At 43.7% G+C, this 105675-nt stretch overlaps 1 protein-coding gene across 1 annotated transcript; it reads left to right on the top strand.

Moving 5' to 3' along the window:
* The first annotated feature begins 24813 nt into the window (after positions 1–24813).
* Positions 24814–104610, top strand: NARS2 (asparaginyl-tRNA synthetase 2, mitochondrial). The gene is made up of 15 exons (XM_060771216.2): positions 24814–24950; positions 27058–27234; positions 27798–27907; positions 31875–31995; positions 33102–33242; positions 41397–41477; positions 49281–49381; positions 64449–64581; positions 72499–72597; positions 75045–75082; positions 91169–91235; positions 93167–93304; positions 97471–97568; positions 99435–99461; positions 104191–104610. The coding sequence occupies exons 2-15, from the start codon at positions 27091–27093 to the stop codon at positions 104333–104335; spliced, it is 1443 nt and encodes a 480-aa protein (XP_060627199.2). The 5' UTR covers positions 24814–24950; positions 27058–27090; the 3' UTR covers positions 104336–104610.
* The last annotated feature ends 1065 nt before the right edge of the window (positions 104611–105675 follow it).

The raw sequence follows: 105675 nt of genomic DNA, 5'->3' as shown, positions 1-105675 counted from the left end.
ATTGTGGCTTGCTCTGGCATTCACAGCCATTGAGGAAGGAGGAAACGTAGGCAAAGAAGGTGTGGAGTGGGAGGAGGGAGAAAGTCCCTATTGGGAGCTGCTAGACATCTTGGCTCCATATGTGGCTATCTTGTGTGGTGGCACTCCAAAATTTCAGTAAGTCCTTTGACAAAGTGCCCAAGGATATTCTTGTAATGGTTTTTTGTGCGGTAGGGGTCAAATATTAGATTGGGTCCCACTCACCATTGCTGGCCAAGTGGAGGGAACAAGCTTGTTTTTTGCTTCCCTGGAGACAAGGACACAATGGAACAATGGCTTCAAACTACAAGAAAGGAGATTCCATCTGAACGTTAGGAAGAACCTCCTGCCTGTGAAAGCTGTTTAGCAGAGGAACTCTCTGCCCCGGGGTGTGGTGGAGGCTCCTTCTTTGGAGGCTTTTAAACAGAGGTTGGATGGCCATCTGTCAGGGGTGCTTTGAATGCAATTTTCCTTTTTCTTTGCAGGGAGTTGGACTGGATGGCCCATGAGGTCTCTTCCAACTCTATGATTTTATGATTCTATTAGAGCTGTAAATCTCTGCCTGTTTCAAGCTTCAAAAAAGGTAGTTACAAATCCACAAGCACGAGGACTATTTCAACAGAAAGGAAGAGACCACGAAATTGAACAAAATCTGCCTACCAGTATTAAAAAAAACCCCTCTAAAATCAGGACTGTAAATAAAGAACAACTCTCAAAAACAGGGGAATTCCAGACAAGAATCAATCAGGAACAGCTAATCACCTCTCAACAAAGGATTCCCCCCAGGCAGTAAGAAGCCAGGCCTTGAAAACTGCTAGGCCATTAAATACTAATCAAGGTGGCCAATTGCTACATTCACACCTACCTTTAACAGACAAAAGTTCTTTCTCCCACCCTGGACACTTCACAGATATACAAACCCAATTTTCCTAGTTACCAACAGACCTCACAACCTCTAAGGATGCTTACCACAGATGCAGGCGAAACTTCTGGAAAACTCACAATAACCAGTGATTCCAACCATGAAAGCCTTCGACAATACAATCCCAGAATTCCTTAGACAATAGCCATGATGGAAGGGAGATTCTGGGACTGGAGGTCCCAAATGTCTTGCTCCAAAAACACTGTTTTTTAATAGTTAGCTTTGGCCCCAAATTTCCACCCATAAAGTTGTCAGATTGAAATTGGAGAGTGTTGTGTACTTTTATTGGTTGTATTGAAGTGGGAATTTTCATCAGGTGTTGCTTACAATGCAACAGGTAACAAGCAACACCTGGTGAAATTTCATCTCCTATGCAACCATTAAATGAACAAACACCCTCGTTAGTTGTTATTCTGGTAACCTGAACTCTCATCAGGATTACAGTTTACAGAAAACCTACACACACAGATAGATACCTACATAAAAACTCCAACCATCACCCAAGTCAAAAAAGAAGCACCATTAAAGCCTTGGCAGACCGTGCAAAAAGAATCTGTGAACCCCACCTCCTCCAAGATGAACTGAACCACCTCAACTGGGCTCTACATAGAGGCCAATGGAGTCTCCACCGCAGACATCAGAAGAGCTGCAAGACCAAGAGCAAGCCACAAGAATAAAGACAAAGACTCACCCAGAGGAAAAGTATTCTTACCATACATCAAGGAAACCACTGACCACATTGGGAAGCAGATGAGGAAGTGCCCATTAAGAAAATCCAACAAATGCTACTTTTAGCAAAGGACAAGTGGGATCCTCTCACCTCTGCAGGAGTCTACTGCATACCATGCAGCTGTGGACAAGTCTACAGAGGGACTCCCAAATGGTGGACCACTCTAACAATTGTATTGTTGAAGACTTTCATGGCCAATATCGCTGGGTTGTTGTAGGCTTTTTGGGCTATATAGCCATGTTCTTGAACTATTCTCTCCTGACGTTTCCCCTCACAACCACTGAGGATGCCTGCCATAGATGCAGGTGCAACGTCAGGAGAGAATGCTTCAAGAACATAGCCATACAGCCCGAAAAACCTACAACTCTAATAACTACCATATCGGACTACACAGAGAAGCCATTGAAATACACAAGCATGTGGACAATTTCAACAAAAGAGAGGAAACCATGAAAATGAACAAAATTTGGCTACCAGTATAAAAACTCTAAAATCAGACAGTAAATAAAGAACAACACTGAGAAAACAGGAGAATTCCAGACAGGAAACAATCAGGGTCAGCTAACACCCCCCAACAAAAGATTCCCCCAGGGAGGAAGCAGCTAGGCTTTGAAGCTGCAAGGCATTCAATGCTAGTCCCCCTAGGTGTGAGAAAAGCAGTATATAAATAAATAAATAAATAGTCAAGGAGACCAATTGCAACATTCACACCTGCCTCAAACAGACAAGAGTTCTTTTTCCTACCTGGACATTATTCCACAGATATATAAACCTCATTTGCCTAGTTTCCAACAGACCTCACAGCCTCTGAGTATGCCCCCTCATAGATGTGAGTGAATCATCAGGAGGGAATGCTTCTGGAACATGGCCATACAGCCCTGAAAACTCACAGCAACCCAATCTCATCGGGATCTCCTAGGTTTTATCCCCTTCTCTCTGCCCTATTTCTTTGTCCTGTTATTTCAGCTGCTGCCAACGGAGTTCAAACCGAAAAATTAGTTTGCACCCCAATAATTCATCAGTAGAGAAGATTGCCCAGTGCTCTGAGCAGTATAATGAGGCATAAGCAAACTGCTGCAGCCTTTCCTAGCTTGTATGTTTATCCTCATGACCTCTGCTAAGTTGTATGTTTGTCCTCATGTCTACAGATTTGCTTCTGTCCTAAAGCACATCTTTCCGAAGTTGACCCTTTGACGCGGATTAGTCTTCAGTCCTGGATCCATTCCACCAACTGCTTGTAGGTTTAGTTCCTCCTGTCCCTTTTAGCCAAAGTAATTGCTCTCCTAAAATAAAGAAATATGTTGATCTAGTGATGTAGCCGTGAGCCCTACAGTCATTAAGGGGATGAAACAAAGATTACCTTTTATCCTCTAACGTCAGATAACCCCAGAATTAAACCGACAAATTATCTACTTCAGGCAATCCTGGCTCAGATCTTAAATGAATGAGCACGTTTGGTATTTGGTATTCTTTGCAAGGGAAGGTTCTGCTTCCAATTTTAGGACTGGCAGCAGTGAAGTTTGGTGGATGAAGCAGCCGGCCCTAGAAATGTTAATTCCGTCATATTTTGTACTCCATGAAAATCAAACTCTGCTGCTGTTGTTGTCAATTGTGGAAACTGTGAAGTCTATTTGTATACACAGGGATTGACAAAGAATAGATCTTTGCCAAGACACGTCCGGTGAGACTTTTTCAAGAGAATAAAAGGAAACGTAAATGAATGCATTATGTTTCTGAAGCAACAAAGAGAAATGGCTGCTGGGAAAATATCATCTTTCAAACAAGAGAGGGAATGGCTTCCAAAAACAATCAAAACAAACTCTTTTAGAGATAACACATCCTTTTGGAGCAGTTCAAATGGCACAGCTCGGCCTCTTTCATTGGGCTGTGCTTCCATCTGTTGGGCATACAAGAACATTGCGTCTCTCACATAATGCGACTTGAAACCACAAAACATTGTAATTTATTCATTTTACTAATTTGAGTACCTGGCGTTGCCCGGTTTATTTCAAAATGCATACGGTTGTGGGTGAACTACAATTCACATTGTGCCAGGTTAACTCCGAAAAACTCCATCAGTACTTAAAGTTGGTTATGTTGTGGCAAGTTCTTGGTGGTATGAGGACACCAAGCCACCTTGTCTGTCTCCTGAGGAATCTGTATAATGACCAAGTAGCAACAGTAAGAACTGACCATGGTTCAAGATTGGGAAAGGTGTACGGCAGGGTTGTATCCTCTCACCCAACCTATTCAACTTGTATGAAACCGAGGCTGGAGTTAAAATTGCTGGAAGAAAAATTAACAACCTTAGATATGTAGATAATACCACTTTGATGGCTGAAAGCGAGGAGGAGCTGAGGAGCCTTCTAACCAGAGAAGAAAGTGCAAAAGCTGGGTTGCAATTAAACATCAAAAAAACCAAGATTCTGGCAACTGGACTGACTGATAACTGGCAAATGGAGGGAGAAAACATGGAGGCAAGGACAGACTTTGTATTTCTAGGTGCAAAAATTACTACAGACGCAGACTGCAGCCAGGAAATCAGAAGACATTTACTTCTTGGGAGGAGCGCAAGGACCAATCTTGATAAAATAGTGAAGAGTAGAGACATCACACTGGCAATGAAGCTCCGCGTAATCAAAGCAATGGTATTCCCCGTAGTAACCTACGGATGTGAGATCTAGACCATAAGGAAGACTGAGTGAAAGAAGATAGGTGCTTTTGAAATGTGGTGCTGGAAGAAAATTCTGAGAGTGCCTTGGACATCCAGAAGATCCAACCAGTCCATCCTCCAGGAAATAAAGCCCGAATGCTCACTGGAGGGAAGGATAGTAGAGGCCAAGATGAAGTACTTTGGCCACATCATGAGAAGAAAGGAAAGCTTAGAGAAGACAATGGTGCTGGGGAAAATGAAAGGAAAAAGGAAGAGGAGCTGACCAAGGGCAAGATGGATGGATGTTATCCTGAAGTGACTGGATTGACTCTGAAGGAGCTGGGGGTGGTGACGGCTGACAGGGAGCTCTGGCGTAGGCTGGTCCATGAGGTCACGAAGAGTCAGAAGTGACTGAATGAATAAACAACAACAAACAACATGTTGGGCAAGTTTGCTCTAGATGCATCATCGGTGGGGTTCGGTGTGCTCTCTGGCTGTAAAGTAAACTACAAGTCCCACTATGCTGCATCAGTCCCCTCAAACCCCTCCAGTAGGTTGAGGGCCCTTCCACACAGCCCTGTATCCCAGAATATCAAGGCAGAAAATCCCACAATATCTGCTTTGAACTGGGTTATCTGAGTCCACACTGAGATAACGTGGGATTTTCTGCTTTGATATTCTGGGATATAGAGCTGTGTGGAAGGGTCCTGAGTTACTCATGGGGGTTTGGTCCACGCCCATCATCGGTGGAGGTCACAATTTCTTTGGTTATGGGTGAACTACAACTTTCAGAAAGGAAGTTCTTCAATGCTGGTGGTCTTTGCTTCTTCCAACACGCTGACATTTGTCCACCTGTCTTCCCAAGAGATTTACAGGATTTTCTGGAGGCAGCGCTGATGGAATTGTTCCAGGAGTTGCATGTGACCTCTGTAGACAGTCCATGTTTCACAGGCATAGAGCAGGGTTGGGAGGACAATAGCTTTATAAACAAGCACGTTGGTGTCCCTACAGATGTCCCGATCCTCAAACGCTCTCTGCTTCATTTGGCAAAATGCTGCACTTGCAGAGCTCAGGAGATGTTGTATTTCAGCGTCAATGTTGCCTTTTGTGGAGAGGTGTCTGCCAAGGGAGTGGAAATGGTCAACATTTTCTAATTAAGCTGTATTTCTGGCATTGGAGAGGGATTGGCTGGTGACTACTGGAAGAGCACTTTGGTTTTCTCCATGTTCAGTGACAGGCTGAGCTTCTCGTATGCTTCTGCGAAGATGTTTAGAATGGCTTGAAGGTCTTCTTCTGAATGCACACAGACAACATTGTCATCAGCATATTGGAGTTCTATACATATTGTTGTAACCTTGGTTTTGGCTTTCAGTCTGCTGAGGTTAAATAGCTTGCCATCTGTCTGATAGATGCCTTGCTAGGGCACATGCAACAAAAAGCATTTTCTCAGAGAGAGGGAAGCAAAGACAACCCCCCTCGAACAAATCTTGCCAAAAGGAACTCATGATAGATTCACTTTAGGATTGCCATCAGTCAAAAGTGACTTGAAGGCATATGACCATAACTAGTCTATTAGGATTGCAGCTCTCTGGGTGCCCTCCTCAATTTCTCTGGAGCAGCCACTGGTGATTCTGGATCCTGTATTAGTAACGTATCCTAAGGTTTAATCTCCCTAAGTGTTCTGTGCCATGTTTGGTTTGAGTCTTGCGCTATCCATCTTGCTTCTTTTGTTTTATAAATACACTTCCAATGAAGTGAACCATGTATATTTTGTTAATCCTCAAAGGCTTGACTGATAATTCAGACTTTATAGGTTGTTTGATTAACTGGCCACAGAGGAGTAATGCAGCTGCTACTCTTGCTTAAAAATATGTTTGTATTAGCCATTACACGTTCTGTATTGCAGAAGGTGAATTGATTAGATATTGCCTACTTGGGGGTGGTTAAGAGAATGAGTGTGTACAAGGGACTCCAAGTTGGGGGATGGATGCAAATAGACCATGATGGAATAGTAATCCTTATCTCGTGGGAAAGTGGAACCGGAGGACTACTATGTCAAGAATTCAGTAAATCCACTGGGATTTTCGTCTGCGTTTCATCCCATGTGTCTCCATGTGCACATCTCTCCCAGAAATAGGTTTAAAAACCAGTACAGCTGTTTGTGGTCCGGCTATATGTTCGATATAATCATCCATCTCATCTCAGACCCGTTCCAGACCCGTCAATCTAATCACCCACACAGCAAAACCAACTCTTCTCAAATTGGTTCCAGGATGCATTATAGTGTCAGTGTAGATGTGGCCCTGGAGAGATCCAGTTTCCAACCCTATTTTTGACATTCAAGGAACCATCCCAAGTGCTGAACTTATTTGGAAGATAGGGTTCAGTACATTGGATTCTGGTCTAGAACATGCTAACCTAGAACATTCTGGCCTAGAACATGCCAACCTAGAGCCCAATGATCTAGAACACCAACTTAGAGAACAAAGGAGATTTTTGTGCAGCAATCTGAGAAGAAGAGATGGGGAAAGAGCTCTTCTAGCTTAGTACCTTCTAGCCTAGACCATGATCTAGAACACAACAAACCAGACCACAATGGCATAGAACCTAACCAATATTATTCCAACCTCAAACTGAGAACGTTCTTCATGTGGTGGTCCAAAAAGCCGAGGAAAGTGCCCTTCCCAGAACCTTCTAACCTAGTGCCTTCTGGTTTAGAGCCCCATGACCTAGAACAACCCAACTAAGACTATTATCTAAAACAAAAAAGATTCTTTGTGTGTCAATTCAAAAAGAAGAGCTGTGAAAAGGGCTCTTTGAGCTTAGAACCTTCAACCCTAGAGACTCCTGGTCTAGAACACACGAGCCTAGACCTCAATGGCATGGAACCTAACCAATACCATTCTAACCTCAAACCTAGAACATTCTCCATGTGGTGGTCCAAAAAGAAAAGCCGAGGAAAGTGCTCTTCTCAGAACCTTCTAACCTAGAGCCTTCTGGTCTAGAGCCCCATGACCTAGAACAACCCAACTAAGATCATTATCTAAAACAAAAAAAGATTCTTTGTGTGTCAATCCAAAAAGAAGAGCTGTGGAAAGGGCTCTTCTAGCTTACAACCTTCAAACTTAGAGACTTCTGATCTAGAACCCACTAACCTAGAGCACCACAACCTCAAATCTCTTAACAATAAATGTTCATTTTGTTTTGTATAATAATTTGATACGTTACTTATTTTGTTTAATGTTTATCTACTGCGTTTTATGACTGTAAGCCATTTCGAGTCTCTTGTTGGGAGATGGGGCGGGGTATAAATAAAGTTTATTTATTATTATTATTATTATTATTATTATTATTATTATTATTGGATACCTCTTTGAAAGCCTGGAATTAAATCAGAATTGGATGTGTAATTCTCTTCACATGGAAACTACCAGCTGGCCATGCTGAAACAACCACCCACAGCCAAAAAAATGAGCCTCCAGAACTGTTCCTGGCTTATTCATCCTTTTCTTTTCCACATTCAAACCATAGCTAGGTGAAGAACCTTCCCTCCAGCCCACACATAGCTGCAGGGCAGAGCTAGGACCAGGCTGTGTCGCAGCTAGTTAGTAGCCAGCTGCATTAAATGACTACTGACCAAGAGGTCATGAGTTTGAAGCCAGCCCAGGTCGGAGTGAGCCCCCGACCATTAATAGTCTAGCTTGCTGTCAACCTAAGCAGCCCGAAAGATAGTTGCATCTGTCAAGTAGGAAATTTAGGTACCGCTTTATGCAGGGAGGTTAATTTAACTAATTTACAACACCATAAAACCTTCCAGCAGCATGCATAAGAATGAGGAAGTACTCCATCAAGGACTTGGTGTCACAAGTGGATGGTGAAGCGGCAGCTCCCTCTGTGGCCAGAATTGAGTATACCCTCATGAAGCTGGAATATTAAATTGCCTTTGTGTCTGTCTATATATGTTGACTGTCGAAATGGCATTGATTGTTTGCCATGTATATGTGCATTGTAATCTGCCTTGAGTCCCCTGCGGGGTGAGAAGGGTGGAATATAAATACTGTAACTAACTAAATAAGAAAATAAATAAATAAATGTTGACTTTGGTGGAGAGGTGGCTGCCAAGGTAGCGGAACTGGTCAAGATTTTCTAATGTTACACCATTAAGCTGTATTTCTGACATTGCAGACAGATTGGCTGCTGGCTGCTGGAAGAGCACTTTGGTTTTCTCGATGTTCAATGAGAGGCTGAGAATCTTGTATGCTTCTGCAAAGGTGTTTAGAGTAGCTTGTAGGTCTTCTTCTGAATGCACACAGACTATGTCGTCATTAACATATTGAAATTCTATAACAGATCTTGTTGTGATCTTGTTTTTGGCTTTCAGTCTGCTGAGGTTAAATAGCTTGCCATCTGTCTAATAGATGATTTCCACTCCGGTGGGAAACTTCTTATCAACAAGATGAAGTATCATAGAAAATAAGGTTGGAGCAATGACACACCTGATTCCACCTTTAATGGGTCACTTTGGGAGCCATTGCTGTCCAAGACTGTTGCTATCACGTCATAGTGATATGACGTGATAGCAACAGGCGGATCTGGCCAGGGTGGTCCATGCCTTAGTCACCTCCAGATTGGACTACTGTAATGCACTCTACGTGGGGCTGCCTTTGAAAACGGCCTGGAAATTTCAGTTGGTTCAATGAGTGGTGGCCAAGCTGTTAAGTGGTGCTACTTAAAGTTTAAGGAGCTCCATTGGCTGCCGTTCATTTTCCAGGCCCAATTCAAGGTGCAGGTTCTTACCTACAAAGCCCTAAACGGTTTGGGACCCATCTACCTGCGTGACCGCATTTTTGTATACGAACCCACACGACCTCTTTGTTCATCTGGAGAGGCCCTGCTCACGATCCCACCTGCATCGCAAGCGCGACTGGTGGGGACGAGGGACAGGGCCTTTTTGGTGGTGGCCCCACAACTTTGGAACTCCCTCCCCAAGGACATCAGGCAGGCCCCAACGTTGGCAGTTTTTAGAAGGAGCTTGAAGACATGGATGTTCCAGTGTGCCTTCCCACAATAAGAACTCCCAAGCAATATGTCCCAAATGCACTTTACGAGAGAGTTAGTACTGTCTGCACGCCCACCTATCTTTAAAATATCCAACCTATTTCCCCAGACATGCCCAGCATTTTAAAATTTTAATTCTTACATTTGGCCCTGCCACAGGTTTTTAATTGTGTCATGCCATTATTGTATTTTTTTGTTTTTGTTGTGTGTTATTTATTGTTGTATTGTTGTTGTTATGTTTTATGATGTATTTGGGCTTGGCCTCTTGTAAGCCGCACCGTGTCCTGAGGGAGATGGTAGTGGGGTATAAATAAAGGATTATTATTATTGTTGTTGTTGTTGTTGTTGTGGAGAAGCCGCAGGATGTTCACAATTTTGTCAGGACACCCGATTTTTTGGAGGATGGTCCAGAGAGCACTTCAATTCACTGTGTCAAATGCCTTTGCAAAGTCAATGAATGACATGTACAGATGTTGGTTTTCTTCCCTGCATTTTTCTTGGAGCTGTCGTGCCGTGAAGATCATGTCCACTGTTCCTCTGGAGGGGCGGAAGCCATTCTGAGATTCTGGGAGGGTGCCTTCTGAGACAAGAAGGAGACAGTTTGCAAGGATTCTTGCGAGGATTTTCCCAGCGGAGGTTAGAAGGGAGATGGAATAGCTGAAGTCAAACTGCAGTCTTCTTCTATGGAGATTTTAAACAGAGGCTGAATTGTCATCTTTTAGGAGTGCTTTGACCATACGTCCTGCATGGCAGAAGGGGCTGAACTGCATGACCCTCGGGGTTTCTTTCAACTCTGTGATTCAATGAAGCCTACAGGAACAAATATGGTACCGGTGACATATTGCAGGGGAAAGTTGCCAGTTCCCCACTTCTGACATATCAGGAAGGGCAGCTTTCAAACAACTGCAAAACCAAAAGCCAACTTTGGAAATGCATAGACCTCGGTTGTGTGTGTGTGTGTGTATGTGGAATAGGAACATCACTTAGTGTTACTTGTTTCCCTGAGTTAGAAAGGGGGCAGGGGGGACAGCAAATGCAAGTGCTGAAAATGGCCCTTGCTTTTACCTGTATTGATTAACTCAAGCAACTAGCCGAGTGCATTAGATTGCCGGCATTCAGCCCTGCTTACGGTTCGTGAAAGGTACTCACCGCCTGGCCTTGCTCGCATTGTGCCGCTAATGACACCAGTAATCAGAAAGTGTTATATTTAGGATTTAATTACTGTAAGAGGCCGTATGTTATATGCTTTCTGGCAGCTCCTTTGAGCACCATGCTGTTAGCACCCCAAATGGGTCTGTTAGGAACAAAACTTATACAGGGTGCTTTATGTCTTCCAGAATGCAAAGGAAACAATGGTGCTATTGATTGACAGCCAGGTACCTCCGGATAGTAGATAAAGAATGGAGGGAAAGGAGGAAAGAGAAAAGGAGGGGAGATGAAGGCGTCTCCGCCAGAGGATAAATCAACCTTCCATCAATCGAATGTAGGTCAGGATTCATCTTTTTCCATCTATACAGATGAAGACAGAAAGAAACTTACGCTGGATGGACAAGTGTCTATCCATCCCCTTGGAAAGTGACGAAAAGGTTTGCTGGGAATTAATGATATTCTTCTCCTTTATCATCTCACAAATACAAAAAAAAGTAAAATAGTGGTTGCGGAATTCTTTTGTGAGTTTTTGGCCACCTTGCCAATTTGAAACAGGCTTTCTCAGAAAGGTTTCCCAGTAATTCTAAGGTGCTGTGAAAGGTTGTCAGAGGACTGAGAAAAAATGTGGGTTTTGTTGTTGTGGGGCGAAGGGAGGGTTGGCCCACTGATATAATAATTTTTATCCAGGGATCCCTTAAGACAGTGGTTCCCAACCTTTGGGCCTCCAGGTGTTTTGGACTTCAGCTCCCACAGTTCCTAACAGCTGGTAAGATGGCTGGGCCTCCAGGTCCAAAACACTTGGAGGCCCAAAGGTTGAGAACCACTACCTTAAGGCCAGAAATTTATTTCAAAGTTTCCTCTGAGAAAGACTGAGAAAAGTTGGTCTATGGACTCTACCAGCCATCAGACATTAGTCTTCTATTTAGTCCCATCTAGAGTCGTACATACATCTAGAGTCATGACTGGACTGACCTTGAAGGAGCTGGGGGTGGTGACGGCCAACAGGGAGCTCTGGCGTGGGCTGGTCCATGAACTCACGAAGAGTCGGAAACGACTGAACGAATGAACAACAAAAAGAGTCATACAGTTGTTGAGCCAACCCTTATTCAAAATTTATCAGCTCATGTGGAAGTTATTGAACCTAATGTTTTTAGTGCCTACCCTGTAATGTCATGTTGTATTTTGTTTTTGTATATGTTGGCATCAAATTGTTGCTGTTGTAAGCCACTCTGAGTCCCCAAATAAATAAATCAGAAGCTGTTCAGGGTGGAAAACACATTTGGTGAGCTAAGGTCCAGTAACTCAAGTAGCAGCTTTAAAATTTAGACTACAACCCAGTGCAGAGTCAACGCCACACACATGAAAACCACCACATGCCAGTGGTAAAGAGATATCAGAAGTCACTGAGTGGAGGTAGATTGTGATGGCAGTGGGGAGTTCATAGTGCTCCACTTGCTCCAATAAACCCACCTCCACTGCCCCATTCACATTCATCCATTTCGGACTAGCCTATGGGTTTGTGATGTCTGTTTGGTCTTGGTTGATTTTCTTTCCTTCTTTCTCCCAAGGTGTTGTTGATGGCACCTCTTATCTTTCTTGGAGTGACAGAAAGAAGACTAAATATGGATAAGAAATTGGTATGATTTTCTGCAAGAATAGAGAACCATACATCTGCAAAGAAGGCACCGACATAATTTCGTTTTTGAGAAGTCATTGGGCTAATCTCCCTCTTGGCGCCTGTATTGTTTTTAATAAATCCACCATCAAAACAACGCTGTGTTATCAGCTGACCAGATATGGCATTAATGATGCCCTAGAAAGGATTGGATTAGTCCCAAAGTGTAAACACATTCTCACTAAGGAGCTTACGATTCCACCTGCTCCAGGTCTAAACACCCAGTCCCCACTTCCAAAGTACACAAGTGGTTGGTTTTGATTAGCAAACCAATTCATACCTATATGCATTTTAAGCACGTGTTTTACTGCCAAATGCAATGTGCCTGACTTCCACCTTTTGACATTCAGAACATCAGGTGTTGCTGTTCTGCATTTATGGCTGTTGTTATTTCTCATCAAGTTGATTTTCACATACAGCAATCATATGAATGAGAGCCCTGGTCATCAGCTGCCCAGTTCAGGCCTTCTTCCATTGTGTTGTCCAATGTGTTGTATTATACCGCCCTATCTGTCCTAATGGAGGTTCTTTAGAAAGAACTTCCTGACTGTGAGAGCTGTTCAGCAGGGGAACTGTCCACACCCACCGCAGAAAGCGTGCACTTTCTGGGGTCAGTGTCCAGAAGTTCACCCGGGACTAGCCCGGGAGAATGTCTGGAGGCCCTATCCCCCTCCCCCAAAGCCCCCAGATCCCTTAGAACAGTAATGTGTCTATCTGGATGAAGAGGAACAAGCTGAAGATCAATCCTGACAAGACAGAGGTCCTCCTGGCCGATCGCAAACCGGATCGGGGTATAGGGTGGCTACCTGTGTTGGACGGGGTTACACTCCCTCTGAAGCCACAGGTCCGCAGTTTGGGAGTCCTCTTGGACTCATCGCTCACGCTTGAGGCTCAGGCGTCAGCGGTGTCCGGGAGGGCTTTTGCACAACTGAGACTTGTGCACCAGCTGCGACCGTACCTCGCGAAGGCTGATCTGGCCGGGATGGTCCATGCCTTGGTCACCTCTAAACTGGATTACTGCAATGCGCTCTACGTAGGGCTGCCCTTGAAAACGGCTCAGAAATTCCAACTGGTCCAACGGGCAGCAGCCAGGATATTAACTGGGGCTCATTACAGAGAGAAGTCAACCCTCCTGTTCAAGGAGCTCCACTGGCTGCCGTTTATTTTCCGAGCCCAATTTAAGGTGCAGGTGCTTACCTACAAAGCCCTGAACGGTTTGGGACCGGCCTACCTGCATGACCGCATCTCCTTCTACGAACCCACACGCTCTCTTCGGTCATCTGGAGAGGCCCTGCTCGTGATCCCGCCCGCGTCGCAAGCACGCTTGGTGGGGACGCAAGACAGGGCCTTTTCTGTGGTGGCCCCCCGATTTTGGAACACCCTCCCAAAAGATCTTAGACAGGCCCCTACATTGGCAGTCTTCAGAAAGAATTTGAAAAACTGGCTGTTCCGATGTGCCTTTTCAGATTAGGAACCTCCAATACCAAGTCCTAGAAGCACTTTTAGTAGAACTAAGATTACTGCACACTGCACACAGCACTTATTTTATAATCCTACATGCCTCCCGCCACATCAACACTTTTAATCCTGTACCCACTACTCTGGCCGGCCCAGTTTTAATAGCGTCTCGATGTATTGTTACTGTTATTGTTTATTCTGCTTAACTGTTTTTAATTTGCTCTAGGTATTGTACTGTTGTACTGTGTTTTGAGGCTTCGGCCTATGTAAGCCGCATCGAGTCCTTCGGGAGATGCTAACGGGGTACATATAAAGTAATAATAATAATAATAATAATAATAATAATAATAATAATGAAAACTTACCCGGCCTCCATTACAAGCCTCTGCTGGCTCTCCTGGCATGTAGAAATGATGTGCCAGGAAAGCAGGGGAGGGAGAAATTTTCCTTCCCCCCCCCCCCCCCCCCGGCTCTCCTGGTGCATCATTTCTACACACCGGGAGAGTGGCTGAAACCAGGTAAGTTTTTATTACTTTTCTAATTACTGGGAGCTTCAGGGGAGGAGGGTGGGTATTTCCACAGTTTGCCGGGCTTATTTAGCTCAGTAAACTGTGGGAATGGTGTCTGGACTGTAGTCTAGACAGCGGAAATAGTGGGTTTATCCCACGCCTTCCAAGAAGGCACAGAATAAATCCGCTATCTAATTAATTTGCTACAAACTAAAGTTTTCCTGGTTTGTAGCGAATTAATTCAGGACTGTCCAGAATGTTGTCTGGACATCCCCTCCTTTATTGTGGTAGATACACAATAAAGGTACTGCCTGGACAGGCTCTGAGCCAGCACTCTGACCACTACACATGCTGCCTATCTATGCTGCACCAAGTCCCTTTTCATGTATATGTGTGTGTGCGCGTGCACAAGGAAGAGTCTTGCTTTTCCAACACAAACTGGCCGGCAGAGCATTGGATAAGCGAAAATGTTGGACAATAAGGAGGGATTAAGGGAAAGCCTATTAAACATCAAATTGCGTTATAATTTTACAAATTAAGCACCAAAACATAATGTTTTAAAACAAATCAACAGAAAAAGCAATTCAATACACGGTAACGTTATGTAGTAATTACTGTATTTACAAATTTAGCAACAAAACATTGCAATGTATTGAAACAGCTGTGTATCCAGGCGGGAGGCAGACTGCATTGGATAATACAGAATGTTGGATGCGTAAAGGTTGGATAAGCGAGACTCTGCTGTATGTATATGTGTTTGTGTGTGTGTGTGTGTGTACGGAGCCACTGGTAGCACAGCGGGTTAAACTGCTGAGCTGCTGGACTTGCTGACTGAAAGGTTGGTGATTCAAATCCTGGGAGCAGGGTGAGCTCCTGCTGTTAGCCCCAGTTTCTGCCAACCTAGCAGTTCAAAAACATGCAAATGTGAGTAGATCAATAGGCACCGCTCCAGCGGGAAGGTAACAGTGCTCCATGCAGTCATGCCAGCCACATGACCTTGGAGGTGTCTATGGACAACCCTGGCTCTTCAGCTTAGAAATGGAGATGAGCACCAACCCCCAGAGTCAGACACAACTGGACTTAATATCGGGGGAAAACCTTCACCTTTACTACTATTCCATAGCAGTTACACTATCACTGATAGTGGCAACATACTGGAATGAACATCCTAGCTATTTCAACCTCTGCATTTGCACAACTCTGCTGATTTAAGTTAAGGTGTGTTTATTTGTCTTAATTTGCTCTTTGTTGCTGCATTTTAATATTAATATCACACAAATATGGAGTTTATAATATGGGTACAATTAAAGCACTCCATGCAGTCATGCTGGCCACATGACCTTGGAGGCGTCTATGGACAATGATGGCTCTTCAGCTTAGAAATGGAAATGAGCACCAACCCCCAGAGTCAGACACGACTAGACTTAATGTCAAGGGGAAACCTTTATAGTATGGGGTATGGTATTAGGTCAACTTTTAATAGTAACTCTTAAGCAATCAGAAATACATTTACCTGCCATCTACCAATCCCATGGATGCTGGTTTAATGAAAGTCTACTGCAGTGTTTCTCAACCTTCCTAATGCTGTGACCCCTTAGTAGAGGTCCTCATGTTGTGGTGACCCTCAACCATAACATTATTTTTGTTGCTACTTCATAACTGTAATTTTGCTAATCATAATGTAAATATATGATATGCAGGATGTATTTTCAAATCCCAAATACCCGTTATGCCCAAATTTGAATACTGGTGGGGTTGTGGGGTGATTGATTTTGTCATTTGGGAATGTTGGAGTTGCTGGGATTTGTAGTTCACCTAAAATCAAAGAGCCTTCTGAACTCCACCAATGATGGAATTGAATCAAACTTGGCACACCAAATTCCCATGACCAAGAGAAAATAATGGGAGGATCTGGTGGACATTGACCTTGAGTTTTTGGAGTTGTAGTTCACCTATACCCAGAGAACACTGTGGACTCAAACAATGGTAGATATGGACCAAACTTGGCACGGATACTCGATATGCCCAAATGTGAACACTGGTGGAGTTTGGGGACAATAGACCTTGACATTTGGGAGTTGTAGTTGCTGGGATTTATAGTTCTCCTACAATCAAAGTATATTCTGAACCCCACTAACGATAGAATTGGGCCAAATTTCCCACACAGAACACCCATGACCAATAGAAAATACTGTGTTTTCTGATTGACCCCTCTGACACCCCCTCATGACCTTCAGGTTGAGAAACACTGGTCTACTGTAATACCATCCTGGGATTTCTTGCAGAGGTAAAAGGAGCTGTCCAAGGTATACTATATCCTGTTTTCAAAATAGATTCAGTACATAGGAAAGCTCCTTTAATACCCAGAGTAGATATAGACAAGACAGAGGTACTCCTGGTCAGTCGAAAGGCCGAACAGGGCATAGGGTTACAGCCTGTGCTTGACTGGGTTACACTCCCCCTGAAGGCGCAGGTTTGCAGCTTGGGAGTGATCCTGGACTCATCGCTGAGCCTGGAACCCCAGGTCTCAACGGTGGTCAGGGGAGCTTTTGCACAATTAAAGCTTGTGCGCCAGCTGCACCCATACCTTGGGAAGTCTGACTTGGCCACGGTGGTCCACACTCTGGTTACATCCCGTCTAGACTACTGCAATGCTCTCTACGTGGGGTTGCCTCTGAAGACTGCCCGGAAGCTTCAATTAGTCCAACGAGCGGTAGCCAGATTGCTAACAGGAGCGGGGTACAGAGACCATATGACCCCTCTGTTACGCCAGCTCCACTGGCTGCCGATTAGCTTCCGTGCACAATTCAAAGTGCTGGTTTTGACATATAAAGCCCTAAACGACTCCGGCCCAGTTTACCTATCCGAACGGATTCTCCCCTATGAACCATCAAGGTTATTAAGATCTTCCGGGGGGAGGGCACTGCTCTCGGTCCCACCACCCTCGCAATCGTGAGGATGATGTTTTTTATTGTACTTTATTGTACTATTTTAATCTGTAATCACGTTTGGTGGGGACGAGGGACAGGGCCTTCTCGGTGGTGGCTCCCCGGCTTTGGAACTCCCTCCCACTAGAGATTAGATCTGCTCCCTCCCTCCTGACTTTCAGGAAACTACTAAAGACCTGGCTCTGGAATGTGGCATTCGAGGACTGAATCTATAACCTTCATCCACAAGGAAGGAGGATGATGAACTGTGACTATGATTATGACTATGACTGTGACTGTATTGACGACTTGGCTTGGGTAATTGTGAGGATGATGTTTTTTATTGTACTTTATTGTACTATTTTAATCTGTAATGATGTTGCACTCTGTTGTACTTGTATTTGCATATATGTTGTAAACCAACCTGAGTCCCTCCAAATAAATATGCAAACCACCAGCTTCCAAGGCACGGGGCTGCAATCTGGCTCTCAATTTTTTTCAGCAAGTTACTGAGTGTGGAAGATGTGTCATATATTATGACATTAACTGTGAAAAGATACCTTTGTAATACAGTCAAACTTACTGATTTGTTGGGGTTAGCAGTGCAGGAGGCCTGCAAATGTGAGAAATTCTTACTTATTTAGATGGGTTTGCTTTCTTTTTAAAAAATCTGCTATTCCTGGCAATTGGGGCTGCTGGGAGCTGAAATCTGGAAGGCCAAGCATTCTCCGTGCCCATCTGCTCAAGTGAACAGATGAGACCTGACTGCTTTCTGTAAGCACAATGGCTTATAATGATCAGGATTGGAGGAGATCCGTGCCATTGAAATGCACCTGGCGCCTTTTGAGCCGTGTCGTAAACCATTTACTGGTATTTTTAAACATTTACAACAGACTTCACTTATTTGCAGGCGGGCGCTTTATTAGATTGCTTCTGCTTGAGTATTGCTGAAGAGATGTCTCCTGACACAAAAAATATACAATCTGATGCTATATATTGTGACTGCTCCAGGTTGAGTTGTGTCAACAGCGCATCAATAACAATCTTCTTTTACTTGTGGCTCCCGAATGTTAAAAGAAATACAATGAACGCCGAAGTGTGTATATCCTCAGCCAGATATTGCTACCTCTCTGCTCTTTTCTTGATTTTCTCCAGTTGATTTGAGCACGGCGCTGCCTTTTGTTTTTGTATCAGCTCCACAGTTAGCAATTCATCAATTCCCATTCTCTTTGCCACAAACAACGAGTCAAAGTGGAAACACCAGGCATTTTCCGTATCGAAACAAGAAGCAACACAACAGGTAGCCCCACCATCCAATCAGACTTATTTACTTTATTTTACCAGAAGCATTTTAATCCTTTCTTGGTCATCAGAGTAGTGACTAAATAGTAATATGACACAATCATGAGATAAAGATGAATGCAGTATGCATTGTTGTTTTGAATTTTATGCCAGTTGCTTGAGAGTTCTGGTTGCTTGAGAGGTCCGCTTAACTTAGAGTCTATTCACATTATGCCACTGAAATGGAAATCACTATACATTGCTGTCTTCATTGCTGAGTAAGGACTTGAATCCAGATCTTGCAAGTCTCCATCCCATATGCTTCTTCTTCTTCTTCTTCTTCTTCTTCTTCTTCTTCTTCTTCTTCTTCTTCTTCTTCTTTATTTGTCATGTCAGGAGCAACTTGAGAAACTGCAAGTCGCTTCTGGTGTGAGAGAATTGGCCGTCTGCAAGGACGTTGCCCAGGGGACGCCCAGATGATTTGATGTTTTTATCATCCTTGTGGGAGGCTTCTCTCATGTCCCCATATGAGGAGCTGGAGCTGATAGAAGGAGTTAATCCGCCTCTCCCTGGATTCTCCGGAGTCTCAGCAAGAGAAGATAAGCAGATGTGAAGAGGCTTTCGTTTTGACTAGTTCCTGAATTGTAGCTCGTTGTAGTAAGACGTGTCTGTTGAATGTTCTTAGTAAACTTAGTTTCTTTTGTAACTCAAAGCTGAGTTGCAGAGTCCTTATTTTGCAACTCAGTGTCTTCTGATCTAGCGTTCCTTCTGCTGGGCATTGTCTGACTCTGACTCTGACAGATCTGGCACAGGGGTTTAACCCACTGCACCACCAGAGGCTCCATCCCATATGCTAACCACTATATAACACCCCCCCCCCCCCCACATACACATTTGTCCAAGCACCCAGAGCAGGAACACAGGGTTAATCTCCTTACTCCTTCGGGTGGTTGACACAATCACCTAGTGTCCACTCTTCCTGGTCAACAACGAACTCTTGCACCTAACAGTGAATTAATCTCCAGCCAGTCCAAAAGGTCACTGTGCTTTGGCTCTCCCTGAGAACCCATTAAGATGTTTCAGCACCCATTGTTCCCCCAGCACAGACCACTTGTCAGATCCCAACTGAAAGGATTGAACCCATTAAAGACCATCAACCCTGAACCCTACCAGCATGCCTTTCCCCAACACCCAAAGAAGCAAACATATTTTAAAAATAGCCACAAGTTTCAAACTGAGCAATGAATTCCCACCAGACAAGGAAACCTATCGCCTGCAGCAGCAAATGAGACATCTCCACCAACAAGCTTGCAACTTGCACCAGTCAGCACCCAGAATTTGAATAGCAGTCAAGAGACTATAAATGATTCTGTATGAATCCATTGCTTTATGTCTGATTTGTGAGTGCATTTTTTTCGACATCCACTTTTGATCAAAGTGAATAAAGCCTCTGATCCTTATCTTCAATCTGTTTATGTCCAATTTAATCCTTCGGAATCTAAACACAACGGGACCCTGAACCTTTGAATCTTGCGGAGCTGAAATCACATATCGGGACTGACCTTCCATATCTAAGACAAACAAGTGACTTTTATTCTAGCTTCAGGCCCATGACGTTTTGTTTTCAGTTTAGCCCCTTGCATATATTCTCTTACATTTCCAAAGTTCAGGAAAACTTACTAAAAGAGGATGTTCCTATTTAGTTTTTTTTTCCTATTTGCTTCAGGGTACAGCATGTGCTTTTAATCCCTGAACACATTCTGTTCTACAAAAGCTTTCCTGCTCGCAATAGAAGCTTGAAATGAAAGCATTTTGCTCTTTCATTTTCTCTTTTCCAGGAAGGCAATTACTATTATTTCTTTCCCCCACCCCACTTCTCTAATTCCACTTTCTGCACCCTCCCTTTTCTCTCTCATTCACATAGCTTTTTCAACAGTAAAGAGATTGATTTCCCCCTCTATGGAACATAACTGTGTTGTCAATGGACGGGACTGGCCTTTTGCATTTTTGTGAGTTTAATGTAGTGCTGCCAAGATTGCATCTGCATTGGAGAATGAAAGCAGTTTGGCATCACTTAACTGCCCTGACTGAATGCTAGGGTACAGCTGTAATGTATGGGGGACATGAGAGAAGTCTCCCCACCGGACTGCAACACATCCGGACATCCCCTGGGCAATATCTTTGTAGACAGCTGATTCTCTCACACCAGAAGCGACCAGAAGCAACTTGCAACACGCAAACTGAATGCTTTGAAATCCTGAGAGTTGTGGTTTGGTGATGCCCAAGCATTATTTATTTATTTATTTATTCCGGTTTCTGCTACCCTGCCCTTCTCACCCCGAAGGGGACTCAGGGCGGCTTACAAAGGCACAATTCGATGCCAGCATCACATAACAGTAGTAAAAACAAATTAACATCAATTAACAGTTAAACAGTTAAACAACAATTCCTGCATTACAACCATAAAACCAATAAAATCAATAAAACAATATAAACCCAATTACTCCTCATTGACAGTCAGCATTCGCTATCTCATAGTCCAAATTCCAATTCCACATTGTCAGTCCTGTCAGTCCTAATCGTCTGAATGTCGTTATCTAGTTGTCAGATTGCCCAAAGGCCTGGTCCCACAACCACGTCTTTACTTTCCTCCTGAAGGAGAGGAGGGATGTTGATGCCCTAATTTCTCCCAGGAGTGAGTTCCACAGGTGAGGGGCCACCACTGAGAAGGCCCTGCTCCTCGTCCCCACCAACCTCACTTGTGATAGCGGTGGGGTCGAGAGCAGGGCCTCCCCAGATGATTTCAAACTCCGGGGTGGGACATAGAGGGAGATACGTTCGGACAGATACACTGGACTGGAACCGTACAGGGTTTTGTAGGTCAAAACCAGCACCTTCTTTGGCAGAGAAGGCTGATGACCTTGTAAAAGTTCATTATTCCATAGCATTAAGCCATTTCAGTTAGTGGTATCAAACTGCATTCGTTCTATAGCAGGCAAGGGCAATCTTTCTAACTTGGGGTTCACACACTAGCACTCCCTGCTAAGAGGAGGAAGGAAAGAGAGAAGGAAGGAAGGACGAAAGTGAGGAAAGGACGGATGGAAGAAGAAAGAGAGAGAGAGATGAAAGGAGGGAGGAAAGAGAGAAAGAAGGAAAGATAAAGGGGAAGGAAGAATGAAAGGGTGGAAGGGAAGGATGGAAGGGAAGAAGGAAGGGAAAAAGAAAAGAACAATTGAAAGAGAGAAGGAAGGAAAGACAAAAGAGAAGGAAGAAAAGAGAGAGAGAGAAGGAGGGAAGAAAATGGGAAGGAAGGAAAGACAAAAGGGAAGGAAGGGTGGAAGGAAGGGAGGAAGAGAAGGGTAGAAGGAAGAAAGGGAAGGATAAATGAAAGAGAGAAGAAAGGAAAGACAAACGGGAAGGAAGAAAAGAGAAAGAGGGAGAGAGGGAAGGAAGGCAGAAAATGGGAAGGAAGGAAAGACAAAAGGGAAGGGTGGAAGCAAGGGAGGAAGAGAAGGGTAGAAGGAAGAAAGGGAAGGATAAATGAAAGAGAGAAGGAAGGAAAGACAAACGGGAAGGAAGAAAAGAGAAAGAGGGAGAGAGGGAAGGAGGGCAGAAAATGGGAAGGAAGGAAAGACAAAAGGGAAGGAAGGGTGGGAGGGAAGGGTGGAAGGAAGGAAGGGGAGGATAAAGGAAAGAGAGAAAGAAGGAAAGACAAAAGAGAAGGAAGGAATGAAGGAGAAAGAGGGAGAGAGGGAAGAAAGGAGAAAATGGAAGGAGAAAGAGGGAGGGAAGGAAAGAGAGGAGGAAGGAAGGAAGGAAGGAAGGAAGGAAGGAAGGAGAAAAGGAGAGAGGGAAGGAGGAAAGTGTGGAAGGGAAGGAGGGAGAAAGGGAGGGAAGGAGGACGGAAAGAGAGAAGGAAGGATAGGATAGTGAGAGGAAGGAGGGCCTGAGAAAGGAGCCCAAGGGTTGCATCCAGCCCCTGGGCCTGGGATTGCCCATACCTATTCTATAATGTAGGGTGCACCCCAAGTCTCTCTGTTTCTTGTTCTTTCTCAGTGGGCTCTGCCAAATGTATCAGAAGTTTGCGATATTTGTTGCTGAAAAAATCTGATAACATTTGTGTGGTCTTGGGCTGCGTTCAAGTATTTTTCAGCACTAGCAGCAACATTTTATTCCTACTCTAAAATGGGTTTCATTTTTAATATCTTGAAGAATTAATGCAGTTTGTCGCAGCATTGCCCAAACATGAATCAAGGAACATTAAAGGCACTGCAGACTACTTCAACCAGAGAAGTCAGCCATAGCAGAGCACCTGAGGAACCAGCCTGGACACAGCATATTATTTGAGAACACAGAAATGCTGGACCACTCCAACAACCACCGTGTCAGACTACACAGAAAAGCCGTTGAAATCCACAAGCATGTGGACAATTTCAACAGAAAGGAGGAAACCATGAAAATGAACAAAATCTGGCTACCAGTATTAAAAAACTCTAAAATTAAAATAGCAAAACAGCAGAGGGAAAACAATCAGGGACATCTAATCACCTCTCAACAAAAGATTGCTCCAGGCTCTGCCAGGCTATCAAATGCTAATCAAGGTCAGTTGAAACATTCACACCTAGCTCCAGCAGACAAGGGTCCTTTGTCCCACCCTGGTCTTTCCACAGATATATAAATCCTTTTTCCTAGTTCCAACAGACCTCACTACCTCTGAGGATGCTTGCCATAAAAGCAGGCGAAATATCAGGAGAGAATGCCTCTAGAACATGGCCATATAGCCCCAAAAAACCCTACAACAACCCAAGGAAGAAACTGTTTGCAACAGTTGACACATAGAAGGAAATAGATTTGCATTATTTGTTGTTCTTTTATAAAAGATTATTTGTGTGTGTGATCTAATTCATATTATTTTTAGTTCTTTATTCTCCTTGTATTTTCCCTTGTTGCATTCTCTTTTTCTGTGTGAATGTCTTGCAACTTTAGTATCTCTTGTTGTCCTTTTTTGTATCTTTTCTTGTACTTTGCTACATCTGGATCTAAATCTTAGGAAAGCTTAGGCTGTCAATTTCTTAAAATGGCTCCTTGAGTGCATCTACACATTGTAGAATTAATGCACTTTGATACCACTTTTTAAACGCCAGGGCTCAATGCTATATAATCCTAGGATTTGTAGTTTGGCACTTTTAGTACCTTGCAGAACTGCAACTCTCAATTTCCCATAACATTGAGCCATGGTAGTTCATAGAATCATAGATTTGGAAGAGACCTCATGGGCCATCTAGTCCAACCCCATTCTGCCAAGAAGGAGGAAAATCGCATTCAAAGCACCCCTGACAGATGGCCATCCAGCCTCTATTTAAAAGCTTCCAAAGAAGGAGCCTCCACCACACTCCGGGGCAGAGAGTTCCACTGCTGAACATCTCTCACAGTCAGGAAGTTCTTCCTCATGTTCAGGTGGAATCTCCTTTCTTGTGGTTTGAAGCCATTGTTCCGTGTCCTAGTCTCCAGGGAAGGAGAAAACAAGCTTGCTTCCTCCTCCCTGTGACTTCCTCTCACATATTTATACATGGCTATCATATCCCCCCTGGGAGCCCCCGGTGGCGCAGTGGGTTAAAGCACTGAGCTTCTGAGCTTGTTGATCGAAAGGTCGCAGGTTTGATTCCCGGGAGTGGCGTGAGCTTCCGCTGTCAGCCCTAGCTTCTGCCAACCTAGCAGTTCGAAAACATGCAAATGTGAGTAGATCAATAGGTACCGCTCCGGCGGGAAGGTAACGGCACTCCATGCAGTCATGCCGGCCACATGACCTTGGAGGTGTCTACGGACAACGCCAACTCTTCAGCTTAGAAATGGAGATGAGCACCACACCCCAGAGTCAGACATGACTGGACTTAATGTCAGGGAACAACCTTTACCTTTACCTATCATATCCCCTCTCAGCCTTCTCTTCTTCAGGCTAAACATGCTCAGCTCTTTAAGTCGCTCTTCATAGGGCTTGTTCTCCAGACCCTTGATCATTTTAGTCGCCCTCCTCTGGACACATTCCAGCTTGTCAATATCTCCCTTCAATTGTGGTGCCAGAGAGTTCCACTGTTGAACAGCTCTATTAAAGTGGTCTCAAATTGCATTAATCCTACAGTGTAGATATACCTCTTGGATATTGCACGTTGAAATTAGAATAACTAAAAAAATTAATTGCAAACTGAGAATTTTAGGATATGAACTTTAGAATATGTCCTCTCTTCCCTTGCTATTTAAGTGCTTCGAGGCATGTGCTTTATTTAAAAAAGAAAGAAAGCACAGAGAGGAGAAAACAAATGGGAAAAGCCTCTCTGCTGGGTCTAGAACTACAGGTCCCACAATGCACTTCGCACTTCCGCATAGACCTCTCTTTTATGATTGGCTGAGCGTTTCCATCGCTTGTCATGTGCTGGGAAGTGGAGAAAAAAAGGTTTTGCATTATGGCTCAGTTTGCAAGAGCTCTTGCATGGGATTCTTCTTTCTGAGGCTGACCACGAATGTAAAGTGAATTGGAGGGATCAGAAGCAGATTTTCCAAAGGACATCCTGGGTGAGTTGGAGGACAGAGACATTTGTGCAGGGTTGCAATTCGAATCTGTGCAAAAAGCAGCTCTGGAAGCTGGAGCAGAGCATTGGGACTTTCCCTTGCTCTGATTAATACTATTACAAGTTGAGTATCCTTTGCTGCAAAACCCTAAATTGCAAATGTCATTGTATGGGATAGTAACATTCCACACTGCCATGTCATGCAGTTTCAAGCTGCATTATATGGTCAGTGTAGACTCCTATGATGCAGTTCAGTGCAATAAAACTTGTATAATACTTGTATAATACGGGGAGTGGGGTGAGCTCCCGCTGTTAGCCCCAGCTTCTGCCAACCTAGCAGTTCAAAAACATGCAAATGTGAGTAGATCAATAGGTACCGCTCCGGAGGGAAGGTTTTTTTGTTTTGTTTTTTGTTTTGTCGTGTCAGGAGCGACTTGAGAAACTGCAAGTCGCTCCTGGTGTGAGAGAATTGGCCGTCTGCAAGGACGTTGCCCAGGGGACGTCCAGATGATTTAATGTTTTTATCATCCTTGTGGGAGGCTTCTCTCATGTCCCCGCATGAGGAGCTGGAGCTGATAGAGGGAGCTCATCTGCCTCTTCCTGGATTCTAACCTGCAACCTGTCGGTCTTCAGTCCTGCCGGCACAGGGGTTTAACCCACTGCGCCACTGCGGGCTCCTTGGGGAGTGGGGTGAGCTCCTGCTGTTAGCCCCAGCTTCTGCCAACCTAGCAGTTCAAAAACATGCAAATGTGAGTAGATCAATAGGTACAGCTCTGGCGGGAAGGTAATGGCACTCCATGACCTTGGAGGTGTCTAAGGACAACGCCGGCTCTTCGGCTTAAGAAATGGAGATGAGCACCAACACCCAGAGTCGAACACGACTAGACTTTATATCAGTGAAAAAGTTTTACCTTTACCTAAATACACTTCAATGCAGCATAGATGTGGCCTGAGATATTGGCTCCTTTGGTTTCTGATGGTCTAATGTATCTGCTAACTTTGTCTGCATCTGCACTGTAGAGTTGATGGAATTCAATACCACCTGAACTCTAGCAGCCCAATGCTATGGGATCCTGGGAGTTGTAGTTTTATAAAGCCTTTAGCAATCTCTGCCCAAGTGTGTGAGTACCTCAGCAAATTACAATTCCCAGGATTCGCTAGCACTTTGCCATAACAGTCAAAGTGGTAGTAAAGCTTAGATCATAGAATCATAGAATCAAAGAGTTGGAAGAGACCTCATGGGCCATCCAGTCCAACCCCCTGCCAAGAAGCAGGAATATTGCATTCAAATCACCCCTGACAGATGGCCATCCAGCCTCTGCTTAAAAGCTTCCAAAGAAGGAGCCTCCACCACACTCCGGGGCAGAGAGTTCCACTGCTGAACGGCTCTCACAGTCAGGAAGTTCTTCCTAATGTTCAGATGGAATCTCCTCTCTTGTAGTTTGAAGGTTTTTAAAGGTTTTTCTCTGGCATTAAGCTGAGTCGTGTGCAACTCTGGGGGTTGGTGCTCATCTCCATTTCTAAGCCGAAGAGCTGGCGTTGTCCATAGACATCTCCACGGTCATGTGGCTGGAATGACTGCAAGGAGCGCTGTTAGCTTCCCAGCGGAGTGTTACCTATTTGATCCACTCACATTTGCATGTTTTCGAACTGCTAGGTTGGCAGAAGCTGGGTCTAACAGCAGGAGCTCACACTGCTCCCTGGATTCATACCTGCGATCTTTTGGTCAGCAAGTTCAGCAGCTCAGCGCTTTATCCCACTGCGACACCGGGGGTATCAAAGTGGTATCAAACTGCTTTTATTTATTTATCGTATCAGAAGCAAACCAAGGGTACAGTTGTAATGTAATGTAAAAAACTTGGCATAATACTAAATGTCCTTTGGACATTTAATCAACTACCAAGCTTGCAAACTTTGTGTTTTGTTTGTTAAAAATGCAATACAACTATTTGGTTTGCTCCTGACACGATAAATAACTAACTAAATAAATCCACAGATTTTGGTATCCAAAGGGTCTCTTGGATACTCCTGAGGCCCACTGTACATCCATATTTGGATATCACCAATTTAACTTCCACTTTCTATATTCTTGCCTTTGTCTCTCCTTGCAGGAGATGCGGTTTGGAGTAAAGCTTTGACTCAGGATGTTTGCAGCACAGTGCATGCGCCTGGTGCTTCGTCGCTGTTCCTCTGCTCCACGTCCTAAGCCTGCTGTGGCTCACAAGTTGCTCCGTGTCCAGGAAGCTCTGGAAGTCCAGAACCCAACTGGGAATGACATTAAAGTCCAGGTGGGTCTATCAAACACAGAAAGGAGTGTTCCAGGGTCCTGATCTCCTCAGTTTCCAGGCCAGCTCAGGCTTAGTGAGGCTTTAAAATAAAATGTAGAGTGCATCTATACTGTAGGAATGCATTTTGACTGCTGCAGAATCATGGGAGTTGTAGATTTAAAACTGATTTGCCTTTGTGTATTTGTGTTCATTGTGTTTCAAAGACATTGAGTGTTTACCTGTGTCTGTATATATACTGCAATCTGAAAGGGGACACAAGAGGAGACATGTATAAATATGTGAAAGGGTGTCATAAGGAAGAGGGAGTGGGCTTGTTCTCCAAACTGTGGTCAGTTTCCAATGGAAGTCAACCATAGCGCCATGGTGGAAGACCTAGAACTTCCTAGAGACGTGTTCTTTCAGGTTAGAAATATAGTAACTTCTTTCTTTTCACTTTCATGGTGATCTAGTGCCCCTAACACTCAGTGAATATGGGGTGGTGACTGTAGCATGTCCAATCCCTGGCTTTCTGCTACAGGATTGTATCTCAACCCCTCTTCAATGTAGTCATTTCTCTCTTCCAGGGCTGGGTGCGTTCTGTCCGGTCCCAGAAAGAAATCCTGTTTGTGCACATCAATGACGGCTCCTCTTTGGAAAGTCTCCAAGTGGTTGCAGACCCAAGGCTGGAATCCAGGTGGGTAAATCATATTAAAGTAAAGTTTGGCTATACAAGATTTGGGCTGTCTTTTTCACTTTTCCTTTTTATATGTGGAAGTGGGTCAAGGCAATCAGATGAAAAATTAGTCTTGGGCCCCTTCTACACTGCCACATATTTATTTATTTATTTATTTATTTATTTATTTGGAAGGTTTCTATACCGGCCTTCTCACCTCAACCGAGGGACTCAGGTCGGTTTACAGCATATATGCAATTACAAAGTATACAAATACAACCGGGTGCAACATCATTAAGAATTAAAAACAACACAATAAAATACAATAAAACATCATCATTACAATTACCCAGGCCAAAACGTCAATACAGTCGTAGTCACAGTTCATTAAAGATTCAGTCCTCAAAAGCCACATTACAGAGCCAGGTCCTTAGTAATTTCCTGAAAGTCAGGAGGGAGGGGGCAGATCGGATCTCTAGTGGAAGGGAGTTCCAGAGCCGGGGAGCCACCACTGAGAAGTCCTGTCTCTCGTCCCCACCAAGCGTGACTGTGAGGGTGGTGGGACCGAGAGCAGCCCCCCCCCCCCAGAAGATCTTAATAGCCTTGATGGCTCATAGGGGAGAATCCGTTCGGAGAGATAAACAGGGCCAGAGTCATTTAGGGCTTTGTAGGTCAAAACCAGCACTTTGAATTGTGCTCGGAAGCTAATCGGCAGCCAGTGGAGCTGGCGTAACAGAGGGGTTGTATGCTCCCTGTACCCAGCCCCCGTTAGAAATCTGGCTGCCGAGCGTTGGACTAGCTGCAGCTTCCGGGCAGTCTTCAGAGGCAGCCCCACGTAGAGAGCGTTGCAGTAATCTAAGCGGGATGTAACCAAAGCGTGGACCACCGTGGGCAAGTCACATAATCCATATTATCTTCTTTGCACTGGATTATATGAGTCTACATTGCCATGTAATCCAGTTCAAAGCAGATCATCTGGATTTTATAGTGCAGTATAGAAGGGGACTTGATTAGTAGTTAGTAGAGCTGTGGCTAGTGTTACACATTTCTCCCGGTCCGACTCAAAATATATTCGTATTCATGCACACATGTGTAATTCTTTAAGAATAAGCACAACTATGCAACCTTATGTTGGTGTTGTTGTTGTTATATTTAATTATACCTTCTTTTTCTCTCTTGATCAAGACCCAAAGGAGCCCACAACATTAAAAAACAATGCATTTTGAAACCTACAACTTACAAATATTAAAATAGGATTATACCTCCAGTTCTTGGTGGTATGAGGATACCAAGTCATCTTGTCTCTCTCCTGAGGAATCTGTATAACAACCAAGTAGCAACAGAAAGAACAGATCATGGAACAACACACTGGTTCAAGATTGGGATAGAGCTATCTACCTTCACCCTCCCTATTGATATTATATGCAGAACACATCATGTGATGTTTAGGGCTTGATGAATCCAAGGCTGGAGTTAAAATTGCTGGATAAAACATTAACAACCTATGCAGATTATAGCTATTTACTTACTTACTTACTTACTTACTTACTGTATTTGTATAATAATAATAATCATCATCATCATCTTTATTTGTACCCCGCTACCATCTCCCCAAGGGACTAGGTGCAGCTTACATGAGGCCGAGCCCACAATACATTAATACAAGCAATAAACACAACAAAGTAAAAAAAGTAAAAACCTGGCTCTTCAAACAAGCTTTTGGGAATGCAGCATAGTAGATAAACATGGAACTAGGGGTATTTTTTAAGTAAGGTCCGTTTGAACATAAGTACACAAAGAAAGTTTATTTCAAAAAAGTAAATTTATTTTCAGAAAGTACATACTTCACTCTATTTTTCGACATAGTTGCCAAGTTTGTTCAAACACTTACCATACCTCTGAACCAATTTTAATATACCCTCTTCATAACAACTTGCCGCCTGCTCCGATAACCAAGAGTTCACTGCCGTCTGTAATCAAAGAAGGGCGACTGGAGCGGTCCTCATCATGGACGTTGTCACGGCCATCTTTGAATTGTCGTACTCACTTACGCACTTTGCTTTCACTCATAACAGTATCACCGTACACTTCACAAATCTGTCGATGAATTTCTGCAGCAGGCAGGTTCCTTGCTGACAAAAACCGTATCACTGAGCGAACCTCACATGCGGAGGGTGAGTTGATAGTCTTAAACATTTTTAAAGCACAGAACAGAACCGTACAGGTTAGCTACAGAGCGGAAACTGAGCACAGTTGTTCCCGAGGCATGCCGGTACACGACGCACGCACTCGTTGCGGTATGCGCGCGAACTACTAGTGTCTACAAAACAATGGACCTTACTTTAAAAATACCCCTTGTATGAAAGAGTGAATATGGAATGGCTAGACAATGCTACTGGAAAAATGAATTTAACAGGAAGACACTGGTGATTATATGTTTTTAATAGTTTTTTTGTGTGGATTTTTATAATGTTGTGCTAAATGTTTTTAATTGTATTTTATGACTATCGTGGCATCAAATTGCTGCCAATGTATAAGCTGCCTTGAGTTGCCTTCGGGCTGAGAAAGGCAAATAAATAAATAAACAACAAACCTCCAGTTATTAACACAAGCCAGTTATAATCAAATTAAAACAAATTAAAACTATTGAAACCATTACAGCACTCCCTGACTCATTCTTTAAAACTTTCTCTCAGTATAGGATTCAAGGCAGTGTATGTACAATCCTTTAAAAACACAACATCGCACTCTCTGGATCAACAGAAAACAAGTTCATTCCATTTCTATATGCTAAGTTCTTCCTGTTATTGAGAAAGAGAATATATTAGAAATATAAAGTATAATTGCATATAAAGTAATGTGTTTACCTCTCTGGTGATGGGTAAGGTTCAAATGTAATAGAATCATAGAATCAAAGAGTTGGAAGAGACCTCATGGGCCATCCAGTCCAACCCCATTCTGCCAAGAAGCAGGAATATTGCATTCAAATCACCCCTGACAGATGGCCATCCAGCCTCTGTTTAAAAGCTTCCAAAGAAGGAGCCTCCACCACACTCCGGGGCAGAGAGTTCCACTGCTGAATGGCTCTCACAGTCAGGAAGTTCTTCCTCATGTTCAGATGGAATCTCCTCTCTTGTAGTTTGAAGCCATTGTTCCACGTCCTAGTCTCCAGGGAAGCAGAAAACAAGCTTGCTCCCTCCTCCCTGTGGCTTCCTCTCACATATTGATACATGGCTATCATATCTCCTCTCAGCCTTCTCTTCTTCAGGCTAAACATGCCCAGCTCCTTAAGCCGCTCCTCATAGGGCTTGTTCTCCAGACCCTTGATCATTTTAGTCGCCCTCCTCTGGACACATTCCAGCTTGTCAATATCTCTCTTGAATTGTGGTGCCCAGAATTGGACACAATATTCCAGGTGTGGTCTAACCAAAGCAGAATAGAGGGGTAGCATTACTTCCTTAGATCTAGACACTATGCTCCTATTGATGCAGGCCAAAATCCCATTGGCTTTTTTTGCCCCCACATCACATTGTTGGCTCATGTTTAACTTGTTGTCCACGATGACTCCAAGATCTTTTTCACACGTACCGCTCTCAAGCCAGACATTGTCCCCCATTCTGTATCTTTGCATTTCGTTTTTCCTGCCAAAGTGGAGTATCTTGCATTTGTCCTTGTTGAACTTCATTTTGTTATGTTTTGGCCCATCTCTCTAACCTGTCAAGATGGCTTTGAATCCTGCTCCTGTCCTCTGGACTATTGGCTATCCCTCCCAATTTGGTGTCATCTGCAAACTTGATGATCCTGCCTTCTAACCCTTCATCTAAGTCATTAATAAAGATGTTGAACAGGACCGGGCCCAGGACGGAACCCTGCAGATGGCACTCCGCTCGTCACTTCTTTCCAGGATGAAGAGGAAGCATTGGGGAGAATCACCCTCTGGGTTGTCGAATGTGATCATAATAAATAATAGGTTTGTTTCATATTCCAGGGAGCTAACTTTTGGAAGTTCGGTCGAAGTGCAAGGGAAGTTGATCAAAAGTCCTCACAAAAGGCAGAATGTGGAGCTGGCAGCAGAAAGCATTCGGGTCGTGGGACCTTGTGATGGTCTGGTAAGGACAAGACCCATTTTGCATTTTCATCATGCTTGCCACCACTATGCTTGCTTCACTTTTAAATAAATATTAAACATGTCTTCAGCATAAAATACAACACAACCCCATATGCTTGGGGAGGATATGTTCCTGAACCTACAGTGGAAATAGGAAACAATGGGTAAAAATGAACCTTATTGCTATGAGAGGTAGCCTCACATAGTGTGGTGGAGTCTTTTAAGCAGAGGTTGGATGGCCCTCTGTCGGGAGTGCTTGGATGGTGTCTTCCTGCATGACAAAATGGGGTTGGACTGGATGGCCCTTGGGGTCTTTTCCAACTCCATCATTCTGTCATTCTGCATGGGAAAAATTCACTGAATTCAGAATAATTTATTTTTGAGTAAACATGGGCTGTATTTATAGTGATTTCATTATTTTAAGAGTTTCTAAGTGTTTGAAGTGACTTGCAGGTTTAATTTTGTTTTATTTATTATTATTTATTTATAGTATTTATATTCCGCCCTTCTCACCCCATAGGGGACTTGGGGTGGATCCCAATGCACATATACATGGCAAACATTCAATGTTATAGACACACAACATATATATATAGACAGACACATATAGGCTATTTAACTTCCAGCTTCATGAGGGTATGCTTTGAATTCCAGCCACCGGGGGAGCTGTCGCTTTACCGTCCACTTGTGACACTGATGGAGTACTTCCTCATTCTTTTGCACACTGCTGGAGAGTTTTATGATGTCATAAATTAGTTAAATTAGAGTCCCTGAATAAGCGGTACCTAAATTTCCTACTTGGCAGATGCAATTGTCTTTTGGGCTGCAAAGGTCGACAGCAAGCTAGAAAATGGTCGTGAGCTTACTCTGACTCATCACCTTTTGGTCAGTAGTGATTTTTAATGCAGCTGACTCCCAACCAGCTGCGCCACAACCCGGTTTAATGTATATATGTTGTAGATATTAAATTGCTTTGCTTTTTCTTAATATTGTGGTATGCTGTGGTTCCCAAGCAAGAGATAAATAAGTGATAGTAATAATAGTAGTAGTAATAGTAGTCATCATTGTCATCACCATCTTTTTTCTTGCCCTGCTTTCCCTATCCAGGTATTCCCTCTGAAGTACAAAACACACCAGTCTTTCGAATACCTCCGTCAGTTCCCTCATTTCCGGTGCAGAAGTAATTCTCTAAGTGCCCTTCTGAGGATACGCAGCGAAGCTACAGGAGCCATTCACTCCTATTTCAAGGTAACTCAATAGAATCTTAGAGTTGGAAGAGACACCAAGGGCTATCCAGTCCAACCCCCTTCTGCCAGGCAGGAAGACACAATCCAAACCCTCCTGACAGATGGCCATCCAGCCTCTGCTTAAAAACTTCAATAGGAGACTCCCACACACACCGAGGCAGCATATTCCACTGCTGAACAGCTCTTCCTAGTGGAATTTTTGTTTATGTAATGTGCATCTATGGCTCCAGAGCAACAGAAAACAAGCTTGCCCCTTCCTCAATGGGACATCCCTTCAAATATGTAAACACTGCAATAATCTCCCCTCTCAACCTTCTCTTCTCCAAGCTAAACAAAAATTCACCCACTCTGTTTCAAAATGCTTCCCAGGCTCCAGGCAGAAGCAAGGGGAGAGAAGAGGGAGGAAATTCATCCACTCTGGTTTAAAACGGCTTCCCAGGCTTGAGCCAAGGCCAGGGACCAGAAGCGGGGAAACACTGAATCATTTCCAACTCACTTATTGCTTCATAACAGAATTGACACAAAAAGCTTCGGAAAGGCAAAGGGACTTCCGGTTTCTTTAAAAACTTCAAAATCACTTCAAAAATCAAATCTTTTCGAATACATTCCGAATTCCGAAATCTGCAAAGAAGCTGATGTTTGGGAGAATTGCATACAGTAAGATCTCCATATTTTCAGGGAATATGTTCCCAAATGATCCACAGTTACCAGAAATGTGGATAATTCAGAACTGGACTCCGGGAGACCAGGATTTGAATCCTCACACAGGCACAGAAAGTCAGTGAGTGACTGGGAAAAATCCCATATTCACAGCCTCAGAGGAAGGCAATGGCAAACCTCCTTTGGCTTCAAACTACAAGAGAGGAGATTCCATCTGAACATGAGGAAGAACTTCCTGACTGTGAGAGCCGTTCAGCAGTGGAACTCTCTGCCCCGGAGTGTGGTGGAGACTCCTTCTTTGAAAGCTTTTAAACAGAGGCTGGATGGCCACCTGTCAGGTGGGCTTTGAACGCAATATTCCTGCTTCTTGGCAGAATGGGGTTGGGCTGGATGGCCCATGAGGTCTCTTCCAACTCTTTGATTCTATGATTCTATGATCCTTTAAACAAACAGATGATATGTTCAGCTTACTGTTGCAATGGCTCTGGAATGGCTACAACTTTGTGATAGTTATAGTTACGCCGTGTAAAGGCTAGTGAAATAGCAGCCTTCTTCCAAATTGCCATCCTATAATTTTTATAATATGTACAGAATAAGGCCATTGTCCATTCTGTTTTGGATGATGAGAACAATTGTTGTTTATTCATTCAGTCGCTTCCGGCTCTTGGTGACCTCCTGGCCCAGCTCAGGCCAGAGCTCCCTGTAAGCTGTGGCCACCAATCCAGTCACTTCAAGGATACCATCCATCCACCTTGCCCTTGGTCGGCCCCTCTTCCTTTTTCCTTCCATTTTCCCCAGCATCATTCCCTTCTCCAAGCTTTCCTGTCTTCTCATGATGTGGCCAAAGTACTTCATCTTTGTCTCTACTATCCTTCCCTCCAGTGAGCAGTCGGGCTTTCTTTCCTGGAGGATGGACTGGTTGGATGTTCTCATGGTCCAAGGCACTCTCAGAACTTTCCTCCAACACCACAGCTCAAAAGCATCTCTCTTCCTTCGCTCAGCCTTCCTTCTGGTCCAGCTCTCACATCCGTAGGTGACTATGGGGAATACCATTGCTTTAACTATGCGGATCTTGGTTGCCAATGTGATGTCTTTACCCTTCACTCTTTTATCAAGATTGGTCATTGCTCTCCTTCCAAGAAGGAAACGTCTGATTTCCTGGCTTCAATCTGCGTCTGCAGTAATCCTCGTGCCTAGAAATACTTAGTCTGTCACGGCCTCCACGTTTTCTCCCTCTATTTCCCAGTTATCAATCTGTCTGGTTGCCATCATTTTGGTTTTTTGATGTTTAAGTGAAACCCAGCTTTTGCACTTTCTTCATTCACCTTGGTTAGAAGATTCCTCAGCTCCTCCTCGCTTTCGGCCATCTAAGTGCTATCATCTGCATACTTAAGGTTGTTAATGTTTCTTCCAGCAATTTTAACTCCAGCCTTGGATTCATCAAGTCCTTCATGTCGTATGATTTGTTCTGCATACAAGTTGAATAGGTTGGGTGAGAGTATACAGCCCTGATGTACATCTTTCCCAATCTTGAACCAGTTTGTTGTTCCGTGATCTGTTCTTACCGATGCTACTAGGAGCCCCCGGTGGCGCAGTGGGCTAAACCCCTGTGCCGGCAGGACTGAAGACCGACAGGTCGCAGGTTCGAATCCAGGGAGAGCACGGGTGAGCTCCCTCTATCAGCTCCAGCTCCTCATATGGGGACATGAGAGAAGCCTCCCACAAGGATGATAAAAACATCAAATCATCCAGGCGTACCCTGGGCAACATCCTTGCAGACTGCCAGTTCTCTCACACCAGAAATGACTTGTAGTTTCTCAAGTTGCTCCTGACACGACAAAAAAACCCCAAAAACTGATGCTACTTGGTCGTTAAATAGATTCTTCAGACTAGTTGACTTGGTCTCCCCATAGCACCAAGAATTTGAGGTTTAATCCTATTTTAGTATTTGTAAGTCTGTCGCTTCCTCCATGTTTTCTCCTTCTATTTGCCAGTTATCAATCAGTCTAGTTGCCATAATTTTGGGTTTTTTTAAATTGCAACCCAACTTTTGCACTTTCTTTTTTCACCTTGGTTAGAAGGCTCCTCAACTTCTCCTCGCTTTCAGCCATCAAAGTGGTATCATCTGCATATCTAATAGTCAGGTGGATTTTAATTACTTGGGGCAGGTTCCTCATGGTTGAAATGTTTCTTAATGATTTACTTCTGCAAAATATTTTTATAACCTCTGACGCCACCAAGTTTCCAACTTGCAACGGATACAAGTGCTTAGAATACAAAATACTACATAACTTGCAATGAATTCAAGTGCTTAGAATGCAAAATACGTAACTGGTTTAAACAATGCAAAACTCCTCTTTTAACATTCATTCTAAAACCATATATCACCCCTCTGTATCTGTGATTTTGTTTGTCCTTATCAGACAAAATATTTTTAAGACTTCCAGTGTGATCCTATTATATGATTCTTCAGGCATGTTTAGCCTGAAGAAGAGAAGCCATGTATAAATATGTGAGAGGAAGTCACAGGGAGGAGGGAGCAAGCTTGTTTTCTGCTTCCCTGGAGACTAGGACGCAATGGAACAATGGCTTCAAACTACAAGAGAGGAGATTCCATCTGAACACGAGGAAGAACTTCCTGACTGTGAGAGCCGTTCGTTCAGCAGTGGAACTCTCTGCCCCGGAGTGTGGTGGAGGCTCCTTCTTTGGAAGCTTTTAAACAGCGGCTGGATGGCCATCTGTCAGGGGTGATTTGAATGCAATATTCCTGCTTCTTGGCAGGGGGTTGGACTGGATGGCCCATGAGGTCTCTTCCAACTCTGATTCTATGATTTTGTGATTTTTGTGATTCTATAGTTTTGTGTTTCCAGGAATATATTCCCCTTGTGGTTACACTATGTAACAACATTTGAAAAAAATTGTAAGTGTTATTTCTTATTTAATTGTGCAGTGCTTACTTTGAAAGTTGTTTTTATACTCTAGAAACTTCATTTTTGTGGCTGCCACAAACTATGTTTCATTGGTTAAGGCTCTCTTGAGATAGTCATTGAAAAACCATAGCGAAATGTGCTGCAGGATGTCCCACAAAACAATATTTTTGCAGTTTAATAAAAACATTTCCAGGTTTTTTAAAAAAAAGATAGAACAAATTAGGAAATGGCATGTATAGGCCAGGAACAAAAATCATGTCACATAGTGGGTTGTTCTAGGTTTTTTGAGCTCTATGGCCATGGTCAAGAAGCATTCTCTCCTGACGTTTTGCCTGCATCTATGGCAGGCATCCTCAGAGGTTGTGAGGACCTCACAACCTCTGAATCATAGAATCATAGAATCAAAGGGTTGGAAGAGACCTGATGGGCCAGCCAGTCCAACCCCCTGCCAAGAAGCAGGAATATTACATTCAAATCACCCCTGACAGATGGCCATCCAGCCTCTGCTTAAAAGCTTCCAAAGAAGGAGCCTCCACCACACTCCGGGGCAGAGAGTTCCACTGCTGAACGGCTCTCACAGTCAGGAAGTTCTTCCTAATGTTCAGATGGAATCTCCTCTCTTGTAGTTTGAAGGATGCCTACTATAGATGCAGGTAAAACGTCAGGAGAGAATGCTTCTTGAACATGGCCATATAACTCGAAAAACCTACAACAACGGAGTGATTCCGGCCATGAAAGCCTTCGACAATACATGTTACATAGTCTTATGGGAGTCATACCGCATTTTGAGATATGTATCGTGTTTCCATGATTCTGAGATATCATCAAGTATAAGACACACTCTAATTTCCATATCACCAGAAAAAAAAGCCTTACTTTTATTTTTAAAAATCACCTACAATTCTAAGACACACAATTTTTGAAGTTGTTTGTATGGGGGGAAAGCTTGTCTTAGTATGGAAGAAATAGTTATTTCTTTTAATCGTGCTATTCAGTCTATGGCCACTAGAGAGCAATATTTGCCCACCTATAAATCTAACCAGAGAAACTACCTTTTAGGTCCCAGTCCTGGAAATAGTGGAGAATCAGCATCATGTGTTGTCCAGGGCTTTCATGGCCAGAATCACTGGGTTGCTGTGAGTTTTCTAGATTGTGTGGCCATGTTCAGGAAGCATTGTGTCCTGACATTTTGCCCACATCTATGGCAGGCATCCTCAGAGGCAGGCATGTAGCCGGGGGGAGGGGGGGGGGGCTTGAGGGACCCCCCCCCCCCCCCAAATTCTCATGGTGATTTGCGAAAAGGCCTTACTGGTGCATTATTTAAATTGTTATGTTTATTCATATCATGATTTGATCACCATACTCAATATATCCCATATGCACGGGGGTATTGGGGTACTGATACAAAAGGTTTGCTAGGGTAGACCCTCTTTCACTCAGACTCAGCCCCCCCCCCCCCCGAATCGAAATCCTGGCTACGGGCCTGCTCAGAGGTTGAGGGGTCTGTTGGAAACTAGGCAAGAGGGGTTTATATACCTGTGGAATAATGTCCAGGATGGGAGAAAGAACTCGGAAGTGTCCGACGTGTGATTCAATACAACAGCCAGCAGAGTGATCTTGTCTACTGTGGACTCATCTTGTTGTGTTTCAAATAATAACAACAATAATTTATTTATTTGTCGTGTCAGAGCAACCAATCCATTATATATTACATTTCTAACAGAACAAAGCAAACAGACAGAAAAAATACACAACTTGTGAGTTTGGTAGTTGGTTAAATGTCCTTTGATCAGTATCTGGCCACTTGGAGTGCTTCCGGTGTTGCTGCAAGAAGGTCCTCCATTGTGCATGTGGCAGGGCTCAGCTTGCATGGCAGCAGGTGGTCAGTGGTTTGTTCCTCTCCACACTCGCATGCCGACGATTCCACTTTGTAGCCCCATTTCTGAAGGTTGGCTCTGCATCTCGTGGTGCCAGAGCGCAGTCTGTTCAGTGCCTTCCAAGTCGCCAGTCTTCTGTGTGCCCAGGAGGGAGTCTCTCATTTGGTATCAGCCATTGGTTGAGGTGCTGGGTTTGAGCCTGCTACTTTTGGACTCTCGCTTGCTGAGGTGTTCCAGCGAGTGTCTCTGTAGATCTTAGAAAACTATGTCTAGATTTAAGTCGTTGGCGTGCTGGCTGATATCCAAACAGGGGATGAGCTGGAGATGTCTCTGCCTTGGTCCTTTCACTATTGGCTGCTACTTCCCGGCGGATGTCAGGTGGTGCAACACCGGCTAAGCAGTGTAATTTCTCCAGTGGTGTAGGGCGCAGACACCCCGTGATAATGCGGCATGTCTCATTAAGAGCCACATCCACACTGGGCATGCATACTCAGCAGCAGAGTAGCACAGCGCAAGGGCAGATGTCATCACTGTATCTGGTTGTGATCCCCAGGTTGTGCCAGTCAGCTTTCGTATTTATTTATTATTTATTTATTTATTTGGTGCATTTGTTAACCGCCATTCTCAGCCCTTTAGGGCGACTCATGGCAGTGTACAACATACATAAAAAGGCAGTTTACAAAAGGCAATTACAGAACAACATATTAACAATACCACAATTATAAAGTTACACTAAATAATCTGCTTCGTCTCATAGTGGAATCATAACCAATCTCATATTCCTTGTTCCATTCCAGTCATCTTTACCACATTATTATAGCACTTAATTAAATGCCTTCTCGAACAGCCACGTCTTGAGGCTTTTTCGGAAGGACATGAGGGAGGGCGCCTGTCTGATGTCTGCAGGGAGAGTGTTCCACAGCCGGGGGGCCACCACCGAGAAGGCCCTCTCTCTCGTCCCCGCCAGGCGTGCCTGTGAGGCAGGCGGGATCGAGAGAAGGGCCTCCCCAGACGATCTCAAGGTCCTCGTGGGCTCATAGGCCGAGATGCGGTCCGAAAGGTATTTTGGGCTGGAACCGTTTAGGGCTTTGTAGGCCAAAACCAGCACCTTAAATTGGGCCCGGTAGCAGATCGGCAGCCAGTGGAGCTGGGACAACAAGGGCGTTGTGTGCTCCCTGCATCCCGCTCCAGTTAGTAACATGGCTGCCACACGCTGAACCAGCTGAAGCTTCCGGGCCGTCTTCAAGGGCAGCCCCACGTAGAGAGCGTTGCAGTAGTCAAGGCGGGATGTGACCAGAGCGTGTACCACCGTGGCCAAGTCAGACTTCCCGAGATACGGGCGCAGCTGGCGCACGAGCCTGAGCTGTGCAAATGCAAGTATGATATTGTTTCTAGCACCCACTTTTTGCTTGATGTTCAGGCAGTGCTTCTTGTAGGTCAGAGCACGGTCCAGAGTGACTCCCAGGTATTTGGGTGCGCTGCAATGCTCCAGTGGGATTCCTTCCCAGGTGATCTTCAGAGCTCGGGATGCTTCTCTGTTCTTGAGATGAAAGGCACATGTCTGTGTTTTAGATGGATTAGGGATCAGCTGGTTTTCCCTGTAATAGGCAGTAAGAGCACCTAGAGCTTCGGAGAGCTTCTGTTCTACCATCTCAAAGCTCCCTGCTTGAGCAGTAATGGCACGATCATCAGCATAGATGAAACTCTCTGTCCCTTCTGGCAGTGGCTGGTCATTTGTGTAGATGTTGAACATGGATGGAGCAAGCACGCTCCCCTGAGGCAGGCCGTTCTTCTGTTTCCGCGGAAACAACAATAATAGTTTTCTTTCTTGCTTGCCTCTCCTCACAGCTTGAGGTAGGTTACAGCATTACTGAAAGATAAACAAACACATAAACAACAGAACTTTGTATATATTCTCTCTGAATGTACTCAGGGTGGATTACAACATACACAGATAGGCAAACATTCAATGTCTTTAATACAGTGGAAATAACAATGGCCTACAAATACACAGAACAAAGGTAAAGGCTTCCCCTTTCATCTTCGGCTTTCTGGAGGCAGTGTTCAACTCTGGCCATGGGGAGGTGCTCTTGGTCCATTTCCAGGCCGAGGAAGCTGTTGTCATAGAATCAAAGAGTTGGAAGAGACCTCATGGGCCATCCAGTCTAACCCCCTGCCAAGAAGCAGGAATATTGCATTCAAAGCACCCCTGACAGATGGCCATCCAGCCTCTGTTTAAAAACCTCCAAAGAAGGAGCCTCCACCACACCCGGGGCAGAGAGTTCCACTGCTGAACGGCTCTCACAGTCAGGAAGTTCTTCCTCATGTTCAGGTGGAATCTCCTCTCTTGTAGTTTGAAGCCATTGTTCCGTAGACACCTCCTGGTCGTGTCGCTGGCATGGCTGCAAGGGCATCTTTATTACCTTCCCACCGAAGTGGTACCTATTAATCCACTCTCATTTGCATGTTTTGGAACTGCTACGTTGCAGGAGCTAGGGCTAACAGTGGGAGCTCACACCACCCGCAGCTTTGAACTGCCAACCTTTAGGTCAGCAGATTCAACAGTTCAACTATTTAACCCGTTGCATCACCTCGGCCCCTATCCATTAATTAGAAAAGTTGCCAGCGTGAGGAATATTTTATAAATTGTATACTTTATTTGTGAACTTCCCTGTCCATTTCCACTAGGATAACGGATACCTGCATATCCATACGCCAATCATTACCTCGAATGACTGCGAAGGCGCTGGGGAAGTCTTCCAAGTTGAGGTAAGATCCTGGAGAACTGCATGCTAATTTTAAAAATAGCTTAAAAGTTATCAACCTATCACAAGTTGATCGCAAATCTGTATTGCAACATCCCAGAAGTAGTATTCAATAACAAATTGCCTCTTGGGTGCATCTACACTGCAGAATTGATGCAGTTTGGCACCACTTTGACTTCTTTGGCTCAATGCTATGGAGTGCTGGGAGCTGTAGTTGGGTGAGGCCCTAATACTTTTTGAAACAGAAGGCTAAAGACCTTGAAACACTACAACTCCCAGAATTCCATTGCATTGAGCAATGGCAATTAAAGTGGTACCAAACTGTATTAATTCTACAGTGTAGATACACCCACAGTGGGTCTGCCTGGGTTCTAGATATTCTTTGCCACACAAAAAGGAGCTTGTCTAATCATCTCTCTGCCAGCAAGTGTTTGGGCCTATCACTGTGCTTATTAGGTTGCTGTGAGTTTTCCTGGCTGTATGGCCATGTTCCAGAAGCATTCTCTCCTGACGTTTCACCCACATCTACGACAGGCATCCTCAGAGGGTGGAAACTAGCCAAAAGGGGTTTATATATCTGTGGAATATTTATTTGGAACATTTATACCCCGTCCTTCTTGACCTCCATTGGCAACAATTCAATGCTAACAAAATAAAAACACATAATAAAATACAGCAAAATACATACAAATAGTTATAAACATACATTAAAACAGTTCACCAAGTTAAAAATGTCATCCAAATCATTCCAAGTTGCAGTCAAATAAAATTTTATCTTCACCAGTAAAATCGCTTGAAATGCTTGATCCCATAGCCAGGATTCAAGTTTCTTCCGGAAGGTCAGGAGGGATGGGGCAGATCTAACCTCTTTAGGGAGGGAGTTCCACAGCCGAGGGGCCACCACAGAGAAGGCCAGGCAATCCAGAAACACCTGCATTTAGCAGTATTTTTATGTCAGAGGTCCAAAGGACAACAGAAGCTTTTGGCCAGCCTAAGTTTCACAAGGAAGAAGAATAAGACAGTTTATAAGCAACAACTTGTAATCCATCGCTTTGCATCAGAGGCAGAAGATCCTAGAAAGGGTGGGAGAAAGAACTCTTGTCTGCTGGAGGCAAGTGGGAATGTTGCAATTTGCCATGTTCGTTGACATTCAATAGCCTTGCAGCTTGAAAGCTTGGCTGCTTCCTGCCTGGGGGAATCCTTTGTTGAGAGGAGGGTGACTAAAATGATAAAGGGTCTGGAGAACAAGCCCTATGAGGAGCGGCTTAAGGAGCTGGGCATGTTTAGCCTGAAGAAGAGAAGGCTGAGAGGAGATATGATAACCATATATAAATATGTGAGAGGAAGCCACAGGGAGGAGGGAGCAAGCTTGTTTTCTGCTTCCTTGGAGACTAGGACGCGGAACAATGGCTTCAAACTACAAGAGAGGAGATTCCATCTGAACACGAGGAAGAACTTCCTGACTGTGAGAGCCGTTCAGCAGTGGAACTTTCTGCCTCGGAGTGTGGTGGAGGCTCCTTCTTTGGAAGCTTTTAAACAGAGGCTGGATGGCCATCTGTCAGGGGTGATTTGAATGCAATATTCCTGCTTCTTGGCAGAATGGGGTTGGACTGGATGGCCCATGAGGTCTCTTCCAACTCTTTATTCTATGATTCTATGATTCTAGGTGTTAGCTAGCCCTGATTGTTTCCTGTCTGGAATTTCCCTGTTTTCTAAGTGTTGTTCTTTATTTACTATCCTGATGTTTGCTTATTATTTCTTCCCTTCCTTCCTTCCTTCCTTCCTTCCTTCCTTCCTTCCTTCCTTCCTTTCTTTGCTGGTTAGTGGTTTTAATTTAGGTAACTGCTGTTCTTCCGTCTGCTTCGTCTAGTTTATTGTATTGTAATGTGATTTCTATTATAACTTCACGCTTGCCATGAGACACCTCTGGGCACATCGTGCGGGGAGAAGGACCAGAAACGTGAATTAGTAAACAAGCGAAACAATGGCCCAACTCGCACAAATTTACCCAATCCTCTTTTTTTAAACCTAGCATCTGTTGAGACGTCTTTTGGCAGTGAACTCTATAATTAATCTTCTGCATTTTGCATGTTTTGAATCTCATTATCGACCAATTTCAGGCGTTGATTAAACCCTGTCTGTGACATCGCAGGAGGAAAAAACCTTTTTCTCTCCCTATTTGCCATAACCCTTTTTATCATATGCTTACCATCTTCGTTGCCGTTCGTTCGGAAACAAAAAGACACAGCAAGCGGTTGAGCTCTTCCTTTCTGGCCAATATTCAAACCACCGATTAACTCGTTCTGTCTCACCAAAGACTTTTGGGCAAAATGCCTACTTTTATTTCAAGTCAAGTTGTCACATCTACACAATGGTAAACTGGTTTTTGAAACCTACGCAAGCTTCGGAATAGTTCGAATTGGAGGTCTGTCGCTATGGGCACCTTCCAAGTAGGCTTCGCTGCACACAATTTTTCATTATTTCCAAAACTGTTGACCCCCCTGGTCGCATTTTGTTGCAAGCCTCTGTTATGAATTGCAATGGCTTGATTCCGTTGGCAGCCCTTCGGCACAGTTCCGGACACAGATCCGGCAGTAAATACGGCCGTTTAGTCGCAAATGGTGCGTTCTGTTAGCCCTAAAGCCAAATGACTTCCGAGAGCTTAAAGGAGGGAGCGAAAACGCAGGCTGCCGTCAAAAGGAAGCCTTGTTACATCCCTTAAAGAGAAGAACAAAACAGGTATTGAGCCCGTTTGCTCTTTATATTCAAAGTTCAGCTGCAAGTACAAGCCTTTCGCCCCTGTATATTGAAGATGCTTTCATCCTCCAAATGCAGAGCTTGGAAAAGTTTATTCTTTTGTGTGTATATTATATTATATTCCTAGCTTAGGTACCCGGCGATACCTCAGTTAGGTATTATTTATCATGGCATAGAATAATAGAATCATAGAATCATAGAATCAAAGAGTTGGAAGAGACCTCATGGGCCATCCAGTCCAACCCCATTCTGCCAAGAAGCAGGAATATTGCATTCAAATCACCCCTGACAGATGGCCATCCAGCCTCTGCTTAAAAGCTTCCAAAGAAGGAGCCTCCACCACACTCCGGGGCAGAGAGTTCCACTGCTGAACGGCTCTCACAGTCAGGAAGTTCTTCCTCATGTTCAGATGGAATCTCCTCTCTTGTAGTTTGAAGCCATTGTTCCGCGTCCTAGTCTCCAAGGAAGCAGAAAACAAGCTTGCTCCCTCCTCCCTGTGGCTTCCTCTCACATATTTATACATGGCTATCATATCTCCTCTCAGCCTTCTCTTCTTCAGGCTAAACATGCCCAGTTCCCTAAGCCGCTCCTCATAGGGCTTGTTCTCCAGATCCTTAATCATTTTAGTCGCCCTCCTCTGGACACATTCCAGCTGGTCAATATCTCTCTTGAATTGTGGTGCCCAGAATTGGACACAGTATTCCAGATGTGGTCTAACCAAAGCAGAATAGAGGGGTAGCATTACTTCCTTAGATCTAGACACTATTCTCCTATTGATGCAGTGTCATCAGCAACCAGACATTTGTATTACATTTTTAACAAAAACAAACAAACAATCAGACAAAACACAGAATTTGCAAGCTTGGTAGTTGATTAAATGTCCTTTGACCAGTATCTGGCCACTTGGAGTGCGTCAATAGGTACTGATCCGGTGGGAAGGTAATGGCTCTCTATGCAGTCATGTCAGCCACATGACCTGGGAGGTGTCTACGGACAATGCCAGCTCTTTGGCTTAGAAATGGAGATGAGCACCAACCTCCAGAGTCAGGCACGACTGGACTTAATGTCAGGGGAAAATCTTTACCTTTTACCTTGAGCACTGGAGAATACAGTTTGATTCCCAGCTCAGCCATAGAAACCCACTGATCAACCATGAGCAAGTCACACACTCTCAGCTCCAGATCGGTTTGGCTTATTTGGAGGCAATGCCCTTGGCATCCATCTTCTTTTATTATTTATTTATTTATTTATTTATTTGCTTTATTTCTATACCGCATTTTTCAGCCCAAACAGGTGACTCAATGCGGTTTACATGGTACAAATTATCAAACAATATCAGTGCAATTAAAACATAACAATGCAACAAACAGGATCAACAACATCAATCCACAACAATTAACAAATCACAACAAGACAAGTCAACAAAACGAAACATAACGCCTCAGTGAAATCAGATCCGTTCTCATAGTCCTTGTGCCATTCCTATGTTCCATTTACCGTATTCCTTTGATTGGTTGCACTGCTTAACCAAACGCTTGTTCATAAAGCCAGGTCTTAACCTTTCTCCGAAACACCAGCAACGAAGGTGCCTGTCTGATGTCTGCCGGTAAGGCATTCCATAGCCGAGGGGCCACCACTGAGAAGGCCCTGTCTCTCGTCCCCGCCAAGCGCGCCTGTGATGCAGGCGGGACCGAGAGCAGGGCCTCCCCAGACGATCTTAATGTTCTAGTCGGTTCATAAGTGGAGATGCGTTCGGAGAGGTAAGTAGGGCCAGAACCGTTTAGGGCTTTATAGGCTAAAGCCAGCACCTTGAATTGTGCCTGGTAGCAGATTGGCAGCCAGTGGAGCTGGCTCAGCAGAGGAGTGGTATGCTCCCTGAGTGCCGCTCCCGTTAGCAACCTGGCTGCCGAGCGCTGGACCATCTGAAGCTTCCGGGCAGTCTTCAAGGGCAACCCCACGTAGAGCGCGTTGCAGTAATCAATCCGGGATGTGACCAGAGCGTGGACTACCGTAGCCATCTTTTTTCTTAGGCGATCCCTCGTAGTCCGAGGATGATGGTCCTCCAAGTGTGTCCTGGGGGCGGGTTCATAGGTGGCTGTGGAGCCCTATTCTTGACCTACATCTTCTCCCACAGTGAGGGCATTGGTTTCCAGGTGGGAGGGGAGGCAATCTCAGTCAGGGTTGGCTTGATGCGCCTTCCTCTTGGCACGTTTCTCTCTTTCACCCTCCATTCGTGCCTCTTCAAATTCTGCAGCACTGCTGGTCACAGCTGACCTCCAGCTGGAGCGCTCAAGGGCCAGGGCTTCCCAGTTCTCGGTGTCTATGCCACTGGAATAATAACAGACTCCAATATAAAGCTTTTTGAAACATCTGCCTCAATGATATTATCTTGTCCTTTTGTTTTTGTTTTTTTTAGTCTTGCCATGTTTTATCTTGTCCCTTTTCCATGGTCATAATGGAAACCAATATATATTTTCTTCTTCATATTCTTTTGCTTTGTTGAAGAAATTTTGTAGACCTTTGAAATCTCCACCTGAGGCTATTGCAAAAAAAAAGAAGTTGTTGAAGACGATGCTTCTGGGCGTGTGTCTGTTTCTAATGACAATTGATGGCTTTTCTGCCTTGCCAGATGTTTTTGTGCTGCCTCGAAACCTTTGATTCCTTTCCAAGCTGACTTCCAGCTTTGCCTATAAATAGGCCCCGCGTCCCGTGCCTCTGAACTGCACCTGTGGACTTTCAAAGAGCCGTGTCTTTCTCATCAGGTGTTTGCAAAGGCTGTCTTCCCTTTCCCTTGGCTCTAAACTGTGTGCTTAAACGGAATTTAATTCCAGTTTGGATGCTCAGTATGGGAACGGTTCAAAAAGGAAATGCTATTGTGGGCTGGCGGGGAGAGAGAACAAAGCCTATTATCCCATTCCTTTGTTGTGCAACTCCCCCTGGCTTCCAATCTTGCATCTCTTTGGGGATTTATACAGACCTTGTACTTAGCGTATATACTCATGTATAAGTCAACCTTATATATAAATCAAGGGGAAAATTGGGGGAAGCAGGGGGGGTGCAATATAGTGGATTTTAAATGATTATCATATTAGTCAGGAGTCAAAGAAAAAGGAAGGGAGGAGAAAGAATGGAAGGGAAGGGAAGGGGAAGGAAAGGTTATGAGGGGAGGAAATAAATGGAAGAGAAAGGAAGGGAAGGAAGGGGAAGGAAAAGGTATGAGGGGAGGAAAGAAAGAATGGAAGAGAAAGGAAGGGAGGAAAGGAAGGGAGGAAAGAAGGAAGGGGAAGGAAAGATGAGGGGGGAGAAAGAGTGGAAGAGAAAGGAAGGGAAGGAAGGGAGTGAGGGGAAGGAAAAAGTATGAGGGGAGGAAAGAAAATATGGAAGAGAAAGGAAGGGAAGAAAAGAAGCAAGCAAGCAAGCAAGCAAGCAAGCAAGGAAGGAAGGAAGGAAGGAAGGAAGGGGAAGGAAAAGGTATGAGGGGAGGAAAGAAAGAAAGAATGGAAGAGAACGGAAGGGAGGAAAGGAAGGAAGGAAAGAAGGAAGGGGGAGGAAAGGTATGAGGGGAGGAAAGAAAGGAAGGGAAGAAAAGAAGGAAGGAAGAAAAGAAGGAAGGGGAAGGAAAGGTTTGAGGGGAGGAAAGAAAGAATGGAAGAGAAGTGAGGGAGGGAGGGAGGGAGGGAGGGAGGGAAGGAAGGAAGGAAGGAAGGAAGGAAGGAAGGAAGGAAGGAAGGAAGGAGGGAAGGAAAGGGAAGGAAAAGGTATGAGGGGAGGGAAAAAAGAATGGAAGAGAAAGCAAGGGAAGAAAAGAAGAAAGAGGAAGGAAAAGGTATGAGGGGTGGAAAGAAACAAAGAACCGAAGAGATAGGATGGGAAAAAGGACAAAGGAAGGAAGAAAAGGAAAGGCGAGAGGAAAAGGACTAGGTATGAGAGAAGGAAAGAAAGAGAAAGAATGGGAGAGAAAGAAAGGGAGGAATGAAGGGAGGGAGGGGAAGGAAAAGGCAAGAGGAAAAGGTATGAGGTGAGGAAAGAAAGAAAGAATGGAAGAGAAAGGAAGGGAAGAAAAGGACAGGAAGAAAGGAAAGAAGGAAGGAAGGAGGAGGGAAGGAAGGAAGGAAGGAAGGAAGGAAGGAAGGAAGGAAGGAAGGAAGGAGAAAAAATAGGGATGAAGTGTATGAGGGAAACTGAGGAATGAAAGAGCCACAAAGAGAGCCTAGAGAAGAGAGAAAGCAGAGGGTCTCCAGCCCCTCCAACAACAGGCAATGCTGGATATATGTGCTAATATTTTAATTTTAATAAATGAAAAATAAAAAAGACTTTAAAACATGTCTTTAAAACATTTAAAAAGGGACAGCATATACATTACATATATCTAGACATGTGTGTGCTTGGGAGGGCCTAATCGAAGATCACCTTTTCCTGAATCCCCCAGACAGAGCTGGGGATTTTGAGATCTGCAGTTTTTCTTCTTCTCTAAACTCTTGGATAATGGATGTGTAAATAGTCATGTCCTTATGTACAGTATATGTTGCCACGCATCATTTCCATATTTTAATGAATGTATTAATAATATCTTTATCCTGCCTAGTGAGCTCAAAGCAGTCTATGTGGCCTTCCAGCTCCCTGCTTTAGCCTTATAACAACCATCCTAAGAGGCAGGTCAGGATGGTCCATAGTCCCTCAATGAGTTTGATGGCTTGGTGAAGAGTTGCATCCAGATCTCTCCCTTTACTACGTTGATTTGCTTTGTATTCCATTCTTTCTCAGCCTTGAGCATAAAGCCTGGAATGCAACCAATGACTGTATCTGCCTCTTGTGATTGGTTCAGTACAAGTTTGTACCAAAACTTTGGTTTTTTGTCAACCACAGAAAACCAACCATGGAAACCCACTGGGTGACCTTGGACAAGTCACACTTTCTCAGCTTGAGAAGGAGGCCGTGGTAAAACTCTTGAATCATGTTGCCGTCAATCAGAATCAACTTGAAAACTCACAACTAAACCAGCGAAATCCATAATTCCATCTCTCTTTTTTTTTTACTCAACTTCCTGCAGCCTGCAAACAAAGACAAAGAACCTGAAGAAAACCCCAATTTCTTCAATATTCCTGCATTTCTCACAGTCTCTGGGCAACTCCACCTGGAAGTGATGGCGGGGTATGTATTGTCAAGAGTGTCCCAAAAGGAATAATTAACAAACTCATGCTATATGTTTCTGTTATATTTTAATTTAGTACTTTCAGATATAGAAGCATAGAATCCTAGAGTTGGAAGAGACCTTGTTGGCCATCCAATCCAACCCCATTCTGCCAAGAAGCAGGAAAATCACATCCAAAGCACCCCCAACAGATAGCCATCCAGCCTCTGTTTAAAAGCCTCCAAAAAAGGAGCCTCCACCACACTCTGGGGCAGAGAGTTCCACTGCTGAACAGCTCTCACAGTCAGGAAGTTCTTCCTCATGTTCAGGTGGAATTTCCTTTCTTGTAGTTTGAAGCCATTGTTCTGCATCCTAGTCTCCAGGGCAGCAGAGAACAAGCTTGCTCCCTCCTACCTATGACTTCCCATCCCATCTTGATCTATTGCCCACATTGTGTCTCCTCTCAGCCTTCTCTTCTTCGGGCTAAACATGCCCAGCTCTTTAAGCCGCTCCTCAAGGGCTTGTTCTCCAGTCCCTTGATCATTTGAGTCATCCTCCTCTGGACACAACCCATCTTAGAGTCAACATCTCCCTTCAATTGTGGTGCCCAGAACTGGATGCAGTGTGATTCCAAGTGTGGTCTGACCAAGGCAGAAGAGAGGGGAAGCATGACTTCTCTGGATCTAGACACTAGACTCCTATTGATGCAGGCCAAAATCCCATTGGCTTTTTTTTTTCTGCCTGTGAGGACTTCAAGTTCTTTTACACGTATACAGCATGTAGAGAATATTTTGCAAACTTTTGTAATGAATATTTTGAAAACAAAAACTACAATTTCCCATTTTCCTTTGGTATGTACACTTCGTAGTGATACGAATATATATATATACACACACACACACACACACACACACACACTCAGAGTCTGACTTATCCAACCTTCGCTCATCCAATGTTCTGTATTATCCAACGCAGCTGTTTCAATGTGTTGCAATGTTTTGGTGCTAAACTCGTAAATACAGTAATTACTGCATAATGTTACCGTGTATTGAACTGCTTTTTTTCTGTCAATTTTTATAAAACATGATGTTCTGGTGCTTAATTTGTAAAATCATAACGTAATTAGATGTTTAATAGGTTTTTCCTTAAGCCCTCCTTATTATCCAACATTTTCACTTATCCAATGTTCTGCCGGCCCGTTTATCTTGGATAAGCAAGACTCTACTGTATATGTATGTATGTGTGGATATATATATATATATAGAGAGAGAGAGAGAGAGAGAGACTGTGGGGAAGTTGGGAAATTTACTGAAAATATTCATAGGATGGAGCCTATAGGTGGGGCTAGAACCCCAAATATAATAGTGAAATTCTGACAAGTGATGAGAGAAGAAAGGAAGATGCCAGGTGGGATGGCCCAAATTTTCAAGATAGTATCTAGATCAGAAACAACTTGAAGGCACACAACAATGCAGGCCTAAATGCCCAATGACACCTGCTTCTTGAGGTTGGAACAGGTTCATCTGTGGTTGGTATTTCGATGGTAGACCATCAATGAATGCCAGGTGCCATCAGCTATATTTCAGAGGAAGGAACTGGTCAAGCCAATCTGGAGCACTCTTGAACAGCTTTGACCATCAGGAAGTTCTTCCTAATGTTTAAGCGGAACCTCCCTTCATGTACTTTCATGCACTTTCTCCAAATACACACTATCATCACTGTCATTGGATGAGATGACAAAAAATAATGTTTAATAAAAGAAAGTTTTTTTATTTATGCAGGTGGAATTTCTTTTCCTGAAATTTGAAGCCATTGCTGTGTCCCTCTATTTATTTCAAATTTATTTCAAATATTTGTACCCCACCCTTCCCTACCCCCAAAAGGTGGCCCTAGTCACTGGATGTCAATGTGACATCCTATCATATGTTTAAATATGTCTATCATGCTCCCTCTACAGTCTAAACATACCTAGCTCCCTAAGCTTTTTCTTGTAGAGCTTAGCTTCCAGATCTTGAGTGTTTTGGTTGCCCTCCTCTGAACATTTCACCTTGTCAATATCCTCCTTGAATTGTGTTGCCTATCATTGGACATTGTCTTCCGCGTGAGGTCTGACTAAAACAGAATTGAGTGTGGCTGTTACTTTCCTCAAGGTCTAATGGTGGTCCATGCTCTCATTACATCCAGGATTGACTACTGCAATGCACTCTACATGGAGTTGCCTTTGAAAACTTTTCAGAATCTTCAAATAGTCCAACGAAGTGGTGGAGGATAGGTTTCAGTTGAGCATTAGAAGGAACATCTTGACAGTAAGAGCAGTTGGCCTAAGGAAACAATTGCCTAGAGATCTGTGAGATCTCCTTCTTTGGAAGCCTTTAGATAGAATTTGGGCAACTGCTTGTTCGGTAATCTCTACCTGAAGATCCTGCATTTTGCAAGAAGTTGGATCTGAAGGCCCATAAAATATAGAGTTGGACAAGGGCCATCCAGTCTAACCCCATTCCGCCATGCATAAAAAACACAATCAAAGCACCCCCAACAGATGGCCATCCAGCCTCTGTTTAAAAGCCTAGAATCATAGAATCAAAGAGTTGGAAGAGACCTCATGGGCCATCCAGTCCAACCCCCTGCCAAGAAGCAGGAATATTGCATTCAAATCACCCTTGACAGATGGCCATCCAGCCCCTGTTTAAAAGCTTCCAAAGAAGGAGCCTCCACCACACTCCAGGGCAGAGAGTTCCACTGCTGAATGGCTCTCACAGTCAGGAAGTTCTTCCTCATGTTCAGATGGAATCTCCTCTCTTGTAGTTTGAAGCCATTGTTCCGCATCCTAGTCTTCAGGGAAGCAGAAAACAAGCTTGCTCCCTCCTCCCTGTGGCTTCCTCTCACATATTTATACATGGCTATCAGATCTCCTCTCAGCCTTCTCTTCTTCAGGCTAAACATGCCCAGCTCCTTAAGCCGCTCCTCATAGGGCTTGCTCTCCAGACCCTTGATCATTTTAGTCGCCCTCCTCTGGACACATTCCAGCTTGTCAATATCTCTCTTGAATTGTGGTGCCCAGAATTGGACACAATATTCCAGATGTGGTCTAACCAGAGCAGAATAGAGGGGTAGCATTACTTCCATAGATCTAGACACTATGCTCCTATTAATGCAGGCCAAAATCCCATTGGCTTTTTTTGCCGCCACGTCACATTGTTGGCTCATGTTTAACTTGTTGTCCACGAGGACTCCAAGATCTTTTTCACACGTACTGCTCTCGAGCCAGGCATTGCCCCCCATTCTGTCTCTTTGCATTTCGTTTTTTCTGCGTAAGTGGAGTATCTTGCATTTGTCACTGTTAAACTTCATTTTGTTAGTTTTGGCCCATCTCTCTAATCCATCAAGATCGTTTTGAATCCTGCTCCTGTCCTCTAGAAGGAGCTTCCATCGGACTCCGATGCAGAGAGTTCCACTGCTGAACAGTTCTTACAATCAGGAAATTCTTCCTAATGTTCAGGTGGAATCTCCTTTCCCATGGCTCCATTGACTCCTAGTCTCCAGGGCATCGAAAACAATTATTTATTTATGGTTTATTTATTTAGGGCTTTTATATCCCGCAGAGGGACTCAGGATGGCTAACAAAGTGGCACCCTTTGGCACCCACATCAAAACATAAATATACAATTAACAGCAATGTAATAATAACAACAATGTAAAACAGTACAAACAGTATAAAACCATATAAACAAAATAAAAACAGACAACAAATAGTCAGTGGTCACCGATTTAAACCTTTATCCAAGGGCAGTCCATCAGTTCTAAATAAGTCCCCACTCTGTGATTTTATGATGGTCATGAAAATATGAAATGCCCAATACCCATGCATAGGTAAACCAAAATAGAATCTTTACTAGGTTCTTGTGGGGTTTTTTCGGGCTATATGGCCATGTTCTAGAGGCATTTCTCCTGACGTTTCGCCTGCATCTATGGCAAGCATCCTCAGAGGTGAGCTTGCCATAGATGCAGGCGAAACGTCAGGAGAAATGCCTCTAGAACATGGCCATATAGCCCGAAAAAACCCACAAGAACCTAGTGATTCCAGTCATGAAAGCCTTCGACAATACACAGTATCTTTACTTCTTTATACTGAAATCACGCATAAATATAAATCTGGAAAATGCAGCATTTCCTCTCCAAAATAATAATCCTGAGGTCATTTGGCTTTGTGTTGTTCCCTCCCACAACAGCCTTGAAAGTAAACAGCCAGGCCTGTCCTTGTCCAGGACATAATGTGACTGCTTTGCGCTTTGTTCTTCAAAAACATGTTCCTTTTTATTTGTTTAAAGCACACATACACAAAACACCAGGCATTTTAAGTGGATCAAATGCAAACTAAGTTTAGACCAGCTATATTTATCCATGGAGAGAAATTCTTGTTCTCAGCGAGCCAAAGTGGAATTCGAAACTTTCAGCCTTCAAAAGGGCTTGATAACCAGATCTTAAACGGATTACTGAGAAACGACAGGAGATGCTTCCAACAATGCATAATAATAATAATGAATCTGAGGTCTTTTTAAATTGTGTCTTTGAGTTGACATTGGCAGCCATTTTCTTTAGTTGCATAATTGGAGTTTTAAAGGTGTTTGAAGAACAATAAATGTGATGAAACCACTTCTTGCATCACAGGGCAATTCAAGCTAATTCAAGAAGGAGGACAGTTTGGAAGACAGCTAATTTGGATGATCTGGATTTTTTTTTTATTGCAGCCTCTATTACTGTGTTGTTGTTATTATTATAGTGTTCCTCACTTATCGCGGGTGTTTCGTTCCAGGACCACCCGCGATAAGTGACATATCACGAAGTAGGGACGTTTCCTTACCCACCTCTCATTTCGCCTTCTCTTTCCTCTCCTCTCTCCCCTCCCTTCCTGTCATGAATGGCTTTCCAATAACTTTAAGGCATAGGTTCTTTTTATTGTAATTTCTGGTGTGAGAGGGGGTATATGCAAGATACTCCACAAATGCAAGATACTCCACTTAGGCAGAAAAAACGAAATGCAAAGAGACAGAATGGGGGACAATGCCTGGCTCGAGAGCAGTACGTGTGAAAAAGATCTTGGAGTCCTCGTGGACAACAAGTTAAACATGAGCCAACAATGCGATGTGGCAGCAAAAAAAGCCAATGGGATTTTGGCCTGCATCAATAGGAGCATAGTGTCTAGATCCAGGGAAGTAATGCTACCCCTCTATTCTGCTTTGGTTAGACCACACCTGGAATATTGTATCCAATTCTGGGCACCACAATTCAAGAGAGATATTGACAAGCTGGAATGTGTCCAGAGGAGGGCAACTAAAATGATAAAGGGTCTGGAGAACAAGCCCTATGAGGAGCGGCTTAAGGAGCTGGGCATGTTTGGCCTGAAGAAGAGAAGGCTGAGAGGAGATATGATAGCCATGGATAAATATGTGAGAGGAAGCCACAGGGAGGAGGGAGCAAGCTTGTTTTCTGCTTCCCTGGAGACTAGGACGCGAAACAATGGCTTCAAACTACAAGAGAGGAGATTCCATCTGAACGTGAGGAAGAACTTCCTGACTGTGAGAGCCGTTCAGCAGTGGAACTCTCTGCCCCAGAGTGTGGTGGAGGCCCCTTCTTTGGAAGCTTTTAAACAGAGGCTGGATGGCCATCTGTCAGGGGTGCTTTGAACGCAATATTCCTGCTTCTTGGCAGAATGGGGTTGGACTGGATGGCCCATGAGGTCTCTTCCAACTCTTTGATTCTATGATTCTATGATTCTAGGGATGCTCCCTCACCCACCTCTCATTTCGCCTTCTCTTTCCTCTCCTCTTTCCCCTCCCTTCCTGTCACAAATGGCTTTTCAATAACTTTAAAGCATAGGTTCTTTTTATTGCAATTTCCAGTGTGAGAGGGTATATCCCATTACAGAAAAACATTTAGACAAAGAATGATATTGGATATACAGACATAAAGATTATATGCAACTACATTGGATTTACAATTACATGGCTAACAAACAAAGGGGAATTACATTTGCACTCAAAATTCACACCACATGTACACACATTCATCCTCAGGCATTCAAATATTACCAAATCATTTTCTCCCTCCTTGAGAAGCAGCTGTTAGGCCAGACACCGCTTTCCTGCACCTACTTCCAAAACTTCAAAACACTGAAATGCCAAAACTTCTCTCCCTAAGAACAATGCCAAGGACCAGATCTCTGTTTTCCATACAGAAGAACCTGACTCTCTGCACACAATCCAAGACTCCAAAAGTGCACTTCTTCCTCTTCCTTTGAGAAAGAAGGCCTAAGACTGCTCCCTTGCAAATCTGCCACTCCATGATACACCATCTCTCTCCTTCCCATGGAGCAGGGCATAGCAAGTGGAGCAGATTCCTCAGGTCTGCCACACTTTGAGTATTATTAGATTGAGTGTTGTATAGGAATATTCTGCTAATGTCCCAAAGTTGTAAATTAATGATAGACATCTTCCATCCTGGATCCATCTCAGTTTCCTGGCCAGATGTTGATCTTCTTGATTGGTGTTGACGAACACAAGGCTTGTGTTGACTTCCTTCTTAACATAAGGAATGTTGCAAACATTTCTCTTAACTTGAAAGAACCATTGTCACAGTCCTTATCAGAGTTTACTTTTCGGTTCTCATTAGCAACTTTTAATTATAGTCCAGCAAGCAGGTAGATAGTCATCGCAGGCCTTATTATTATTATACTGGTGTTTCCAAAATTATTAGCTCCACTCATTCATTCATCTTCCATTCTTCCACTCATTCACACGCATCATATTAATTTAACATTGATCAAATCTGCACATTAAATTTCTTGTGACATTCCTCCCTCTCTCGGGCGCGCATGCCACCCTCCCCTGGCAAGAGGGACACTTTCACCTGTGTGGCCCCCCTCCTCCTCGCCTTGCCTTCCTTCCTCCGCCACTTTCCCTCCTGAGGCTGTGGAAAAAAGAAGAGGAGGAGGAAAAAGAAGAGGAGGAGGAAAAAGAAGAGGAGGAGGAAAAAGAAGATGCTGGGGAGGAAATGGAGGGAGCCGCCAGAGCCACTACCCCTAGGCCCAACAAGGGCAAAAACGTCTGGAGCAAAGAGCTGACCAGGCTGTACTGGGCTGCCGCCAAAGGAGACCTGGCTGAAGTATGGTAGCTCCTGCAGAAACAGCACGAGCCAAGCGAGAGGGACAAGAGGAGGGAATGCGGCGGAGGAAGGAAGGAAGGCAGGGAGGGAGGGAGGGAGGGAGGGAAGGTGAGAAGGAGGGCCACACAAACAAAAGTGTCCCTCTTGCCAGGGGAGGGTGGCATGGGTGCCCAGAGGAGGGAGGAAGGGAGGGGAAAGAGAAGGCAAAGTGAGAGGGAGGGAGGTAAGGCGAGGAGGAGGAAGGCTGTGCAGGGAAAACCACGAAACAGCGAGTCCACGGTAAGCGAACCGCGAAGGAGTGAGGGAACACTGTATGTTTATTTATACTCCGATTATTCCAAATAAACTACAGCTTTAAATGTTGCTTTTTAAAAAAGTAGTTATAATGTGTTATGTCATGGTTATCCACCTTGAGTCCCTATGGGGAGAAAGGCAGGATACAGAGATAATGATCTATTTTTTAATCCTTTATTCATTCCTGTTGCTGGATGCCATGTTGAATGAGCAGCTCATTATATTGATTGTTGTGTTGCCTGTTACTTTTGCATGATTTTTCTTTATGGGATTGATAAGAAAAGGGCATTTACAACCCAACAACAACAAGCCAAAATTCTTTAAAATTGCAGATTGTCATGGTATCTGATCACATCTAATAAACTATTTAAAAGGGGAATAGTGAATTTGCAGATGACACCATTTGAGGGGGGAGCCAGTACTCCAGAAGTCAGGAGCAGAATTAAAAACAATCTTAACAGATTGGAGAGATGATTGGCCAAAACTAACAATATGAAGTTCAACGAGGACAAATGCAAGATACTCCACTTAGGCAGAAAAAAATGAAATGCAGGGATACAGAATGGGGGATAATGCCTGGCTCGACAGCAGGATGTGTGAAAAAGATCTTGGAGTCCTCGTGGAAGGAGGGAAAGAAGGAGAGAAAGAGGGAGGAAAGGAAAGAAGGAAAGAGAGGAAGGATGGAATCAAAAAGCAAAGGAGGGAAGGAAAGAGGTAGAGAAGGAATAAAGGAGAGAAAGAGGGAGGAAGAGAAGAGGGGGAAGGACAGAGGTAGAGAAGGAAGAAAGGAGAGAAAGAGGGGGGAAAGAAAGACAGAAGGAAGGAGGGAAGCAAAAAGCGAAGGAAGGAAGGAAAGAGGTAGAGAAGGAAGAAAGGAGAGAAAGAGGGAGGAAAAGAAAAAGGGGAAGGACAGAGGTAGAGGAAGAAAGGAGAGAAAGAGGGAGGGAAGGAAAGACAGAAGGAAGGATGGAAGCGAAAAGCGAAGGAAGGAAGAAAAGAGGTAGAGAAGGAAGAAAGGAGAGAAAGAGGAAGGAAAGACAGAAGGAAGGATGGAAGCAAAAAGCAAAGGAAGGAAGGAAAGAGGTAGAGAAGGAAGAAAGGAGAGAAAGAGGGAGGAAAGACAGAAGGAGGGATGGAAGCAAAAAGCAAAGGAAGGAAGGAAAGAGGTAGAGAAGTAAGAAAGAAGAGAAAGAGGGAGGAAAGACGGAAGGAGGGATGGAAGCAAAAAGCGAAGGAAGGAAAGAGGTAGAGAAGGAAGGAAGAGGAAGAGGAAGAAAAGACAGAAGGAAGGATAGAAGCAAAAAGCGAAGGAAGGAAGGAAAGAGGTAGAGAATTAAGAAAGGAGAGAAAGAGGGAGGAAAAAAAGGGGAAAGGAGAGAGGCAGAGAAGGAAGGAAGGAAGGAAGGAAGGAAGGAAGGAAGGAAGGAAGGAAGGAAGGAAGGAAGGAAAAAAAGGGAAGGAAGGGAGGAAGGAGTGAAGGAAGGAGGGAAAGAAGGAGAGAAAGAGGAAGGGAAGGGAAGGCTGGCCACAGCAATGCATTGTGGGTACAGCTAATTATCACTGAATTGATTCCAGTAAGGAAACCATATCCCTGAGTTAATACCTGAGCAGGGAAGATCTCTGAGATTCCTTATTCTTAGGGGCAGTTTAACCTCAGATATCACAAATGGCAGCAGTGAGAGTAGAAGAAGAAGCAGAATTATAAACTTTTCCAAACTCTGCTGAAGTTGTGTAAACTATTTGTGTACACTAAAGGCTAATCTACTCTTGCCGTCCCCTTTGGCACAGCAGCATTTCTAGGGTTATTTGGCAGACGGGTCAATGTCGCACGGTTCCCTGACTGTATGTCATTTGGCTTAATAAGATCGCTGCTGCTTTTTAATTAAGATCAGCAAGGGCATTCAGCTTCATTCTCTGGTGGAAAATTACAGTTTGCTCAAGGACGTGGGAAAGCAGATTGGAATCAGTGCCTCGAAACGGTGCTGCGTTGTGGGTGTTTTTGCTGAAACGTTGTCCAGGCAGTTTTTTAGGAAAACAAAACCTTCCGCCGAGTCCCTTAATCTGGGATATTTTTGTGGCACTAATGAGGATTGCAGTGTATTGTGCTGCTCAAAACCACCCCAAGGAATGGGGAAGTGAGGACATTCCCTAATAGCCCAACATCTAGTGCCAAACAATGCATGATAAAATGAAATGGGGTGGTTTCAGCATTATCCTTTCTTAGATGTAATGTGGTGTAGCATTTTGTGTGTTCGAATCAGATTCTGTGAGACCAGAGTTCGAGTCCCAACTTGGCAGGTCACACTCCCTCAACCCATGGATAATCTCTGAATAGATCCTGGCAAGAAAATTGTATGATAGGAGTGTATGTGTCAGAAGCTGGAGCGACACTGCCATATAAGACAGTTCAAGCTGCATTATATGGTCAGTGTCGATCAGGCATGGGCCAACTTCGGCTCTCCAGGTGTTTTGGATTTCAGCTCCCACAATTCCTAAAAGCCAGAAGGCTGTTAGGAATTGTGGGAGTTGAAGTCCAAAACACCTGGAGCCTGATGTAGAGCCATATTACGCAGTTTGAATATGTTTCATACTGGGCATACGTACTCAGCAGCAGAATAGCAAAGCACAAGGACAGATGTCTTCACTGTGTCTGGTTGTGATCCCCAGGTTGTGTTGGTCACATTTTGTTTGATATTGTTTCTAGCACCCACTTTTTGCTTGATATTCAAGCAGTGTTTCTTGTAAGTCAGAGCATGGTCCAGAGTAACTCCCAAATATTTTAGTGTTCTTAAATGCTCCAGTGAGATATCTTCTCAGTTAATCCTCAGAGCTCAAGATGCTTGTCTGCTTTTAAGATGGAAAGCACACATCTGTGTTTTAGATGGATTAGGAAGCAGCTGGTTTTCCCTGTAATAGACAGTAAGAGCACCTAAAGCTTTGGCTCATAATGATGCATGCTGCTGGAGAAATTATACTGTTTTGCTGGTATTGCACCACCTGACATCCTCCAGGAAGTAGCAGCCAATAATGGAAGGACCAAGGCAGTGACAACTCTGGCCCATCCTCTGTTCGGATATCAGCCAGCATGCCAACCATTAAATCAAGAAATAGCTTCCTGTTGAAGCTCAGCCTATGATTGTGTTTCAGGATCAGGGTGCTTTGGATGTGGGAAGTGATGTCAATGAGTTTCAAGATGGCAATGGTTTGGTCAATGATATTGATTCAGAGAATGAACAGGAGATCCCTGTTCAAAGTGTAGTTTCCCATGAGAATGTCCCTGAAGGGATGATGGTGTACTCCCTGAATTACTACAAGAGAGTTCCCAGGATTTGGAGCTTGAAAACAACTCGGCACCTGCAGAAGTTAGACGGCAGGAGATTAATCAAAACAGACAAACCAAACAGTGGCTTCAGCGTTCTGCCAGGCTCTGACAGAAAAAGATAGGAGAATCTCAATTAAAGCAAAGCCAATTTCTGAGTGCTTGGGATAGCTTAACAAGGGGATAAAAGTCCCAAGTATGGGAAATGTAGCCGGATGAAGCATCATTTGGAATCAAGTTAAGTTCTCATCCTTGTTTCTTAGAAGCCTAACTTGGAAGATTCTTCTCTAAGTATTTCTTGTTTCACGGTTTTGATTCTTGGATTTTATGACTACATACTCATGCCTTGGATTAATGTTTCCTGGTTTTCTGGATTATATTAGAGAAGTGTGGACTTTTTTCTCCTGGACTTTGCCAAACTTTACTCTGGACTATTTTGTTCCTGCTTATCTTCTTACCTAATTGGATGTACCTATTTCTTTAAAGTGCTTTTTACGTTGCTGCTTTTTAATTATCTCCAATAAAAGGATTGTTTTCCTATTCAGCATGTGGTATTTAAAGTCAGAGGGCTTTTCCTGTCCTGCAATACATCACTTCCTAAGATCTACAGAGATACTCGCAGGAACACCTCAGCAAGCGATAGTCCAAAAGTGGCAGACTAAGACGTGGAACTTCAAGCCATGGCTGATACCAAATGAGAGACTCCTCCTGGGCATGCAAAAGACTGGGAGACATGGAAGGCACTGAACAGGCTGCGCTTTGGGACCAGAATAAAGATAGTAAATATAAACCACCACTGAGAAACAGGAGAACTCCAGACAGCAAGCAATCAAGGGCTAGTTAACACCTCTCAAACAAAGGCTGTCTTCAGGCAACAGAGGCAAGGCTACCTCTATGTAAATATTAGAAAAAAATATCTATGATGGCAGGGTGTTTAGTGGTAGTGTTGCCTTCAGTTGACAATTTCTTAAAATTCTGTGAATCCTACAAGAAAACTTAAACTAAGCTCTATGAGTCTGCGTAGACTGCTTCCAACAGCCATGATTTGGTCTCCTTTGACTTTGCAAAAACATTGATCATAAGAAGCAGTTGCCAATGCCTGAACCCCCTGATGTACCCCCCCCCCCCCAAAGAAAAACTTCACCCTTAAATATTCTTATCTGCAACCTACAGATACGCAGGGATCTTTTCAGGCTTTAAACGCTGTTTGCGCATCTCAGCATTTGTGGCTTCAGGGGGTGGAAGCTAAGCCCTTCACAATGCCTCTCGGATTAGGGCAGCGTGTTACCGGATTCGGTGCCAGGATCGCCGGAGGAACAGGTTGGGTGGCCACAAGCGGCATTATTTTTTGGCATCCTGTCTTCCTTTTATTCTTTGTCCTCTGTTTTGGAACGTGGAAAGGCTGGTTCAGTGGATCTGTACAGAGGAGTCATTTAACTGCTTTGCTTTTGGGCAAACCAAGGAAATTTCAGTGTCAGAAAAGTTGGAGGAGGTTGCAGTTGGGCTTGTGTATTCTCTTATAATTCCTCCTTCTCAACCTCAATTTATTCTTCTCTGTGCCATTAGTGTTATTTACTTCTTACAAGTGCCGCGTCGGCAATCCGTAAGGGATTACCCAAATTGAACTATTTTCGCATATGTTGTTCCCTTGGAGGAGACTGTGTTTGTTTTCCAGTCAACAGGCTTTAAAATAAGTGGATTAATAGCTTGAATTGTGGTTATAATGTCAATAAGTCTCGTGAGTATCTTCAAACTGGCTTCTTGTTCTCAACACTCTTCCAGTTACTGGTCAGGCAGACATTTATATAACAGATGGACTCGGGTGGCTCAAAACATCATTGAACTATCTTTGCTACTTGTGAAACTGTGCTGGCCAAATACAAAAGAAGAGAGAAGGAAAATGTATAGAAGGAGGGGGAAATCCCACATTAATGAGTATGCCAACTGACAAAAGAACCTGTGTCTTGTGTTGTCAAAGGCTTTCGTGGCTGCAATCATTGGGTTGCTGTGAGCTTTCCAGGCTGTATGGAAATACAGCTTACAAAACTACATTTAAAAAGGTAAAGGTAATCCCCTGACATTATGTCCAGTCATGTCTGACTCTGGGGTGTGGTGCTCATCTCCATTTCTAAGCCGAAGAGCCGGCGTTGTCCATAGACATCTCCAAGGTCATATGGACAGCGTGACTGCATGGAGCAACGTTACCTTTCCGCCAGAGTGGTACCTATTCATCTACTCACATTTTGCATGAAAACTACATAGGGACCACCAAACGCAGCATTATCCAAACACGAATCAAGGAACATGAAAGGCACTGCAGACTACTTCAACCAGAGAAGTCAGCCATAGCAGAGCACCTGATGAACCAACCTGGACACAGCAGATTATTTGAGAACACAGAAATGCTGGACCACTCTCACAACCACCGTGTCAGGCTACACAGAGAAACCACTGAAATCCACAAGCATGTGGACAATTTCGACAGAAAGGAGGAAACCATGAAAATGAACACAATCTGGCTACCAGTATTTAAAAAAACTCTAAAATCATCACAGTAAATAAAGAACAACACTCAGAAAACAGGGGAATTACAAACAGGAGACAATCAGGGTCAGCTAACACCTCCCAACAAATGATTCCCACAGGCAGAAAGCAGCCAGTCTTTGAAGCTTCAAGGCCATTAAATGCTAATCATGGTGGCCAAACTGCAGCATTCACACTTACCTCCAACAGACAAGAGTTCTTTCTCCCACCTTGGACATTATTCCACAGATATATAAACCCCACTTGCCTAGTTTCCAACAGACCTCACAACCTCTGAGGATGCCTGCCATAGATGTGGGTGAAACGTCAGGAGAGAATGCTTCTGGAACATGGACATACACCTCACCTCTGAGGATGCTTGCCATAGATGCAGGCGAAATGTCAGGAGAAATGCCTCTAGAACATAGCCATATAGCCCGAAAAAAACCCACAGGAGCTTATGGACATACAGCTTGGAAAACTCACAGCAATCTGTGTCTTTCTTGTCTAAGGAAATTCATGCTGTCACTGGAAGTCCACAGGCACACACACAACATTAGAATCATAAAATTGAAAGCCACTCCAAGGAACATCCAGTCCAACCCCATTCCATGCAGGAAGAGACAATCAAAGCACTCCAAAAAGATGGCTATGTAGCATCTGTTTGAAAACCTTGAGAGATGGAGACTCCACCAAACTCCAAGACAGCATAGTCCATTATCAAACATCTCTTATTATTTACAGTATTTAGACCCTGCCCTTCCCACATTAAAGGGGACTCAGAGCAGCTTACAGAACACGCATATGGCAAACATTCAATGCCGATTGTAGAATTAGCAAGGACAGACAACACAAACAGAGGTAACGGCACTTTTCCCCATCTTATTTCTGGCATCTTGGAGGCTGTACTTGACTCTGAACACAGGGGGGTGCTGTCGCTCCATCTTCCATGCCGAGGAGCTTTCTTTCAATCAATGTCCTTAAGGGCGACTTTATTGCCTCCCCGCTAAAAGCGGTGCCTATTTTATGCACTCACATTTCTGCTTTCGACTTGCTAGGTGGGCAGGTGAGCTGGTGCTAACGGCAGGTGCTCTCCCCGACTCGGGATCGAACTGCCGACCTTCTTATCAACAGGATTTTTCTGCAGCACAGTGGTTTAGCCCGGCCCTGGATACCTTCCATCTTGTCAATATCCTTCCTGAACTGTGGTACCCAGAATAGGGCATGGTACTCTTCATTAATCCTAATTGAAGCAGATTGGTTTGTTTCAAATGAGCTAAATGGCAAATCAGGTGATATGAAAAACATAATGCAGAGGTAACACAGGAGCTCAATGGTAGAAGCTCAATGTGCTTCCATTATTGTATGTTCCAGACTTGATCGACAGTATCTCTGAACCCCTGTGAGGAGCAGGTCTAGAAATTATGAGAGTCTTCCAGCATGGCCTAGTGACTTGTATGCTAGGCTATGGAGACCAGAGTTCAAATCCTTGCTCAATCATGGAAACCTACTGGAGTCCCATCTACACTGACCATTTAATGTGGTTCAAAGCTAGCTTCAAGCTGCATTGGTCAGACAACGAACTCCCATGAAAGCATGAGCAAGAATGCTCTTAATGCGCATCAGTGCTCTGTAGTTTCTTAATCACCTTTCGGGCCTCAAACTGGTTTCAGGAATTTCCGTGTAATCGTCTGTACATCAAAACCACTTTCTTCCATGCCTGTTTAAAACTGCAGGAAATGGTCAGTGTAGACCAGTGATTCTCAATCTTTCCCTTTCTTCCATTACAGGGCATTCACCAAGGTCTATTCTTTTGGTCCAACCTTCCGTGCCGACAATTCCCAAACTCGTAAGCACTTGGCCGAATTTTATATGGTGGAGGCAGAGCTGGCCTTTGTTGAAAACCTACAGGATATCATGCAGGTGAGCAATGAAATTGGGAAGCCCTCATGGTTTGCTGTTTTTGACACCGAGTACTGTATTTTCTGGTGTATTAAATGACTTTTTAACCCAGGAAAATCCTCCCTGAACTTGGGGGTGGTCTATTATGTTGGCTATAAAAATCACTTCCTGTTTTGGGTCAAGGCAAGGAAGGCGGGCAGCTGCCCTACGCTAGAGCAGGGCACTTGAAGCCTCAGCAGCTACTGTGCTCCTCCAGCGCCGCTTGGCTCCCACTACCGGGCTTCAACTTCACCGAGGGGCTTTTGTATTCCAGGCTTGCCTCGGCTGTCAGTGCGGCGGTGGAGGAGGAGAAGGTGATATACTTGCCGGACAGCCACGTCGCCTCCCCCTCCTCTGCCATTGCACTGACAGCCGAGGTAGGCCTGGAGTTGAAGAGCCCCTCAGTGAGGCTGAAGCTCAGCAGCAAAAGCCTAAGAGATGCCCTCCGGCACCGCTTGGCTCCCGTTGCCGAGCTTCAGCCTCACCGCGATGGGCTTTTCCACTCCAGGCCCACCTCAACTGTCAGTGCGGCAGCGGAAGAGGAGGAGAAGGAGGAGGTGATATACTCGCCGGACAGCCACGTCACCTCCGCCGCCGCCGCCACCACCGCATTGACAGTCGAGTCAGATCTGGAGTGGAAGAGCTCCTCGGTGAGGCTGAAGCCTGGCAGCAGGAGCCAAGTGGCACCAGAGGAGCACAGCAGTTGCTGCTGCTTCTAGCGCCCTGCTCCAGCACAGGACAGCTGTCCACCTCCTTCGCCTGTTAGGAGCCCACATCTTGTTTTGGATCCAAAACAAGAAGAGATGTTTTGGAATCAAAACAGGAAGTGATGAGCACAGTGGTTGGCTGGTTGTGGCAGAGCCTGGCTGCCGTGGAGGGGAGGCCACCTCTATGGAGCCGAGAAGCTGCCTCAAGGCCCAGGAAAGGAGGCTTCGGGGCCTGAAGGGGCTGGCAACCAGTTTTTTTTTTTACCCTTGGGACCTTTCATGGGCCCCACAAACCAACCAGAGCTGGATGGAGGTCCACTTCTAAAAAATCAAGACTTGGGTGTTAAATGGATCACACTTCAAAGGTGAACTATGGTTCCTAGAAGCCTCCAAGACAAACAATTCGCCTTTTCTATTTTCTGTGGAGGAGTCTTGGGACCAATAGTCTTGGAGTCCAAATTATAGACCCTGGGCCATGCTTTTCCCACTCAATGGGATGCAATATATATTTAGATAAAGGATGAGATCCGTTCCCTAACTTGTGAGTCTTATGCCTTGCCATCAAGTGTGCATCTGTTGCTTGGTATTTTGTTAGGCTGTGAAACAACTACATAAATGCTGTTGTAAGACCTTACTAGTGCAGGCCCGCTGAAAAGTGGAGTTTACCTTCTTGTTGATTCCCAAGAGATTTACAGGATTGGAAGGCAATGCTGATGGACTCATTCCAGGAGTTGAGTGTGATGTCTGTAGACAGTCCATGTTTCGCAGGCATATAGCAGAGTTAGGAGAACAAAAGCTTTATAAACAAGTACCGTGGTATCTCTATGGATGTCCTGATCCTCAAACACTCTCTGCTTCATTTGGAAAAATGCTGCACTCGCAGAGCTCAGGCGGTGTTGTATTTCAGTGCCAATGTTGACTTTTGTGGAGCGGTAGCTGCCAAGGAAGCAGAAATGGTCAACATTTTCTAACTTTACACCATTAAGCTGTATTTCTGGCATTGGAAAGGGATTAGCTGGTGACTGCTGGAAGAGCACTTTGGTTTTCTCAATGTTCAATGAGAGGCCGAGCTTCTCGTATGCTTCTGCAAAGGAGTTTAGAGTGGCTTGTAGACTACGTTATCATTGGCATATTGGAGTTCTATAACAGATGTTATGACCTTGGTTTTGGCTTTCAGTCTGCTGAGGTTAAATGGCTTGCCATCTGTCCGATAGATGATTTCCACTCCTGTGGAAAGCTTCCTACCAACAAGTATTGTAGTGGTGAAGATGGAAAATAAAGTTGGAATAATAACACATCCCTGTTTGACACCTGATCCCACCTTAAATGGGTAGCTTTGGGAGCCATTGCTATCCAAGAAAAATGCAGGGGGGGAAATCAAGCTCTGTACATGGCATTCATTGACCTTTAAAAGGCATTCGACACAGTGAATTGCAGCGCTATCTAGACCAGTGGTTCTCAACCTGGGGTCCCCAGATGTTTTTGGCCTACAACTCCCAGAAATCCCAGCCAGTTTACCAGCTGTTAGGATTTCTGGGAGTTGAAGACCAAAAACATCTGGGGACCCCAGGTTGAGAACCACTGCTCTTAACCATCCTCCAAAAAAATCGGGTGTCCCGACAAATTTGTGAACATTCTGTGGCTCGTGTTAATAGTGTTGTCTCATCTGTGTATCTCAGATTGTTGGTGTTCCTCCCTCCAATTTTTACGCCTCCTTCTTCTGAGTCTAATCCCATTTTATATATGACATTTTGATCTTAGAACAGGTAAGATAATTAAAGGCTGTCTTGAGTTACCCAATTGGAAACTATTCCATTGCTCTATATTCTGTCCTAACAGTATATTCTTGTCATGAGTACAAGTTACGCATCAGGACAGCCAAATGTTGTGGCACACACCCATTTCTTTAAGAGCAACCCAGCTCCCAACTGCATTTTATATGAATTGGAGATGGGGATATTAATTTTATTGAGATGTTAAGTGCCGCTCTGATTCTATTTTTATCTGAATTGCTCAACAGTCTTGAGAAAACAGGAACTTGGCTTCTTTCAAAATAGGGACTTCACAAGGACAAATATGTTCCAAAGAGATGCAGAACAGCAAGCTGAAGGCAGAGGTTTTGGGTTGTTGTTGTTTTGGTTTGGGGGGGTTGTTTTTTGGGGGTCTTTTGTTTGTTTGTTTGTTTGTTTGTTTTGCAAAAGCCTGAGATGGAGAGACCTGGGAAGAGTCTTTCAATGTGCAGCAACCATAGAGCACCTGCTTTGCAAACAAAAAGTCCCAGTTTCAAAGCCTGGCATTTCTATTATGTAGCTCTTTGTGTGCCTTGGAGTTGTTCCTGATTTATGATTACCCTCATTCAACTCTATTATGAGTTTTTTCTTGGCAAGATTTGTTCAGAAGGTGTTGAGCATTGCCTTCCCCTGAGTTTGCCTCTTCTGAGGTCACCCAGAGGGTTTCCAAGGCTAAGTAAGGATTCAAAGTTTGGTCTCCAAGAAGTCAAGTCCAACACCCAAACCACTATACTACATGTGAGAAAGATCTTGGAGTTTTAGTAAACAACAAGTTGAATATGTGTCAACAATGTGATGCAGCAGCTTAAAAAGCCAATGGGATTTTGGACTGCATCAAAAGGAGTGGAGTGTCTAGATCAGGCATGGGCAAACTTTCTAACCTGGAGGTTGCATGCTAGCACTCCGTACTAAGGGGACTGACTGACTGGTGATGGAAGGAAGGAAGGGAAGGATGGAAGGAGAAAGAGAGGGGGAAGGAGGGATGAAAGAGGAAAGGAAGGATGAAAGGATGGAAGGGAAGGATAAAGAGAGAGGTAAGGGAAGGAGGAAGGAAAGAGAAAAGGAAGGAAAGACCAAAGGAAAGGATGGACGAAAGGGTGGAAGGGAATGGAGGGAGTGAGGGAAGGGAGGGAGGGAGGGAGGAAAGAGAGAAGGAAGGAAAGATGAAATGGAAGGGAGGAGGATGAAAGGAGGAAAAAGGAGAGGAGGGAGGGAGGGAGGGAGGGAGGGAGGGAGGGAGGGAGGGAGGAAGGAAGGAAGGAAGGAAGGAAGGAAGGAAGGAAGGACGAAAGGGTGGAAGGACGAAAGGGAGGGAGGGAGGAAAACGAGAAGGGAGGGAAGAATAGAAGGATGGAAGGAAGGAAGGAAGGAAGGAAGGAAGGAAGGAAGGAAGGAAGGAAGGAAGGAAGGAAGGAAGGGAGGACAAAAAGGTGGAAGGAAATATAGGGAGGGAGGGAGGAAAGAGAGAAGGAAGGGAGGGAGGGAAAACAGAAGGAAGGAAGGATGAAAAGGGGTAAAGAAATGGAGAGAGGGGAGGGAGGGAGGAAGGAAGGAAGGAGGAACAAAGGGAGGGAAGGAGGGAAGGAAAGAGCAAAGGAAGGATAAGATGGTGAGAGAGTGGAGGGCCTGAGGAAAGAGCCCAAGGGGCCACATCCGGCCCCTGGGCCTGAGTTTGCCCATACCTGGTCTAGATCAAGGGAAGTAATTGTGCCTTTCTATTCTTCCTTGGTCAGACCTCACCTGGAATAGCCATGTGTCCACCAGTTCTGGGCACCACAAGAGAGAGATTAACAAGCTGGAAAGTGTCCAGAGGAGGGCGACTAAAATGGTCAAAGGTCTGGAGGAGCAGCTTAAAGAGATGGGTTTGTTTAGCTTAGAAAAAGAGAAAGTTAAGTTAGCCATGTTTAAATATTTGAGAGGATGCCATAAGGAAAAAGGGAGCATACTTGTTTTCTGCTGCCTTGGAGACTAGAGTCAATGGAGCAATGGGTTCCAATTACAGGAAATGAGATTCCACCTGAATGTTAGGAAGAACTTCCTGATCATAAGAGCTGTTCAACAGTGGAATTCTCTGCCTCTGAGTCTGGTGGAATCTCCATCCTTTTGAAAAGTTAGTTGGGATAAGCAGAAGTAGAAATGCTTCATTGCAATCACCATATTGTGTAGTTAATGCTCTTGCAGAAACTTCAATATAGAGTGTAAAACTTCCTCTTTCAAGGAAGTGAAAGCTTTGTCTTGGGTTTTCCACCCTGCTTTTGTCACTGCATCTTAGCCACAAACTAACCAAAGTTCCCACCGTTTGCAACAGAAAAATTGCTCTTTTTTTCTTGAATGGGAAAAAAGTGGGTGGCATGAGATGCATGTTTTTCCACGCTCTGGGAGAGATGCCACTTCACAAAACCACAGTCTGTTTTTTTCCTATATAATTATTTTCTTTTTCACGCTAATCAAACAAACAAGACACAATAACACTGCATTCCAACCGAATGAAAAATGTAAACAAGATAACAACATAGGCCAAGAAGAGGGAACAACAAAACAACAAAAACATTGCAACACTGCTTCTCTGTATCTTGTAAGCTGTCCATTATAGTTTAGCAAATCCTCTTTTTTCTGAATCTTATTCCTTCTCTAGATCTTGTTCTCATTATCGCTCTTTCCATCTATTTCAAAGATGAGTAGCTTGACAGTCCTATTATTTATAAATAAACGGGTATCATAGTTTCCACTTTTTTCATCTATCTTGTTATCTTATTGATTTAATAATAGTTTTTCTGTTAAAGCAACTTTCCAAGGTGTGTGTAACCATTTAATTATGCTCAAATCTTTTACACTTTTTCCAAAATTGTGTGAGAGACAAAGAGTGCATCTACACTGTAGGATTTATTTACTTATTTATTTATTTGTGGTTTTTGTATATCACCCTTCTCAACCCCGAAGGGGACTCGGGGCAATTCACAGTGTTGGCAACCATTCTGTGCCATCGATAAAAAAAGTATAAAATATAAAATATATATATTATATATAAAATATAAAAAGTATAAAACTTCAAAATTGACCCTCCCCTTATAAAACATTAAACATTATTAAACACCTCACATAAAATGACATCACATATCACACAAAGACATAGCTGTTGTCAGTAAACAGTCCTGGGTCACTGCACTTTCAACTTCCACTTTAAATATTCCTATGATGGGCCGAACGCTTGGTTCCACAGCCAGGCTTTAGCTGTCTCCTAAAGGTCAGGAGGAAGGGGTCTGACCTGATTTCACTTGGGAGGGAGTTCAACAGCGGTAGGGCTACCACTGAGAAAGCCCTGTCCCTCGTCCCCACCAGTCACACCTATGAGGCCAGTGGGACCAAGAGCAGGACTTCTCCAGAAGATCTTAATCTACATACTGATTCATAGAGGGAGATACGTTTGGACAGGTAAGTTGGACCAAAGCTGTTTAAGGCTTTATAGGCTAAAGCCAGCACTTTGAATTGTGCTCGTAGCAGACTGGCAGCCAGTGGAGCTGGCACAACAGAGGAGTTGTATGCTCCCTTTTTGATGCCCCAGTAAACATGGCTGCAGCACATTGGACTATTGCCAGCTTCTGAACAGTCTTCAAAGGCAACCCCACATAGAGCGTGTCACAGTAGTCTAAATGGAATGTAACAAGAGTGTGGACTACCATGGCCAAGTCAGACTTCCCAAGGTACGGGGGCAGTTGACACACAAGTCTTAGTTGTGTGAATGCTGCCCCTGGTCACCGCTGACACCTGGGGTTCCAGGCTAAGCAATGAGTCCAGGAGGACCCCCAAATTCCAAACCTGCTCCTTTAGTAGGAGTGTAACCTCATCTAGCACAGGCTGTAACCCTATACCCTTTTTGGCCTTTCAACTGACCAGGAGAACCTCTGTCTTGTCTGGATTCAACTTAAATTTGTTCGCACTCATTCAGTTTGACACCACTTTAATGGCAATGGTTCAATGCTATGGAATTCTGGAATTTGTAGTTTGGCAAGATACGAGCACTCTCTATCATGAAGATTAAGGCTCTGTAAAACTACAGTTCCTATCATTCTATAGCATAGAGACATGGCAGTTCATAGAATCATAGAATCAAAGAGTTGGAAGAGACCTCATGGGCTATCCAGTCCAACCCCCTGTCAAGAAGCAGGAATATTGCATTGAAATCACCCCTGACAGATGGCCATCCAGCCTCTGTTTAAAAGCTTCCAAAGAAGGAACCTCCACCACACTCCGGGGCAGAGAGTTCCACTGCTGAATGGCTCTCACAGTCAGGAAGTTCTTCCTCACGTTCAGATGGAATCTCCTCTCTTGTAGTTTGAAGCCATTGTTCCATTGCGTCCTTAGTCTCCAAGGAAGCAGAAAACAAGCTTGCCCCCTCCTCCCTGTGGCTTCCTCTCACATATTTATACATAGCTATCATATCTCCTCTCTGTCTTCTCTTCTTCAGGATAAACATGCCCAGCTCCTTAAGCCACTCCTCATAGGGCTTGTTCTCCAGACCCTTGATCATTTTAGTCGCCCTCCTCTGGACACATTCCAGCTTGTCAATATCTCTCTTGAATTGTGGTGCCCAGAATTGGACACAATATTCCAGGTGTGGTCTAACCAAAACAGAATAGAGGGGTAGCATTATTTCCCTGGACCTAGACACTATGCTCCTATTGATGCAGGCCAAAATCCAGTATTATGCCATTGTGTGAGGTCACCCGGAGTTTTGAAATTCGGTGTCATCTGTACACATATGATGTCCAACTTTACTACTCCAGTGGCCAGGCACCAGTTCAGAACCTGAACAGCCTCCTTAGTAGCTGGTGAAAAGGAGTAGTAACGTTGGACATCATCTGCGTACAGATGACACCAAACTTCAAAACTCCAGATGACCTCACACAATGGCTTAATACAGTTTGACACCACCTGAACTGCCATGGCTCAATGCTATAGAATTGTAGTTTTACAGTGCCTTAATCTTCATGCCAGAGAGTTCTGGTATCTGGCCAAACTACAAATCCCAGAATTCCATAGCATTTAACCATTGCCATTAAAAGTGGTGTCAAACTGTACTAATTCTACAGTGTAGATGTACCCAGAGTGTGTTATGTGATTCATTAAACCCTAAAGAGTTTAGTGAGGACCAATATCATACCTAGCCCTACCATTATATTTAGTGTGTTGTGCTAACATTCGAAACCCTACAAAGTTTGTGATGGAGAATGTATGTAAAAGATTTATAGAGTATTTTAAAAGATGTTTGAATGATCGGTGCTGGCATTTGTTGTAAACTGTCTTCAGCCCAAAGTAAAGGTGTCTAATAAGAATAGCATAGTTATCGAAGTTGGTGCAATGTATTCCTACAGATTTCTCTTTCCTCCGCCAACTTTGCTTAGATTATGGAAGACCTTTTCAAGAGAGTGACGGAGATGGTGTTGTCCAAATGCCCTCATGACGTTGAGCTCTTTCATAAACACGTCGTGCCTGGACAAAAGGTAAGACAAGTTGATTTGCTTTTTTGAGTGCAGTGAGTTTGGGGCTATTTTCTCATGTTCCTGCATGATTTAGCTGTTGCACCCCAAGATGCCAATGACAACAGCATCACACACAAGAGTCCAGAGTATAAGCAAACCATTTATTGCAAAAACCACAAAAATATGTGAAAAAAGCAGGAAATAAAAAAGGAGAGGTATAATCCAAAAAAGATTTAGCAATGGGTGATAGCCACATAAGAATCCAAATGTCTCATAAAAATCCAAGGGTAACACATTGAGCCCCCGGTGGCACAATGGGTTAAACCCTTGTGCTGGCAGGACTAAAGACCAACAGGGCAGAGGTTCGAATCTGGGGAGAGCGTGGATGAGCTCCCTCTGTCAGCTCCAGCTCCCCATGCTGCCACAATGTTTTACCCATGTTTTACCATCCTCCCACAAGGATGGTAAAACATCAAACAGCCTGGCGTCCCCTGGGCAACGTCCTTGCAGACAGCCAATTCTCTCACACCAGAAACAACTTGCAGTTTCTCAAGTCGCTCCTGACACAGAAAAAAAAATTCCAGGTATCACTAAAACTCACAAGTACAGCATAAATCCATAAACAAAATGTATACTTAGAAAAACTTGAGCTAGAATAATAAAACAAAAATATAGAAAACTTCCAGGATACTTGAATCCAAATCCAGGACTTGACTTGACACAAGAACTCAGGCCTAGCCTCTCCCTCAAAATCCAACGATGCCTAAACTAACTATCAGGTAAACAACTAGCTGTTTATAAGCACTCATGAAATCATATCATTTCCCATGAATTTTCCCTATCTCTTTCCCACATATGCTTTAACCTGCGGAGCCAATTCTCTGCTCTGAATTGTAAACAAAGACTTATGCTTTTCCTTGAGGGTTTTCCATTTCACTTAAATTTTTCTTCACTTGACCCCTTATCTAATTGGGTTGTTTCTGGCTCCTGTGATTGACCTTGGAGCTTGGCACTATCTGAGCCAGTTTCACTGCTCTGGCCTAAATCTTCAACACTTTGACCCTGGCCTGAATCTGCATCATTTTGAACCCCAGGAAATCCCACAATCCCTTCTGAATCATCAGTGAACCCATCATCAACCCCTGAATGAGGCTGAGCTACAATACTATCTGACTGAGGCTGAGCTACAACACTAGAGTGCATCTAATTTGGAAACTGTGGTCTTGGGATTTTTTTTTCTTAATACCTATTTCAACAAAAGAGAGGAGGAGCTGAGGAGCGTTCTAATCAAGGTGAAAGAAGAAAGCGCAAAAGCTGGGTTGCAGTTCAATATAAAAAAAACCCAAGATTATGGCAACAAGAATGATTGACAACTGGGAAATAGAGGGAGAAAATGTGGAGGCTGTGACAGACTTTGTATTTCTAGGTGCAAAGATTACTGCAGACACAGACTGCAGCCAGGAAATCAGGAGACGCTTATTTCTTGGGAGGAGAGCAATGTCCAATCTCAACAAAACAGTGAAGAGTAGAGACATCACACTGGCAAGGAAGGTCCACATAGTAAAAGCAATGGTACTCCCCTTAGTCACCTACGGATGTGAGAGCTGGACCATAAGGAAGGCTTAGAGAAGGAAGAGAGATGTTTTTGAACTGTGGTGTTGGAGGCAAGTGCTGAGAGTATCTTGGACCGTGAGAAGATCCAACCAGTCCATCCTTCAGGAAATAAAGCCCGACTGCTCATTGGAGGGAAGGATACTAGAGGCAAAGATGAAGTACTTTGGCCACATCATGAGAAGACAGGAAAGCTTGGAGAAGACAATGATGTGGGGAAAATGGAAGGAAAAAGGAAGAGAGGCCGACCAAGGGCAAGATGGATGGATGGTATCCTTGAAGTGACTGGATTAACCTTGAAGGAGCTGGGGGTGGTGACAGTGAACAGGGAACTCTGGTGTGGGCTGGTCCATGAGGTTACGAAGAGTCAGAAATGATTGAACAAATGAACATTTCAACACAATTTCTTATCCCTCTATAAGTAGATTGCAGGTATCTACCAAACTGGTCTTCTGGGTGTTTTGGACTTCAGCTCCCAAGATTCCTGATCATTAACCAAAGGCAGCTGAGACTTTTGGGAACTGAAATCCAAAACACCTGGAGGGCTAGAGTTTGGTTCTTTATCATTATCAGAATAATTTCAGTGCCAGTTTTTGTTCTCATCGACTCAGAGATGTGTTACGAAATGGCACAGTCAGCTTCTGCTGGTATTGAATGCAGGTCTTCTTCCCATTGTTTAATTTCTCTTCTTAGAAATGGAAACTGATGTTTCCTGGCTTAGATCTGATGACATCTTGTGGAGCTGGTGACTGTCTTATTAGATACTTACGTAAACTAAATGTAAGGAAGCTCTTTCTGGTCGAAACTCAAAATAATGTGTGTGGTTTTCTCCTCTTCTTCCCCTCCACCTCATTAAGACCAAGCTAGAAAAGATGCTGAACAATCAATTCATAAAGTAAGCAAAACTTTTCTGCCATTTATGTATGTATGTTTGTTGCTGTTGTGTTTGTTAATTCATTGATACCTTGCCTAAAATCCATGGTGACTTGTAAAATGTAAACAAATATAGAGGCACATACAAAGACATAAGATGAAAAAAGCCATACAAAAAGTTAGTGTTAAAGTTCCTGGCTTATAAATGCCATTTTCTAATTAGTTCTATCATAAAAACATTGGGAAAGTTTATTAAACTTTGTTTTTGCAGTCTGCACATGTGGTCGTGTCAGGAGCGACTTGAGAAACTGTAAGTCGCTTCTGGCGTGAGTCTGCACACTGAAAGGTTTCAAATGGCATATTTTCATTAAGGAAAATTACAAAGTGCCTAGACTGATGGAAATAATAGTACTACCGAAGGCTTTCATGGCTGGAATCGCTGGGTTGTTGTAGGTTTTTTTCGGGCTATATGGCCATGTTCTAGAGGCATTTTCTCCTGACGTTTCGCCTGCATCTATGGCAAGCATCCTCAGAGGTAGTGAAACATCAGGAGAAAATGCCTCTAGAACATGGCCATATAGCCCGAAAAAACCTACAACAACCCAATAGTACTACCCTCAGCCACAAAATTATGTTTCTGGAATATAACAACTGCTTTCAAAGTAAGGACCACACAATTAAACAGGAAATAACACTTTCAAACCAGGAACAGAACATTTTTCAAATTTTGTTACATAGTAAGTAAATGTAAAGGTTTTCCCCTGACATTAAGTCCAGTCATGTCCTCATCTGGGGTTTGGTGCTCATCTCCATTTCTAAGCCAAAGAGCCAGTGTTGTCCGTAGACACCACCAAGGTCATGTGGCCGGCATGACTGCATGGAGCACCATTGCATAGTTACATAGTGTTATCATGGAATTGTAAACCTGGAAGTGGCCCCATAGGACCATTGGGTGCAACCCTTATTATTCAAACCATTGAAAACAAATCCATGAAAGACACAGGATGTGAGTCAGTAAAACTGTTGTATGATAAGATATCTATGACTTCACATGCCTTGCACAGACTGAGCATCATTTACCGAGAAATCTAAAACATTCCAAAATCTAAAATTGTCCCTTTGTGTGGCTACTGTTTTGCTTTCCTATGGTTCAGTGTTCACAAATGATTCATGCAGAAACTTTATTAAAAACTAGCTTGCCCGGGTTATTTGAAAAAGTCAATTTTTATATGTACAAAATGCCTTAGGTTGTGGGTGAACTACAACTCACATCATGCCAGGTTAACCTCGAGGAACTCCATCAGTATTTAAAGTTTGTTATGTTGAGCAAGTGTGCTCTAGATGCATCATCAGTGGGGTTAAGTGTGCTCTCTGGCTGTAGGTAAACTACAACTCCCACTATGGTGAATCAGTGCCCTTAAACCCCTCCAGTAGGTTGAGTTAGTCATGGGGGGTCTATGTGCCAAGTTTGGTCCAGGTCCATCATCGGTGGAGGTCACTGTTTCACTGGTTGTGGGTGAACTACAACTCCCAGAAAGGAAGAAGAGCTTCCCCCCCCTCCTTAAAAACCACCTCCAGTAATCAAATTTCAACATGTCAGGTATGTGTGCCAAGTTGGGTTCTGATCCTTTGGTGTTTGGGTTCATAGTGCTCTCTGTAAGTGAACTACAACTCCTCCAAATCAAGATGAATTTTCCCCAAAGACCTCCAGTAATTTTCTGCAGGTCATGGGGGCTCTGTGTGCCAAGTTTGGTCCAATTCCATCTTTGGTGGAGTTCAGAGTGCTCATTGATTGCAGGTGAATTATAAATCCCAGTACCTACAACTCCAAAATGTTTCAGCCAATTCCCCTCAAAACTCACCAGTATTCAACTTTCGGTATATCGAGTAAGCATGCCATGTTTGGTCCAGATTCATCATTATTTGGGTTCATAGTGCACTCTGGATATAGGTGAACTACAACTCCTATAAATCCCTCCAAAAACCTCCAGTGCTTTTGTTGGTCACGGGGCTTCTATGTGCCAAGTTAGTTCCAGGTCCATCCTTGGTGGAGTTCACAGTGCTCTTAGATTGCAGATGAACTATACATCCCAGTACCTACAACTCCTATAAATCATGGTGAATTCTCCCAAAACTTCTCTAGTATGTTCAGTTGCTGGTTGTGATGAATCTAACCTTTTGCCAGGAGGCCGAAGCCTTGAAGTCAGTAGCTGACATGTTGAGAGATAGGCAGGAAAGCAAAGAGGTAGGAGGGAGGAGTCAGCCGACTCCTGATTGGCTAGAGCAATCAGGGGAGGAGTTAGCTTTTAGAGGGAAAAAGGCTGTGTCTTTTGACAAGTGAGGGGAGAAGGGTTTTAAACATTGAAGAGTGTAGAAGTATATTTAGGAAGAGGGAGCTGAGAGGAATTTAGACAGGGAGGGAAAACTTTTGATGTGAGCCTTGGGGTTAGAGCATAGGAAAGGCAAAGGTTCCTAGATCGCTGTACATATTAGGGTCAGTGAAGGAATGCCTGTTTGCTCTGTGAGGCAGTCAGTGGACTGATCTCAGGGACACACTGTGTCAGTGTAGTGAACAGTGTGAAGCAAGGAACTCACAGGAAACAAAAGTTATAGTCTTAAGAAAAGACTACTTGTCTAATCAGCTAAACCTTCAGTAACCGCATTACGCTTATGTACCACTCATATTAAGAGTTGATTTGTTCACCAAGTTTAAATAAACCTGTTACTAATTTCATTTTAAACTGGTGTCTGCCTTGGTCTGTTACACTCCTTAGATCTCAGCTAGCCTAAAGACAACTTAATTTCAGTCCAGTCAGCGAGAGAAGCAGCCATTACAGAAGAACCAAAGGCTTGAACACACTTTACCTATTTCACATTCACACTCATGTTTTCCTCAGACATATAATTGAGGTGGCGGAGGCGAATCTACCAATTACATTGGTAATTAACATCGTTAATGCAGTTGGTCACTTGATAATATTACTGAGGAGGGATAAGAGAGTCTTTCCCCCTTTGTCACAGCCATTTATCCTTGTTAAAGTAGTGTCCAGCTGAACGTTAATTCTTTACACTGATCAATTCCTCTGTTTACTGTGTTCCACAGAAAAGAATAGGAAAGGGTTATGGGAGAGGCAGTGGGCGGGGTCATGCAAATTCCACACCAATGGAGAGAGTAAGAAACACTGGGATGTCTGTGGTGGAGGAAACATGTAAAATCTCAGATGAAATTGTCTCCATATGAAAGCTTTCACTTGGATGGTGGACAGTATGGTGTTTGTGGAGGACATTGGCAGGGCTCTTGGACATGTTTACAACACTCTCAATGTCATTGGAGGGAGGGCCATTGGTGTCTCTTGAGTAGTGGGAGCTATAGTAGTGGAGGCAGGAGTTTGTCTGTGTAAGTGGGCACCCCAGTCACATACACACATACAGGTTTTCACTTTTATTATGATGTGTATTTATTAAGATTTAATGTATACAATGACCCTTAGGCTGTGTTTATAAGGGGAAGTTGATCATAAGATCAAGCTAGAGCAGTGTTTCTCAACCTGGTGGTCGGGACCCCTGGGGGTGCCGTGAGAGGGTGTCAGAGGGGCCGCCAAAGACCATCAGAAAACACAGTATTTTCTGTTGGTCATGGGGGTTCTATGTGGGAAGTTTGGCCCAATTTGATCATTGGTGGGGTTCAGGATGCTCTTTGATTGTAGGTGAACTATAAATCCCAGCCACTACAACTCCAAAATGCCAAGATCTATTTTCCGCAAACTCCATCTGTGTTCATATTTGGGCATATGGAATTTTTGTGCCAAGTTTGGTCCAGATCCGTCATTGTTTGTGTCCACAGTGCTCTCTGGATGTAGGTGAACTACCACTCCCAAACTCAAGGTCAATGCCCACCCACCAAACCCTTCCAGTATTTTCTGTTGGTCATGGGAGTTCTGTGTGCCAAGTTCGGTTCAACTCCATCCTTGGTGGAGTTCAGAATCCTCTTTGCTTGTAGGTGAACTTTAAATCCCAGGAATTACAACTCCAAAATGACCCCCCGAACCCACCAGTATTCAAATTTGGATCTAGTGGGTATTTGTGCCAAATTTGGTCCAGTGAATGAAGATACATCCTGCATATCAGATATTTATATTACAATTCATAACAGTAGCAAAATTACAGTTATGAAGTAGCAATAAAAGTAATGTTATGGTTTGGGGTCACCACCACATGAGGAACTATATTAAGGGGTCACGGCATTACGAAGGTTGAGAAACAGTGACCTAGAGATTCATAGAGAGAAAATATTAACAGAATATGTAAATAATCAACTCAACAAAAGGTGAAACCTGCATGTTTCGAGAACTGACTATATTCCAAAATAAAATTTTAAAAATCCCCAATCCCTAACACAATTAAAACTTGTGCGCCAGCAGCGCCCGTACCTTGGGAAGTCTGACTTGGCTACAGTGGTCCACGCTCTGGTTACATCCCATATAGACTACTGCAACGCACTCTATGTGGGGTTGCCTTTGAAGACGGCCCGGAAGCTTCAAATGGTCCAGCGTGCGGCAGCCAGGCTGCTAACAGGAGCTGGGCTCAGGGAGCACACAACTCCTCTGCTGCGCCAGCTCCACTGACTGCCAGTCTGCTACCGGGCTCAATTCAAAGTGCTGGCTTTAGCCTATAAAGCCCTAAACGGTTCTGACTCAGTCTATCTTTCTGAACTCATCTCTTCCTACGAACCCCCCAGGAACCAAAGATCATCTGGGGAGGCCCTGCTCTCGATCCCGCCTGCTTCACAGGCATGTCTGGCGGGGACGAGAGACAGGGCCTTCTCTGTGGTGGCTCCCCGGCTGTGGAACTCCCTCCCCAGGGATATTAAATCAGCCCCCTCCCTCCTGACTTTCCGAAAAAACAGTAAAAACTTGTCTCTTTGCGCAAGCATTCGGAACCCCGGAGTAAACAGACAAACTAGAGTTGGAAATTGACCCAGGAACGGAGAAGACAATGTAAATGGATCAAGATTTGAACAGAGGACATAGTTTCTTTTTAAATTGTTATTATGCACTGTCGTTTATGTTTAATTGCACTGAATGTTTTTGGTTTATCAATGTATGTATTTTGTTTCGGCATCGAATTGTGCCGACTGTGTATACCGCCCTGAGTCGCCTTCGGGCTGAAATGGACGGGATAGAAATAATGTAAATAAATAAATAAATAACACTTTGCCTCTTGGATAAGAGGCAGTCAACCCGTACTTACAGGTCAGTGTTTGCAGATGTATGCTTTTGAATTGATATGAATTCCTAATACTAAAAATATTACCTTTCCTGCTATTTCCTTGGTTATTTAGCATCACAAACTACTACCCTGCCGTGTTTGTGCCACGGTAATATAAAGACAAAGGGCCTCCCAGTGGAAACCCATTAACTTTGGGCCTTTACTAAATATCCTCCAGCAATTCCACATCATCTCTGTGCTGGTGGGTGGCATTTTAATAACTTAGGCCTCATGAGATTCTGTTTAGAGTCTAATATCTCTTATTTTTATTGCTCGCTATTAATAGCTCATTTTCCAAACCTCCTTCAGACTCACCTAAAAAAAGGATCGCATTAAAAACTAAGTCTCAAGTGGCATAAAATAATAATAGTTGCCATAAAATAGTATAAATTAATCTTTAAGAAGTTGGTGCTACACTAGCAATCTATATATATAAAAATGCTCTGTGCATAATGAGTACCTTAAAAACAAAGGAACCAATGAAAGAAATCACACCAGATTTGGCAACAAAACGTCTCACTACACAAGGAGTGACCATCACTCAAAAAATTATGATTTCGTCATTTGGGAGTTGTACTTGCTGGGATTTATAGTTCACCTATAATCAAAGAGCATTCTGAACCAAACTTGGCACACAGGCCTCCCATGACCAACAGAAAATACTAGCAGCGTTTGGTGGGCATTGACCTTGAGTTTGGGAGTTGTAGTTCACCTACATCCAGACAGCACTGTGGACTCAAACAATGATGGATCTGGACCAAACTTGGCACAAATATTCCATATGCCCAAATATGAACACAGATGGAGTTTGGGGGAAATAGACCTTGGCATTTGGGAAATAGACCTTGGCTACACAAGGAGTGACCATCACTCAAAAAATGATTTCGTCATTTGGGAGTTGTACTTGCTGGGATTTATAGTTCACCTATAATCAAAGAGCATTCTGAACCAAACTTGGCACACAGGCCTCCCATGACCAACAGAAAATATTAGTAGTGTTTGGTGGGCATTGACCTTGAGTTTGGGAGTTGTAGTTCACCTACATCCAGAGAGCACTGTGGACTCAAACAATGATGGATCTGGACCAAATTTGGCACAAATATTCCATATGCCCAAATATGAACACAGATGGAGTTTGGGGGAAATAGACCTTGGCATTTGGGAAATAGACCTTGGCAACACAAGGAGTGACCATCACTCAAAAAATTATTTCATCATTTGGGAGTTGTAGTTGCTGGGATTTATAGTTCACCTATAATCAAAGAGCATTCTGAACCAAACTTGGCACACAGGCCTCCCATGACCAACAGAAAATACTAGCAGTGTTTGGTGGGCACTGACCTTGAGTTTGGGAGTTGTAGTTCACCTACATCCAGAGAGCACTGTGGACTCAAACAATGATGGATCTGGAACAAACTTGGCACAAATATTCCATATGCCCAAATATGAACACAGATGGAGTTTGGGGGAAATAGACCTTGGCATTTGGGAGTTGTAGTTACTGGGATTTATAGTTCACCTACAATCAAAGGCCATTCTGAATGAACCCCACAAATGACAGAACTGGGGCAAACTTCCCACACAGATCCCCCATGACCAACAGAAAATACTTAAGGCCATCCAGTCCAACTCTCTTTACCAGGGCAAGAAAACATAATCAAAGCCCTCCTGACAGAGAGCCATCCAGCCATAGATATAGATAGATAGATATAATTCACATACACCCAGATATAGTACCATAGATTTGAAAGGGACCCCTAAAGAAGGACAATTATATGTTGCATGTTCCAGAGTAGACAAACCAGACAATCTCTACATCAGCACTGTCAAAGAAACATCAAAAAATACTGTTTACGCACAAGCATAAAGACGTTACATATATTGGAAACCAGCACTTTCTAATTACTTTATTTTCCATATCACCAGACTGGGCCACAGCAACGCGTGGCAGGGGACCGCTAGTAGCTTATAATATTGTCCTCAATGGTTGCTAAAGAACTACACAGTGTTTTTCAACCTTTCTAATGCTGCGATACTTTAATTCAATTCCTCATGTTGTGACCCTCAACCATAAAATTATTTTTGTTGCTACTTCACAACTGTAATTTTGCAACTGTTATGAATCATAATGTAAATATCTAATATGCAGGATCTATTTTCACTGGACCAAATTTGGCTCAAATATCGCAATGATTTTGGGAGTTGTAGTTGCTGGGATTTATAGTTGACCTTCAATCAAAGAGCATTCTGAACCCCACCGATGATGGAATTAAACCAAATTTGGCACACAGAACTCCCATGACCAACAGAAAATACTGGAAGGGTGTGGTGGGCATTGACCTTGAGTTTGGGAGTTGTAGTTCACCTACATCCAGATGGCACTCTGGACTCAAACAATGAAGGCCCTCTCTCTCATCCCCATCAACCATGCTTGTGACGGTGGTGAGAACAAGAGGAGGGTCTCCCCGGAAGATCTTAAAGTTTGCACCGGTTCATAGAGGGAGATGTGATCATGAAGATAGGTGGGACCCGAACCATTTAGGGCTTTATATGTCATAATCTCCATCTTGAATTTGGCTCGGCAACTTATTGGCAGCCAGTGAAGCTGTTTTAAAAGGGGCGTTTTATGCTCCTTATAGTTTGCTCCAGTAAGGAGCCTGGCTGCTGCCCGTTGTACCAACTGGAGCTTCCGGGCCATCTTCAAGGGCAGCCCCACGTGGAGCGCATTGCAATAGTCCAATCTGGATGTAGCCAAGGCATGGACCACACTGGCCAAGTCAGACTTCACGAGGTATGGTCGCAGTTGGCGCACAAGTTTGAGTTGTGCAAAGGCCCTCCCAGCCACCGCCGACACCTGAGCCTCAAGTGACAGCGTTGAGTCCAGAAGGACCCCCAAGCTGGCCTACCCCCCTAACATCTCTGGCCTACCCTCTGTTCAGATATCAGTCAGCATGCCAATGCCTTAAATCAAGAAACAGCTTCTTAAGATCAACAGAGATACTCGTAGGAACACCTCAGCAAGTGAGAGTCCAAAAGTGGCAGCCTAAAATGCAGAACTTCAATCAATGGCTGAGACCTGAAGAGAAGCATCCTCCTGGGCACACAGAATACTGGTGACTTGGAAGGTGCTAAGAAGCTTCCACTCTGACACCACGAGATGCAGAGCTAACCTTAAGAAATGGGCTACAAAGTTGAATCCACGACATGTGAGTGCAGAGGAGAACAAACTACGGATCACCTATTACAATGCAGTCTGAACCCTGTCATATGCACAATGGAGGACCTTCTCACAGTGACACCAGAAGCAGTCCAGGTGGCCAGCTTCCGGTCAAAGGAAACTTCATATAATGCCAAGTTTTTAACCTTATTTGTGTTTTAAATACATTTTAATTGTACCTTCAATTCACTTCTGACATGATAAATAAATAAATCCATATACCAAGGTGCTTGTCTATAAAGCTATTGTCCTCCCAACCCTACTATATGCCTGCGAGACGTGGACTGTCTACAGACGTCACATGCAACTCCTGGAACGATTCCATCAGCGCTGCCTCCGGAAAATCCTGCAAATCTCCTGGGAAGACAAGCGGACAAACGTCAGTGTGCTGGAAGAAGCAAAGACCACCAGCATTGAAGCGATGGTCCTCCAACATCAACTCCGCTGGGCCGGCCACATTGTCCAGATGCCTGACCACCGTCTCCCAAAGCAGTTGCTCTACTCTGAACTTAAGAACGGAAAACGGAATGTTGGTGGACAGGAAAAGAGATTTAAAGATGGGCTCAAAGCCAACCTTAAAAACTCTGGCATAGACACTGAGAACTGGGAATCCCTAGCCCTTGACCACTCCAGTTGTAGGTCAGCTGTGACCAGCAGTGCTGCAGAATTCGAGGAGGCACGAGTGGAGGGTGAAAGAGAGAAACGTGCCAGGAGGAAGGCGCGTCAAGCCAACCCTGACCGGGACCGCATTCCACCTGGAAACCAATGCCCACACTGCGGAAGAAGATGCAGAGCAAGAATAGAGCTCCACAACCACATGCAGACCCACAAGGAAACCCATAATGGAAGACCATCTTACTCGTCCAATGAGGGATCGCCTAAGTAAGTAAGTACAATGCCCCACTAAAAGTGTAGCCAAGGGTCAAAAGGTGCACTAGTCCCCCTCTTGGGAGTTTCCGTTTTGGACTATGCCACCCAAAATCCCCCAGTAAGCATACTGGAAGCATCTGAAACAAAACCCATGCAATTTCCCATGCTCTGTGCCAGCCCACGCACCCCTGCAAACCTCATGCATTAGTTGATTGTGTTCAGTTGCAAATATAATCAGCAAGCATTTTCTCCTATGTATCTTGTCACAGCAGAACACCTTGTGAGATAAAAGAGGACCCGACGGAATAAACATTTACATGCAAATATGTGATAAAATTATCAAAGCGGCTTTTTTGAAGGATGAAAAGGCAAGAGAGAGAGAGAGTGCTTTGGAATGGCACTTTAGAGCAAAGAGGCAATTGATTGTGCTGATTGTGCTTTCCCCAGCCCACTCAAGCAGCTTTGCTATTAAGAAAACATACGCGCACATATATTCTCCGAGTTCTTTTCCACATATTTATATGCAATAGGCTGTGAGAGTATCCCTGCTGTGCTAGCTGGGGGAGAGCACATTATGCTCTGGCAAGTACAAAATGGGATTATCATCATTTATTAGGTCCAATGTGTACGTTGGCTTGGGCATCGTGCCCCAAACCATGCTCCTTCTAATTGAATCCCGAAAGGCACCAGATTCTGTCTTATCTGGGAAGCTAAGCAGGTTCAGCGTTGGTTAGTACTTGAGTGGGAGGCACCAATGAACCCCAGTGAATGGCATAGGCTGTATTTCAGAGGAAGGAAAATGCATAAGAATGTGGTTGAGATACAACTTTCATAATCATGTATCATTGCCCCAAAACTCCACGGGTAGGTTGACCATGATGGGTATGAGTGCAAAGTTTGGTCCAGATCTGCAAGGTTCACAGGGCTCTCTGGATGTGGGTGAATGACAACTCTCAACATCCTGGATCAATCTCCCCCCACCCAAACCCCACCAGTAGTTAAAGTTGGCAATGATGAGTATGTGTAGTTTGGCTCACTGAATGTGGTAGACATCCTATAACATACATACATAGATACATAGATAGATGGACCGGGTTGTGGCACAGCTGGTTGGGAGTCAGTGGCATTAAAATTACTCCTGACCAAGAGGTCATGAGTTCGAAGCCATCCCGGGTCGGAGTGAGCTTCCGGCCATTTGTCTAGCTTGCTGTTGACCTTTGCAGCCTGAAAAACAGTTGCATCTGTCAAGAAGGAAATTTAGGTACCACTTATGCGGGGAGGCTAATTTAACTAATTGAAATTTCTCTCTGAGTGATACGACAATCATCCAGAATCAATCTGTCAACCTTTTGCTTTTGAAACTCAAAGGTTGCTGTCACAGGACATCCAACTCTTTGTTTGTCACGTAAGTCAGATGTTCCCACCTCAACATCTTTAAACTTACTCCTTTGGGGTGACACCTTCTGCTGTCAAGAATTCAATGACCTCACCTTGCTTAAGTCACATTGACTGACTGTCTGCGCAGGTTTCCATACTTTGCACTTTAACAACACAACCGTTCAATGTTAAGGCTTCCCACCAAAATGGAACTGCAGAGGAGAGTCTACTGAACAAGCCAGTACCTGCAGCATACCAGTACTTCCATCTTTTGAGGAGTTATGAAGGTGGAGGCATTACTTTTCATTCAACCCTCATACCATTACTATTATTGTATTGTCGAAGGCTTTCATGGCTGGAATCACTCAGTTCTTGTGGGTTTTTTCGGGCTATATGGCCATGTTCTAGAGGCATTTCTCCTGACGTTTCGCCTGCATCTATGGCAAGCATCCTCAGAGGTGAGGTCTGCTGGAACTGGGGAAAAAGGGGGGTTTATATATCTGTGGAATGACCAGGGTGAGACAAAGGGCTTTTGTAAGTTGGGCTAGGTGTGAATCTTTCAACTGACCACAGTCAGCCCATTGTATGCTAATCAAGGTGGTCAGTTGAAAGATTCACACCTAGCCCAACTTACAAAAGCCTTTTGTCTCACCCTGGTCATTCCACAGATATATAAACCCTTTTTCCCAGTTCCAGCAGACCTCACCTCTGAGGATGCTTGCCATAGATGCAGGCGAAACATCAGGAGAAATGCCTCTAGAACATGGCCATATAGCCCGAAAAAACCCACAAGAACTGAGATTACTATTATTATTTAACGCTAATTCACTTACACTTCCAAATTTCCTATATAACATCTAGATTCTTTTTTAGTAAATTTCACTTTTGATATATTTTTCCCCAATAGCCCAAATGCATTTTATCTCAAAAGCTACAAGAAAGGGGGTAAAATTAAAAAAAGAAATGTGAAAAGTCAACCACGTAAGAATCACTCTTGTAAAATTGTTGAACTTTACTGCCAGTAACTGTCTATCTGAGAGCAATAGTTATGGCACAAAATACCCATTATGGAGACTGTAAATCAAATATTTGGTATTGGTTTGATTTTGAAATCTGTTCTTTTCAAATCCATGAATAATCAAATCTGCAAAATCTAGAACCACAAACATGGTTGGTCCACTGTAAGATTATAATTGTGTAATGTGAAAGAGCCAGTAGCCAAACAATTGCACCATACTGGCTCTTGGAAACCTCTTTGCACCTGCCCAAATCTCTATTTTCAGACTTCTTTGGGAGATGAGAAAAGCCATGGGAAACCCCTTTAGCCTTATGAGCTAAATATAACTCATAAATATGTCTTAAGTATGCAAGAATGGGCAGATACGGTCCTTAAATGCAAATGCATGACGATTCGCCACAGATGTTTCAGGACCTTGACTCTCCTATTGTGGGAGTTCGTCCAAGTTTGCAATGACATTTTAAGTAAATCCTTTTTTTAAAAAAAAAAAAACCAAGCATAATGTGTTGTTTCCAGGGGCACATTTGGGGGGGGGGGGGAGGGATGGCGTGGGCTGGATTTTTAATCCTGCCAATATTAAAAATTGTTTTTAAAAGCTCCCCTTCTTCCACAGGAAGCTTCCTCTCCAAAACCGATTCGTAAGCCAAATCACAGCCCACAGTCCTGGCTGGGAAGAGTTGCCAGACATAGATTTTAGAAATAAAAATGCTTTAGTATTAGTATTAGGAAGTTTCTGATGTTGGTCATGTCTGATGGTGAGTGCTGTATTTGTTATACAAACCGCCTTATTATGGGAAAGAAGACTTGGGCTGGATCTACATGGCACTTTGGCAGGAAAAACGAAATGCAAAGATACAAAATGGGGGATGCCTGGCTCGAGAGCAGTATGTGTGAAAAAGATCTTAGATGAAGGGCTAGAAGGCAGGATCATCAAGTTTGCAGACGACACCAAATTGGGAGGGAGAGCCAATACTCCAGAGGATAGGAGCAGGATTCAAAACGATCTTGACAGATTAGAGAGATGAATGGCGAAAACTAACAAAATGAAGTTCAACAGTGACAAATGCAAGATACTCCACTTTGGCATGAAAAACGAAATGCAAAGATACAAAATGGGGGACAATGCCTGGCTCGAGAGCAGTACGTGTGAAAAAGATCTTGGAGTCCTCGTGGACAAGAAGTTAAACATGAGCCAACAATGTGATGTGGCGGCAAAAAAAGCCAATGGGATTTTGGCCTGCATCAAGAGGAGCCTAGTGTCTAGATCTAGGGAAGTCATGCTCCCCATGCTCTATTTTGCTCTGGTTAGACCACACCTGGAATATTGTGTCCAGTTCTGGGCACCACAATTCAAGAGAGATATTGACAAACTGGAATGTGTCCAGAGGAGGGTGACTAAAATGATCAAGGGTCTGGAGAACAAACCCTATGAGGAGCAGCTTAAGGAGCTGGGCATGTTTAGCCTGAAGAAGAGAAGGCTGAGAGGAGATATGATAGCCATGTATAAATATGTGAGAGGAAGCCACAGGGAGGAGGGAGCAAGCTTGTTTTCTGCTTCCTTGGAGACTAGGACGCAAGGGAACAATGGCTTCAAACTACAAGAGAGGAGATTCCATCTGAACACGAGGAAGAACTTCCTGACTGTGACAGCCATTCAGCAGTGGAACTCTCTGCCCCGGAGTGTGGTGGAGGATCCTTCTTTGGAAGCTTTTAAACAGAGGCTGGATGGCCATCTGTCAGGGGTGATTTGAATGCAACATTCCTGCTTCTTGGCAGAATGGGGTTGGACTGGATGGCCCATGAGGTCTCTTCCAACTGTTTAATTCTATGATTCTATGATTTGCTGGGGTTAAGGACACAGGTAGTAAAGGTAAAGGTTTCCCGTGACATCAAGTCTAGTCGTGTCCGACTCTGGAGGGTGGTGCTCATCTCCATTTCAAAACCGAAGAGCTGGCATTGTCCGTAGACACCTCCAGGGTCATGTGGCCAGCATGACAGTATAGAGCACTGTTACCTTCCTGCAGAAGTGGTACCTATCAGAGAGTTCCGCTGCTGAACGGCTCTCACAGTCATGAGGAAGAACTTCCTGAGTGTGAGAGCCGTTCAGCAGTGGAACTCTCTGCCCTGGAGTGTGGTGGAAGCTTTTAAACAGAGGCTGGATGGCCATCTGTCAGGGGTGCTTTGAGTGCAATATTCCTGCTTCTTGGCAGGGGGTTGGACTGGATGGCCCATGAGGTCTCTTCCAACTCTATGATTCTATTGATCTACTCACATTTGCATGTTTTCAAACTGCTAGGCTGGCAGAAGCTATGCCTAACAGCGGGAGTTCATCCCGCTCCCAGGATTCAAACTGCCAACTTTTCAGTCAGGAAGTTTAGCAACTCAGCGGTTTAACCCGCTGCGCCATCAAAGGGCACCGAGGACACAGAACTTCCTGTGAAAAAACACATATTTAAAAATTGCTGTTTTTATTGTGTTCCCCGTGATTGCCCCCCCCCCCCAGCTCTGGAACTCACTCCCCAGGGAGATTGGGCAGGCACCCTCCCTGGCAGCCTTTAGAAAAAGTTTAAAAACTTGGCTTTTCCAGTGTGCTTTTGGGGATTGAATAATCAATTTCCATGCCATGTCCTGTGCCAGCACAAATTTGTCTCTCCGCTGCTCGAATCCAGCCACGGGGGTGCTGTCGCTCCATCCTCTATGGCGAAGAGCCATCAGGACTTTCTTTTGGTTGCAGGACATTTTCTAATCTTTTTCTCTATGGTGTCATAAAATACCTCCCCCGCTTGTTTTAACTTCTCTACTTACAGCTGCTTAGATCAACAGTAAGCTGGGCTGACAGTAGGCAGCTCACGCCAACCCAGGGCTTCAACCTGGCAACCTTTCGGTTGAAATATCTTATCATTGCTGGTGATTTACCAGCTGTGCTAAAGTTGTCTTATACCTCTTGTACAGAAAGTCATGTAGGAGGACCTAACACATATGGATCCACTGTGGCACGATAGGTTAAACCCTTGTGCTGTTGAATTGCTGACCTGAAGGTTGGCTGAACTGCTGACCTACACGTCAGCAGTTTAATCTGCGAGATGGAATGAGCGCCCATTTGTTAGCTCCAGTTCCTGCTAACCTAGCAGTTTGTAAACATGTAATGTGTGAGTAGATAAATAGGTACTGCTTCGGTGGTGTGCAGAAGTGTTTGTTATAAAGTGTTTATTATAATGTGTTAATATCTGTATTTGTGTTTTACATTGGTTGCCTATGGCCTAGCTGTGAGGGATAGGTTGCCATGGAGACAAGGCTGAAGAGGAGGTGGGCGGAGCTTAAAGAGAAAAAGGTTTGAAAGTGACAGTTAAGTTTCAGTCAGGAGGAAGAGACCCTGAGAAGAGGAGCAGAGTCAGATAGGACTCTGGGAAAGTAGCAGAGTCAGATAAGGACTCTGAGGAGTGAAGCAGTGTAAAGTCAGTTTTTAGTGTGTTCGTGAATATTTCTTCAACAAGGGAGCTGAAGGGAAAACCTCGTTAGATTACTTTGAGTAGAAAGAATCTAACAGAGGCGTTTTTAGGATCGCCAGTAGTGGAAGACTGGAGATCAGTGGTTTGATCCAGTATAGGACAAACAGTGAGAATATTCACAACAGGGAACACTGAAATAATAAAGCGCTTCACTAAAAGAAAGAGTTTATAAGTTGTAACATCAATAGCCTGAATGTATCTCAACCAAGCCATATTGTAACCATCAAGCATATGCCAAGCTCAACATCTTTATATTGCAACAATAAGCTTTGTTTAACAATAAACTTGTTCTCTTTGTTATTTTAAATCTGCCTCATCTCCATTGATTTTACGTTCGGTGCAGTCCACTCTACCAAAATCACCTCACAACGCAAATAGGGACAAACAGAGACTTTAATACCAGCGTCTCTATACATATTGGTGGCAGTTTAATTTAGCATTCTCGGAACTACCTTACAATTTTGGTGGCATTAATACTTCTTCGCAGGTGGGAAAAGGCAAAGAGACGCTCCAAGCAGTTTTGCCAGCCACACAATCAGGAGATGACAACTCAGGCTCCTCAGCCTGAAAATGGAGGAAAGCCCATGGCTATCATGTCTCCTCTCAGGCTTCTCTTCTTCCAGCTCTTTAAGCCGCTCCTCATAGGGCTTGTTCTCCAGACCCTTGATCATTTTAGTCGCCCTCCTCTGGACACATTCCAGTTTGCCAACTTTGATTGAAGTCATTTGTTTTAATAAGATTCGCTGTTCTTTATTGTTTCCACTGTAAGGTCGCTGTGGAATCCGGGTTTGCACCTTATATGCCTAGAATAAATAAATCCAAACAAGTCTTTTTCCACTCCTTTTCTAGAATGCCATATACGGAAGCCATAGAAGTTTTAAAAGGAGCTCGGGAAGACTTCATTTACAAACCAGAGGTATGTCGTTCTTAAATAATTTGGGAGTCCTTTGATAAGAGAGGGCCAAAGTTTCCTCTTCGCCACTGCCGTTCAGTTGTTAGACTGATCAACCTATTGTCTCTGATCTATTAGGAAACAGAGAATATGCTAGTGCAGTGTTTCTCAACATGGGGGTCAGGACCCCTGGGGGGGATCGCGAGGGGGTGTCAGAGGGGTCGCCGAAGACCATCAGAAAACGCAATATTTTCTGTTGGTCATGGGGGTCTCTGTGTGGGAAGTTTGGCCCAATTCTACCATTGGTGGGGTTCAGCGGGCTCTTTGATTGTAGGTGAACTATAAATCCCAGCAGCTACAACTCTCAAATATCAAGTCTATTTTCCCCAAATTCCACCAGAGTTGACATGTGGGCATATTGAGTATTCATGCCAAGTTTGGTCCAGATCCATCATTGTTTGATTCCACAGTGCTCTCTGGATGTAGGTGAACTACAACTCCCAAACTCAAGGTCTATGTCCACTAAACCCTTCCAGTATTTTCTGTTGGGTATGGGAGCTCTATGTGCCAAGCTTGGTACAATTCCATTGTTACTGGAGTTCAGAATGCTCTTTGATTATAGGTGAACAATAAATCCCAGCAACTACACTCCTATTTTCCCCAAATTTCACCAGTGTTGACATGTGGGCATAGTTTGGTCCAGATCCATCATTGTTTGAGTCCACAGTGCTCTCTGGATGTAGGTGAACTACAATTCCCAAACTCAAGGTCAATGTCCACCAAACCCTTCCAGTATTTTCTGTTGGTCATGCAAATTCTGTGTGCCAGGTTTGGTTGAATTCCATCATTGGTGGAGTTCAGAATGCTCTTTGATTGTAGATGAACTATAAATCCCAAATGTCAAAATCAATCCCCCCCCCTAACCCCAACAGTAGCAAAAAAAAATATATGGTTGGGGGGTCACCACAGCATGAGGAACTGTATTAAGGGGTCGCAGCATTAGGAAGGTTGAGAAACACTTAGTGCATAAAAATAGTTCTTCAGAAGTATTTTTCAGTGCTATATATACACACACACACATATATACACTCTCACATAAAACAACTTTTTAATTATGCACTCAAGAGACAAAATAAAATAGACTTTGGTAAAAAATAATATATTTTGTTTATTTATTATTTATTTATTTCCAGTGTTTCTATCCCGTTCCTTCTCAACCCCCGAAGGAGGACTCAGGACAGCTTACATTTGGCAGCAATTTGATGCCACTACATATAACAGAGCAATGATAACAATGAAAACAATAAGTAAAAACATTAATTAAAACAGTATTAAAAGCCGGCTTACAGCAAGGATTCGATGCTACTAATGCAAGTTAAAACATCATACAACAATACAAGATTAAAATACATATAGATAAAATACATATATACCAAATCGCCAAGGTAAAATCATGTTCAACTCAGTCCGCATATGTGGTCACTCACTTTGGTCTGTAACCAGTCTCATCATTATTTGTTCTGACCTCAGGTAAATTTCCAGACCACACGTTACTCCTTTCTTGATGGTAAACAATGCATCAGATGGTAGGTTCTTGTGGGTTTTTTCGGGCTATAGAGCCATGTTCTAGAGGCATTTCTCCTGACATTTCGCCTGCATCTATGGCAAGCATCCTCAGAGGTTGTGATGCTTGCCATAGATGCAGGCGAAATGTCAGGAGAAATGCCTCTAGAACATGGCTCTATAGCCCGAAAAAACCCACAAGAACCTAGTGATTCCAGCCATGAAAGCCTTCGACAATACATCAGATGGTACTTCAGTCCTTTTGCTGATGGAGTAAACATCCCTGCACAACCAAGACAATGTCTAGCTAGATCTTGGAGCTTCCGTAGAGCTCTTAAACTAGAAATCGTGATAATTGTTTCTGCTCTTTTCTCTTTATTCCCCTCTCCCAGTGGGGCCAGGATCTTCAAAGTGAACATGAGAAATACTTGTTGAAACACTGTGGTGAAATCCCCGTATTTATTTTCAACTATCCCTATGACCTGAAACCATTCTATATGCGGGACAACGAAGATGGTGTCCATCGCACGGTAAGAGCGTCCAATAAAATCTCTGTGCTGGATGTCACGTTGGCATTTGATTTCTTGTTTTCAAAATATTTCTGGAATGAAAGCAACCTTCCCTAAAGGCTTTCATGTCTGGAATCACTGGATTGTTGTAGGTTTTTTTGGGCTGTATGGCCATGGTCTAGAGGCATTCTCTCCTGATGTTTTGCCTGCATCTATGGCAAGCATCCTCACTACCCCTGGGTTGGCTTTACGCAGGTGCACATTTCTCTCTTTCACCCTCCATTCGTGCCTCTTCAAATTCTACAGCACTGCTGGTAACAGCTGACCTGAAGATGGAGCACTCAAGGGCCAGGACTTCCAAGTTCTCAGTGTCTATGCCAGAGTTTTTAAGGTTGGCTTTGAGCCCATCTTTAAATCTCTTTTCCTGTCCTCCAACATTCCGTTTTCCATTCTTGAGTTCGGAGTAGAGTATCTGCTTTGGGAGACGGTGGTCGGGCATCCGGACAATGTGGCTGGTCCAGCGGAGTTGATGGCGGAGGACCATCACTTCAATGCTGGTGGTCTTTGCTTCTTACAGCATGCTGACATTTGTCCGCTTGTCTTCCCAAGATATTTGCAGGATTTTTCGGAGGCAGCGCTGATGGAATCGTTCCAGGAGTTGCATGTGACGTCTGTAGACAGTCCAAGTCTTGCAGATGTATAACAGGGTTGTACTGCTTTATAAACAAGCACCTTGGTCTCCCTACGGATGTCCCAGTCCTCAAACACTCTGTGCTTCATTCAGAAAAATGCTGCACTCGCAGAGCTCAGGCAGTGTTGGATTTCAGTGTCAATGTTGACTTTTGTGGAGAGTTGGCTGCCACGGTAGCGGAAGTGGTCAACATTTTCTAATGTTACACCATTAAGCTGTATTTCTGGCATTGGAGAGGGATTTATTTACAGTATTTCCATACCACTTTTCTCACCCCTAGGTTTGGCTGGTGACTGCTGGAAGAGCACTTTGGTTTTCTCAATGTTCAATGACAGGCTGAGCTTCTTGTATGCTTCTGTGAAGGTGTTTAGAGTGGCTTGTAGGTATTCTTTTGAATGCATATGGCATATGTTCTGTATCAGGAACTAGAGCTGATGTGGTCTATCCAGTGCAATTTTCATCTAATCACCTCTCAACAAAAGATTGCTCCAGGTACTGTCAGGACATTATATGCTAATCAAGGTGGTCAGTTGAAACATTCACACCTAGCTCCAACAGACAAGAGTCCTTTGTCCCACCCTGGTCACTCCACAGATATATAAACCCTTTTTCCTAGTTCCAACAGACCTCACTACCTCTGAGGATGCTTGCCATAGATGCAGGCGAAACATCAGGAGAGAATGCCTCTAGACCCGAAAAAACCTACAACAACCCATGAGGAAGTTCTTCCTAATATTTAAGTCAGTGGTTTCCAACCTGTGCTCCGTGGATCACCAGTGGTCCACAAGAACTAAAATATGGTCCGCGGCCTCACTGTTAGTACACTGTAGCAATGAGAGCGATTGATCTCACAAAACCCTCTGATAGTGCTGAGGCTTGTTAAATATGGTTTTCTGTGGGTGAGCAGATGGCAACTACTGGGTGGCATATACTTACTTAGTCAGTTCCTCATTGTCCGAGTAGGATAGTCTTCCAAGATCGGTGTACTGGCGGTGGGTCCGTAGGTGACTGTGGAGCCCTATTCTTGATCTGCATGTTCTCCCACAGTGAGGGCATTGGTTTCCAGGTGGAAGGCGGTCCCATTCGGGGTTGGCTTAAAGTGCCTTCCTCTTAGCACCTTTCTCTCTTTTGCCCTCCATTCGTGCCTCTTCAAATTCTACAGCACTGCTGGTCACAGCTGACCTCCAGCTGGAGTGCTCAAGGGTCAGGGCTTTCCATTTCTCAGTGTCTATGCCAGAGTTTTTAAGGTTGGCTTTGAGCCCATCTTTCAATCTCTTTTCCTGCCCACCAACATTCCGTTTTCTGTTCTTGAGTTCGGAGTAGAGCAACTGCTTTGGGAGACGGTGGTCGGGCTTTCGGACAACGTAGCCAGCCCAGTGGAGTTGATGGCGGAGGACCATCGCTTCAATGCTGGTGGTCTTTGCTTCTTCCAGCATGCTGACATTTGTCCGCTTGTCCTCCCAAGAGATTTGCAGGATTTTTCGGAGGCAATATTGATGGAATCGTTCCAGGTGTTGCATGTGACGTCTGTAGATAGTCCACATCTCGCAGGCATATAGCAGGGTTGGGAGGACAATAGGTTTATAAACAAGCACCCTGGTATCCCTCCGGATGTCCTGGTCCTCAAACACTCTGTGCTTCATTCAGAAAAATGCTGCACTCGCAGAGCTCAGGCAGTGTTGTATTTCAGTGTCAATGTTGAGTTTTGTGAAGAGGTAGTTGCCAAGGTTGCAGAAATGGTCAACATTTTCTAACATTACACCATTAAACTATATTTCTGGCATTAGAGAGGGATTGGCTGGTGACTGCTGGAAGAGCACTTTGGTTTTCTCAATGTTCAATGACAGGCCGAGCTTCTTGTATGCTTCTGCGAAGGTGTTTAGAGTGGCTTGTAGGTCTTCTTCTGAATGCATATGACATATGTTCTGTATCAGAAACTAGAGCTGATGTGGTCTATCCAGTGCAATTTTATGAATCAGCACCCCAAATAACCAAACCGAATCTAAAGTTGACCAACAACTCATTCCTAACTCTTTTGGTACTAATGTTGGAGAATGCTCCTTGATTAAAGTAGTCCCTGGTCAAGTAGTCCCTGGTCAAAAGAGGTTTGGGAACCACTGGTTTAGGTAGAATATCTTTTCCTGCAATTCGAATCCATCGCTTTGTGTCCGACTCCCTAAAGCAGCAAAAGTGCTGGTTTTAGCCTATAAAGCTCTACATGGTGTTGGTCCAACTTACCTATCCAAATGTATCTCTCCTTATGAAACATCTAGGATGTTAAGATTTTCTGGGGAGGCCCTGCTCTCGCTCCCACCTTCTTTGCAGGTGCGTCTGGTGGGGACGAGAGGCAGGGCCTTCTCAGCGGTGGCCCCTCGACTGTGGAACACCCTGCCTAGAGATATAAGATTGGCTCCCTCTCTCCTAGCTTTTCGAAAAAAGATGAAAACCTGGCTTTTTGAGCAGGCCTTCCCAAATACGGCATAGGTATACGAAATCATGGAACTACTTGATGATGTAATTGAATAATTACTTGACATGGAGATGCTCATGATAATGTTTTAAGACTTTGTACGGTTTTTTATTTTTATATTGTATGCTAATGTTTTTAACAGTATTTTATAATTGTTTTATTTGTTATAATTGTTGAGGCATCAAATGGTTGACAATTGTGAGCTGCTCCGAGTCGCCTCCGGGCTGAGAGTATATATAAATATGGTTAATTAATTAATTAATTAATTAACTTCACTTGTATACCACTCATCTCAGCCCTCAGGCAACTCAGAGCAGTTAACAACCAATTCAACAGTACAAAACAGATCATTAATCAATTAAAACAGCAATATCAATTAATTCACATCAAAACATCAATACAACAATACAACAAAATAACAATCCAGCACGTCTCATCAATAGAATCAGCATCCCCTCTCATTGTCCATTAATCCATATTCCAATAATCAATCAATTGCACTGCTTAGTTGAAAGCCTGTTCGAAGAGCCAGGTCTTCACTCTCTTCCTGAATGCCAGATAGGAGGGGGCCGATCTGATGTCTGTAGGAAGGGCTGATGTCTGTTCCACAGCCGAGGGGCCACCACTGAGAAGGCCCTGTCTCTCATCCCCGCCAGGCGTGCTTGTGAGGCCGGACGATCTTAACGTCCTAACTGGTTCATAGGAGGAGATGCGTTTGGACAGATAGGTCGGGCCAGAACACTTTGAATTGTTCCTGGTAGCAAATTGGCAGCCAGTGGAGCTAGCGCAACAGAGGAGTTGTATGCTCCCGCTCCTGTTAGCAACCTGGCTGCCGATCGTTGGACCATTTGAAGCTTCCGAGCAGTCTTCAGAGGCAACCCCACGTAGAGAGCGTTGCAGTAGTCTAAACGGGATGTAACTAGAGCATGGACTACCATGGCCAAGTCAGACTTCCCAAGGTATTGGCGCAGCTGGCGCACACATGATTGAGTATCCCTTCCAACTATTTTCCCCCTTTCCTTTCAGGTTGCAGCAGTTGATCTTCTGGTACCAGGAGTCGGGGAGCTTTGCGGAGGCAGCTTGAGAGAAGACCGGTTGGATTTTCTCCAGTCCCGCCTTCAGAGGTCAAAAGAACGTCTGCCACTTTGCGCCTGATTTGGAGGGAGGACGGGGACAGGGGACGTGCTGACAGTTGGTCCAGAGAGGTTTGCTAAGGACACCAGTAATTAGAGTGGAAAAGAGGGAGGGCACTCAGACGGAACAGATGCTTCCTTGGGGATGGGTTCCTTGATGTTCCCGCCGCCTGCGTGTAATCTCTTTAAAGCACCAGGTTCCCTCCTCCTCGAAATTTGCTCCCTTCGACAAAACACTAATGCAGAAGAATGCTGAGAAAGGTGTTCCTTTCTCACAGATAAATTTGGATTAGGGAGTGGGGGAGCTGCTTGGATACAATGGAATGAGAAACCTTGGTTTGCTATTTTACAAGACCGGTTCTCAGTTCACTTTGGGTACTATGTGTAGGGAGGAAAGCTTTTGTGTTGACTCACCCATAAGACATAAATGGCTGCAAAAAGGAATCCCAGCTGTTGGTTTTGTTGGAGTGGGTGAGAAAAACTAGTAGTGTGGTCATCAGGAAAAAAATAAATTTTTGGCAGCACAGAAGGGCCAGAGGGTGACAAGGCCAGCCTTTTCCTATCTGAATGAGGTTTATCTCTAACCTTTTACTCCAATATTTTCCAAAGTTTGCAATTATGCTATTCCTCTGACTTGAGTCTGTTGTTCCAATTGCAAGCCCCATTCTCATATCATGTTAGTGGCATATAATGGGAGTTCACATCTGTTTGTTATCAAACTTGGTGTCTTCTTTCCCTTCCACTCAACTACCCAAGATTGTCCCACAACTTACCATTTAGCCACTACATACGATGGTCATTCTGTTCCTGGTGCAGAACAGGACAATAGATGAATAAGATATGTCCCTACAGTCAGATACAGAATCATTACTGTATATACTCATGTATAAGTCTAAACATTTTGGTCAAAATTGATCCCAAAAGCCTGGGTTTACTTACCCATGGGCAAGTACTGTATCTTAACGGATATTAAAACAGGAACAATTTCTAAGTCAGGTGAAGAAAGAGGAAAATGGGGGACAATGCCTGGCTCGAGAGCAGTACGTGTGAAAAACATCTTGGAGTCCTCGTGGACAACATGTTAAACATGAGCCAACAATGTGATGTGGCGGCAAAAAAAGCCAATGGGATTTTGGGCTGCATCAATAGGACCATAGTGTCTAGATCTAGGGAAGCAATGCTACTCCTCTATTCCGCTTTGGTTAGACCACACCTGGAATATTGTGTCCAATTCTGGGCACCACAATTCAAGAGAGATATTGATAAACTGGAATGTGTCCAAAGGAGGGTGACTAAAATGATCAAGGGTCTGGAGAACAATCCCTATGAGGAGTGGCTTAAGGAGCTGGGCATGTTTAGCCTGAAGAAGAGAAGGCTGAGAGGAGACATGATAGCCATGTATAAATACATGAGAGGAAGACATAGGGAGGAGGGAGCAATTTTGTTTTCTGCTGCCCTGCAGACTAGAACACAGAGCAATGGCTTCAAATTACAAGAAAGGAGATTCCATCTGAACATGAGGAAGAACTTCTTACTGTGAGAGTCGTTCAGCAGTGGAACTCTCTGCCCCGGAGTGTAGTGGAGGCTCCTTCTTTGGAAGCTTTTAAACAGAGGCTAGATGGCCATCTGTCAGGGGTGCTTTGAATGCTATTTTCCTGCTTCTTGGCAGAATGGGGTTGGACTGGATGGCCCATGAGGTTTCCTCCAACTCTATGATTCTATGATTTCATATTTTGTGCTATGATGGACCATGAGACCTTTGCCACTTTATCTTGCAATAAGTGAATAGAAGCACTGCTCTAGAATTGGTCACCATTGCACTTCTACTAAGAAACGTTTCTTTTGTTGATTCCACAGGTTGGGACTCGAAGACACTTATCAATGGTAAGACACATCAAAGTACTACTTGTCACTATGTTGACGCATATTTAGTTATTTACCATATTTGTATACCGCGCTTCTCAGCCTGAAGGCGACTCAGGGCGGTTCACAGTTAGCAACAATTGATGCCTCATATTTAGAGACCATCCAAATGGAATTGATTTGCCCAACCAGTTTGTTAATACCAGGTGATGAAAGAGAAACAGACTCTTCTTCAAAGTCTTTGGGTGGAAGCAGTTAGGTTTCTAGCAGTTCCTCTTATTTCCTGCACCAATCGAAGCTAAACATAGATATATATTTCACTGCCTTTTTAAAGTATTTACCCAAAAAGTCCTAATTTCTTTTCAAAGGAGATAAAAAGAACTGCATCTATACCTCACTACCTCTGAGAATGCTTGCCATAGATGCAGGCAAAACGTCAGGAGAAAATGCCCCTAGAACATGGCCATATAGCCCGAAAAAAGCCTACAACAACCCAAAAAATAATTTATTTTCCAATCTGAATATAGTTGGACCTCAATTTTCTCAGATGTATTTTTTGTGGATTGGATTATTCGCAAGTGTGCCATCAATAATTAAACAGGAATTTGGGGGGAGGGAGGGGAGATTTATGATCTGCTGTAGAAAATTGCTGATTACATCCAAAAATGTAAAGAAAACTTTATAAAAAGTTTAATAGGTCATAAATTCATAAAATATATCTACTGTACCTTGTTGCGCTAAGTGTACTTCAGTCAAGTCTAAGACACAATAACAGTGCACCCAGGCAAGAGGAAAAAACAGAAAAACTTTACTCTTATCAGCAGAGTTAAAACATAAACTTGCAATGTTACAAATAGTGCAACAAACTTACATAGTCTTTGTAAGCAATACAGAATTATTTTATTTCAAAGTTTTATATACCGAGCTTCTCACCTCATAAGAGGGACTCAGCCCGGTTTCCAACCATAAAAACACATACAATCGGTAAAATATCAAAATACACATTACAATAAAACATTAAAAAAGCACATATATTTAAAACTACAGTGGTCAGTCGTCATACTAAAATCGAATATACACCGTCTTCCATCCAGATCATTGTCTCATTCTTTGAAAGCCTGTCTCCATAATCACGACTTCACCTGTTTCCTGAATGTCAGGATTGTTGGGGCGGTTCTAACCTCTGGCGGGAGAGAGTTCCAGAGTCGCGGGGCCACTACCGAGAAGGCCCTGTCCCTCGTCCCCACCAGCCGCGCTTGTGAGGCCGGCGGGACCGAGAGCAGGGCCCCTCCAGACGATCTTAGTAATCTTGATGGTTCGTATGGGAAAATACGTTCGGAGAGGTAAACCGGGCCGGAGTCGTTTAGGGCTTTATAGGTTAACACCAGCACTTTGATAAGGCTTCTTCATCTCCATCCAAATGAGAGAGCGGTAGAAATGGTTGAGCAAAATGTCTGAGCAAAGGCTCCTCGGAGCAAAAGCTGAACTGTATTCTAAAAACCATACAGTTATACCTCACCGGGTGGGGTCCAAACTCATTAGTTGACCTACATTAGCAGCTGCACGTCATAATTAATAGCATAAGGTTTTCTTTAACACACACACACACTTGATCCTGTTACGACTTACTGTAACATGCCTTTCTTTGTCTGCTAAATACAGTCAACAATATTCAGGTTTGGAGGACTTACAGGTATTTGAGTTTTCCCCACTTTTGTGGAAGCACTGCATACCTATACCTTGTGGAAAAAGCAAATCTTTTCAGCATCATCAGGCTTAGGAAATGAATGTCTTGGAAATGAATTAATACTTTGTCATTGCCTAAGTGGCAAAATGTTCAGTCTAGGTTGTTTGAAGGACAGACCCATATTGGACTTCAGTTTTGATGAGTGAGGAGCTTTGCCTGGGCTTTTTTAGAATCAAAGCTCAGCTGCTGTTAACAAAACTCCATTATACATTAGATCTCATCGGGCAACTTTGTTCCACTTGATTTCCTGCTCTTCATAACGGCCAAAGTCAAACTTCAAGGTGGATGGAGAATTAGCCTTAGTCTTTGAATCTGCCCTGTTGACATGAAGTTGCGCTGGAGGACTTAGAGATTCCTAATGAGAACATTTCAATCAAATCCATGAAGTAACTGAATCTGCAAAAGTCAGACCCACAAATGTGGACGGTCAATGGTTCAAAGCCTGCAAAAGTTAACCAGTTCAGAGCTTCTCTGCTGAGTCTCCAGGACAGTGTTCGTCACATTTCATAAATGGCACAAGATCCATTACGAAAACAGGGAGATTTGGTGCTAAAAGCATCCTTCATGCTTTCCAAGAAGGTTGTCCATTAATTTGTCTCAACTCAGCAGACATGATGGCTGCATATTTAGGAAGTAGGTCAGCAAGCAAGTAAATATTACTTGTAAGCCACCTCAAGTTCTTTTGGGAAGATGGGGTGAGATATAAATACAATTATCATCATCATCATCTACGCAGGAAATGTTGTTTCCTACAGACCCAAAAATATCATATATGAATTTTGTTCAGAATTAAGTCTTAAACTGCAAATCGTTTTTCAAAGACTTTCTTATGATGGGGAAAATTGCTCAGATTAGTTATTGCTTCCTTCAAGGAGAAAATCAGCAAAGAATAGCACTGCTAGACTAGTCCTGGTTAATGCAGACTATAATAATAACATATTATTATATGGCACAGTAGGTTAAACCCTTGTTAAACCCAGCAGGACTAAAGACCGACAGATTGTAGGTTTGAATCCAGGGAGAGTGTGGGTGAGCTCCCTCTGTCAGCTCCAGCTCCCCGTGCGGGGACATGAGAGAAGCCTCCCACAAGAATGGTAAAAAATCAAAATACCTGGGAGTCCCCTGGGCAACGTCCTTGCAGACGGCCAATTATCTCACACCAGAAGTGACTTGCAGTTTCTCAAGTCACTTCTGACATAATAAAAATAATAATAACAACATAGAAGAAATACTAATAACTAAAATTCAAAAACCAGTTTATTATTATTATTATTATTATTATTATTATTATTAATTCTATTATATTTTGTACCCCATTGTGAACCCTGGGAAGAGGTAGGTAATATATTATTACATTGTTGTTGTTACCTGTCTCTCCTCAAGGTACAATTTTAAAAAAATATATAATAGATAGCTAAAAACATAAAACCATTTAAAGTTTTAAATGCTTTAAATATCCATCTGTCAGGGGTGCTTTGAATGAAATTTTCCTGCTTCATGGCAGAAGGGGATTGGACTGGATGGCTCACAAGGGCTCTTCCAACTCAGTGATTCTATAATTCTATAAAGCACTAGCCATCCCCTGCCAGGCGTTGCTGTGGCCCAGTCTGGTGATTTGGAAAATAAAGTAATGAGAAAGTGTTGGTTTCTAATATTTGTAATTTCTTTATGCTTTTGGGTAAACAGTATTTCTTGTTGGGTTGTTATAGGTTTTTCGGGCTGTATCGCCATGTTCTAGAAGCATTCTCTCTTGACGTTTCTCCTGCCTTGTTGTTTCTTTGTCAGTGTTGATATAGAGATTGTCTGGTTTGCCTAATCTCAAACATGTAGCATATAATTGTCCTTCTTTAGCAGTCCCTTTCAAATCTATGATACTGTATCTGTTATATACGTGTTTGTGTATCATATATATCTATCTATATCTATGGCTTGATGGCTCTTTGTCAGGAGGGCTTTAATTATGTTTTCTTGCCTCGGTGAAGAGAGTCGGAATGGATGGCCTTAAGGAAGCATTTCTCAACCTGGGAGTCGGGGGGGGGGGGGTCAGAAGGGTCTGTTGGTCATGGGGGTTCTGGTGAGAAGTTTGGTCCAATGCTATCATTGGTGGGGTTAAGAATGTTCTTTGATTGTAGGTGAACTATAAATCCCAGTAACTACAACTCCCAAATGTCAAGGTCTATTTCCCCCAAATTCCATCTATGTTCATATTTGGGCATGTTGAGTATTTGTGCCAACTTTGGTCTGGATCCTTCATTGTTTGAGTCCACAGTGCTCTCTGGAGATAGGTGAACTACAACTCCAAAACTCAAGGTCAGTGCCCACCAAACTCTTATAGTGTTTTCTGTTGGTCATGGGAGTCCTGTGTGCCAAGTTTGGCTCAATTCAATCATTGGTGGAGTTTAGAATGCTCTTTGATTGTAGGTGAACTATAAATCCCAGCAACTACAACTCCCAAATGACAAAATCATTTTTTGAGTGATAGTCACTCCTTGGGTTAGTAGATATCTTGTGGCCAAGTTTGGTGGCAATTCGTCAGGCAGATTTTGAATTATAACACTCAAAACGAACAAAGCATTTATAGATAGATAGATGATAGATAGATAGATAGATAGATAGATAGATAGATAGATAGATAGATTCAGACTAGAAACACAACGATAGGTTTAAACACACACATTAAAATCATCCATACTTGGAAACATAGTTTCCGAATTCATAGTTTTGAATTGACTTGGTAGAGATAGGTCTTGAATGCTATTTTAAAATTCAGACAATGTGTTTGGCTTTTGGAGCTCTTCTGGCAGGTCATTCCACAGTTTAGGGGCAATGAAAAATTCCTCTGGTTGCCAGTTTCTAATCCAGTCTTGGACACTAAGAAGACAATCGTGAAGTCAAAAAAGTTGAGGTTATGCAGAAAAAAAATGGAAAAAAATGTAAAATGTGATAGTGGAGTTTCAATGAGAAGGGATTTATGGAAAATATGCATTTTGTTTTGCCTTCCAGGTATCTAGAGCTGCGTCAGTTTGGATCCACACCTCATGGCGGGTTTGGAATGGGCTTTGAGCGTTACCTCCGTTGCATTTTGGGAGTCGAAAACATCAAAGACGTCATCCCGTTCCCTCGATACCTTCGCTCCTGCATCTTGTAGCATTTGCCTTGTTTCCTGAGGATGGGACTCCCTCGTTTTTCTGAATTCATGGCATGGAAAGATGGCAGAAATGCAACGCTGTTGGGAAGACAGTTGAATCCTCCGATTTTATCTTTCAAGCTTGGACAATCTTGTGGTCATCTTTGTTCAATTTTTGAAATTCAGGCTAGTTTTGTATTATATTCATGTACAGATTTTTTTCAAAACCTGTTCTTTGCTGGCTCTGAAAATCAATTGACCCTTTGCTGGAGTGAATAAACTTCACTGGGAATGTATTTATTTACCAGATTTTTCCCCCTTGGCTTTGATGACTCTGAAGCAGGAATGATAAGAAGCATAATAAGGTGATCACAGAACACTGTAAATATCAGAAGAGCTGTCAGAGAGTTACACACTTATGGCTATTTTTGTGATACGATGGTTTGCTTTGGAAAGTAATGATAAGAGGGAGTCCCCATCTCACACAAACACACACCCTTCGAAAATCAGGTCAAGCTTAAATGGGTAATTGAAAGTGACACTCCTTTGTTACACATCAGAAAGGTTTTAATATGTTGTTGTTCCAAACTGTGAGAGCAGATGTGTCAATCTTGCACAAGATAAATTGCAGATGGGCAAATCTGGGTCAAGATATTGGTGTGAATGTAGGGTGAGGTTTTAACTCTTAATAGCCTCCAATGCACAAAAAGCATATTCTTCTCCCTTCACTTGCATCCCTTTACTCCATCAGGGCTTTTACCCAATCAAGGTATTAAACATGGAACTGCTTAATCCATATATCTGGTGATCTCAGCAGGTCAGGAGACCCTGATGGCGCAGTGGGTTGAACCCCTGTGCCGGCAGGACTGAAGACCAACAGGTTGCAGGTTCGAATCCAGGGAGAGGCAGATGAGCTCCCTCTATCAGCTCCAGCTCCTCATGCGGGGACATGAGAGAAGCCTCCCACAAGGATGATAAAACATCAAATCATCTGGGCGTCCCCTAGGCAACATCCTTGCAGACGGCCAATTCTCTCACGCAGAAGCAACTTGCAGTTTCTCAAGATGCTCCTGACACGACAAAAAAAAAAAAAAGCAGGATAGGCAAAAGATATAAAGTTCTTCTCATACCTCCCTAGGTCTCATAATGTTCTCATAATGAATTTGGTCCTCCATACCTGTTCTGTTGCGCGCTGGGCCTGTAAAGAATTTCCTTTGGAATAGGACGTGCAAATTTGCCCAGTGGGAAGCCAGGGGGCCCAAGGAGAAGTTCTCAGAGGTTTTCCACCACAAATGATCTTTAGATGGCTTGTAAAGTATAACTAAGTCCTTTATTAATGAACAATCAAACAGAAAATTCTC

The sequence above is a fragment of the Anolis sagrei genome, chromosome 3 (assembly GCF_037176765.1).
Source record: "Anolis sagrei isolate rAnoSag1 chromosome 3, rAnoSag1.mat, whole genome shotgun sequence".
NCBI lineage: Eukaryota > Metazoa > Chordata > Lepidosauria > Squamata > Dactyloidae > Anolis > Anolis sagrei.
This window is presented reverse-complemented; position numbering and strand designations above follow the sequence as displayed.

Coding starts and splice junctions, on each gene's coding strand:
- NARS2 (XM_060771216.2), top strand. CDS start 27,091: ATGTTTGCAGCACAGTGCATGCGCCTGGTGCTTCGTCGCTGTTCCTCT. Junction 49,382..64,448: donor CACCTGGAAGTGATGGCGGG/GTATGTATTGTC, acceptor CTTCCATTACAG/GGCATTCACCAAGGTCTATT. Junction 97,569..99,434: donor CTCCAGTCCCGCCTTCAGAG/GTCAAAAGAACG, acceptor TTGATTCCACAG/GTTGGGACTCGAAGACACTT.